General features: G+C 39.9%; 1 protein-coding gene across 9 annotated transcripts; it reads right to left on the bottom strand.

Moving 5' to 3' along the window:
- Positions 1–25474: 25474 nt before the first annotated feature.
- Positions 25475–127789, bottom strand: RBM33 (RNA binding motif protein 33). Of its 9 annotated transcripts, none has more exons than XM_061997386.1 (20): positions 127548–127789; positions 114957–115035; positions 110211–110259; positions 108618–108694; positions 106258–106558; positions 105068–105178; positions 98120–98291; positions 92356–92561; positions 90395–90710; positions 86135–86193; positions 68793–68952; positions 67449–67777; positions 66659–66904; positions 65572–65859; positions 65359–65415; positions 58603–59235; positions 45007–45213; positions 43408–43596; positions 29997–30085; positions 25475–29800 (listed from the first exon to the last, which is right to left on the bottom strand). In XM_061997386.1, the coding sequence occupies exons 1-20, from the start codon at positions 127573–127575 to the stop codon at positions 29752–29754; spliced, it is 3645 nt and encodes a 1214-aa protein (XP_061853370.1). In that variant the 5' UTR covers positions 127576–127789; the 3' UTR covers positions 25475–29751. The 9 variants fall into 9 exon arrangements, 8 of the variants coding, with proteins under 8 accessions (XP_061853370.1, XP_061853372.1, XP_061853375.1 ...); XM_061997388.1 differs by having other exon boundaries at positions 45007–45210; XM_061997391.1 differs by having other exon boundaries at positions 90395–90551.
- Positions 127790–131757: the final 3968 nt, after the last annotated feature.

The raw sequence follows: 131757 nt of genomic DNA, 5'->3' as shown, positions 1-131757 counted from the left end.
GCCCGGATCACCCCTCTGTGGTAGGCAGTAGAAGCACTTCGTTAGATGGACCAATCCAATCTATAGCTGCAGCTCTCGTATGAAGGATGTACAGTCATAACGTTGTGCAAAACGCCTAGCAGATGTCACTGTCCATTTTCAGGGTCCGAGTATGGCAATAGTTTGTATAAAATGTACACATAGTGGTGGCTACAGAATAGTTTATGACTAAATACATATCTATTACTGTTAAAACAATGTATAAGAATGTACTTGAAGCTATTATCCTTGTGCTCTGTTGTCTGAATAATTAAAGAAATTACAGAGGCTTCCTGAAATGTCTGTTATGTGGTGGCATTCCTATCACACACTCTTGAGCTCTGAGATTTTTTTTCCCCACTGACATTGAAATAGTGTGTGGGGAGCGCAGCACTTGATCCTAGGGGATTTAGCATGGGACTCTTCAAACACAGCAGGAATTGTGCCTGTGCCCCTTCATGTGATGGTGACAATCTCCCTCTTCTCCCACCTAAGGCCACATAGACAGTCTGTCATTTACCTGCGAAATACTGTGTGGCTCTGCAAAGCCGACTCACACAGTGGGGTTTTGTGGGGAGACAGAGATGCTCTGGTGGTTAGCCCATCAGTGGCTGCCTGTCCTCCACAGCCTCCCCCATCCAAGCCAACATGAGAAGTGATCCTAATGAGGCTAGGGCTAATTTGTGTTTATCTGACTGGTCTTTCACACAGTGTCCTGGTGCTCAGACATCGGGTAGACCAACCAAAGGGAAGCTTGGAAGCACCAGTAAAAGAGGATCATATCGACAGTGCAGTTAAAATCCAGGCTACGCAATGGAGTAAACCAAGTCTTTCACAGCCAGGTAACCATGCCATGCCATGCCACACCACAGCCAGCAGCTCTTTGTGCCCTCACACGTGGAAGCTTGCTTAGCTATATCTTTTTAATATATATCTATATATGCTTATATATGTATACATATATGATATTATTATCCCTATATTAAGAGCTCAGTATATCCTATCAGACTATAAATATGTTTACATTGGCCCTCCCGAGTATTTCACGTCACACCAAGGTTGACCAGGAGATATAAATCATCCCAGTTGGGTGATAATTGGGCAGCACTTTTGCAACTCCAATACATCTATTTCAATTACAGGGGGAAGGAAATCAGAAAGAGCATTTTATTTTACTCATTACTGCAAGTCGTAAGGGAACACTAGATTAATTGAGCTTCTGAAATTCTCTCTTTAGCTGTTTCTGCCTTAAAACTAGTGTAAAGTTTACTGAAAAAATAAAGGTCAGTTTTCCATGTACAGAACACATCAGACCTTTCAGTGGAGTGGTGTTAATGTGATCCTTGACCTAGGCAGGCTGAAAGGGAAGAAAATCGTCATTAAAAGGTGCTTCTCTGCAAGCAATGGGATTGTCTCAGATATTTTATGGCAGTAGGATGAGGCCCACAGGTGCTGTTTATGCTGAGATTGTTAAGTATCATTTTTAATACTCTGCACGCGGGGTGTTTAGGCTTACATATTTAAATAATTTTGGTTTCCAGGATTGAAAAGACGTGAGCAAATCCAGGAAACATGAGTTTAATAATCTTGTCCTGGTTCCAGTAAAATCAAGAGCCACATTCAGAGCTGATTTGGGTGCACAGGGAATTGTGCTGCTACCTTAAAGCCCGGTGCAAGACCCTATATAACTTCTTTTCCTTTCATTTTTAAGCGAGAGCAAGCCATCCCTTTGGACAACCATTGCTGCAAATCAGGACTGGAACCACAAAGTCAGGAAATCCATTTGGGGTAAAAATATTGGTTTTGATGTCCTGTGACCTAATTGTGAAATAAATATTAGATTTGCTCACTTTGGTGTAAACAAATGTCCGTTCATATTACCGAGGAGGAGAGGTGACAAGGGATGCTCTGTGTGGCGTGACCGCAGAGGGTCCTTTGGCCACCAAACTCACATCTGGCTGCTGCTCAAGGGCAGGAGGGCTTGGACCTGGGCAGAGGAGCAGAGATGCCATGGGAGCAGCGTGTGTACTTTGTCCAACTCTGCCCCATTCCCTCAGCTTTGGGGGTGGCAGAGGGACTCCTTCCTCATCCCATTGCTAAAGCAATGCAGTCTGGACCAGCTCCCTTGTTGGAATGATGTCTGCCTTGAACAGGGGTTGGGCTCACAGGAAAAATATACTTGGGAACTTTGCATTGTTCCAAGTCTTGAGTCTTTTGATGTCACTCACTACAAGGGAATGGATGATAAATCTGCATGCAATTACAGTAACATCCTCTTGGTATCATCCCATTCAGTCACTATGTCACAGACTTGCCATAAGTTTTCGCTGTCTGGAGGGAGTTCACTTTACAAGCAAGGTATAGCTCAGGCTTTGGCTAGTTCCAAGCATTAAAATTTGTTTTCTTAAACAATTGATGCTGGAAGGGGTCTCTAGTGGTCCTGGGTCCAACCCTGGCTCATAGCGGGACGGTTTAGAGCAGGCTGCTGGAGACCATCTCCTGTCTGGTCCTGTGTGTCTCCAAGGATGGAAAGCCACCATGCCTCTGGGTAACTGGTATTGTCAAGTAAGCTGGCATTTTGCCTAAATATTGCAGTATTACCTCCCACCTACCAGGGATCTCTCTTTATATTGTCTTTGCATTTCTTCTGGAGAGAAAAGCAAGAATTCAAACAAGGTTAGCTTTAAGAAATCCCAGGTTCAAAATCTGGGTAGTTCAGATGTCTGCTGAGCTCTGCTTCTGCTCCTCCAGACCTCACCAAGCAGAAACAGCTGAAATATTATTTGTCCAGCTCACCTCTTCTTTGTAAGTCAGTCCTGTCCTGTTTTTCACAGCAATAAGCATTGTTTTTAATTATTAGACTGTGATGAATGCAAATAAATACTAGTCTAGGGATTGGTCATGAACAATTCTCTTGGAATAGCCACTGGTTTGGTGCAACCTTTGTTGGCTTTGCCAGATGATGCTCTTTCTACTCTACAAAGTTTTTCTAGAAACAGGAGCACAATATACATAGAGTATCAAACAAGTCTGTTCTGGTACAGTATTTGTATGAATAACCATTTTGCGCTCACACCAGTGGAAGCTGTGGGGTTCACAGGCATCAGAAAGCACCACTGCCATTCAAATATTTGCAAATAATGAATCATGTGATCCCACAAATAACAACAAACCAAACCTGGTTGCTTTCATTGAGGAAAATGATTATGAATCACTGTGTACTGTGGGCTCAATCCAACAACCACCAGCGTCAAAAGGAGTCTTTCCACGACTTCAAACAGGCAGGGAGCTGAGCCGTGTTTGCTCAGCTTTGCTTGATGTATCCCTCACTTTCATATTGCATGATTAAATAACAGAATTTATCAAGCAAGTAGGAATTTCCTAGAGCAGCCAAGAGTGGGCAAATGTCATCTCCTGACTGCATATGTGCAGCTCCCACTGATGTCAGTAGGGTTATGTATGGGCAAAATGAGGTCAGGCTGTGTTGTCCTACTTTACGTGCCCTGTGGTATTACACTCAATTAAGTTTTGTCTCCCAGGACACAGCCTCCCTCCCTCTTAAGTCACCAGGAACTTTGTCACTACACTGCAGTGCAGAAGGCACAAAATGCTAGTCTTTGATCTAGAGTGCAGTAAGGTTTAACTCATGCATTTAGGGGCAGACAGATGCACTTTGAAAAGAAGAGCTAAATCCAGTAGGGAAAAAAATAATCCATGAAATCCTGATGTGGGGGATCTTGAGGAGAAGGTCATGGCTTTGCAGGATCTTGCATGGTCTCGCAAGAGCACAGTGACCTCAGCAAGACCTTCTTCCCAGGGGAACAGGGCATCCCCCCTGTCCCCATATTTCCTTTCAGAAAAATCCTGAATATCATCGGCAACGCTTTTTAGGCAGCACTGAAAAGTCAGCCATGTCTTCTGTGTGGGTGACCATATGCTGGACTACTTTGAAAGTGCTAACCACTGGTTATGAGGTGAAACTATAAATAGCTGTAGGATTGCCAGCTGAAGGAGAAAGCAGCAAAAAAAAAATATCCCTCATTACAGACAAACAAGTTGCCAGAACAGTTCTGTGTTTTGTGTGGACTGGGTGTTTTCCTTGCCTCTTTGATGGGGTTTCTTCTGATTTTGAGCAAGTAGCTTGTTGCTTCTCTGCCTTCATCAGAGATGTGTAGAAGAACACCTCTGAGGATAATTTTCTGTGGTCTATGTGGTCAACATGGTGATATACACAGTGATTGAGATATCATCTGCTGCCTGTGTGTCACTCTGAGGGATCTCCTCTGTGTGTACATGGTGAAACCCAGGGACTATCCAGAACCTTTACATGGCTGCCAAATTGAAAGCTCTTTTATTTATATGTTGGTTAACAAATTGCCTTTAATTTTTAGATCTCTCAAAACCGCCAGTCTTAGGCATTTTTGTACATAAAATAAATCTATTCTAAACCCCTTTGGAAAAGAAGGCAGATGTTTTTTTACATGATGTTAAACTTTGTCCTGCACACACAAGTCACAAGGAGAATGCACAGAGTGGTAGCCAGCTCAAGGCTAAGACACAAGTTTGGCTTCTGATTGCATCTCCGCGTGTCTGTCTGTGCAGGCAGTGGCACCCAGAAGGCAGATTGGTTCCCCCTCAAGTAGGGACCAGCTGCTTGGCTGAAGGGGTCTGGGTAGACAAGATCTCAATTGACTAATGAGGGAGCTGTGACACCAAGAGCTCACACAGGCACCTGCAATGATGTGTCTGAATGCATGTGTCCTAACTTAGAGCTGTCTCCTGCCCAAAATGCCACTCCAGCCTGTTTTCTGCAGAGGCTCACCATGGAGTGCTAGATTACATTTGAGGCATCCTTGACTTATCCAGTGGTCTTGGTGGGGAGCACATATAGACTTTCAATAGCTCTGCAGAGTGTCAGAGCTGTGACATTGATTTATTTGCCCCTCTTCTGTGTCCACGCTGGAGTAAGCCCAGTGTAGTCGAAAGCCAGAGCTTTCTCTGGGGCTGGTGCTCCACTGTGGGATGAGCTTAGGACTTCAGAACAGCCACAAACCTCAGCACCTCTCTTTCCAAGAGCAAGGCACACTTGTTCAGCCTTGTCTGCATTGGTATAAGCACTGTGCACGTACAGTGTAGTTAATTAAAACTATTCCCACTCAATTTTCCCCAGGGGAAGGAAGGGAGAAGAGATAGATGCTCGTGGGAGAGGTGCTCGTCACATTGCTTAGTGTGATCTGGAGGGAGACACGTGGCGTCATGGGGATAAGAAGCTGTGGAAGGCCGAGGGAGCACCATGGAGCATATCGAGAGTTGTCCCTGGAAAGAAATTTCCTTTAACCTTGTGCACTGTCAAAGGGGAGAAGCAGCGTGTTTCCAGGGAGAGAAAACAGGAGACCAAGGCTCTCCATGGAAGCTTGCCCTGACATCCACCCAATGCTGGTTTCTTGCTTGATGTCCTAACTGGATCTCAGGAGCCTCCCATCCTCCAAGGTTGTTTTTGGGCAGCTCACTGAAAGGACAGAAGTCAGGAGCAACTGGGTGTGGGCATGACGCAGCTGGGTCTGCACGCCGGCGCATGGTCTCGGTGACTCAGCCCTGGTGCCAGGTGCTGTCCTGGCATCAGACACAGCAGAACAGCCTACAGCTCTCCCGTCTGCTGCTCCCCAGTTACTCACAGAGACACCAAGGAGTCACTCATACCTTTATTTTTGTGGTGTTTGGATGTGAAACAGCTCGTTAGCCAAAAGTATGTACCCTGGTCCTTGCGACAAATGCTCTGACATGCAGGGCTGTTTTCCAGCTCTGGGAGAGGCCTGGTTCCCAAGCATGAGGGCAGGCATCTTCTGCCCTGAGCACAGGACATCCTGAAGCATTTTCATTTCAAGTCAGCTCTGCTGTCTTGCTTTTGTGAATGCTGAGCAGCATGGCAGCAAGCTGGTGGTGCCACTGAGCCGGTACCCACCAGTCCATGAGGTTGTGCTGCTTCACTGGGTGCCCAGGTGCCTTCCAGCAGGTATGGAAGAACAACAGTGGGTGCAGAAGAAAAGGCTGGTGGGCCCTTGGCAGTTGTTGCAGTGTTTTGCAGCAAAAGCTGACATGTACACAGCAAGAAGGACCTAAGTACCACCAAGGGATTTCCACCTCCCAGGATAAGATCGCAGAGGTGCAAGGGGACCGTTTTTCTCCAAACAGAAACAAATTAACAGTGGGAAGGATGCTGTCACTCACCAGGGCAGTATTGTCTCTGTGGAGCCCCTGCCCCATTAGGGCCCAAGCAAGCTAGATGGCTGAACAGCAGCAAGGCTGTTTCGGAGGCACCTGTGGGACCTCACAGGGCTCCTCATCTCAGGGGGACTCAGGCACTTGGGACCTCATAAGAAAAGGAGCCAGCAGGGTGGGCCACAAGCAAGCCCAGATATCCAAAATGAAAGAAAAGTCAGATTTCATGGTGTAGGTTCCCAAGGAGGCAAACTGTCACTTTACAAACAAAGAATAAGTCAAGTTTGGGTTCCTCTTGTAGTGTCTTTTTGCAGCAGGGAAGCGTTTCACCTGATCATGAGATGTTCAGTTTTAGGGGTTTTTTCTCTCATCAAGGAAATGTCTGCACTTTATTGACTGAAGCTGAGAATGAAACACACCTAAATATTATTTCATCTTTGTGTATAACAGAATAAGCAGTAAAATTAGAGTATTTTCTTGCAGATTTATACACTGGAGCTATCCTTTTCCTGTTCATAGGGATTCTAACAGGACAGAGCTATTTATTGAGAGTTAAATCATGACATCTGTTATCATGAATATCAAATCCCGTGGAAGCTGTTTCATATTAAAAAAAGAAACTCAGAGCCAAATTTCCTCTTGATGAATCTAGGCACAGCTTTATAAACCTCTTTCAAGTTTCACTCTTTACACCAGAATAAAACTCAGGCCAAGGAGCCTGAAGTACTATAGACATCTGAAAAAAAAAATACAGGAATTTACTTTTAAAGAAATGTCTCACCGGAAAAAAAAAAAAAAAAGGAAAACAAAACAAAAGAAAAAGCGAAGTAGAAACAAACCCCCAGACCTTTTAGGATTTGTTCCTTTAGGTGGAATCAAAGTGACCTCTAGTGATTCCCCATCAGCCGTGCAGCTCGGCAGCCGCCCGCACAAGCACAAGCGGTGCGATGGCGTGCTGCTCCCTCACCTGGATTAAACGCCATCGATACCTGGTTAAAGCTAAATTACAGCAATTAACGACTGTTGCAAAGACCATTCCTACAATTCAGAGATAAAATATTTTCGCAGATTCTAACGTTTCTTTTCATGCAAGTCGTTTGCTGCTAAAAGAAGAGGATTTTTTTTTTTATTAGCCCATTAAAAATGAGCAGCACAATGAATTTATTAGTAACTTATCATCCATGTGTCTTCTGGCACTGCTGATGTGCTGTTCTTTGGGAATAGGCAGGAGAGGAAGTGCACTAGATTTGTGATTTAACTCGTTTGTTCTTCCTTTTTGGAAAAGCCACAGGCTGATCACAAAATTATTACCAGTTGTGTAGCGAGTGTGAAGAGCTCCTGTGAGGCTAAGCCATACCCACCCCTGAGTTCAATCGAGATGGAGAACAGGAGAGAGGTTTTCACTTCTGCTAGGTCATCTTTTTCCTCCCAAATTATCAAGTTTGAAAAAAAGAAAAAAAAAGAAGAGCATAGAGAGAGGATTTTACAAATTGTCAGCAGTAGGGGAAACTAAAAAATACATATCAGCCAAATTATATTGGTTTGCCATGAAAATCAATAGAAAATGGGGTTGGAAATGGGATGTAATCATTCAGAGGCAATGTGGAGGAAGCTGAGTCAGCAGCGAGATTGTTGCATGCTCTGGCTTAATATTCCCCAAGGGTATTTCTGGGTTGGGGAAGGCAGCAAAAATCATTGATTCCTTTGACACATGAGACAGAGATGGGCATGAAGGAGATGTTGAGCTCTGTTGAGACTCAGAATGCAGATAGTTTTAAAAAATATATATTCCATAGGCTAGATGTGTCAATCTCTGAACTAGGACCGACTGAAAAACAGGACAGTGCTCCTGCCAGGAAAAAAAAATCACCCAAGTGCTTTAGCTTCATGCACGTTTCACAGAAATTTATCTCCAACCTCTGATTCTCTCCTGCCCTGTCTCCACCTCCATTAAAGACGGTGAGGTTTAGTGCCTGCCGGAAGAAGGACAAGAACATTGCTTCCCTCTTGCTCTCTCTCACTGTTGCCAGCTCTCAGCGATGGTCACGTCGAGAGCAATTTGCTGTTTGAATCCTTTCCAGGGCTCTCCTTTAGCATTCCCTGTAATTTTCACAGAGGCTCTGCCACAGCTGCTGTAATGAAACGTTCTCCCTTGTTGTGGTCAGTGCTACTTTCATCACTCACTTGCAATAAAGCTCCTTTTTTTTTTGCCTGGATTTGTCAGCACCTTCCACTCTCACCAGCAAATATTATTTAGGACATTCCTTAGAAACATTTCAGAAGGATTTCTCGTGGAAATTAGAAGGTTTGCAAGTGGTGGTGGTTGCCTCGCTGGCTCAGCCTGAACCTCTGCCCACCCCACCAGCCCTGTGAGGAATACTGGGGGATCCTCCTGCCTCTCTGAGGAGCCCATGGTGTAAAACTGGGCTGTGTTCCTAAAAGCTGCTTCTCTCTACCCCCAAAATGCGCTGGTTGGACCTGGATGCTGGGCTGTTATTGTCAACCTATGGTTTCACCTGCTGCTGCTCAGGAACGTCTTGTGAATTTACCCACCTCCATCCTAAGGCATAAAGTCACATGAATTAGCCAGAGAAGACAGGTTTGTCATCAAAAAATGAATCTAGCTACCAGAGAGACTCAGTCTAGGCTCTCTGCTGTGCCTCAGTAAGCTTTCTTCAGAGCCACAGCTGGGGGCACCAAGTATCATGTCCTATCCATGTTTCTGTATTAAGTCAAATATGACTTGACCTGTGTTTCCTTTTGAGGCCTAGAGATTGAAGGAAAACATTTTTGTTTGTCTTGAGAAGCAAAGGCAATAAAAACAGAGAAGAAGTAAGGGTGCTCAGTGCAGGGTGATCTGATGCTGACTCTGAATTATCTTCTATACTTACACATCTTTATTGCTCTTAAACCAAACCAGCACCGTTCTGTGTTTTGGTTCATTTCCTTTGTAAAGAAACTTGCACATTTTGTTAACCTCCTTATCAATTTCATTTTGGACAAAATGATGTAATTGTAAAGAAAGGCAGCAGCTAGAAAAAAAACATTTTGTCTTGAAAGAGTCACTTTCTGTTGAAGAATCATTTCCTTATTTTTAAAGCCAAGGCTGTGATAATTCAAAAGACTTGCACAGCCTTTGACTCCCAAATCTGAAAGCTGTAAAAGTATAATTTATTTTACACATGCATGCTGTGGGTTTATTTTTCCAGCTAAGGAATGAGAATACAGAAGCTGGTTTCACTTTTGTGGTCTAATAGGTCAGCACAGATTTACCATTTTAAACATGTGCAGCCATAAATACACAACAAAACAAATTGTTGCTGCTGCTGTGATCCAAACCCCAAATTAAAAACAAATAGAAATTAGAAATCCCCTTTTGAAACCTCATCTGTATAAAGCTGGTGAAATATCATCCTGATGACAGATAACACCAGTGCATAATAGTTGGAGTTTTTAAAGTATTTTTGCTAAAGCTGTTTTTTGTTTGTTTTGAATTTAGAGGCATTTTCAAATTTCTGAGCCACGAGATTGCAGCAAATTCGGATTATGTTGGGGCTTTTAAAGTTAGTTTCCAGCTCTTGTCATTTGCAGCAAAGATGTCAAGAAGGTGAACAAGAAGGTGAAACTCGAAGGCATGGGGGCAAAAAAAAAAGAAATTAAAGGAAAACTTGAGTTTAAATGATCTTGTATTTATGTCATGGTAAAGTTTGCACAGTTGAAGTTGGCATCGGGAGACAAGTCAAAGGTAGCACAGTGCAACATTTAAATTCTTTGACACTGGAAGCTACAGAAAAGTACAAGCCAGTCAGCTGGATACCAGCCCACCCAGCTCAGCCTGCCTACAAGAGAGAGTCCAGCATAGGGCTACCAAAATGAGGTGACTGGAACATCGGTCTTATGAAGAAAGGCTGTGAGAGCTGGGGCCGTTTAACCTGGAGAAGACTGAGGGCAGACCTTATCAACACTTACAGATATCCAAAGGCTGTCGAAAGGATGAGGTGAGTCTTTTTTCTGTAATGCCCAGTGACAGGACAAGGGGCAACAGGCACAAGCTGCAACTTGGGAAGTTCCACTGGAACTTTTTTCCTGTTCAGATGAGGAAGCTCTGGCACAGGCTGCCCAGGGAGGGTGTGGAGTCTCCTTCTCTGGAGGTTTCCAAATCTTCCTGGATGTGTTCCTGTGCCCTCTGATCAAAGGTAACCTGCTTTAGCAGTGGGTTGGACTGAATGATCTCTAGAGGTACCTTCCAACCCTCTCCATGCTGTGATTCTGTGATTTTGTGAGAGTAGGTCACTCTGGTCCTCCATGGGCACTGGTTTGAAGGAGCTGAAACCTGATGGTGTTGGACATTTTATAAAATGTTTACCACTGTCTGAGTTGGGAAACAGAGACTATTCAACAGCATGGAGAAGTGGTGTATGATATGCTCCTGAGGACCCTTCACAGCTCTCTGTGGAGTTCTGATTTTCCTGCCCTAGCACCCACATGGATTTAGAAACATTGAAGGAGGGAACAAGTAAGAGGAGGGGCTAAGATGGGGGCTGGGGAGGTCCCTTCTGCTTCTACTTCCCCAGCATCTCCTACAAGAGTTTCCACATGGAGCCAACCTCTCCAGTTTCACTCATACCGGTGGGGAGAGAGTCATAAAATGATAATAGTACAAGGCTCCCAGTCTCTGGTGGGGTTGTGTAAGCTGCCAAGCATATTTTGGGACCAAAAGCAAACAAAAAAAGTTTGCCAACAAAACCTTGTGGTAACTGAAATGACAATGTCCTGACATGCTGCCTGATTGCATCCTGAAGCCCTTTGGAGGTACTGAAATTAATGGCTGTGTCTGATTCCTGGGCTGTGTCTGTGTTTCAGACAATTTTGTGATAGTAAAAAAATGCTGAAAATGCATTTTTAGCCCTCTTTAGGCACAAAGCAGAACCAGATAGTAACATAACTGCAGGCAAATTATACTCCTGGAAACAAGCTGGGAAGCCTCTGAACAGCAAAGAAACCAATACTTTTGAAGGTATAGAAGGAAAAACACCCAAACTCACATTTTGTATCTCAGCTTTGCATATGAAAAAGCAAAAGTTTCTTGAAGCATCCAGATAAAAAGGAAGCTGTGCAAAGATAACTTTGTTCACACTGCAGAGGGGAAGGAGTCAGAGATAACTGACATATGGCTTAAAAAGTACCTTGCCATGGTTTGCAAGAGGATGATGATATTGATAATGGGAGGAACAAAAAAAGGGCTCTTGGTATCAAGGGTATCTGTGGAAAATGACTGCAGCTACCATGGAAATGAAACATGTTCTTTTATCCCTTTAAAACAAGAAGCTTTGCTGATCTCCATCCAAGAGCAGGAGGGAATTAGTATGTGAGATGACATGTCCAGGAAGGATGATGTTAAACATCCATCACATTGTCTATATTGGCAGGTGACTGGGCAGCTGCAAAGGTAGAAACCCTCATTTGTGGTAGGGAGAAAGGGGCCTGAATGAGCACAGGGTAAATATCTTGAGCCCAGCATTGCACAAGGGAACCAAATAGGTTTTAGACAAAAGAAGGATCAAAGCTAGAGAGCCAAACAGAAAATGGGGTACATAGTACCAGATTGATTGGGTCAGTTAATGTAGGATGGTTCTTTGATAAAGTCAGCGGCTTTATTTTATTTTTAGACAGAACAATTGATCTAAGAAGAGTTTGCAATGATGCTACATTAGTATCTGCTACCGAAGCCCAGGGAGGTAGAAACAAGTGGGTGAGCTGAAGGTTTGGCAACAAACCGCTGGGAAGGGCTCACTGTGAAAATAGAAGGAGGAGACAAATGGATTTCCTCAAGCATTGATCATTTCACTCATCTGTTTTAATACACCAGCAGAAATTTAGGAGTGTGCTGGGGTGGGTGAGAAGATGAGAGCTGCCATGGTCAAAAAAGTGACTAAAACACTGTTTAGGAAGGACGAGATGCCCTTGACTAGGTAAAAGGAATGCTATGAAAATGAATCATCAAAAGGGCACCTTGTGCAGGTAAGGAGTAGGAACAGTTATTCCTATTAGAAACCGGAGGTCAGAGGGGAGAAATGAGTCCTACAGGCACCAGCCAGCTCCATGTAACCATCATGAATGGGGCACACCCATGCAAAAAAAAAAAAAGCAAATAGGATGCTGGGAGGTGTCAGGTAAAGTATTTCCATCGGAGTTGGGGAAAAGCTTTGGGAAGCAGGACATCTGCGTAGGAAGGAAGAGGTTTTGGAGCCGAAAGTTTTGCTTAAGACTAGAGTGAGTCTGATGGCTGCAGAGATGTAGGAAGAAACCCATGGGGCTGGGAATTCTAAAAGATGAAGGATTAAAGATGAGTCCTCTGCTGAAATGTTGCCCATCCTTCACATGGTTTTAGACTGGTCAGTCACAGCAGTCATGGAAAAATAAGCCCTCAGCTATATATCACATCTCTCCAGGAATTCCATCAGGTTTCAGAGATATATCTATAGCTAATTACTGGCTATTTAAGATAGCGTTTATCTTGCATTTCTATATCAAAAAGTATTTTCAGGGCTGACAAACCTAATCTAGAAGTGTAGGAGCAGCAGTAAGGAGGCAGATAGAGGCACAGGTTACACTGAAAATATCCAGCCAGATTTGAGCACCAGTAAATGAGGCACATCAAACCCAGAGGTTAGGTGTTTGGTGGGGAGAGCTCCAGGCTCAGCTTCAGGGTGAGTGTGCAGAGCTGCAGCCCTGGACAATGTGCCTGGACAGGATGTCCAAAGGAGATGCCCAGGAGGGCTTACTTAGGGCTACTGATACTTTCCATGGCTGCAGTGAAAGGGCTGGTGTGACATGGGTTAGGAAGTGATGACCTCTGCAGTATGGACACAAGCCAGCTCTGCTTCTGTTCTCTGCATCAACCCATCACAAAAGGGGGCACGGTGCAGTGCCTGATGGAGGGTCCGATTTTTGGCTGTTCCTGCATGGACAAACAGAGTGCACAGGTCAGGCAAGAGCCTGGTTTCTCCCCAGTATGATGAAGGGACTTTTGCCTGGCCAAACCTTCAGGTGCAGAAAACCCACCCTAAGTATGTTCCTACAGCCCCAAGCAGGTCCCTGGGCTCAGTAGCATCCGTGCTTGCCCACACCACAGCTCACTTTGGGACCCATGGCAATGCTCTGAAGCAGCTGACGGAGAGAGCTGAGACTACAACCCCCTAATTATGTAAGATGAATTTGCATGTCATGCTGGCTTTACGTTTTCTATCTGATTTGCTGGGTTAGTGCTTTGTTCAGAGAGCAGGTTCCCTTCCAAGGACAGAGGTGCCTGGCAGCAGGTCTGAGCCCCATGTTAATGGGCTCACCAACCCCTGCCTGGAACTGGGAGCTTCCAATCCCACTACACAACATGCATCCATTTAAAGGCAGCCAAAAGCACACAGAGAGGGCAAGGGAGTGTCTGGGATCCTGTCCTTGTCAGGAATTCGGAGGTGCCCGCTCCACTCCCAGCCTGGAGCCTAGCTTCCAATTCACTGTTTCTTGCAGTGAGTTTCCTTTTGTTCATGAACCTGCCCTAATATATCCACAGCTATTATTGATTCCAAACTTTCCCCTTTTCAGCTTCACTCCAGGTAAAGCAAATGACAATTAACCTGATTCGGTTGTAAGTTAATTCATTTAATCTCCAGGTGCCTTTAGTCTTGAAATTAATACCCCTAAACCACTGCTAAATAGCTTCAAATTTCTTCCTTTAATTGTGTGTATAATGAAGCCCGTTTAGAAAGCTGCCAGCAGGATGGAGATCGCATTGCAGCCTTTACATCTCTTTCCTGCTAGCATCCAAATCACTTTTTCCAGCTAAGGATGACACTCAGGACTTGGCTCCCTGCCCTGGATGTGGCCACAGGGCTGCTCTGCCACCGTGCCCAGCCTCCTCACACCCCCTGCAAACACCGGTCCCAGGAACAGCCTCACACAGCAGCAGGGTCTAGGACTTTTAAGCTCTGCCAAATACTGAAAAGAAACTACATCGGTGGACTCAGTTTGGGGCTTTCCCTGCAACCCATGAGCAAGTAAAGAGGCTTTGCTGGCAGCAACCATTTCTCATGCCTCCCACCTCTCTCTGCATCAGCCCTCTGCCCCACATCAGCCAGGCTCTGCATTCCTCAAGCACTGCAGCTGAGCAACAGAATTGAGTAAAACTGTTGTTTTCTACCCGACTTCCTCTATTAAGTCTGGAGAAGAGGCGGCTGAGGGAAGACCTGATTGCTCTCTACAGCTACCTGGTCAGTCTCTCCTAAGTAACAAGTGATAGGACAAGATGAAATGGCCTCAGATTGCACCAGGGGAGGTTTAGCTTGGAGATCAGGGAAAACTTCACTGAAAGGGTTGTTAGGCACTGGCACAGGCTGCCCAGGGAGGTTGTAGAGTCACCATCCCTGAAGTTATTCAAGAGACATTTACATGTGGCACTGGGGAGCATAGTTTAGTGGTGCCTGTGGCAGTGCTGGGTGAACAGTCAGGTACAATGATTTTAAAGGTCCTTTTCAACCAAGCGATTCTACGATTCCATGATACCTTGGTTTCCTGCCTGGAAGAGAACTGTGAGCTGGACACTGCTTCCACTGAATCCTCCAGCCAAGTCCTTGCTTCCATCAGCAAGGATGACACTGGACCTTAGGGAACCTCCTTTCCAGTGAAAGGATAAGGACATACCAATCTAGCCGTGGCCTCCTCTGGCTGCAACAGAGGGCCAAACACTGCAGCAGGCTGCAGCCCTGCAGTGGTGGGCAGCATGGGAGAGGAGACAGTCTGGATGCCTCTGTTCTGGGCGTTTTGAGCTCCTCTGCCATGGCAAGGTGGCATGCATGGGGTACCTGAGCTCACACTCCCCTTGTGCAACACTTGGCTTTTTACTCAGTTTTTTGGCAAGCTGAATGTTTTCTTCCAGGGTTACTTTGGCTGAACATCTCCAGCTGGTCACCTCTCATGCAGAGAGGTTACCAGGCACCAGCCCACTGCCCACTTCACTGCCAGAAGCAATCAGCCTCCCTGGATGTTTTCCTTTGCCACAGGTTGCAGCTTCTTTGCTCCTGGCATGGAGGGGGAGCTTGGGCAGCTTGTTTCCCCACATGGCATGGAGACATGTCCTCCCTGCCATCCCATGCTGCAGCAGGCTGTGTTTCCAGAGCTGATTGCTTCCTTGCCTGTTTGACTTTGCTGAGGATGCCAGTGGTTAAACAAAAAAAGAAGAAAAAAAAATCACCCCAAACCCTTGTAATAAATTCCTGTAAATGTGTTTCAAGTCTGGTTACACCTGGCTTTTTTCATACTCTTTCCAAAATCACGTGCTAAAAAGAGTTCTCTGTCAACATTCTGGGGCATTTGGCATAAACAATGTTGCTCTAAAACTGCAACAAGGGGTTCTCTGGGGCTTTATATGTTTCCCTGGGGTGTTTCTAATAATGGCACAAGGACCATATTCCTGTGGGAAATGTGATCTCGGCTCTCCCTGCCTGTTGCCAAGGCTGGGCAGCACCACACATCTCTCGGCACACCAGCCCTTGCCCAGACACCTCTCCTCGCTCCTCCAGGCTCGGCATGCACAGGCAAAACTTTGGCACAACCAACACTATGTACAGCATCACTCCTCCCCAGCGGCCTAGCATCACTTCTGCCCATCCCATGGCTCCAGGTGGGTCCATGTCCCTCCATCATGAAATCTTAGTGTAGAGTCAGGAGGAGGAGATAATAACTTAAAATGAATTTCTAATCCTCAAAATCCTAAGAAATCCACAAAATGGATTAGAGATTGACTCAGGCTCTTCTCAGGATGGAGAGATTCCTTCCCAGGTGGGCCAAGGCTGTCCATCGTCACCCCCCTGTGCTAGGAGAGGCAGCATGAACAAGAAGAAGGTTTGGGAAGGGAGTGGGAGTTGCTGCCCTGGGGGAAGAAGTTCTCCCCATGCCTGTGGGAATTGCATCATGAATTGCTGGCCTGGGGATGGGCAAAGGTGTGGTTGAAGGACATACACCAGACTTAAATAATTAACTTTATGAGGTTAAGGAAGAATAAAAGCCCTTGTACCGTCATGCCCAGAATGAGTCCTTGCAACCAAGGCCAAAAATCACCTTTCTTAATACCTTCTTAAGAGCTGGCAGCAGTTGTTCACTCTTTCTCTCAGACAGGCACACGATCCCTTAAGGTACATTCACCAACATAAGGCAATCTAAAAAAACACCTGACAACTTCTGAGCAGCTTGGCATTCATGTTTCTCACCATGAGTAATTTCACACCTTCACTTAAGAAGCAAACCCAAATATTTTGTAGCTATCATCTTCACGGAGAAGGTTCCCATCCCTTCTGCTGCCTGCTCTGCACTCCTGAAAACCCAAAGGATTTGAAGAGAGTCAAGTATTTTTTAAATTTACTTTCAGGTTTTTGATGTTTCAAAACACTCACCTTCAAGACCTTGAGCCCATGGATAGGAGGCTGTAGGGAGGTGAGTGCTGATAACATAGTTCTGAGATGGGGATTTAAGGACACTCTGGACTATGGTGAGAATGGGACATGTTTTTCCCCACTGGCTGAGCCTCCCTGGTGCACAGTGACCCAAACTCTCTCTGGGACTGTGTGCTGGGGGCTTCTGTCACCACAACCTCTTCCTCTGCTTGCAAAGATATTTTTAGAAAGGACGGGATCCAGCTGGATACAAAAGAGAAAACCTGAAGGGGAATAAACCCTGAATCACTCATTTTTTCTAGGAGGGTGAAAAACTCTTTTCTTTCTGATTGTCTCTGCACCTGGACCATGCCTTCATATTGAAGGTTTCTATGCCTTGTTTTGGTTTCCCCTCCTTGTTTCTTCAGGACAAGAGGAAATGGCCTCAAGCTGTGCCAGAGGAGGTTTAGATTGGATAGTAGGAAGAACTTTTTCTCTGAGAGGGTTGTTAGACACTGGCACAAGAGTGGAGTCCCCATCCCTGGAGATATCTAAAAGACGTGTAGATGCTGAGGGCCATGGTTTAGCGGTAGGCTTTTGGCAGTGTGAGTTGAGTGGTTGGACTTGATGATCTTAAACATCTTTTCCAACTGAAATAATTCTATGATTCCTCACCTTCCCTCAGGTCTCTTCCTGGTCCTTGGGGTGAGCATCGCCTTCACCTGACTTATCACTCTGCTGCCGAGTGCCCTTGGCTGGGGATCCTGGGTCTGAGAACTGGGAGAACTGCTGGGCAGCCACTGGTGACCAGGAGCACGTGTCTGTAGGCCTTCGTGGTGGATGGGAGGACAGAGTCCTTTTCTGGCTGGGTCTTTTCATTTAGTGGGTTGGCTAGTTCTGTGGGTGGGATTTTTGGGTTCTTTTGGGATATTTTTAGGCTTTTGGGGGTATTTGTTTATATTCTTTTTGATAAAACAAGTATTTCTGTGCTCAGTAAACCACCCATTTTGGCTTCATTTAACTGTTTCCACAGGAGGGCAGAGAAAAGCGAGGATGTGGCAGCTCCAAGATGCGTTCCTTAACCCTTCCCTTTCACAGCAAAGAAAAACAAGTGGTTCTTTTGCTATGAAAATGGAGAGACACTGCAGGGAGAGAGGGCTCAGAGAATGCTGCAGCTGCTCTCCAGAGATGCACTCTCCAATGAAGACCACCATGCACTGTCACTGGGGTGGCCATGAGCCTCAGTGGCCTTCAGCATGTTGCCTTGTCACTGGTGCCCACTCCTTCCAAGACCAACTCAAAGGCGAAGCAGCTGGTCACATCAGGAGGAGGCCAAACTCCAAACCAGTGACACACTGTGTGTGCACTTAATGGCCGTTACAACCCATAGGTGAAATTCTCAATCTCAAAATGCAGAATTTCATCAGAAACAGCCACTTAAAAGAGGAGTAATGAAGCAGAGACCAATGCAGAGCCTCACTCCACTGTTCCTTCACTCACAGCACCATCTGGTGACCACAGTCATCCTCCTCTAAAGAAACTAGATAAGTGATGGTGTCAGAGCGTTGTCAAGGAGATGTGGCCAGAGCATCTCCCACCCTCCTGAGGTGACCTCATATGGTCAGCTTGGGTTTTGCTTGGGCAGTACACAGTGCAACCCTGCACAGGCTCCTATGCAATAACAATTACTTTAGCCATCTGTTTCCATGTATCCAAAGTGTTTGTATCCTCATCACTGCAGTAAAATAACTAAGAAGGCCAGAGGACCACAGTGACATTCAAGCCATTGCTACCATGCCTATTTTTGTGTTTCATTTCATGTTTCTTGCATGTTCAAAATATTTAGGGTCTGTGTTTAAAAACAACCCCAAAGGATTTGGCTTCAGTATGACTGGCAAGTCTGCAGGTTTCACAAGTCCTTTCCTTCCCGAGTCTAAGTCAAGGTATTCGCCCTCTCCAGCCCGCAAACAGATTCACTCATCAAATTTCTTCCCTGCCATTGATTAGAAAAGAAGAAAAAACCCTGGTGCTTTTAGATAGTGATGCACATAAGAAACACAGGGGCTCCTGCTGTGAAATAGAAAGGGCTGAGAGACAGTCACCAGTTTTAATCAATAAGGCAGGGAGTGTTTTGGCTCTGGGCTCACCCCTGCAAGCAAATGTTTTCAGGAGTTTTCAGCCTCCCCAGGACCAGAAATAGAGATGTGCTGAGTCACCAGAGGACATCGCCCCATGCAAGAAAAACTTTAGTGCAAGACGGTCATGAGGCGTTTAAACAACCAAGATGCAGGCACAGAAACTGTCAGCAAGGATCCTGCTTTCTCCTGGGACAGCCCCTTCATCAGCAGCATTCACAGTGTGAGGACCCATTTCACCTCTCTGAGAGGGGGTAATTATTTCTTGTCAGTTAGACTCAATCACTGAACTCTAAACAGCTGGTGGCAGAGAAGCATTTAGCCTCATTTACCACCATGATAGCCTTTTAGCTCTTCCACATTTCACACGGTCTCTGCCACTTCGCCTGTAAATTCTCCCTTAAAAAAAATCATAAAAATTTATGAGGGAAAAAAACCCCCACCATAAAATGGAGACAGCTAAGAGAAAAGGTACTAAAATGTTTAAATGAAGATGAGGTTATGTACCCCCAGCTGCTTGAAGTGCAGTGATTGAGGGTCTTGCTGATGAGGGATGATTACATTCCTCCTGCTCCTCACCCCCATTAAAGGCAACTGCATCCTCCCTCTGGATACAGCTGATTAACAGGAACGCAGGGAAGACCTGGGAACAACTGCATCTTCCCTGTTATGATGCAATCCATGAATTTTCCTGACCTTAGTGAACAAAACCAAGCTCTTTCCAGTAAGCCACCACCTTTAAACAATCTGAAAGGTTTATAGCAGTAGGGACTGAAGGTACCGCTTTGCAGAGACACAAGTTTGGAGCAGTCTTTAAGATGGAGAATATATAAAGAAACAATCTCCTCAGCCAGCTAAATGGGGTTTGGCTTCCAGGACTCTGTCACACACAAATCTAGGTTAGAAACAGAAAAGGACCTATTTGCAATGCAGGGACTCTCAAGCAGCACCCTGGGCTCCACCGACCAAATCCCTGTTATGGCCCTGGGACACAGGTTTTGCATCCAGCTACTGTTTGCAGAAGCCCCAGTTTCAATAATAAGGTTGGTAACAGTAACAATTTTTTAAGCTCCCCAAACTAAATGCTAGGAAGTGACATAGCCAGGTATCAGGGCCACAGAGTGTCTGCAGAGAAACCTTATACCCATCCTGGGGCAAATTCACAGCAGCTCCTCTATTTCATTACAGACTTCATCTAAGCACAAAGCTGTAAGGATTCAGATGATGAGTGTTCAAAGAGTTGTGATTTCATTTGCTATCCACTTTCCTTAAAGTGTTAGATTTCAGAAAGATATTGTTATTTTTTTTGGTAGCAATTAGACCACATCAGTGAACTAGATTTTTCCTGCATGGAAAATACCCCATGCCAGCCACCACTACTAACACTACCCAGAGTGCTCCCAAGTATCCACTCAGGAGCATTTCACTCTGTGCAGTGCTAAACTGACATTTCATACTTGAGGAAGTGTCCAAACTCTCTGATGTGTCTTGGAAAGAACAGCCTGAAGACCTCAGCTTCCTCTGCCACAAGGACTGTAGGAGTAGCCAGGACTACCAACCCCCTGTATACCTTTTGACTGCTGTTCAAACAAATAGGACAGCTTCTTTTTACCTTTTCCTTTGAAGCTTTTGCCACTTCCCCAGCTCTCAAGCCCTGAAGAGTTGGATCCACGTTAACTACAGCTGTTTAAGGCACAGAGCACTGTGCTGTGCTCCTGATTCACTGCCTAGCTCCACAAAGGAAAAAGCCTCCAAACCCCTCTCTCTCTCTCTCTCTCTCTCTGTTCTTATTAGCTTTTCTACATGGAAAGTTTGACGCTGAATGGGGATCTCCAAGTTTCAGAAGACATATCCTAATCTGTTAATGACTCGAGAAAATAGGATTGAAAAAGGCTGCTGGGAGGGGGCTATTTAGTCCATCCTCTTTCTGTTGACTTAAAATCCTTTTTTATGGAAGTAGAACCCTCTCATCAGTAATTTGATGAAGTGGTTGTTAACTAGCTAACAATTAGTGGAATATAGGACTAGAGTCAGAAAAAATGGAGGAAATGCTCAGCTCCCAAGCCCTCTCCAATGCATCCCCAACTGCAGCTCCACCAAAGGATTTTCCCAGGTCAGCATCTTTAATTTTTTGCCAGTTGAAGGCACACCTTCCCCGGGATCTTCTCAAAACAGCATGGATGGGTGAAAATATTTAATGAGTATTCAGCAGCTACCAGAATTGACATTTGAAACCAAGGAGCAGTGGCACCGTGTGACCAGTCAATTCTCATTGAACCCTCCTAAGGATGTTTTCTGTAGCTTAAGCCCTGGTCTTTGAAAGGCTGAATGTGCAGAGTAAAAGCAGAGAAAAATCTTTGATAGCCGAACCATTCAGAAAAAAAAGCTCCCTAAAATAAATACTCACAGGGGGAATTCTACTTAGGGCTGTAGGGAGGTGGTTGATTGTGTTGCTATTTTGAAGTCCAGCACTAAACCTTTGTGCTGCACATACACATGCTGACAGTTCGATGCTGGAAGTGCCTGACCCATCCATTCAGAAATGGCAGTCATCTTCCTCCCCCCCACCCCGCATCGTTCACCACATCTGCAGATCAGCTATCTGCAATTAATTCACTGCTCTTTCTTTTCCCAGTGACTCTTACAGCAAAAAAACCCTTATTTATTAACAGCAGCAAGCACGCTCTTGCACTTTGCGAGATTAAATTTACATTTCATCTCTATTATTCTAATTCTCTCTCATTCAATTCCACTAAGATGCTCCAATCCTCCTCTGCATCTGAGCCCTCCCTCATGCACCTCCCAACACGCTTGGTGAGCGCATTCCAACTCTTCCTGCCCAAGTCATTATAAATTAATTAAGGCCAATCAAGACCAATTTTTGAAGCACTTCAGTGGGCATCTCAAATTGTAAAGGTTTACTTGTAGCTCCCTTGGCCACTCCCTTCCTGTCCTCTCAATAACCACTTTTTAGCCCCTTTCATTCCCTTAATCACTTGGCAGTTATCAGCCTTCCAATTCTCAAAGCACAGCACTGCACAAATCCTGAAAGCTTACAAAGTTACAAGTTCAAGCAGCAGGACATTTTGCCTCCTAAAAACCACACGGACTTGTACACCCAATCCTCACCCACGTTCTCAAAAAGAGATCTTGCGTTTCCCCTGTGCTATGCAATGTTTAACTGGTTCAGGTTATTGCAAGAGTGGGCTGATGAGATGATTGATGCTCCCTGGTGCATCTACTTCACTAAAACACAAATTTGCCTGTGGACAGAAGCAGGGGAAGAAGGTATAAAGAAGCAAGGAGATAGAACTCATTGAGTTTGGGTTTTGAAGGTTTTGGTGAGGTTTACTTCTGCTTGGAGCTTTCTGTAGAAGAGACGTGGAAGAAGTGGTGCTGCAGTCAGAGGGATATTTACAGGGTGCTCCTGTTGCTAATTCAAAACAAAATCACAAATTGAAAATTAAGTTGGAACTTTGTAAGCAAAGATTCCGTTCTTCCATTGCCAACTACAAAAATCACTGCATCAGAGGCATTTCTTTTTACCCCGATGAGCTTTCTACGGTGACTGTGTTTCTGGTCACTGACATATCTTCTATCAGGGTACAAGCAGAAAGACACAACTTGAAGTATCTTTAGTCTGCCCTCAGGTAACAATGTGCTCTTGAGATTTGACCCCAGTAATAATGTGACACGCTAGTAAAGCTTCACTGAAAGTGGACCTGCTGGATCACAAGTCTCCACTTCCAGTGATACCAGGGCAACAGTGAGATTTTTTTACATTTAACTTTGTGAATAACTCCAGTGAAATTAGCCTCCATTTATGCTGATATAATTGTGCTCAGAATGTAATTGATAGTGACTGTACTGAGCTTGACAAGAGCTCCTCTTTACATCATAAATTAAGATAAGCAATATTTGAAAGCAGAGATCTTTTATTAAACATGTCAGAATGGCTGAGAAGCAGAACAGTTTTTACACTCACAAACTTTCCTCCTATATCTATGTTGCAAAATCTTTGTTAGTCTCCAGATCCTTTGGAGCCAAGCCCAAGCCCCTTTTACCATCACCTGTCCTCAGTCACTTGTTTTTTTCACCTGGGGTACCTTTGCACAGCTCTGGAAGGACCCCATGCTATGATGCAGATGTAAAAGCAGGGGGCTCAGAGATGCTACCCGAGAAAAACAGTAACATAATAATGATATATGAAGCTTTTTCTGACAAGTTTGAAGTCCAAGTTGTAAATCATGCCACAACAAAGGAAGTAAGATAAAGATCAAGTTTATTGACAATACTTTAGGTACAATAAATATATTTACACGCTGACATTTTAAACATGGAATTACACGTAAAAAAAAACTTGTACAAGAGATCATCTTTGCGTTTCCATTTTTACATTCACTTAAATAGGGACGACAGAAAGACCTCTTATGCAAGCAGAGGCTTTGGTATGGTTCAGTATTACATTCAAGAAATGAGCAGTAAACACCTTGTGCAGATGATGCTGTAGAAAACATGAGGCAGACGAACCCCCAGTGCAGTCAGTATGATATACTCGGCTGTTGGATTTACATCCTGAACTGCTAATAAACAAACTTTGCAATCCAGATTAGTGCAATACATTTGAAGTGATTCTCAAACACCCAAATATATACAGTGTTTAAGACTTTACAGGTTAGGAAGGATCACATTCAGTAATAGTAATAGGAGGTAGAATTGTGTCGACAGTGTTCGTATTTCTACGTGGTAAGAAATAACAAGTGCTATTACTATCACTGAATTCAAGAACAGAACTCCTGAAAAAGTGAAAAGGATAAAAAGAGGTGTTAATCCTGTTTCTCCTGGCTTGCCACAAATGCTTGAACATGTACACAAAAGGTTTTAGTTCTCCAATGTGAGTAAAACTGCAAAGCAAAACTGTTAAGTGATGCCTCTCTGGTGCTTTGGAATGGGCAGCATCTCCTATGCTTTGACACCTGCAAAAGCAACCTCAACTTACACATCCCAGTCTGCAAAGAGAAGTGCTTTATGATGTGCTTTCAGAACAGGAGACATGAGCTTCGGGAATCCTCAAAAGAGCTACAAGAACAGAAAATGGAGCAAAAGATGAGTGCATTGCATTCAAAGATAGGAAAAGGCATGGAGAAGTGAAGAGTGAAATGAGAAGGAAGGTAACAAGGACACACGTATCCTTGTGGGAATGGAAAACTGGGGGCCAATGAGACGGAAATGAGGCAAAGCATAGGGTAGAGGCAAAGGGTATCATGGGAGAAAAAAAGAAGGTTGACTTAATCGATGTGCACTTAGTATCGGTAAGAATTGTATGCAATGGTGCAGAAGATCAGCTGGGAATGAGTGTTACCATCTTGTCTTTGCCGTACCTGTAAGTGAAAATGTGTATTAATCGGAAGTTAAACTGCTGAAAGAGGTTTCACCCCCTGCAAAAAAAACCCTGAAAAAAACCAAAAGGGTTTGTTAATATAAGAGTTGAAACAAAACTGTAAGGGTTCCAAAGTCAGTCTGACAGACACTGGGGAAGAAAAACCATAACGCACATTAAAAACCATCAGGTGCATACAGAGAAAAGCCTGAACCACTGAACAAAGGTAATATCAATACAGCAGTGCTTTCAACTGGCATCTTCCAAGTGACTACACACAACATTGCAATACAGCTGCATTTCATTGGACACAGGTTCTTTTACAGAAAATACTCTTAATCTGTAACACTGTTTAAAGTTACTTAAATGGCAAAACTTGCTCAACCTCAGTGCTGTTGCACTTTAATAAAAGCGGTGTCACCTGTTGGAAACCAGTGTGTGTATATATATATAAAGACCATTTCCAGTTAGTTAGAAAACTCAGTGTATCCAACCAAGAAGTGAGAAAGCAACACAGACACCTAGAAGCCCCAGTGAGGTTAACTTTCCCCTTGAGGTTTTCTTTAGTGCAGTAGGGACCATACTTTCCACCAAAACAAGCACAGAAGTAGAAAATGGAGGTGTTTTTGTAATTAAAAAACCCCAACTCTGCAAAAAGCAGTGTTACAAGGAACAAAATGATCCTTCCCAACCATGTTATACCAGAAGTTGGTATACGTAAGGATCCAATATGAATCAGTGTTTTTGCACACAAGACCCTGTGCTCATGTGGATAATAAGCCATCTCTATGATTAAAAATCAGATTACAAAAAAACCTTACAGAAAATCCTTAGGATTTCATACTAACCAAAGATAAAATACTTTCAAGTATTATGTTTATGAATTAACTAGAGGTTAAGGCACGATTTAAGGTAACATGGAAACAAAAGCTGTTACCCTAAATGACCTTTGCAATATAGCTCACTTTCTGAAATCTGTTCAGAATTTGTTTCCTTCACATTTAATTTTTCATCCAACATGCTGCTAAAAAAAACCATAAAAGCATAAAAAAGTAATTAAAAAAAACCTCTTTGTGTCTCTCTGGACAAAAAATGCTTTTTTGACAGCAGACAAGTGAACCTGGATGTCTACCTTAAAGTATCACGACCCACAGAAACACAGCACTACGTGAAGGACAAGAACAACACAACGCTATAGCAGAGAACAAATCCAAGATACTTCCTGAGTTAGACTAAAAAAAAACCAGGCAAAAGAGACCCCCCAATAAATGAAACCCCACACCCTCCCACCCACCCTTTCACCCCAGCTGCAAGGGCAATGCAGCCACACACACAGGCAGACAGACAGCTCCTGTGTGGGACCGTAGGAAGTGCCTACAGCAGCTTCTGGGACAATGGCACCACTTTGAGCTGAACAGATCAAAGAGATTATGTTTAAAAAAAGATAAAAAACCCAGCACTAAGTAGAAGGGGTTTTTCCCTTATCCTGAGTAGCTAAATAAGAAAATCCGATGAAGGTCCTTGAAGGTTCTTCTGAAATAACTTAGTTTCTTTAAAAAAAAAAAACAATGCCCATCCTTGCAGTGGTAACCCAACATCAAGGACTAAAATGGTCAGTCTCTTTGGCATTTTAATGGCTAGAAAGACTTCTTTTACAGAACCTTGGAAATCTGAAGTGAATCTTCAGACTTAAACTGGGGAATAAGCTAGGTATTTGAAGACACTTTACAGAGGGGGTGCCAGTCCTAGTGGGCCAAACCCAATATCCCTGTCTAAATTTATTCTCTAGCACTACTGAAGAGATAAAGCATGGCAGCTCCTTCAGCTATGAAGATGCTACAGACCTGTCCTCCTCCTGCCTAGCACCGAAGACACTGAGCTTTTCCAACCCTGCACACAGTTCCATCATACACCACACGTGCCACATCAGTTGCTAACATTGGGATGAATCAATGTGTTACACCAGTTCAAATCACGGGTAAAACCAGAATGTCCCACACTTTTGAGAACAATATTACACAAACAGACCTAATTTGCACTTGTACAGGACAACGGAACAAGCCTAGAAACCCCACGCCGTGGCCTGACAGTGCACTGTATTTCCCCCTCATAAGTTAAAGGACAGAGATTTTGAATTTTTTTTTTAATTAAAAGAAGTAGAACATTGTACTAAAATATCACAGATCATACGGCCAACCCAACCTTTAGTCAAGGCAAAATCTTAGTTATAAAGTGAATTCTCCAGTGCTACAAGATGAAAACAGAATACTTTGGGGCAGGGAGGGGAGGGAAAGTTGGCTCCATATACTGGAGTTGCCTAGTAAAATCATTATCAAAGTATGCTAATAAAAACTGTGAACAAATAATACACAGATCAGGATATATGTATTGACTTACTAGTATCTTTATAAAAATTTGAAGATATACACAAAAAACACATTAACATTTATGGAACTGCATCCATTAAACTTAGATTAAGACAACACAAAAAAACTAACAAATAGCTAAGATGTGGTTGACTGTAAGCACTTTGAGTAACATTTTAATTTTCAAAGGTCAATATTTACATACTACATTAAACACCTCTTTTTTCCCTCCATTTTGCATCATATTTTGAATGCATGATAAAGAAAGAACAAGATAATGGTTGCAACAGATCTTCCAAGAAAGTTAACTTAAGATGCTCAGATTTAACTGTGCGCTGAAAGAGAACATGGCAAGAACAGGTCCATCTAGCTTTACCTCTACTTCCTTTGGGGGTTTTTTGGGAGGAGACAACAAATGGATCTGAAAGAGCTGTATCACGCAAACTGATCATCGCCAAGAGATCCATTTTTAGGTTAGGACTGAAGAACTAGCAAAACACAAACATTTTAACAAATGACTCACCTAACTGCTACTTTTGCTACTGAGTTTAAGATCTTAGAGAGATATGGTGGACAGAGGGTGTGAGTATGTATGTATGTGTATAGTAAAATGCATATAGACATACATACATATAGCGTGTTTACACACAGGAAGGTACCCAGGTACTGCAGTAAGCAGCTGAAGTCACCGCCACCACCACCCATCCTCTGCCTGTGCACAAGCAATCATCTACTGCAACTGCCTTTAAAGAGGATGCATCTAGTCATTAAACAGGCATTGCTTACATTGTCTCCTACATTTAAATTGATCTGAGGCGATTCCATTCCAAAGCCACACATTTGTCTCAAAAAAAGTATTTTTAAAAACCCAGCTGAATAAAAATTCTTTAAATGTAGCTGGCTGAACCTCAGCCTCTTTGGGATGGATTCAAAACCCAAAGTAGGAGCACTTCTACAAACTTCTTTGACTTTTGAATCAAACCCATATTCTTAGGCTCCAAGACACCCTTTAACCCCAATAACGTTTGCTTCTGACAGGACAGCTGATCAACTGCAGATGTTTCTACTGCTGAACTCAGCTGCTGGCCTGTCTAGCTTTTGCATCTAACCCAGATTTCCAGACACGAACTATTACTGCTGCACTCAGATGTCTTCCCATCCTTCTCATTACAGAGAAGCTGCTCTCTTAACAGCAGAACGAATAACTGTTTAATGACTTGTTTTAACAATAAGAAATAAACAAAGAGAAAAAACACACAACCTGAGGAGGCAGTGCAGGGGTCACAGCACTCATGGGGGACATCACCTCACATCAGTCTTCAGGGTCGGCTCCCACCGGGCACTTCCTACCTGTGGCTCATTCTCTGCCCCAAAGCACTAAACAGCACTGTACATGTAGTAATTGTGCTGATGTCATTAAATGTACCGTGCATAAATGGGGAACTATACCCACAGGCGTAGAGCTCACTTCCACATCAAAATCTCATGACGTGATCATGTCTCGTTACTAAGTTGTAAGTGGACTCAAGAGCATTCTTTCCATTTTTGTCCCCAGTGTAATACTTCTAAAGTACTACATTATTGTGTATTATTTCAATAAACAAAGAGTAGTTTTACCTAGGAGACTTCTGACAGTATTTGCCATTCAATCATTATTTTTAGTAACTTCTACTTAATTGACAATCTGGATCAAAACTGTAAGAAAGCCAACTAGGGCTTTGTGACTTGGCTACCATTAAATTTAAAAAAAAAAAAAAACAAACCCAAATCAATCTGTGGTACTATAAACTTGCTTAGTTCATCCTTCCAAGCTTGGCATGCCTTTTACACCCCATTTGCAGTTGTCTCATTACATACCAACAATGTTCTTCTGCAGTCACTCAGGTCACAAACCTATTAAGGTTTCTCTAACTCCTCCCTCTTCACATAGTAGGTGGAGTGCTTAAGACTATTCCTAAAATAAAGGATGAAGCAAAAGCTCACAGTCTAAAACTATGGAAATGCTCATAAAAACTGGAATCCAATATAAAGATGACATTTTAATAAGTTTATTCGGAAGTAACTAAAAAAAACCTGTTCCTTTGGCAACACCATCTAGATGGTTCTAACCAAAAGGAAATACTACGGATTTAACTTGGAATAAAATGTAAGTTCCTTCATGTTTGCACTTAACTTTTGGAAACTGCTACGTTCACCAACAGATTCCCAATGTTCTTACAGTCCTGTATTTATCGGGAACAAAACACCAAACCAAGTCCTTCCAGTTATGGGTTTCTTCTTACGGTTCAGTGTTAGTCGCAAAATAAATCTCAAAGGAAAAGAAAAAGCTAATCAAAATAAAACAAAAGGCAACCGTGAAAAGCCAACCCAAAAGAACTACTGGGAATATGCCACTCTTCCTGTGTCACAGTTGAGAAGTGAGCCACCAAATATTTGTTTTTCCTTGTACCTGGCAATGTCATTTAAAACAACCTAGTCACAACTTGGGAGTTCACTACCCCACGGTGCTACTGAAGGGCAAAGGTGCTTTTTTTAAAAACCAAGGGAAAATACAGCAATGTTGTTCCTACAGAGGGTTTTATGGAATAAGTGGAGTTGGGAGGAGAAAATGGAAGTCTGTGTTGGAATAGAAAAATGCAAAGACAGACTTGGACTTATTTACATAGAATGAAACTATAATTTTCCAGTGTCACCTCCAAAGCTTCTCAGCATTCGGTGGAGCAGGCCACATTTAAATCTATGCAAGAATACCTTCTGTGCTCTCACATACACCACATAACTAATGTGTTTTGCTTAGAAAAGTGAGTTTTCATTCAAACACCTCACGCTGAAGATAAGAGCAACCATTATCAAATATTCTTTGCCATGAAGAAAGTTTTTAAATCTTTCGATGTAAACGTTCTCTCTCAAGTCACTGTGGTCACACAGCAGGATCCTGAAGAACAGTGTCTACATGCATTGAAAGCATTTTGAAAAAAGAAAAATCTGTAGTTCCACGCGGTCACAACAGCACGTGAACAAACCGAACAGAAATTCGACCTCTGCAGATCCTCTCAAGTTCTTCTGAAGGACATCTTGCTGCTTTCTGTAGTTCACCACAGCAGTTAAAGATTAAGCTGAAGGGTTTCGCAACCTGACGGTTTTGCCACTGTGCCTCACGTAGTTCCACTGTACGTTTCTGTTAGTGTCAGGGTTTCTCTCAGCAGACATCACTCAACTATCAGTGCCACGTTTATGTGAGACAGATCTATCATGTGCCTGTTAAAAGTTAAAAGAAATTAAACCTGGTACTCACACTGATTCTAAGGGTGGAGAACAGACAAGGTGGTTCTGTGAAGGTCACTAATAAACAGATGCTTGATTGGATTAAGAGAAACATTCAGCGGAGTAGACTGATATAATCTTTTGAAGGGAAGGAAGAAACCCGAGGCAGCAGCAGGACTTAATTATTTACCTGTGGAATTTCTGTTGAAATGCTAATGCGTGCGCTGGCTCCTTAAATTTTGCTATGGCTTTCCGTTGCTGAGGAAGCATCTGTAAACTCTGCAGAGACAAAAAGTCAAAACATATTTTTAATATTCAAGTCTCACTTCAAAACCCCTCATTTTGCACTGAACTGATCAAAATTTTGCCAGATTTCTTTTCTCTAAGGTATCCAGGGAATGGAAGGCAACATCTGAGGCTGCAGTCAGGGACCCAGCTGAAGGCATTGGAGCTGCTGCATTAACTATACTGACTGGAAAACCCAGACCAACACTTGTTAAGCAAAGGGGACAGCTCTTCAATCCATATAGAAGAACCACACCCTGCAGCCCAACTCTCAGCAACTGAACAAGAAACAATCATCTGGGTGGAGCTCAACTCTACACACAAGCACCTCGAGCCATTTACCTCAGGTATGTTAAATGATTGGGGGTTTCCATGGGTTAAGCAGGACAGAGACAGGAAAACATTGGCAGATTTTCATGCCCAGGCTGCACTATTTTAATAAAAACAAGTGGCTAGCTTTGGACAGACTCTAACCATCACATGATCCTGATGCAACAGGATTATGTCACTGCTTCCAGGTCCTCCTATTAATAGGAGGCCATACAATATATATTCACTCAAACAAGCCCATCTGATGCGTGCTTTCCAAACCATGAAAGCAGCATCTCACAAGGCTGGAACTATCAAAAAATCCCTTGTGTAGTACCGAGGTCTCCAAAACTATAGCACCCCTTGACTAGAGTTTTGGAGAATGCATGTCCTTGCTTCCTGCTGCTGCAGCAGGAAGTCGAGGCAATGCCAAGATGATCTCAGAGAGCAGTCACATGGCCTTGGCAATGAGAACTAAGTAATGACTAAGACCAAAGTTGATGCTTTGAATCAGCATTTTAGTTACAACAGTTTATTTTTCAAAAAGATGCTTGAGAAATTTGAGAAGATGAAGTTTTACACATTGAGTAGGCACACACTCAACAACCAATGAGAACACAGATACGTAATTCAGCATCACAGTGTACTCAGGATGGAAACATGATCCTGTCACCTCACTGCCTCTGAGAACAGGCCACAGAGATTTCACAGTAACTAAGTTAAAATACATCTTCTGAAGACTTCAGTCCTGACTCTGAAGCTCCATGCCACACTGATTACAGTATCTCACAGCAAGCCTTGCATGTTAGGCTTATGCTGCAGCACATTCAAAACAGAATTGTACTGATTCAGCTTCCAGTTCGCAATTGTTCTTAGGCTTCTGGACGCAGAATTAAAGAATTACTAACATTCTTCTTTTTTGCTAAGTCTTGACATGAAGTCAACCCAGTTTGGTACTGAGCTTTATATAGATACATACACACATACGTATAAATATACACACACATCTTTGTACAGATATGGGCACCTTAAAACTTCTCTAGATTTCATTATAACCTCTTGATGGATAAGTACAAACATAAATCTCTGCTCCAGCATCTCGCCTGGAACTCAGCAGCAGCCCCCAGGTCGAGATGATTCCAATCCTCCTATGGTCAACCTCCAGGATTTAAAACATCATCTGCAAAAACTCTGTAGTCACCTAGGCTATTAAAAAAGGACCTTATAACTTTCCTTGGGAAGCCACATAGAGTCCCACTCACTGATAGAAATGAGATCTGCCAGTGAAAGAATTTTTCATCCAACTAACGTGTTCCCTGTTCATTCAACCTAAAGTAGCATTTAAAGCAAGATGTCAAATGCTTTAACAAGAGTCATGGCACCTCATAGTCACATTTCTTCATATCTAAGCCTGACAATTCAGCTCTAGGCTCATTCAGGTAACTTACCTAATTGTAATTTTGAAGTAATTAATTCTGGCAGTAGCTACCTCGCACCTTATTGTAATTGACAGGAAACTTCCCTCTCATCAGGAAAACCAGAGAAGTTTAATACTTCTGTTGCTCACATGATTTCAAAGTGAAAGATGAGGAAAAGTGAAAGGATTCAGCAAACCTGATAAGCAGCAGTGAGTTAATTTGCATGGCACAGTGTTTGGAAAACTGCTGCAATGGAAAGGTATAGCTAAGTCATTGCAACTTTTTAGTTTCTGAGCTGGTAGGAACGGGAGTTAGCTTTAAAAAACCCACTCGGCAGATGATTACTTTCATTTTTTAAAATCAGAAAGCTCTTGACAAGGTTAAGCACATTTCACCAATGAGAATAGTGCCACATTGCAGAAAGTGCCAATGGAAGACCTTGGGAAAGCTCCTTTCTCCTGGAGGTTATCTGCTGGAGTCAGGGAGGTGCTAAGGTTTGTGTTCTCTCTTAGTGATGTCACTTTATTATGATTTATAGAACTGTATCTAACACACATTCTCTTGACATCACTTTTCCAGCTAGAAAAGAACCAAAGTAAGTCCTATGGACTAAGCTTTGAAGACTAAGAATTAATCATGGCCATTAAATAAGACTGAGAAACAAGAGACTTGTAAGGGCTGGGAAAAGAAAAATCTCTGAATTGCAATTTAAAAAGAAAAAAAGAGAGAACTAAGTCTGTTCCTTTCAAAGAACTTGACATTTTTAAAATAGGAAAAATCTGTTTGAATCACTACAAGGATGACTATTTCAGAGAACAGTCAGACAAGAGGAGCGGGAAAAGAACTGGGGGACTTATTCCTTCGGCTGTATCCAGGACATCCTGCTAGCATCTGCTTCTCTCCCCTCTCCTGGACAATCTTCAGCTCTCCTACTGACAACTGATCCACATAAGGACATCAAACCTCATTCAGCTGCCACAGGAGGCTCTCCCAGTTCTTTATGCTCCAGACCCCAGCTGCAATCAACAGCATTTGCTGTTTCTCAGGAACGGAGCTCTTACTGCATAAGTATTCTTGAGATGTACAAAATGAAAGTTTGATTTTGCAGTTCATATCTCCATAATGATAAATTATTAAGAAGCTCTTCAGTAATTATCATATAAAAACCGACTACTTGAATACACGTTCTGGTATAGTTCAGACCTACTAGCTAAATTAGGCAAAGGAGCTAAATATTATTGCAGACAACTTATACATATTTTCACATATTTTCATTAGCTCAAGTTCACGGCATTATCTTAAAAACCACAGAATCTTAAGGGTCGGAAGGGACCTTGAAAGATCATCCAGTCCAACTCCCCTGCCAGAGAAGGACCACCTAGAGTAGGTCACATAGGAACTCATCCAAGTGGGTTTTGAATGTCTCCAGATAAGGAGACTCCACAGCCCATCTGGGCAGCCTGTTCCAGTGCTCCCTCACCCTCACACTGAAGAAATTCTTCTGTTTCTTTGGAATCTCTCATGTTCCAGCTTGAACCAACTGCCTCTTGTCCTATAATTGGACATCACTGAGAACAGCCTGGCTCCATCCTCCTGACAATCATTCTTTACATATTTGTAAACATTAATGAGGCCACCCCTCAGTCTCCTCTTCTCCAAGCTAAAGAGCCTCAGTTCCCTCAGCCTTTCATCACAAGTGAGATGCTCCACTCCTTTCATCATCTTTGTGGCTCTGTGCTGAACTCTCTCCAGCAGTTCCCTGTCCTTCTTGAACTGAGGGGCCCAGAACTGGACACAATATTCCAGATGTGGTCTCATGAGGGGAGAGTAGAGAGGGAGGAGAAGCTCTCAACCTACTGCCCACAGCCCTTCTAATACACCCCAGGATGCCATTGGCCTTCTTGGCCATGAGGGCACATTGCTGGCTCATGTTCATCCTGCTGTCCGTCAAGACCCTCACTCAGGTCCCTTTCCCCTACACTAATTAACTCTCTAAGAGTTAATTCCCCAATCTGTACTGGGACATGGGGTTATTCTTTCCTAGATGCAAGACTCTACACTTGCCCTTGTTGAATTTCGCCCAACTCTCCAGCCTGTCCAGGTCTCACTGAATGACAGCACAGCCTCCTGGTCTGTCAGCCATTCCCCCCAGTTTAGGATCATCAGCAAAATTGCTGACAGTGCCTCTGCTCCCTCAGCGAGGTCATTAATAAATATATTGGATAGTACTGGTCCCAGCACTAACCCCTCAAGGACTCCACTAGATACAGGCCTCCAATTAGACCCTGCCCCACTGATCACAACTCTGCCTTCCTTCCTTAAACCAGTTAAAAATCCACCTCACTAGCTGATCATCCAATCCACACTTTCTCAGTTTTGCTGAAAACTTCTTACTTCACCAGCTTCTGCTTTTGTTGATTCCAAATAGAAATGCTAGGAAAATACACATGAAATTAATTTATTTTGCATATCTTGCTACCTTTCTGGTGTAACACACTTAACTTTTTTCTTTTTGAATAATTTGGCAGCCATTTTTTCAACAACATCCAGTATTCCTAGCATCCATGGCATTCTCAGACAGCTTGACTGCTTGCATGTTCATTACAAGGTGATCTTGAAATAACCACCTAGAAAGCTGTTAGTTTTATTTATGCTCTTTCACCAATCAGACTGTCCCCTGTATCAGGCAGCTTACTTGCAAAGAATGGTCTAAGCAGTTTCCAAAATTACTGGTACCACTTTCTAATGTATTCCATGAATATAAACCCATGCATATGTGCAAGCATGCCTCTGCCCTTTTTTATGTAAAATCTGCAGTACTGCATTAGCTACTGTGGAGCTTGCACAAACACAAATGCTCACCTACAATGTTTTCAGTGTTCTTTTTGTTTTCCCATAATGTATCTAACTTATTTCCTATACAATATTGTACATCAGGAGAAATTTAAACATTTCAATTTCTTTTCATACTGCCTAAGGACTTCTGGAGACAATGCTATAACACGTTAAACAAAAGTTTCACTGAAAAAAAGCTCTTCTTGCAAAATTTTCTGTATAATTAAATCAACCAATCTAGCATTTGCATATTTTTATATGTTGACCTTGTTTACTTTTTAAGTTGATGGCATTTACTTCAAATTGCTACATGTTCAAAGACATAGTAGGCTTTTTTCTAGTTAATATCTAATATAATGAACAACTACATGATTTAAAAGGAAGTTAGTCTTATTTTTAGACTATTGACCTTAATGGCCAAAACTTCCATGTGAAGCATGAAATTTTGGATGTCTTCCTACAAATTACCACACAAGAAACCTTGAAGCAGGAGCTAACTGTAACAGCAGGAGGCTGGGAAGATCACTGCAAAGTGGAGAAAAAACACAGGTCTGGAAGGAGGGGGAAAAAAAGGGAAATCCTTTGTGTGGCAATTAGTAGGAAAGACAACAATTTTTATCCTGAAGAATACATTTCTGCTTAATGTTTAATATGAGCACGACTTACAAAATTCTAGTTTGCCCAGAAAAGACTTTGTCCATCATTTGAATCAACAAAGAAGCCACATGGGCCTACAGTAGGTCTCCACAAAAATACCAGTCCTTCATGAGAAGTGCTGTCCCTCCTGCAACAACACATTTCCAAAAACACCACAAGGATTGCTATAGAGGACTATGTCAGTGACCGGTTCCAAGTTCATGTCCTTAACAATTAGAGCTATGGCTGATACTCGAGTGCCACAACACAAATATCTTGCACACTACTGGTGGTAAATTGGGTTTTTTTATTACAAAATCTAGATGATTTCTGGTTTGTACTCTAAGGCTTGAATAATGTCTTACTAAATGCATAGCTGTATGTTACTTAGATACGTTCAATTTTGTTTGAAATGCTTCTTTCAAGAACATTCAAATACAGTGAGCATCACAGTGAATGGTATTTTGTGATGGGCTGACCATGGCTGGTCCCCAGGTGTCCACACCAAAGCTGCCTTACCACACTCCACCTCAGCTGAAGAGCAGAGAAAATACTACAAAAGGTTCATGGGTCAAGATAGGGGCAGGAAGATCACTGACAACTATGTCATAGGCAAAACAGACTTGACTCAGAGAAATTAAATTATTGCCAAACAAATCAAAGTAGGCTAATGAGAGATAAATCCAAATCTTAAAAACCACATTCCATTCATCCCTCCCTTCCTCCTAGGCTGTAATTATCTCCCAAATTATCTACCTTTTCCCCCTGAACAGCACAGGAGGATGGGGAATGGGGATTGTGGTCAGTTGCGTTCATCACAGACTGTCTCAGCTGCTCTTCCCTCCTCAGAGGGGGAACTCCTCAAACTCTTTTCTTGCTCCAGTGTAGGGTCCCTCCCACAAGAGACAGTCCTTCCCAAACTTCTCCAACCTGCATCCTTCCCATGGGGTTCAGCTCTTCACAAACTGCTGCAGCATGGGAAGTCATGACAGCAAACCTGCTCCATGCATGCTCCTCTCTCCATGGGTCCAAAGATCCTGCCAGGAGCTGCTCCAGCACAAATTTCTTCTAGGGTCACAGCCTCCCTCAGGCATCCTTCCATTCTGGCATGGGGTCCTCTGCAGGTGGATCTCTGCTCCCACACGGCCTCCATGACTGCAGGGGAAACTCTGCCCCAGTGCCTGCACCACCTCTGCCCGTTTTCCTTCACTGACTTGGGTGTCTGCAGAGCGGTGCTCTCACATTCTCACTCCTCTCTGCAATAGCTGCTGCACAGTAACATACTCCTCCTCCTGCTTCGCTTCTCAAATCTCCTCTCCCAGAGCTGCTGCTACCATCTCTGACGGGCTTGGCCTTGGCCAGTTGCAGGTCCGTCTTGGAGCTGCCTGGCATTAGTGCAGTCAGACATGGGGGAAGCTTCTGGCAGCTTCTCACAGAAGTCACTCCTGTAGCCCCTAAACCTTATCATGCAAAACACTACACATTTCTGAAAAAGTAGTTCAGTGTGTTGCTTTTAGATCTGAGGTAGTATCACAGAGAAGCTAAGAGCATCAGACAGGTCTTCACATAGTACTAATGACAGCTGTTCTCTCATTTTCAAAGAACACAAAGAGTACTACAGTACTCTTTATCCTTATGGTATCTATTATAATGACAAAACCATGAGTTTACTGTCCCAAAAATATCAGCCTCGTTAGGAGTTTGATGTGTACTTAGCACTACTCCGTAACCCACTCATTTTGAAAGGCCAGCTGGAGGAGGCAGGGAATGACCAGCCACGAAGCACTGCCTGTGGGGATGGGCTGATTCTACTGAGCATCACATGACTTCTCATTTAATGGGAGGACACTCACATTTCCTCTACCAGAGGCTTCCCTGTTGCCACGCTGCACTCTGCCAGAATCTCCTTCTATTGTGAATTCCTAAACTGAAATATCACAATCCTCCCAAACGTCACAGCTCTGAGAAAACAACTTCATTCGCATCTTCTCTTTAAGTTGACCTAGTCAGATGTTCACCAGAGGATGAAAACCCCTTCCCGGATCCACTCAGGTGTAAAGGATTGACAACACATACAATAACTTCGAGGGATTTCAAATGACTGGTTACAGTACGGATTTGGGTGTACAGATCTACTGCACAGCACTTCCCAAGACCAATCTGAGACCAGAGTTATTCTGGGCATGTTCCCAATTTGACTCTGGAAAACAGAGATTACATTCTGACATATTCTCAGCATCAGAAATAAAAAGTCAGGTTAGGCTGAGGAAGAGTATTTTATATGGAAAGGATTTAGGCAGTGTAGAGCTCATACTGATCTTGATTATCACCTCTTTCTGCTTCCTTAGGCACTGCCATGGGAAGACGAAGACCCTATACGGAATGGAAAATGCAACAAACCCAATATTTCATGACCACTCGTGCTTTTGATTGAGAGTTTGCCTACCAACTGTTTTTAAATATACTACTTAATTCAACAACTTCAAAAAAAAATAAGTGGCTCTGGCTTTTTCTGCAACACAACTATTACCAGTGACTGTAGTATGAATATCATAAAAGGACCATTCTCTTTACAGACATTTCTTTAAGCCTGCAGATCTACGCTCCCCTCAAATGTCTCCTTTACATGTGATCTGTAATCAAATTTACACTTTTACAGTAACAGCAAAAATGACATTGAAACAGCCTGTACGATAATAGCAGCACAATAATCTCTAGTTAAGCTTCACTGCAAAATAAAGAGCCTTGAAACAAGAAGCAGGACATCCATGAGTAGAAAGTAAGAGATCACTGGCAGACAGCAAACATCTTTGACACCAAAACTCTCAGAGGTTGCACAGAGAGGAAGAAACTAAAAGGAAGGTAACAGAGCACTAGGAGATGGAAACCAAGATGTATGAGTGAGACTGGAGCAAATATTCATTTCAATTATAGAAGACACGGGGAAATAAAAGTTTCTTCTGTTACTTAATTTCTTTCAGTGAAGTAAATGGACTACCTAACAGGCTGCAAACTCAGTTCATCGGTGAGTTTGTGATTCGCAATGGCAGGCTGTATGAAGCTGCTGAAAAAGAGCCTGTGCAAACAAAAGTGTAAACCTTCCTGACCAACGTCATCTCCAGTGTGTGATCCAACTTGCTCTGCAACAAGTCAAATGGCAGTGTGGCAGGCAGCTTCTAAAAAGAAAGATCAGATTCTATTTTTTCTTCTCTCCCATCAATAAATGCAGACACATTTTTCTCATCCTCACAGCCTCCTGACACCTGAAACATCCTGCCTGGGAGCAACACTTCCTAGCCATTACCAACACAGCCAGAGAGGCTGGGGCAGAATGAATTTATCTTATCCTCAGCTGTTGCAACTGATCTCTTTCCCTTTCTGTTCTTCCTTCCTGCTTTTCTGCCACATTCAACTTCCTACCACACGCCTTTGAAAATGTTCAGCTTTCCATCTCCATACACAAGACATGAGAAGAAAGAACCTTCTCCTGTCATTGATATGGGCATCTGCAGCTGACATACTGCTCTACAATAGGGCTGAACTGGACAGGCTCAGGATGGAGCTGCTCTTCTTGCAGCCCTGAGAACTGCTCCTGTCTTCCTTCACAGCTGAACACGTTTTTACAGGTAGGAAGACCACTCAGGTCACAAGATGAGCACTGCTGATCTGCAAAAGCAATCTCATTCTTGGTCTGCTCATCGACCTGTGCAACATCATTTCTACCCACACATCTTCAAACTGAAAATAAATTCAGCAGTGTCAGTGCAGATAGCTGCCTTTCCCCTAACTGGGCACTAGGTAGCACTGTCACTCAAAGAAAGAAAAGAGAAGTACATCCAACGCAGCAATTGTTTTTCTTTCTGAGACCAGAAATGACTGTTATCAGAACAAAACTCCTATTTGTCAAAATACTCAAAATACACCTACAACTGCAACATTCTCAATGCCTCTGATATACATTAGGGGAGCTTTCTGAGTATTTCCCCCCCTCCCTTTTTTTTTTTTTTTTAAACAGCAGGATTTGTGATCTAAAATCTTCACAAAGTGATACTGAGATTTTGCACTGATGTTTTATGCTTGCAACCATTTGGTGTATGAAAGCAGGGTTAAAGTTGATGATAGGACACCTCCTCAGAACAATCCTTCAGTACCCAATTATCTGGAGATCTAGCAAATGATCCTCTCTACCTGCCACCACGCTATAAAAACAATTTGAAGGTGGCAATAACTATCTGAACACAAGTGTCTTTGAACAGTATAAACATTAAACCTGCCTTCAAGAGCACCAACAAAAATGGATTAGGCTTTTCAGACCTTTGCAACTTACTAGTAACTTATTTCAGCAAGTGGTTCTGAATGGTTGTGTACTGAGTACGACTGCTCCAGCACTGTCTCCAGGATGCTGTTTTGGTGCTGTGCTCAGAAACCTTCTGTACAACACTATTGAATGCATGATTTTATTTCTAGTACTTAATCATTCATCACTCAGATTTCACTGTATTTGAAAGCTTATCTTCTCCAGAAACAGTCTGACAGCAAGTCATATGTTCAAAGGAAGTACTTTTCCTGCTAATTTAATGATGTTTGAACTGTAAAATGTAGCTCTGACTAAGGGGCTGTTCCTTGAACCTCAAAGATTTTTTTCTATTCAGTATCCTGAGAATCTCAATGGTATTTTTTTCCTCCTATGTTAATCACAGAACAACTTTAATGAAGCAAGGGTAAGAATTAAAGAGGCTTCAGTACTCAGGCAACAGAGAGTATTTCAAAGCTTTTTGGGAAGAGATAATTTTCTCCATTTCTAGGATATGGAAGGGAGGAAAAAAAGATTAATTTCCAACTTCAACTATAAAAGTCTCCGTTTTCTCTTCTCTGCATACCCAGCTATTCCTAAACCCTGACTCACAGAATCGCCAGCTCAGTGCAAGCAGTGGCAAAGCCAGAAGTGTTAAACATCATAAAATGAGGGAAGCTTTCACCTTCCCTTCCCAAGGTTTCTGCAAGGTACCTAAACAATGATACTGAAATGAAAGAGCTAAAAAAAAAAAAAATCGAAACATTTTTATGAAGAAAAGCAAAGTAATCCCTTCCTCTCCATTCATTCCATTGATAAATTACAGACTTCTTCCATAACAACATTAAAACTTTGTTACAGTAGCTCTTCCTGAAAAAACACATGCAGGATAAGCACACTGTAATGAAATCAGGAGCCAAACTATATATTCAAAAATAGGAGCTGGTATGGGATCAATTGGTCTGCAAATGCACCAGTATGGAAAGTGCAGATTAAGCAGAGGTCTTGTACCAGGTGGGGCAACCTAAGAGAGATCCTTAGGAAGTATTTCTTCCCCTTCTCTTGGAGCTATGCCTCGGTGTAGCTATTCCCATGGTTGTGTCTTGACTGCAGCAGAAATTGTTCAGATTTATGAGCTGTGTTTGTATGTTGCTTTGAAGCAAGATGCTTGCTTAGTATTAGAGGTAAATATCCTACACCTTGGAAATCTTGACCTCTAACCAGGGATTTGGGTGTTGGATAATAGGTATGTGTCATTTCAAGGCAGAACTTAAGGAGTTATCTTCCTAACTCAGATTTGAAATTTTTTACAGTAAAAAAAAAAAAAAGAGATGAGTTCGATACACAAATTTTGCCCCCAAGACAAATAACATTCCAGAAACCAGTATCTCAGAGTTCAGTTTGTTAAAGCTTTGTTGAATATAGTCAATAGCTAAAGACAGGCTATTTGGCATCTTAAAGATGGAGTCAGCTACAACTGACTCACTCACCTCTCTCCTCTTACTATCTGTTGAACTCCAGCTCAACCAGCTAAAAACCTGGGCACCTGGCTTATTTTTTTGAAAAACAGATAGAATTTCTTACCTTGCTGTTTTCTCAAAACAGCCATCTCCCCAAATCCCTCCTATTTTAGTCCATCAAGCTGCAATACTTCATCTGTGAAGGGCTCTGCAACACCTGAGATCTCTGACTTGGTCAGAGCTGTGACCTGTCCTTGCACATGAGATCGCCCCAGTCAGTCTGCATGGTAAGGAGACCTTCCCTTCCCTGCTTGTCTCTCTTCAGTGGCTCACTTCTGCACTCCTCATTGCAAGTCACTTGCATGAAATGCATTTTAAAAGAAAAATTGAGGAAAAAACCAAGCAGGGTATCCCTTCACTATCAGAGCCTCTTGACCATCTCCAGTTGCAGGGGATCTTGTAGCAGCACAGAGCACAAACACAAATAAGAATATTGTTTCAGCCACAAGAAAATCCACTCACGCACTTCACAATATTGACACCTGAAAATCTAGCACCATCTATCTGTACAGAAGTGATTGCTGTAAACTGGGACAACGAAGATTTTCAAACGTTCCATTTTCAGTTCCTGTCCTAAAAGGCATTTAAAATTGCTGCTACCTCTTCCTCATTTGGTGTGTTCAACATTTCTGTGGTACTACAAAAAGACAGTGCTAAATATTGCATACAGCAGTAGTGGTCTCATTCTTCCCACAAAAGCATCAATTGTTCCCTGCATATTTCATCACTATCCACACTTGGGGAACACTAGTCTCAAGTAAGCCAGGAAAATTCCAGCCTCCTACAAGTCCATTCAAGTGCAGAATTAGCACAAAAACCTCCTGCATCATTAGCTACATTCAGATATCTCTTTCAAGTACTAATCCTAGATCTCTGATTAGGTGAAAATAGAAGATGATTTAGGAACCTTAATTTCTAAAGGAACAGCTGATGCTGTTGTAAGAATACAAGTCCTATAGGGCACAGGGATGTATCAAACCCCACTAGAAAATCAGTTATCATTTTTTCCCTATAAGTACATCTTTTTAAATTGGTCTGTGACATTGAATTGAGAGACCGGTTTGGCGTCTGCTATGAAATAGCCAGTACTGAATAAATTTTTTAGCACATTCTCAATAACTTCTCTCAATTGTATTTCCTAGCAGGGTTTCTATTAATCTTCTAATATTCTCATGCAAGATTTAGCAAGTAAACACTGAATAAATGTGCTTTGGAACTGTATGAATAATTTCCTAGAATACTACAGAACACGAAGGGACAAAGTATTTTGTGAAAGTATTTTTGCTTTCACAAACAAATTAAACCTCTCTGAATGCATGATATAAATAATTCAGCATTATTCCATTTCCTAAACTGGGAAGAAGTGAGGCAGAGTGTACATCTTTAGGAGAGCAGCATGTCTTGCAATAGAGAGATGATCCCACTAATAGAGAAGTCTCACAAAATAGCTCCAACTCATGCATTGCATTTGTCTGAAAATGTTGATCCTGTCAAAAGCACTCAAAACTGGAAAAAACACACCCAAAACCCAAGCAAAAAAATTCTCATGTTTCATTATTCATTGACTGTTATTTTCAGATGTACTAACAGTAAGTCAGACAGGGCCTCCTAAGCCCTTCAGTGCTTTGAAAACTCCTTGTTTTCCCAAAGTCAGTTTAACTGATAGATCAGTTCCGGGAGGCAGTTTACAATGAGAAATTTCACAGTAGATATATCAGTGTGTGTGTCATAACCTTGTTCACAAGCCCTTCCTAAAGAAAATCTTACAAAAAAAAAAAGGATAAATAAAATCCTTCTAAAGGAGACTGTGTTATTATCTGAAAAAGCAGATGGTGCTACATGGTGCAAAAGCTCCACTGCATAGTGGTCATTACTCTTACCCCAGGACTGCAGTGACAGGAAAGGTAACACTCAAACAAGAGGGTAGGTGCCTATCAACAACAAAAACAAGGACAGTTATCAAAAATACACTTGCTTTGATAGGATCATTTGGTTTTAACAGCCTCATGGAACGGACAGGCTTGTATTGCCTAAGGAAAGAAGGGAGACAGAGCTGAAACTCCAAAATGAAGCAGCCTCTCTTTTGCAGCAGGAATGTGATGGTTAGCAAAATCCTACCCTACCTCCTGTGCTGCAGTATCATCACGTGCTTGCCTTTGCTACCAGGTGTAGCGTGAGTGGGTGGAGGTGCCTTCAAACATAAATTACCAATAAACACACATTGTATTTAGTGTCAGGGAATTAATTGAGCTTTCCAGAATGAAAGCCTTTTGGCACAAAAATGATAAAGTGAGGCTGACCTACCTGAATGGGTCCCACTGACATCAGCAGGTTTTTCAGTTGGACATCAGTAGTTGATGAAGAAAGCCCTTCAACTGACACGATACAGGGCTGAGGTTTGCACTCCACCACTCGCAGGTTCTGTTTATTTGGCATCAAGCGTCCTCGGCCCATCTGGCCTGCTACTCCTCTGCCTCTGCCATGCATAATGACCTGCCAACAACAAAAGTAACAGTATTTTGATTTACTTACCTGGTGCTTCTGTTCACTGCATTTGACAGATGATATAAAAGTTGGCAAGTTACTTAAAAGACTTGATTAAAGCATGCGTTGATTTAAACCAGCTTGTTGCCGTTTGCTGATCTGAAAGGCCACTTATTAACATATTCATCCCCTGCTTATACAAACCTCTTTTAGAAGGATAGCAAGTCATATATTGAGTTATATATAGTGCATTGAGGCTAAAAGCCTTAGCTTTAGCACAGATGGACCAAGCAGTGGAGGGTCTCAGACCAAAATATATAACCTAGTTTTCAACACTGATCAAACTAGCAGCATGTGTTCAGCTTCCATATTTTGAACCTGGCCAAAAAAAACAACCCCAGTGATCCCTCTCCTTTTTCTCTTCTCAGCCCACAGGTAATTTAATGTACCCAGCAAACTGCTTCAAGCATCTCCAGTGTCTATTGCTACCCACTCTTGGTCTGTTATCAGGATGGAGTACTGGCATGTGCTAAATAGCTTTAAAATGTCTTTTTTTTCAAAGCTCCATTCCCTTAAATCCTGCAATATCTGGCACCCCAGTATGTTCTGGAGCAGAAACTGTATGCATTTAATTATTGCAAAATAAAGGTTGAACAGTCAGAGAGAGGAAAAAAATAACAACAAAACAGTAACAAACACACAACAGAGTTAACACTTAACACTCAACACTGTTTCTAGATTGATTCTTGGAGAGCCTATAGAGGGTAATGATTTTTCACACCTCTCCACAAGGAAACTTTGTCCTTATATGAAGCAGGAAGGTTACGGTCAACAGTTCAAAACCAAGAAATAAAAAGACAAAATACCCACGATTTGCAGGGAATGTGACAGTTTGCAAATGCAGAGAAGGTCCACACCACTCCTACCTGAACCCTCTCCCTGCCTCTTCCCAGTGCTTCATAAGGGCAAAAATACAATTAGGAGATCTTCAGCTCTTTTGAGCAATATCAAATTTGAGAATTGACCAAAGAGCATCCTAAATAGTCACCGCATGATCCTACATATGCAGGAAATAGCCAGAATAAAAGCTTAAGCACAACTTCAGAAAAAACTTAGTTTTAAAGCCAGAAAGCTTGTTGGCTACCATTTCCTGCAGTAGCTATCTCAGGACAGAGGCACTTCCCCCAGAGAGTTAAGTACTGTGCTAGCCAGAAAGTCAGCAGATGAAACAACCTGCAGGCATCGCGAGTCTGCTGGGTACAAACATGTCTCTCTAGATCAAAAGCTACCTAATGCAACTCTGCATGTTCTGGGTCATGATGCCCTGTGCTAGCAATTGACAAACAGAATGCTAGTTACTATTAGAGAAATACAGCTACATAGTACAACTTCTGGCAGCAATATGCATCTAAAAATCACCTTTTTAGGCTGATGAATTCCCTGGATGTTTTTGACTCCTTGAGGAGCTGGTGAATGGATCTGTGCCTGCTGCTGTTGGTGCTGCTGCTGTTGCATTCCCTTTGTCAATGTGACCTTCCGCACTGGCTGCTGTTTCGGCTCCGGGGGTTGTTGAGGCCGCTGGGGCTGGCCCTCTGGGTGAAAAAAGCCAGCATCCTCTCCCCCCTGCTGAAATCAACAACATAACAGGCGGCTCAATGTCCAGGCGCTGCAAACCCTCGCCCTGAGCAGCCTCCTGGCACAGCCAGCTCAGCCTGCAGAGAATGCCCAATGCTGGCCTTTCTGAAGGCCCAGCCTGGAAATTGTGATTCAGCCTAAAAGAAATACCTGAAGAACAATGTATTTTGTTCAGACTTTATTATAATTACAATGTTCAATAATGTCTTTTCACATACAAAGCAGCAAGGTGCTTTCACTTCTCTTTCGAAATCGACCTCCCTTCCAGGGCTACATGTGAACTCTGATGTGTGCCATTATTTTTAACTACTATTATTTTTAATTATGTATTTTTTTAAGAGACACATATACATTGCAGAAGAAGGAGCAAAAGGCAAATATTTTGCTAATCTTCAAAACTCCAACCCCTCTTTAGTTAAAGATTGATATTTATTTTGAAGCACGTACTTATTCTGCTTGCCTTCCTCCAACACTATCTATATTTGGAACAGTTCCTCCCCAGGGGTTTATTTGTCTGGGTTTTTTTGTTTTGTTTTTGGGTTTTTTTTTTACATAAAGCTCTTATGACAGATATTTATTATCACAAGCACAACGAAACACCACCTCAGTGCCCCTCATCTGATGTAGCTCCTTCCACTACATCTCTCTGTGCAATTAAGCACAGTACAAGCATAAGTTGAAAGCACCAAGAGCAAAATGCTTCCCTTCCACTGACTCTCTACTCAGTTGATTTTTTTTTTTCTATGGACAGACAGATGTTTCTTGAAGTTGTGCCCTGTTGTCCAGAGCAGATCAATCATGGTAAAACATCCCATGGAGCAAGAAACAACAGAGCTCAAGAAAAGATCAGGCATTTTTTGCATCTATAAAGCACATCATATTATTGCATGGTTTCAGCAGCAGCATCTGTACCATCCTTATGATAGCACCTTTAATTACATGCAGTTTTTCCCCCTTTCCTCAAATTTTCACAAGTCAAAACTCCCTTTGCACCTGTAACATGTCACAAAACAGAGTACTTCGTAAGTTTCTTGTGGATAAGGAAACAAAACACAAAGCTGCAGAAGAAACAGGTTTCATGGTCTAAGAGCAAGATTGTCTTTTTTGGGAATATAAATCGCTACCTCTCAACTGCAATTAAATAAAAGCAAAAAAACACCTCCTGAGGACTGGTTACTAAGTCTCCTCACTATCATTTGAAGAGAAATAGTTTGGTACAGACAACATGTAGGATAGTCTCATGTTTGCAAGTTTAGTAGTTGACAATTCACACCCTTAAATCAAATTCTCTGTATTATCAAGTATATGCAGGCAACAGCTTCAAGAACTCAACTGCTTAAACCCCAGACAAATCAGCTTCATCACCTCCTCACACTGCCTACACTTCAAAAGCACAATCTGTCAGAGAAAATCTTGAAGCTCTTTCCACTTAAGGGCTTCTCTTTACAATGTCCAAAGCAAAAAAAGCAACAGAAAACTGCATCTAGTTTTTCGACCTCTAATCACATACAGTTCTTTATCTGCTAAACCAAATGGCTGTGTGGCTTCACAGAAAATTTTGTGTATAAACATTTAAGAGCTTAACTAGTGAGAAATTATAAAGCTTTCCCTTCAGAATCAATCAATTATTGCTCACAAATATAAAAGCAAAAGCTTTCCTCCCTTCTTGAAAAACCCAAATGTATGCACGCATAAAAAGTCTTACCAGGAAATCAGCATTAAATCCTCCTCATTTTAATATTAGTTCCAATATCAGCATCACCATAAGCCCTACGCCCTGATCAGATAATCTTTTATTCAACCCTACAGCACCTGGAAAATGATGAAAATAAAAGAAATAAAAAAGAAATAATCTAGGAGGAATTTTAACGCAATAATTGAGAGTTAAAATCTAATCTCTGCTAATTGCCTGCTGTGAAAAATAACCATAAATATTTGCAACCATTTCTTTCCAAACAAAAAAAAAACCCCTGATCCCAGCACGCAGGAAGAGCATCCAAGAGCGAAGTCCTCAGATACAAAACACATCAAACGTGCTCATTACTGAAACTTCAGAAGCTAACAACCATTTCCCATGAAAGGCTGGAATGGCCAACAATGACCCAATATTTAACTACCAGGCACAAATTATCATTAAATAAAACTGTATAAACTAAACACGAGACTGTAACAGAGTCAAAGGCATAAACACACAACATTGGTTCATACTGATGAAAAATGTGAGGGAGTTTGTTCCCTGCTGAGGTCTCAAATGGCACCTTTGGGCTTCACTGCTAGCATGATACTCCCGCAAATGTCTGAAAAGATAGGAACATCTCCAGACTTTTTAATGAGCTGATACCTTTCAGAAATAAGAAAACCTATATAAAACAATAGAGAAAGTCCATAGAGTAAAAACAGGAGATGGAGTAAAGTCTTGTGCCTGAAACATGATGGAAGACAGGATCAAACTCTTTCTTTATACTGCTCTGAACATCTGCTGTTTGAGATGACTTGAAGAGGAGAAGCAGAGATAAATCTGAAGAACTGCTTCTCAAGATAGGTCTGTAAGTGACATGGTGCTCAAGGACTAACAGTGCTCCCTACAGGTCAACAATACATTGTTGCTTGTTACAAGTAACCCTGGCTTCAACTGAAGACAAAATCTGGTGGTTTTCTTAAGGAAATGAAAACCAAACATGACTCCTAGACCACTATGTGCCTAACAAGCAAAATTACACAGCCCCAGAAAACAAATTTTAGCAACAATTCATTTTCACTGGTTCACTGATAGTGCAGGGACAAGCACCGTCTGAGCCAAAATGAACAACCTGTGTAGTAGCATTTGGTGGCAAATGAGACTCGTCACCACCATCATCCTTTATACTTCTATACAAGACAATCAGTCACTTGTTCAGGCAGCCAGTGAAGAACTAAGTCAAACAGGACACCCACAAAGAGGTTTTAGCATCTGGACTTTAAGCTGTAAAACCTCAGAATGTTACTTACTGGTCACACAATTGTATGACTAGCTATTGGAGGAAAATATCTATGACTGTAAAGATGACTGCATGCATGTAGACTCCTGATTTTCATTCATGAGGTTATGCAGTAAGCTGGCACCCTGAAGGCAAATCAAAATAGAGAAAAGCAGATCAGTGAACTGAAGCTGTATTGCAGGAGCTACCCAAAATGACGTCTAAATCGTAGAAGCTAAATTGCTAGCATCTCTTCTACTTAAAATGTCTCAGTTCCAGCTCATTTGAGACCTACTTTTGCTTTTCCTAAAGACAATTTCTGTACGGCTAATTTTACATTAGCTTACATCACTGCCCTCCCCAAATTTAAACATGTTGCAACAGACAGAAGTATTAAAATTTTAAGTCTTCTCTTGTCAAAATACATTTTCATCTGCTTATTTCTATAGCATTTGGGGATGTAGAAGGCAACACAATTTTCCAGACATGCAGCTATTCATTGTCATGGCCAGCCACACACAATTTGATGCACAAAGTGCTGAAACCAGGTAGAATACTTCTCAGTCCACCACAGTGACCTAAGATTGATTGATAGAAGCTCTAATTTTATACTGCAAATTTCCTCTAAATTCTCTACAGAAAAGTAATTTTCCGTTCTTTGTCTGCAAACTCATGAAGGAACAATGTTTTCCTGTTATTGTCTCCTGCTTAATTTCTATATTACAAATCATTCTGACCGTCACACTCTGAATTCTCAAGTTTTAGTGAAGATCTACCTATAGCCAGGAAAGAGTTCTCTTGTATGAAACTTCAACATTAATCCACTAATTCTGAAATAACGAAAATGCCTTTTTTTTTTTTTTTTTTTTTAAGTGGCAGGAGTTCTGTTCAGGAGAAAGTATAAAAGCCACCTTTCAGATTTCAAGTACTGCAAGACTGTTGGTAGTACCACAACAAGTTAATTTCACATACTGTGTGCAATTAAACAAAACTCAAAAGATGGAGGCCAGAAGGATTGGATCTAGACTTGAATGGTTTTCAAACTTCTACTGTGGAAGAGTCTGCACAGTTTCATCTGAAACTGGACCAACAAAAAAGATAAATGATGGCATTCAATGAGCATGTATTTTAGATGTGATTCTCTGATACTTAGCGAGGAGGTTTTCAATAGTGAGACTCTTTCCCTATACATATATAGAGTCAGTGTCCTCTGTGAAGACTGTTCTGTCAAATATGAGACTACAAATTCTGAAAGCCAAATTTTATGAGGGACTGCTTGAATTTAGCAAACTGAAGCTCTCTACTCTATCATAATCATTATGACAGTTTTACAATGAAGATGAAGTTTCTTTGCCACCAACATTAGCAGGACAAATTTATTTATAACAAATGCTTTAAAATGTACTGATAAAAATGCCTATTGATACTGTCAGAGCTGCTTGCAGTTTGACAGATCAAATCTTATTTTCATTCTTAAACCCCATGAAGGAATGGTATCACCAACTTGCATTCTGTAGTGAGCAAATTGATTAATCCCCCTCTATAGAAATCTCAACTCTTGATTACACCTATCAGACGTTAAGCAGCATTATTCTAGAGTGACAACACTTGACAAATTCCCAAACCATTTTTCCCAGCCTTTGTGGCCCTGCTAGCTTGTATTAACCCTGATGAAAAATTAATTTTCCTTATCTTCTGCTAAACCCCAAAATCCAAATCCGCCAAACTGACAACTCTTTCTGTAAAGGTATTATGAAAACCTCTAAAAGATTAATTGCATGTCTTCAGGTGACATTAAATTAATTTCTGTACTCGTGACAGACATTTGATACTCCGTACTGAGAGGACAGATAACATTGTCAGGATACACAGAAGGACAGTGGTGCAGTGTCCCAGGGCAGCCTCTTATGAATTCTCCTTTCGATAAGGCCATACTTCACTGTCATTGGCACTGTTAGTGATCTCGCAGCCCATAGACCTCACTGCACAGGTTTCTATTAACTACCACAATGCTGTGTCTATCCATGGAATCTTTATGAAGCTAATTCAAAATCATCCAATAGTAAAGAGATGCACATGCCGGATAAAGCACTTGGAGGAAATAAACTCTGGTTGATTTGTGTAAAAATAAAACAGAGAAGCAAAATGTTTTCAACTTTTCTTAGCTGTATCATAAGTCAAATTCTCTGCAGCATGATGAAGGTTTAAATCTTGCAGAGAAATCTCAATCCAAAACCATAACTGATTTCCTTTAAGAAAGGAGAAACCCTGTTACTCATTTCTAGAAATACAGACTTAAACTGGTATCTCTATAGTATCACAGTAGTTAAGAGGGGAAAACCTCTATCTCTTAGGTTACTAAATTAATCTTCATTTCAAGGACAAGAGACATTACTATTTGTCTGCTATATATACTTCTATATGTAAACTTATATTTTATTGACATTACAGCTGACTATAGTAAAAAGAGACATCTATGCAGACAACTGTGGTCCCTATGTAGCAAAAACAGTAAAGCAAAAATCATGTAGAGCAAGAAAGACTATCATCTAATACATCCAAATATTTTCTCATTACAATTATCAGAAACATGTATTAAAGGCAATAAGAATGAGCTACTTCTGTTTGCTCCAAATGCTTCATCAGTTTGCTATGGCCAGATGATAGACTGAGGGCTTGGGAACAGGAAGCCTAATCACTTGCCAAATATCCCACAACAAAGTGACATGACTAAACAATGTTTCTGAACAGCTGAAGATCTGTTTTTAATCTGTCAAATGCCAACAAGAAACACCTGGAGTTTTTTTAAAGGCCTCTAAGACCTTTAAAAGTGGTGGGGGTTTTTGTTTGTTTGGTTTTGTTTTTAAATTCAAGAATGCCAGTACTTAAAACTCCTGCTCTCCAGCCAGGCTACAATACCATAGTCTCATCAACAGATAATCATCATTTACAACTCTTTTAAGACACATTAATGGTATGGGTTTTGACTTCCAGTACACAGAGAAATAAGCTACATCAGACTACAGAAGTGGCAGAACAATCAAAGCACTCCCTGTTTACACCAGGAAAATTACATTTCTCATTCTGATTAGTAGATTAAAAGTTTTTTTTTCCCAGCCCAGAACTTTTTCAGGGGCAAACTTACCTCTAACAAGAGCACCCTGTGAGTAAGCAATGAATAAAATGCAGAAATAGTTCCCTTCCTCTGATAAAAGACTGTGCTTGCTTTAGCAAGCCATAATGCGATGACTATCTCCTCCTCTGTGCCTAATGGTGTATGAAAAGTTCAAACAAATAAACAATAAAATGTCTTGTAAAAAAAAAAAAGAAAAAAAAAAGGAGCTAATTGCTTTTAATCCCATGTGCCAACAGAATTCAGATCTTAAGTATCTCATCTGCCCGAGAGGTGAACTAAGGCACGGAGAAGGACCAAAGATGTTAAAAGAATCCTAGCCATACTGGTGCTTCACAGGAGCTTCACCATCAGTGACAGAAACATAGCTGATCAGATGTCAAAATATGACTGCATGTTTTTCTAGTACAACCACCCACCTGTTCAACATGAAAAAAAATACAAATTCTGTGTCAAAGCTCCAGAAAAGGCAAGGTTCTGGACTGGAATTCATCTTGTCGTGTTTAGATGTTCTAGTTTGTGCTCCTTGAAGCTTAAAACTAACAGTAAGTTGAATCCCTCTGGTGTGTTGCCTTAAGCTCCTTGACACAGCCATCACCACTCGTACAGTGTCAGGATTCTCCTGCCTCAGAGCCTCACCTCTGTATTAAAGGTCTCTTCCAAGTGGTCAAACCTGAAATATCATTTAACAAGCACTCAAAACACTACATTTAAACAGGAAGAAACCTGCATGTTTCTCTCCCAAAGTAAAAGATTGCATTCAATCAGTTTTCATTTGAAAACTAGCTCTTTTTCATCATAACGTACTTCAACAGTGTTACAGTTGCCTTTAGTCATCTCCTTCCAGGAAACTGTACTGCTAGAGACACTCTAATACCAACGTCGTATCAATACAAATTTTGCACTGCAACATGATGGAGGAAAAACTCTCCTTTGAGACTTAACAAGAGTGACAGGCAATACCATATGCTTTGCTTTCAGGATGTGCAGGGGGAAGCAGCATTCTTCTTCAACACACAATTTAAAAGTCTCCTGAGGAAAAGGAGAAACCTGTTCTGCAGTCTACAATAGAAAGTACTTTATTGCACTTTAGTTCCACGTTATCCACAGCAAAGTTGGATTCAATTTAGGTAGATATCTCCTCTTGCTTTCAAGGATTTTATTACAAACCCATAAAAAGTACTATCTGTGTCTGGTTTGGTTGTCCCCTTAAGTCTCTGTAGTTGCTGTATGTGTCCACATCTCCTATTGTATTTCATTTTCCCAGTAATCAAATATGTCCCAAACTGTACAGCACCGCCTGCCTCACTATCCCCCCACCATGAAATAATCTGTCTTTGCAGACACTATCCTCACCAGAGGTCTGGGAGGGCAGCATTTCTTGCTCACTTTCAAATGTTTCATGAAAATATTGTGCCTTTTTCGTAACTGGAACACCACATAGGTCCCTGATTTCCTTTGTCTGTTTCTTTGGGGGGATTTTTTGAGGTACAATTAAGAAGGTAATCCATTTATGAAGTATTTCCAGAGTGAAATCTTGCAGGTTGTGTCAGACAGACTCCCGTTTCAACAGCATTTATATCAGTTCTGCTTCAAAAGTCCTGTTCATTTTGACACTCTGTAAACAACAGAGTATCTGAGTGTTCAGATATCATGGAATCTGCAGCTCCTTGAGTCCACTGCTAATAGTATACAGACTTTAGTCATGCCTCCTTCAGATACTGGGATACCAATAAACTGTAATGCTGTTCTGCTGCTGCTTAAGAACTAACAGGACTGCACACAGCAAGAGTTGCTGTGTTGTTTCTCACAGCTGGAAGCACTGCAGAGATGAGTTAAGGGTGCTCTCAAGAACTTGTCATGCAAATACCAAAAATCATAGTGTTTCTAATTCCTGGCATATTTAGATGAAAGGCACTATAGAGCTTTCAAGTCAAATATTTTTAATTAAACTTGAACATTCACATGCAAGTAGAAACAAGTACAAACATTAACCAAAGGCAAGAGTTACATTATCAAACAAGAATCAATCAACATCTTTTTCCACAGCTAGAATTCCACTCTTACACTTCTCAGTTTCTTTCAATATGAATAAAGTTGTCTATCTCATTTTTCTTTTTTCTCTTTACCATTCAAGGGTAATTTATTTTGGTGACAGACTTTTCAAACAAAGGCACTTGCCAACTCTTTCTCCAAGCTTCTGAGTTTAAGCATTTCAGGTTTGCAAGAATTATGATCACTAATAAGATACTTTGTCTAACACAACAGGGAACACTGAGATTTTAATGTATTTTTTATATTTGTAGAGTCCTGCACCTGGGAAGGAACAACCCCATGCACAAGCACAGGCTGGGGACTGACCTGCTGGAGAGCAGCTCTGCAGAGAGACCTGGGAGTCCTGATTGATAATAAACTGAACATGAGCCAGCAATGTGCCCTCGTGGCCCAGAAGGCCAATGGCATCCTGGGATGCATCAAGAGGAGTGTGGTCAGCAGGTCAAGAGAGGTTTTGCCTCCCTCTGTTCCGCCCTGGTGAGGCCTCATCTGGAGTCCTGTGTCTAGTTTTGGGCTTCTCAGCTGAAGAGGGACAGTGAACTTCTTGACAGATTCCAGCACAGGGCCACCAAGATCATCAGGAGACCTTCTGATCTTTCTGATGAGGAAAGGCTGTGGGATGTGGGACTGTTCAGCCTGGAGGAGACTGAGGGGGGACCTCATTAATACTTACAAGTATCTGAAAGATGTATGTCAAGATGATAGGACAACATCTTTTTCTATAGTGTCCAGCAACAGGACAAGGGGTCATGGACAAAAGTTGGAACACAAGAAGTTCCACTTGAAAAAAAACTTCTTTACTGTAAAGGTGAGGGAGCCCTGGCACAGGCTGCCCAGGGAAGGTGTGGGGTCTCCTTCTCTGGAGGGTTTCAAAACCTGCCTGGACAGATTCCTGTGTGACTTGATCTAGGTCAAACTGCTTGAGCAGTGGGTTGGACTAGATAATCTTTAGAGGTCCCTTCCAACCCCTGCCATTCTATGATTTAGCAAAAATCTCATTTTGCAGTTTTCAAGAGAAATAAAGATAGGTGTGTTCTTGGTGTAGTGTAAGAACCGTTGTTTCCAGGCCTTTGGGAGAAGCACACATCTCTGAGCACACAAGGCCATTTTCTGGCTACAAAGAAACCACCCAACACGTAAGGTGACTGAATGATAGTGATTTTCCCCACAGAACCTCCAACTAAATGAAAAACATGTTCAGCACACATCTCTTACGATCTTAACATATTTAATGTTATAGCTGGTACAAACCTATTCTTCTAGGACTGAAGATACTTGTAATACCTTGGCTTAAGGGATTCAATTGCATTTGGTACTAGAATTATTTACAGATGGACTGAACACAGAGAGTCCAAAGGAGACCACCACAAACAGCCAAGGTGTTGGAAAATATGCCCCATCAAGAGGGAGTGAAGGATATTAGAGCTCAGAAACAGTTAAGAGATACTTAAAGAGAGATACAGTCATAAAGATGGATATAAACTCTTCCCCATGCCTCCTGAACCATAATACAATTAGTAACAGATTCAAAACTGCAGAAGAAAATGTGGTTTGGTCATTAAGAATATTCCCCTAAATGTACAGATTAGACACTGGAATAGATACACAAAGAAATCTCAAATAATGAGATCTCAGAAAATCTGTCAAGCATGACACTGAGTTCATTCCCCCTTCAAGACAGATTAAGTTATTTCTACTTCTTCACCCCCATTTCGTAAAATGTTATGATCACATTTTGAAGTGATTTATCAGGATATTTTTTCCCAACAACCAACATTCTATGAACTTACTGAGTTTACTCTTATGAATATCTTTAGAACTGACTTCAAGCACTTAATCAAGCCAGGCATATCTTAGATGTTTTATCTAGTAAAATAAACTAGTATGAATACTCAGCAAATATGCTGAACTCCTGTACATGGAAAAGATGGCTCTGCAAACACATCACAAACCACAAAGCAGACCAGATCCATCAAGAGACATTTGAGTGTCCATGAAAAAAAACATCCAAACATCAAAACATACCTGCTAAACAATAGGCACCACCTAGTCTTCCACTAACATAACATTTAAAAGAGCAATTAAAATGGAAAACTATTCACTACCATTCCTGCACAAATTACAGGAGTATTAGAATGGGATGGGCAGATCAGTACTGGAGGGGAAGAAATTGGTTTAGAAAGTAGCAGACAAAATCATTAATGATGGTACCTAACATATATCACCTTGATCCGGTTTGTAATACAGGAAATGCTCAATCATTTTCTACTTCCCTTTAGGAAGCCATAAATTAACGCATTTTATGCATCAGATGAAGTAGGCAAATGAAAATATCTCCTGGAATTTAGTAATTTTTACAAATTCCATAAAAAAATTAAAAGATGAAAATCCTCTCCAGACAGAATATTGTGGGAATAGATGAAAGGTCATTTTACCTTCTAAAGTAAAATGGGGTATTTCTACCTGGAGCTCAGAGATCCTCAGTACTGCATTACAAACATATTTAGAAACTTGAACTGTGAGAGATATGCCCTCAAGAGAAGAAACCATTCTCTTCTGACACTATTTGTACACCATAAATATTACCAATATACCAAGTATATCTCCCTAACTGCTAAACAAAAACCATCGTCAGCAATGTAGCACCATTTAATTCTGTTCTATGGATGGTTCTACTAAATTTACAACAGTCCTAGTCCTTCCTATCAGCTCCTGTTTCAGGTCAGTTTGCTCTAGATAGAGTTACCACAGGTGTGGCCTCAATCAGCTTCTTCCAATGACAGCTCTGCTATGGTGCTGGACCATGGCTAGCAAGCTGAAAAAGAAGGGACTTTCCAAGTCTTTGCCAAGATGAACCAAAGAGAGCTTTGAAAAGGAACCTGCAGTGTGTCTAACCTCAAGCCACCACATTAGTACATGAGTATTCAAACACTTCTGCACAAAAGAGCTCTAGGAAAGGAAAAAGGGTACAAGTGATTAGACTGACAGAAAGGGCAGGGCTGCATAACTGCAGGATCAAGTCAGTGCATATAGATAAGAGATATCAGTCATCCATTTGGCCAAGGCAGGGAATTAGAGAAAGCACTATTACATACAAAGGAGAATGGCTAGGAAAAAATGAGATTTGCCTTTTGCTTTATATTTAGGGTCGAGGTAAAAGCTGTGAAAATAAATGAAGCATGTGGCAGGATTAAACACTAGAAGTGATCTTGTCACAAGATTTGTGATCTTTATAGTATTCAGACTCCAAGTAGCTTTTAATTCTTCTTTAAAATCCTGTCAAAACAGACAAGATTGACCTCCCTGCTGCTCAACTTTTTCTTTTTTTTTTTTCTTGTGTGGTCAAAGAAACAAAGTCATAGATTTAGCTTGTCACTAACTGATTAAAAATTAATCGACTATCTTGATCAATGTTAAAACAGCTAATTGCAATGCTTGCTTTTATTCTTTCACAGTTGGAAGGAAAATTTAAAATGTTCACTGCAATATGAAAAAAGTAACAAAGGCTACATGCAAAGAACTCGCTTTACCTTGCTAAAACCTCGTGTCTGAAAGTTAGGAAGGACAGAGCAAATCTGCTTCTGTACACAATGAAAGGGGTTAAACATGCACCTAATGAAGCTAATTGCTCCTGCTTACCATGAGATTTATCTGAAACAAATCACTTATGGTTTTCTGAATACAGCATTAAAAGAAAAACCTGTTTCATTGTGAATGCTACTGCGGACACTGATAACCATTTGTTATGAAGAGCGGTACAGAGTGGTGACTGGCATTGTTTTGTTTTACCACGTAATGAAAGAAGTTGTGCATGATTGCTTTATTCAATTATTCATGAACAACAAACCTGTCCTACCTCTTGCAGGCCACTGGGATTCCTGCAGGCATATTTATATGAAAATATTTTTAGCCCAACAGAATCAATTCCTTTCAACTTCTGGTACTTTATTCTTCTGCATTTAAGTTACCATGTCTGAGGAACTAGACATCTTCCAAGCCAGCTTGTTGTCAGCTCTATGTAGTCAATAAGGCCCTTTACGTTAATATTTTGAAAGACCACTTGGTCATCATGCACTTCACAACTTTAAGTGTGTTTAAGTTTTATGAGCTGTGGAAAAAAAAAATTATAAAATGTAGTTAAGACTTCAGCATTTTGACTTCCTCTCCATTTCTAGAGAGTAAAGCCTAGCCTCCAGGGCCTTGTTCAGTCCCTGTTAACACACTGTTCATTTCATTACAGACTTACAGAGGTTTTGCAAGTTTCCCTAATTAATGCTTTGAATAATTTAAGCAGCATTATTCCAAAAAAAAAAAAAAAAAAAATTAAAAAAAATCACCTACAATGTACCACAGCATTGAACCAAATCACACCTTTCTTTTCTCCTCAGCATAAACCTGAGGACAGATTTCATACTGAAAACACAATCGCATACATCCCCTCATCTCAGTTTCTTCAGAGTCTTAACAAATTAACTTGTCTTTTCATTATGACAGAAGAAATTTAGTCCAGATACTTTGTAACCAGAAGCCCTAAATCTTAAAATATGCACACTGACATCAAGACCAGCATTGTGAGCCCTCTGCAATACCAGTGCTCAAGGGACACTCTGCAGATAATAGACCTCTCATCAAAAGATAAGGAAATCTCATTTAGATGCAGAAGTGAAAGGGTATATATAATGTTTTAAACTCAGCTTCTACCAGAAAACATCCCCCTCCAATACACTGCTTTAGTTTCACAATGCACCTTCCCAGAGAAAAAAAAACAAATCTTCCCTTGAGTACAGAAACCATACCTAACACCAGCACCTGCACACAACTTTATCAGCTGGCTTTAACTATCAAGTAAGTAGAACCTGGCCTTTTAACCAAACCTTAAAACCAGCCATCCAAATCCTTTATTTCTGACCAACTATCAGAACTACCAACTGTAAGCAAAAGGAGCTCAGCTGAGGAGTCATTCAGACTCAAGTTGCAACCAACTTTAAAGAAAGGAGCATTACTTTGCTGTGATTCCAGTGATAACTGCCTGGCAGTGAAGTAGCACAGCAAACATTGATTTCTGAATTGCTGCTAATAATTTACAGTTCTGCAAACAGGGACTGTTAGATCTGCTCAACCTGCCACTTCCCTCATTAGCTTCAGCCCAATTTTGATTTTGAGATTACACAGAATGAAACACACAAAAACAAACCATGACAACACACACGTGTGGGATGAGCCTTGGAAACTTACCCCTCCTGACAACTTAATCACCCTGACTTTGCTGCCGACATGGGGCCCATCTCCACTGTTTGTCCGTTGCATTACAGTCCTTTTCACAGCAGGTTTCGGGTCCTGCGGCCTGGCTTGTACCGAAGCCACTCGAGCAGTCTGTGTGGAGGGCAGCGATGCTGCGGCTGGTTTTGTCTGCAATGCTTTCTGCAGCACCTGAGGCTGACTTGGAGGTACTGTTCTAGTCTGCCTCAGCTGCTTCACTGGCTTCATCTGCTGTCCTTGATATGGCATATTCGCCTCGACCTGGGGGAAATCTGTGGGTTTGGGGGGAATATTTGGAACTGCTGTATCTTGCTTTTTAACAAGGAGTCTGTTTTTCACATTTTGCCTGGTCTGTAAGCCAGAGTGGGGTATGTAAGGGCTGCCATTGGTGGGGAAGTTGGAGGAGTCATCCTCTTGCTGCATGTAGGACTGTTGCGTAGGAGGTTGCTGTTGCTGCTGCTGCGCAAGTCTTTCCAGCAATTCTCTCTTTCTAGCACCAGCCTGCTGCTGCCGCCTCAGCTCCTTTTGTTTCAGAATTTCTTCTCTTAGACGCTTCTGCTCTTCTATCTTCAAACGATACAATCTGGTTTCCTCATCTTCATCTGGATACTACGATGGAAAATACAAAGAAATTTAGAAAATTCACAAACAGCCCAGCTTGGTCGAAGCAACATTAAATCGTTGGTTTGGGTGTTGTAAAGCTATAAGTCTCTGAAGAGCTCTTTAATTTACCCCTGGTATCAAGCTAAGGCTATTAGTGGAGTATATCTGCTGGTTAAGATTTATTCGCTATTCATTACAAACAGGTCAAATATAGTTTAGGACTTAGATATACTACTTCCTAGACAGAAAAGCTTTAGCACCAGTACCAAAAAAAACCAAAAAAACAAAAAATTAAAAAAAAGAAGTTTTACAAATTGGAACTCATTTAGAAGTTTCTAAAACCAATTAAACTATTAATATAATTCGAGATATCAAAATATGTTTCAAATGAAAACTAACAATACAGAGGCAACCCACTGTCACACAGGTTTTATCTTGCTCTTTTCTGACAAAGTAACAAAAGGTAGGGTGGCAAATGACCTGAAAGGCCCTGATTAGAACTATTGATTTTTCTCACAGAATTTTCAGTCTGATCTCAAACTCATTTGTCACACAATAATTGGTTATAATGAACAGCACAAGTCAATCTCTCTGACCTTGAACTCATGCACTCTCTTCAGAATCAAAATGTTGCCAAATGCAGTGTTGGAATATTAATAGTATATAGAGAATGCCTTTAATATTCCAGCCCTGGGCCTTTCTGAGAAGTATTACACACCAGCAAATAACCTTTCTAAAGATTTTTCAACTTTGGCAGAATGGGTTCTTATGAGAAGCTGTATAAAAATGGACAGAAGTCAAGGAAATGCAGATCTTCATCCTCCTGGAAAAGAAATCAAATTGCTCTTGCAATACCATCTCATGCACTTTTTGAAATTACAAAGCATACTTTTTCACTATCTTATTTTCTGCTTTTCAACCATTTGAAATATTTAAAGTGGAAACTTGTAAAGACTGCTTACAAATGGTAACAACACAACATTCTATTCAAGATAATATTAACCGCCCCTAACAAAAACAGTCTCACAAAGTAACAATACTTTGCATGTTGGTAAATTATAGCACAAAGAACACAAAAATATTTCTAAAAACCTGGCAATCTGTGATGAACAGCTAACCTTGCAGCAACTGGTGCAAACTCTTGTCAACACAATACCATGGTTTTTTGCACATATAGAGCCCAAATGCGCAACTTGAATTAAAAAAAAAAAAAATTTAAGTGCTTTTATTCCTGCTGTGTCCCAGAATGCTCCCTAACCTTCAGAGAAAAAAAGCAGAACAGATTAAACCCCAAAGTCAGTTCAAAGATATAAAAGCTCAGTAGGGTTGTATTTGTACCCAGGCTCCTGGGTTTCCTCTACACTTTTTGGTCTACAATAGTGGTGATTAATGATTGATCACTAACAACTAAATTCCAGGTCTTTTTGTTGATGGGTGGTAACAGGAATGTACCGCTACAGGACAAAACTGAAATTTTTCATCTTAGATTGAAACCTACAGATGCTGGACTGTAGTAGAAAAAGAATATGATCTTTATGAAATACAGTAAAAAAGACCTTTAAATACTGTTTGTATAGGATGAGAAAGTACAGATAAGATCCAGACAGGAGGAGGATGTGCTGTTAAGCAGATCCTGGTGCAATTAATACAATTTTCAGTGACAGAAAGTATCTCAGTTGATCAGCTCTATCCACTATCTCTTATTATCATGGACTCGTTTGCTCATTTCATCATCTAACAATTTCTGAAGTCTTGAAAGATGTAGATCACCATGTAAGAAGTTCAAAGGACTAACTCAAGGGTTACATACAGTAGCACAGAGATGGGTACTTTGCAGCACACTTAAATGATCTTTGACGGCAGACAAGGAATGAACATCCCGAGAGACTCCCAACTGATATGTCCACGCAACACTCCTTGGACAGACATACTGATTTCAACTAGATGAGCATTAAACACTGAAAACAATTGACAAACTGTAGTACCAAAACATGAAATTAAGTAAATGCTTAGTACAATATTCAGGCAATCTGGTCTCAGAAGGTCTGAAATTTTCCTTTCAGAATCTCAACTAAATACCTAAAGAATAACGAATCTATAAAGTTAACCCCTTTTTAAAGGGTAATCTTAGAAATTCAGGGTCAAGAGTTCTGAGGTCATATGACAACTGCAGATCAGCCTGTCAGTGAGCTATAGGTAGATGCAAATCCTTCATCTTCATAAGCAACTTGTTATTTCTGTTAAGTTCTTGGTAAAGCACCCTTGCAGATAGAGAAAATCCAAACACTACAAAGGCTCTGTGATCATTAACAAAATAACAAAGTAACAGGAGTCAGGTTTGATTTGAGATCAGTTGTATAACGACCCAACAGTATAGATTCACAACGGCAGCAAACCCTTCACTAGGACGAAAACAGAGGCAATGAAATCCAGAAGAAAACATTCTAGGTGGCTTTTCTGAGTCTAACTGAAGAGCAGCAGTAAGAGAAGCAGCAGTTACACATCATTTCCCAGGAGAACTTAAAATGGCCCTCTTGACTGAAGGAAAGACAGCAAAGATGTGCTCTAAAATAGGGGATTAAACTTTCTACTGTAATTTAAGTCCTCTTATCAGTAGCTTGTGTCTCATGGCGAATTAAAAGAAAAGGTCTGCAGGCTTTGTTACTAGTTAAAACTAAACGTAGAGTCCTAAGAACCAGATACCATAAGTGGTTTGGTTTGCTATCAAGGAACAAAAAAGGAATAATACAACCATGCTCACTTGTGCCCCTCAGTAGAATGGGTGCAAGGACCAAACAATCAAGATGGTTTGTTCTGTGGCACATGCACAAATCTATTCAGCAGCTTTATCTTTACTTTTTTTTCCAGTTTTAATAACTAGAAGATACTAGAAAAATTTGTCAAAAAACTCAGGACAAGTCTTCACAAAGGGTAAGATCAGACCTGGACTACATCATTTAGCTATTTGTGTTCAATATTACAAACTATTTTAAATGGAGTCACCTCCAGACACATCACACATTTCCCATTACCGATGACATCAGCTCCTGAACCCTCGGAAGGTACAAGTTACCCTATAAAACACAGGTACTGTACACCTTGGGCAAAGAAGAGCAGAATTAACAACAAGGTTTGAAGTTACTCTTGGAAGTAAATGGCCCATTTGCATTCTTCCAACTAGAAGAAAGACTATGACATGAAGAATCTTCTAAGCACAAAATGGGAAGTATCATTAAAAAAAAGTAAAACCTATTTATACCAGAAAAAACTCAAATTTAGACATGTACAATTTTTCAGGTAGTTAATCTCCAGAAATATGAAAAGGATTTTGCTACATTTGCTCCAATAGCAACACAGCAATTATCTTCCATATGGCAAGTCATCTTTTAAAAAATATGGCAATATAAAATCCAAGAGTCCCACTTTAAAATTTACTGGACACAGGAGAATGGAACATGAAGATTTTCCTCCAGTGCATCAGGGCATTAATTGTAATGTAAGTGGTAATATCAGCACACCCATGATCATACAGCACTGTACTGATTTCTCTCCTATTATGAGCTCGAATATCTATCTCTTCTGAAGAGTTTCACTCCACCCTTTACAGCCTTACCCTCATTTCTTCAAACTAAAATTGCTTAGCAATGCTTTGATTGATCTTATCCTAAACTGACCTCAACATGGAATTAGGCCCACGGTTATCACTTATATTTTTCAATTTCATTGTCAAAGTGAGTTTTCAGGCACAGGATATGCAAGTTTAAATCTTGGAGAGCAACAGCTACTCTGAACAGACAAAAGTATGGAGTCTCCTTCCTTGAAGGTCTTCAAGACCTGCCTGGACATGTTCCTATGTGATCTGATCTAGGTTGACCTGCTTCTGCAAGGGGGTTGGACTAGATGATCTCTAAAGGTACCTTCCAACCCTACCATTCTATGATTTAAAGACAGTATTTTGCAGTCTCTTGGGAATGAGAACACAACTATATATTTACTAAAGTAGAAATACAGTTTTTAATCTTCTAGTCACTGAGCTTGCAAACCTTCCAAATATGTATTTTGAAGGTGAGCAAAACCTTTAATAGCCAGTATTGCTATTTTTTGGTTGCTTCCTGAATCATAGTGCATTCATAAATATGACCACTAACTCTTCAAGTAAAATAATGCAAAGAAAAGTCTTCATAATTTTCCAGTTGAAGACACTTGCAAAATAACCTGCCCAATTCAGTTAAGAGCAATACAGCTAGAAAAAAGTGACAGAATTTAACTCTTTCTCATCTTCATAGAAAGCCAAAGAACAGGATGAAGTTAGCTAATTACAAGAAAAAACACACAAAAGAGAGTGGAAAACATTCCAATCCGCCTAAGGAGAGAAATGAAATAACCCGTGTTACCACAACAGTGAAGAATAGCATTAAAAGCTTGGAAATGAACATTACTAGTGCAGCAATCCTGTTTGCAGAGGTGACAAGTGGTATCAGTGAACAAAGCTCCTGCAGCAGCACAACCACAAAGAGACAACTGCTACTGCACCCTTTGCAGCACGGGACTCCATTTCAAAGTCTGTTTTGAAAGAAGGGTTCTGTGCACACACATTCCTCTAGAATTTGCCAAGTCTACCTATAAAGGCTTTACTTTTATGGTTAATAATAGGAAACACTAGGAGACGTCATTTTTTTTTCCAAGGTAACTTGTCTTTTTATCATGTTTTGCAAAAACTTACATAAAACAGGTATCAAACTGTTTTCAAAGATAGAATAGATACAGAAATAAATAGAAAGCTTTAATTGTAAAATATTAAGAATTCACACAAGAAATATTAGTTTTTTAGCTACACGTTTGTCAGGATATGTTTAAAACAAAATTGAGATAATGACTGCTTGAGAAGATTGTTGGGTTTTTTTTTTTGTTGTGGTTTTTTTGTTGGTGAGGTTGGATTTTTTTTTGTTGGTTGGAGGTCTTTTAAAATTCATTGGCTTAAGAGGATTGAGAAAAAATACTCATCCATTTTTCTAAATACTGCCAGAGATATTTTGGAACTAATGCCTTAATTTTCAAGTGACTACACTATGGAAGAATTTTAAGATGTTTTAGATAGGGTGGCTTCAACATTTTCTAATGACCTGAATGACAGAGGCTTGTCTAAGAGGCACTGCATCTTCTGTGACTTAGATTATTCCAGCTGACTAAATTGAGGGGAAGGGGATCAAAACTGAAAGCTGAAATAAGGATTTTTTTTAATATTTCCATTGAAAAGCAAGTGCACAGGAGGTCAAACACTGCCAGCTATGTGTTTCTTTTGTGCCTCATTTGTGAAGATTAGTTATGACCATCCCTAATTCAAGAAGATGATGAAAAGCTAATCATGAGCAGCTTAAAGGAATGACAGCATTATCACAAATAAAGCTTTCAACAGTTATTGAAAAAAAAAAAAACCAACCCTGGTCCTTGAGACAAGATTCATTGTCTTGTGTCAGAATAACCTGACACTCAGAAATTATACAGGGTGCATTTAGCCATCATGTTCCTCTGGTACCAGGATTAACAGCACCATCAGTGCAATCCTACCCACTCTCCAAGTGCTCACGGAGGGTTTTCTCTAGCTTCTAGGAAAATTCATGCAGGGAAATGTTCATCTCCTCACACTGCATAATCCAGTGGAGTCCAAAACACTAGCATCTCCATTTCTTGATTGTGCAGAGTGGCAGCAGAGCAAAGAGCATAATTTTGTCCAAAATGGAAAAGCTTAAGAGCATCTCCTATATTCCCTCATGCCTAAAGGTTTCATCAAAGAGAGATTTTCTACTCTACATGGACAATGTACTACATGGACAATGGAGCTGCAACCTCCTGCGTGAGTGCTCAAGACCCCAGAGGAGACTGAACAGCTTAAAAGCAAACAGCACCAGGAAAGCATCTCTCCAAATAACTTTTTTTTTCCCCACTTTCTTTTTTTTTGAGTCATCATAGGAAATGGAAGGAAAAGGGCTGACTTAGAAGAATGTGATTACCTGAAGAAAAAATATAAAAGGATCATAATTCTATAAGATTTATAGGCACAAAGGCTATTGTATCATTTGATGACCTTCACTCAACCTCTGCCTTCCCAAGAAAAAAATGACAACTCACCATAGCCTTGCCAATCTTCCACTTTTTTTTCCATCTCCTAATGGGAGACTGGTTCTGCTATCACATTAGAGAAAAGTGCAGTTCAGAAGTGAGGCCTCTAGTGGCATTAAAAAATATCGGGTGAATAAGACATTAAATGTGCTTCCAGTTCACAAGTCAGGCTGGAAAAGTTTTTGGGAAATGTCAGTTGTTTATATTAAAAAAGCACCTTACCTCTGGTTCAGATTTTACTTCTGATTTTGCTTGGCCCACTGGTGTGATTGGTTTAGCTCTCATCTCGGGCCTTCCCTGTGAGTTTCCAACGCCAGCTCCAGACTTGGTGGCAGACATGGTGCTGGTAATGGGTTTGACCTGAGCAGCCGGGGTAGAGGATCGCCTGTTGGTACTCATTTCCATAGCGTGTGACGGTGCAATCGGCAGCTCACGCAAGTTACTGTTTCTTGGAGCAGTTGACTGTAGCTGCTGATTTGGACGCTTGACAATATTTTGTGATGCTGTATTCTGAAAAGCAGAAAGGAAAAAAAAATTTGAAGACTTCCACCACTAACCAGACTGAAGTGTTTCCTGTTTAACATTTTGATGATTAAGTTTGAGAGTAAGAACTTTTTGAAGAGGCACAATATTTTCAACATCAGAAGAGAATGACAGAAATGAAACTATTTAACAATGTTTTGTTGTTGGGGTTTTTTTAATTAAAAGCAAAACAGCATTTCACTTAACATCTTTTTCAGCAACTGGCTTCACTGTCAGATTTACTTTCCTAATCAAAGCAAATCACATTTTTTTAAGCACTGCTATAGGCTATCATGCTACCCCACCCTACTGAGAAACACGATATGCTGAACAGAAGCAAACAATACGTGTGTCGCTATCTGAACCAGAAAGCTTACTAGCAGTGGTACAGAGGCCTTCAAATTAACAGTGTCAGAGAACTAGGGTCCCACACAATCACAGGCTACCAGCAGTTTTCAAATCTTATTAAGCAAACCTATCCTCCCAGACTCCTTTATTGCCAGGTCTTGGGCAACTGAATCACCTCTTATCGCACCTAGATCGATAAAAACACTGAAGACGGGAGGAGAAAAGAAAAAGGGTAAGATATACATGTTATTTTTGGATGTAGGTTGTAAAATCATCAAGGCAGAAAAGCAGCAAGAAATGGTGAAAGAAAGAGACAGAGTAGGAAGGGCATAAATGGGACTGAAAAAAAATTAAACTGGTGAGTTTTGAAATCTATGCTTATATGCCTGTTACCCATTCAGAACTATGCAAGGGGAACACTGATGTATGTGGTACTTACATGCCTCGGCTTCATTGGACCCTGTCGTGGTTGACACTGCATCCTGTTGTTATTTGGCTGCTGCTGTGTGGCCTGCATATGAGGCCTAAATTGTGGCTGGTTCATGGGCATCAAGGGCTGTGGTGGCCCTTGGAGATGATGATGGTGTTGCTGCTGCTGCTGGTGATGGTGTTGCGGTTGCTGCTGGTGATGGTGCTGCTGAGGCTGAGGTTGTGGCTGAGGCTGTAGTGGAGGATGCAAAGGACCCTTCAGATGAAGAAAAAACTATTTTAGTATCAAGGTAATAAACTCCTGAAAAGTAACTCCAGTTTCTGAAGTCCTCAAAACATTCTATGAGCAGCTACAGACTAGGTTAAACCAAAAATATACAGAGTCAAAAACAGACTCGTAGAAGCTATGCAAGGTAGTTCAACACTGAAACCTTGTAAGTCAACAGCTGAAGTGGAAAAAGACAAATGCAAGGGTTCCTGCCCTCCATTCTCTTTTCTAATGGCTTTTATATTGAGGGTTTTTTGTTTGTTTGGAGTTGTGGGTTTTTTAACCCAACATCATGCCATGTGAAGATCTCCCCACGTTTATAACAGACAACGCGAAGAGGAGTCGCAGACTGTTCACTGAGCACGCAGGGCCCCACTCGCAGGAGCGGAGGGACAGAGATCGGTCCCCACTCCCCGCCGCGCTCCGCAGCCGCGCGCCAGGGGGCGCTCTCGCCCCACCGCTGACCCCGCGGGCCAGGCCCAGGGCCCGCTCGCAGCCGCCCCGCAGAGCCCGCGCGGCCGCGGCGCCGTACCTGCATGCTGGGCTGCGTGTGGCCCAGGAACGGCTGCCCCGGCGCCTGCAGGAACTGCTGCCTGGGAGGGATGAATGGCCGCGGATTTGCCGAGCCCGGCTGGTTGAAGTGGAGAATCCCCACAGGACCTTGAGGCTGCATGTTGGGCCGTACAGGCCGCTCTCTGGGAAACACGGGCTGCTGTCCCTGCTGATTGAACGCTGGCCCGGGCTGGCTGAACGGCATCGGGGTTTGTGCAGGGACCGGGTGAGTGCTGTTAAGAAGCGGGGGAGGTGGTGGTGGTGGGGGGCTTCGCTGCTCGAACAAGTGATGACTTGGAAACCTTGGATCTGTGGAGTCAGAGAAGTTGGTTAAATAATAACCTACCTGGGACACAAACACTGTCGAAACATAAAGCTCCATTTTCATTTGGAAAAGTAACCTGAAATCTGTACAGTGCAAAATGGCATGGGATGTTTTAATTTTAAGAGCTACTCACAAGGTTATGTGACTTTTCTATAAAGGGAACGATGCTTGATACCAGCACAACCAGTACTTCCCTGAAATCAGCAATACCTTTCAGAAATTCTATTACAATATAAATGAAGGATTCCAGAGATTACAGTTTTACCCACACCAGAACTCATAAAACTCTAATACCATTTGCTGATCAGCTATTTACTACTCTTTTGCATATTTTGTGTAAAATGTCTATAACATATGTGTCTAATATACATTATACACAAGTTCCATCTAATTATAAGAAAAATCTATTTTACTGTTGAGGTGAGGGAGCCCTGGCACAGGCTGCCCAGGGAGGGTGTGGAGTCTCCTTCTTTGGAGATCTTCAAGACCCACCTGGAGATGTTCCTATGCAACCTGATCTAGGTTGACTTGCTTCTGCATCGGGTTGGACTAGATGATCTCTAAAGGTCCCTTCCAATTCTACCATTCCATAATTATATACATGTATCTACAAATTTACATACACATGCACTTACTATCTATTTTGTTTGCTGTGCTGCATCACTTTAGCTAAACTCAACAGACTCTTTACAGTACACACAAGCATTTAAAAAGGTTACTAGTGGAAACTCAACCCTATGGAGAATATTAGTTATCTAAAATGTAACAAGGGACAATTTCATTGCAACAGTCTCTTACGTATTAATTATTTTGTATCTGTATACATATTACATTGATGGCAGATACAGATGGAGACATACAATTAGGTTAGAAAAGATACTACCAGACCATCAAACAGGATCTTGCAGCCTTCATGTTCTTCTTAACATGTGATGTTACAGGATACACACACTTCACAAAGAGGGGATTCTTTACATTAAAGGCAATGAAAACACCTACCTGCTAGGAAGAATGGATCTCTTTCCTGAGGAGGTGGAGGAGGGAGTGGTGGTGGTGGTGGTGGTGGCCCTCTCCACTGGTCCTGGATTGGCAGCCTTGGGGCTTGGGAGAAGTTGGTAGGAACTGGTCCAGGCGTGTGCTGCTGAAAATCTGGAGGGCCCTATTTAATAAAGCAGAGCTAAGATTAAGATTATCAACCAGAAATTTATCTATTGTCCCACTATAGCTTTCTGCCTTCCCCTTAAAAAATACAACTGCTTTATGAGTTATCTCCTAACATCTATACAAATTGGCAGCCTTCACTGAGTCATTCTTGCACAATGGAAGATATATTAACCCCAAGTACAGTATCTTGAAATGAATTCACAATGATTTAATAATCACTAGCACCACAGGAATGCCCTTTCTTCTCAAGCTTATTGAAATCCATGCAATTATTGACCTTTCCTATTAATAATTAAAAAAAAAAAAACCTTAATGTCTACTTTAGAAGACATTCTTGACATTTATCTTCTTAACCCATGCTATTGGCCACCATCAATTTAGTCAACATAAGCTACAGAAGTAAGAAGATTTACTTAAAAAAAAATCTTTTCTTTTTTTTATGGCATTCAGAAAATTAAAGAAATCATCTTTCAAAAAGAAGTAACATGAAAGTAACACCTCTGTCTAGTCACATCTGAAGCATTGTAAGAAAGAGTGCAAAATTATCTTTCCTCCAGTAAGGTTGTTCTGTTTTGTGGGGTTTTTTAATGTAAAGTGAGCCTTTGCATGTTGCAGAAAGCACAAGTTAATCCAAAAGCAGTGCTTTGCAGGAGACAGTTGAGTAATTCATACTATCATTCTTTTTTATGCCAAAATTTGACAAACTGTGTCAGCAACCTCTGATAAACAGAGTTTTGTTCACATAAATGACTAAATTCACAAGCACTTCCTTATTATGTGTGAGTAGATTAAGTAATGAAAGTAATCTATGAACACTTTGTCTTCCTTTTTATACAGATTCTGAAAATCGGTGGTAACATCTGTTCTGTCTAGCTCTGACGCTTAAAAGTTTAATATTTTCTATTGCTGAAGACAAGCTTTTCAAAACAGATTTCAGATCAAACTACCAGACTGAATGAAATAGGTCCCTTCACCTGAACAGCCCCTTCACCAGCCAATGACCAAAGGACTAAATTGCATTCAGCTGCCCTTACCAACAGTATGAACAGCCTCACTCTATTTTATTTATACTGCAAAAATACTAGCATTTTAGGAAAAGGAATTTCCTAAACAGCAAAAATGGTCATTTCCCCTGGAAATGGAAGGCTACTGGCTACATAAGTAGCACAAGACAAAGCTGCTTCACATCCTTTAACCAGCACAATAAACTGGGATTGTCAAGGACCAAAGAAGTAGATGAGAGGCACTGAGGATCACAGTCATCATTAAATCTGCGGCCTTCTTGAAAACACCTGAACGGGGTTATGAGAGACACTAAGGCCTTTTATTTGGAAGGGAGACTGTGACTGCTTATTTTATGTCATTATACAGCCATCAACTGTAAATGTGTTATCATTCCTAGAGATTAAAGGGTCTATATCCCATCACCAGTGCTTCTAGTCAGCCAGTCTCCTGTGGGTATTTCATTTAGTGGAAAGACATTATATTACACTCAAGCATGACAGTCTTCATAACATACATACTGTTTGTAGGAGGAGCTGCTTCTGCAAGTGAACAGTTACCAACACAAAATATCCTTGCCACCTCGGAAGAGACTAATGTCTTTGAATTTCACAGGCTGTCTGCAAACAGCAGCAGTTGGAGGAAAAGGGAGTTATTTGGAATGGAGAAAGTGACATTTATTTGTCCCATCAAAGTCTGTTCAGGTTTAGCTGAACAAGGCTGTTCAACTGCATTGCCCTTCCCTCATACTGAGCAGGACAGTGCTGGCTGCCTGCCAAAAGACTAACTGAACACAAACCTTGAGGATCTTGACCCTTCACTCCCAAAACACACCTCTACCATCATTACATGTAGGAGCTGCCAGAAGTGTTTGCAAACTAAAGTCAAATGCATTCCCTCACCTTGGAAGCTGTGGTGATAAAAGCCTATTTCTCAAAGCATCACTCTTAAAGCCATTCTGGGAAACAGACGGCACTTCTGCAAGGTGCAGAGTCTCAAGGGAGGCACCCAGCAAACCAAATGAAATTTAGCTGTTTAGTTATTAGCTTATTACTGGATAATGCATAAGGTTATTGGAACACAGACAGTAGCAAAACAAGTTCATCAGGGCACTTTCACACAAGACGGCTTTTATCTTGCATCTTATTTATAGCACATAGTCACATGAGCATATTGCACCCGAGGAGAGAGCACAGTCTCAACAGACAACCTATTCTCGGAGAGCTCGACTTGGAAGCTCTGAGACTCTCTCTGTGTTTTCCTCTCTACACAATGTATGCCTACATATATCTTATTTCCAAAATAGCAAGTAAAAACTAAATTATGTGTTAACTTACTGAAGCCTGGGCTAATAAAGCATTAAGTATCTCATATTTGCCAGCCAAGTTGAAGAACTGGCTGCAGTAATCATCTGGCTGGTCTTGTTGCCAAGCACCAAATGGCACTACAGTGGCCATAGTCTCCTCTACCTGCTCCTTCTAAACTCAACATATTCTGTCCTGGTCAAGGCAAGATATTTATCAGTCTCTCCTCTCACTCCTAAACTTCGGTTTTAGTGCTAGAACACAAAAGACAAGCTTTAGGTTACAAAATAAACAAGTATCTCTGCTTCTATGACCAAATTTGTAATTCAGCCTCAAGTACCTTTCCAAATATTCTTTGCCTAATTAGCTTTACTGTTTCCATTCTGCTTGCTTTTCAGATACATATTCTCATCCCCATCATGTCTTTCCTTCTACTCCCTGGTTCCTAATGCCAGCATGAATCCAGCTTCCTAGTTCTAAGACTCCAAGAGGTCTGCTCTTGTGGCAGCTAGTCAGGAGCTCCCATTTACTCCACCCAAATCTGGCCTTTCTTACTGTAAACTTAAATCCAGGCAATTTACCCTCTTTCTTTTACCAGGGAATAAGTAGTAAATGAGACTATGGGTTGAAAAAGATCCTCTACTTCCATGCTCTATGCCCAGATCTCCCTCATCCCAAAGCAGCCCTGAATTGCATGGGAAGTCCTGTTGAGTTTCACACTCTTAGTGTAGCCAAACACTATTTTCTTCCTTGAAAAATTAAGCAACAAGAAACCATTCCTAAATGGCTCAGTTAGACTTCATATTTTTCACTGCTTCAATCTTGGAGTGAAAAGTATGTGGAAAACTTTCCACCAAAATGATTCAAACTGAGGCAGGCATTCAGCACAGCAACGCATGTTGGTTGAAACCACAGAAGCCTGGTACTACTACATATGCTGAGAGTAGCTTTGTATTTCCCATAAGGGAACTGTAGACACCTACGAAGCAAGTTTCAGCTAAGTCTTTGAACTGAGCTATACAAAGTTATCTTAGATCTAAGAAACACTTTTTAGAAAAAATAAGATTATAGTTTATTTATCAAAAAATCCCAGAAACCAATGACCAGTAAAAGCTATTTTAGTGTTAAAAATATAAACAATGCTAATATCAAGCTCCTTTCAGTAACAAAGATGTCCATATGGCTTAATATAAGGAGCAAATATCTACAGTCCTCTAAATACTTTCACTGATTTTACTAAGAGTTATCCAACTGTTACCCAAAAATCTCAACAAATGCCCCCCAAAATACACTGAGAAAAAAGGTATTTTTCTCTAGTTTTATTTAATGGTATATTTCATGCTATTTTATCCCACACAATTATATCCCACAAGTTCACATCAAAGTAACGCCAAAACAGTCCAACAAAATCAGAGCAAGAAAATATCTGAAGTTTGGATCTCTTCCTATTGGCCTCTCTTTTTTTTTCCATCTCTCATAGTTAAGAACTCCACTTGATAAATAAGATTCCAGTTAAAACTTTGAAGCTGAGAAATTTTTAATGATTTGCCAAACCTCTTTCCATTTTGCACCTAAAGATCCTCTTTACATCCTGCTATAAAGATGGAGGTTGTCCCTCCATGTCAGAGTTTTAGTGCTGAAACAACTGTCAGAGGTTCTCTGTCAGAGCACTTAACTCCACACAAAATGGAAGAAGGAGGTTGGGCTTTCTGAAACCTAAAACTTTCAAAAATGGCAAAACTACAAAAGTACAGCTGATATAAATCTAATCACAGCAAAGATGCATGCTGTACAATTGAGCATTGCTAACAAATACCTACTTATTTGATCACTGAGGAGATTTTAACTTTCTGTATATGACATTTTCAAGAACTGCTAAAATATGACTGATCACATTTCCTGGCTGATAACCAAAGGCCAATCATGCAAAATTAATTGCAAAGGCCTTTGTTATTTGCAGGAAAATGAATTACCAATATTTGCCTCTAAAAAAAAAAAAAAGTTTTATTCTTTTCCTTCTAATATCCATGAAAAAGACCATCCTTGAAGAGTGAAATTAAATTCAGCCCTAAATCACAGTAACACAGGGGAACCTTGTATTTTCAGATTTTACATTGCTGGTATGTTTCTTCTGAAAAAGCCTGAGACAACTCCAACAGGAATTTGATTGTGAGATGTGGATTAATTTCACATACTACACATGAAACTGAAATTTTAAGGCTGAGTCAAGAGCTACTACTTTCAGACAAAAGTGAACCTTTAAGAAAAAACAACATAACCCCAACATAAACTGTAGTAGGTCTTTTTCTAATTGTGCTTGTTTACTACTCTGAAATGCCATAACATCTTTTCTCCTATTTAATAGGAATACACTAATACTACAAATTCAACTTTTATTTATGTCAAATCCTAATTGTTTTTAAAATAGTACCAAGTTACAGAGCAGTTCTCCATTAGCTAAAGTTTTTGATGTAGTGGGTTTTTTTCTTAGCAGTAGCTAAACTATAATTCTAAGAGTGGATCATTTTGCCATTAGTGTTAAACTCTACATTCAGCATGTATTTCCTCCTAATAACCCCCAAGCACCCTCTGGTATTTTGTAGAAAAAACCACGCAGAGCTATTTAACTTCAAAAATTAATGAAGAGCAGGTGCAAAAGCCAAGTTTCATAATGGTCTATTTTTGATAAAATAAGCATACTGTAACATAGATGCATAATAAATCTTTATATGCACAGTAGTTATTTCCATTTTTCATGGTTTTGCTATCCGGACAGTTTCAAATTACAACCAACTACTCACTACACATGTCAACTAAGGCTCCCTGTAAAAACCAGTTTTAACTATTACTTCATCATTATACCTTTTGCAAAACTTCCCTACTTAATAATTCTGAAAAAATCTGATGGCCTTCAAAATACCTATTTTCATGTTAATAAGTTTCAACCTAACAAAAGAGAGAATTACAAATTCATATGATCAGCCAAGGCTGCAAGATTCTACCTTTCAGTCCAACACTGGGGACATCTCTGGCAGTGGGGTAAAGGACAAAATATTTACATGCCTTTCCAGTGAGACCCCCACAAGGCTAGATCACATTCATATAGACGATGATTCCCAAGACTGAGTTACTAAACAGCTGTATGAGAAAGACCCATCAGAGTGTATATGGTAACTTTTTGGAGGAGTCTTCTCCCCTTTTCATCATTACTGGATTATTTCGTATCATTATTACATTAATTTTTATTATTTAGTGTCATTACTAGATTGATTACTTAGTAGAAGAGTATTAAATTGTAAAGAAAGGCTCCTAAAATGCAGTTTTAGCTAGCTTTAAAGCCAGTTGCACAAACAGCACTGAATCAGGAAACAGCACGAGGCCTGGGGCAGAGGTACCTGCCACACCATAGGCTGGCCTAGGAGCCGTTAAGCCTGACAACACATATCCCTTCCCAAAACTGCAACCACTTCAGCACTGTGATTGTTTCTAAACCACTACGTGCAGCCCTGAGGTTAACAGGTACTTCAAAGATTAGAGAGGAAAACTGTCATTTTGGAAAGTTGGAGAGCTTCCGAACGATCTTCTCAGTAAGGCTTTGGGAGCTGCAAGGGGATACAGTTATGGCTACTCTGTCTTTTCCTCTGTGAAAACCTAAACATCTCACTGCCTGTACACTGAAAGTAACGTACTGAAGATTAAGATATTTCTTTAACTAACAAACAAAGTAATTTTTGGTCTGGACTTTTTCTTGGTTTTAAGGAGTATGTGTAACCCTATAATTTAATTTATCCTCATCTGATTTTACTCTAAAAATTCTTGTGTATGTATTCTCTTTTTTTAAATACAAGAACTGATGTCTAGAAGGAAATTTCATTAGAAATGGGCTTCTATGTAGATTTCCAAAAGAAATAACAACCAGAAATTTTAGAAGTTCTCAAAAGGAAAAGATAACTGCTCACAGGTGCTACTGACATGTTTTATCGTCAGACATTTTATTGTCTTAAGACAATAAATTTTGTGAAGTTTACTCTGACAAAAAACCCATACCCACTGTTCCTCAACACACACCGTAATTTACAGCACCTCAGACTGACATTTTTATACAATTCTGCATGCCTGCAGGTTGCACAATTTCCCCGTTAACTAACTTCCATTATTCAATATAGCTAAGGCATACTGTATCAATCACTTTTGGAAAAAAAAATGCAATCCAAACTTGTGTCTACAATTCATTAGAGTTGTGAATAGTTCATTGAACATGACTTTCGCACACCCAGGCAATCCCACCTTCTGAAAGAACAGGAGATAAGGTTACTCTAATCCTTTCAAAGAACTGCACTATTCTGCCTTCCTTTTATCCCTTTAAATATCCTTCCTAGTTAAGAAATTAACACTCTTTCTCATACAATTCTTACACAAATTGTACTTTTACTTTTCTGCATCTCTTGTTAATTACATGATGTTATCTCCAATAATCTATTCATGAAGCATAGATAACTCTGGTTACCAATAAAAGGGAAAACTTAGCATAAATTGCTTAGCACAAAGTTAATCTTATAAAGCAAGGAATAAAGAGGATCTAACAGCTATTATATGACTTATCAGCTTCTCTAAAAGGGTCACTCTACTTTTTTTCATGAGACTAATTAAATACCTTAACAATGTCATTGAAACTTCATGAATCTTTCAATAAATTACACCCCGAGTCTACAACATGTTTTCATTTATTAATCTCACTTAAAATGCAAAGAGCTAGGAGAACTCCATTGACAGTTAAGCAGGGCCACTCAGCTAATTCTTCTTATATGGTTTAAATGCAAAGAATAATGACCACTATAACCTATGACAATTAAAACTATAGCCATCTGTCACAAGATGTTAATCCTCTTATTTCAGTAGCTACTAGACTTTTTGAAAAGCTTTCCTAAAATGCCTACCTTCCAGTACAAGGAACTGACTTTCCACTCTTTTGTGTAAGAAGCCCTGCTTCTTATACCTTGGATATGGCTCAGCAATTTTCAAGTTAAAATGTACACATCCCACAAACTACAGTTCTTCACATTCAGGTTTCATAGAATTCTGATTTATTGTGCACAGCATACAGAAAAGGAACAAGTCACTGAAATTTAAGTGTATTTTGATATTTCCTTAAATATAGTTTAAATCACTCAATAGTGTCCCTGTGATGTCTGACAACCACATAATTCCAAAAAGGTGAACTAAAACCCAGCAAGTATGAAGATTTTCCCAATGGATTTAGTATTATAAGAATCCCTTGTATAAAAACTCATGACTAATTTTTGTCCTTCTAGATTGTAATGCATTTAAGTTCAGAATGATCATAAAGCTCAAGACAATGAATGTATGCTATCTATTCATGAATCCTTTCAATGCTTCTGGAATATGCTTTCTGAGGAGAAAATGCAAGGAGATAGCAAGTATGTTGACTGGACAATATTACAGGCAAACTGAATCTGAGAGAGAATGGGTTGATACTTCCCTCAACTGAGCTGAACATAATAACATTAAAGTGTGCCACATAAATTCAACAGGATTCTGCTCAGTACTACAAAACTTCTAAGGGATGAGGATGTGTGTTAGGACATTTAAGTACATGTCCAGGTCATTTGGAAGAGAAACCATCAATGCCTGATTTCACTGTTTATGGTCTCAAAATGAATTTCAGACAGCACTGAAAACCAGTACAAGCAAGGAGAGAAAGGCATGGAATCCCTTGTTATTACACCAACTCATGTAGCTAAAGGAAGGACAGGCAATACATAAAAAAGAATGATATTGCCAGCATACTAAGACAATTCCAAACAGTTCAGGAGATCAAAGCTAAAATTTAGATACACTGCACATGAAGATATGCTTTTCCAGCAAATCTCAGAGCATCTGTCCTAATATATCAATCAGTGACGTATCTGTGCTGTAAATGGAGACAAAATACTCACAACTCCAGTGTGTTTCAGTAAGAGAAGCAACAAAGCACACTGGCTCACAAGCAACCCATGCCTCACAGATAGGTTTCTTGGACCTTCATCTGCTCTATTATCAAGGTATATACTTTAGAAATGAAAAATCTGCAGGACAAGTGGTTCCATTCAAGAACAATTCTTAGAAAACACTCCTAAATGGAATGCAGGTATAACATAAACATTGTTAACTAAATGCTGGCTCTAGGTTTAAATTTGTAACAGTGCTGACGTGAAGAAAAAACATGCTCCAAACTATCTGTTTTGTATGACTGAAGGATGAGCATCTCGAGCAATAAGAGACAGGCTGTAACAAGAAATAGTGTGACAGACAAGTTGTAGCAGCCCACATTGCCTGAAGGAACAGAAAACCCAAACCTCTCAGATTAGAGTGCGAACTGATTTCTTTAACAGATGTTTTAAATTAATCCATCTGGAAGATTCAGTTTCACTTGAGTTTGTAATCCTCTTCAGGGGTGTGCTGCCAAAGAATGTGTGATCAATTTGTTTGGTGCCCTCTAATTTTAAAAATAAGTACAATACAGAAATATCACAAATAGAAATTGAAGAGTAAAAGAGACATTAAGTGCTGTTTAGAATCATAGAATGGTAGAGGTTGGAAAGGACCTTTAGATATCATCTAGTCTAACCCCTCTGTCAAAGCAGGTCCACTTAGATCAGGTCATACAAGACCGTGTTCAGGCAGGTTTTGAAAACCTCCAGAGAAGGAGACTCTATAACCCCTCTGGGCAGCCTGTGCCAGGGCCCCCTCACCTGAACAATCAAATAGTTTTTCCTTATATTTAAATGGAACTTCTTGTGTTCCAGCTTCATCCCATTACCCCTTGTCCTGTCACCAGTTACAACAGAAAAAAGGGATGCCCCAACCTCCTGACATCCACCATTTAGATATTTGTAAATATTAAATGAGATCCTTCCACAGTCTCCTCTTATCTAGACTATACAGCCCCAGGTGCTGCAGCCTTTCCTCATAAGGAAGATGCTCCAGATCCATGATCATCTTGGTGACCCTGAACTGGACTCTCTCCAGAAGTTCTGTCCCTCTTGAGCTGGGGAGCCCAGAACTGGACACAGGACTCCAGATGAGACCTCATCAGGGCTGTCTCTTGAAGGACAAGAATGTCATAACCATTTTATTTAAAAATTACAAAATCTTTCTGTATATTTTTGTGCTGAAAGCTAACAGATTTAGAGATATGTAAAAATCAGGGACCCAAAAAGTTTTGGACCTCTTCTGCTTTCAGAACTATTGAGATATGACATCTAAAAAACTAACAAAGTTCATACCTTCTCCTTGGACTTACCAGAGACTTCTCTATGGTACTATTATTACAGTATTTAGTCATCTCGCGTATCTTAGCGACCCGCAAGTCACTGATGATTAGAAACAACTCCAAGGTCAGGACTGAACTGGATCATGAATATCAAATTCAGGATTTCTACACTGCACTCCAAGCCTGATGGTGCAGTTACAGTTAATTTTAAAACAATGTGAATACCTCAAAGATAAATACATGTGACTAGGGGATGGATGCTTCTCCCTTCAAAATAACTGCTCAGATTGCTACAAAAAAGTCAAGAAGCAGCCAGCTTTATAGAAAACAAATACTAGAATTGCTGCTAATCTGGACTTTGATCTGTATGAGAAAATGACATTTCAGACCTGACTATTTAGTAGTTAAATTACCTGATTCCTGATTTCTTATTCAGTAAGGAAATCTCTTTTTGGAGGTTTGCAACACCTCTGACATTTGCATACACTTTGATGCAAGAACTTTACATAACCAGAGCTCCCAATGTACTTGCAAGTACATGCTGCAGGTGTTGAGCATGAAGGCCTGAATGTTTTCTCCCTCTTGGATATCCTACAGTCAACCCATAATATTTCTCTAAATTAACTCATATTACTATAAATAGCAATATGACTTACTGTTTTACCCTTAATGAAGCACTTTCTCCCTTCATATTGTAAAGAAACAGCAAGAACTGAAGGTGCAAAAGGAGAATAAATACCAGTTTATAGATTTTTCTGTATTGTGATGAGAAAGATACTGAATTATCTTTTGAAAGGACATTTTATCAGCTCAGTGACAACAGCTTAAGAGAAGTACATGACCATCTATGACTCTATAATGTTATAATAAATATCTTCCAGTTCGCCATTCAGTGTTTAAATACTAGATTCTTTTTACTGCATTGTAGTAGGAAGTCAATTGTGTATTTTAATTGGATTTCTTTGTAAGTCTTGACTTCTGTAAAGTATTTCTTTAACAGTGCCCAATTGATGCCTGAATAGCTACAGACATAATCCTTTTTCCTTTTTTCTTAATAAATCTTGTGTTTTGCTCACAAGGCTTAAAAAAACTTCAAATTTCATACCTACAAATATAGCAAAAACAATGTACATACCTATGTATGTAAAAAATACATCCAAATCAGAACCTTTTTACTGTGAGAGTGACTGAGCACCAGAATAGGTTGCCCAGAGAGGTTGTAGAGTGATCATTCTTTGAGATATTTAAAAGCCACCTGGGCACCACCCTGGACAACCAACTCTAGGTGGCCCTGCTTGAGCATAGGGTTGGGCAAGATGATGTGCAGAGGTCCCTGCCAATCTCAGCCATGCTAGGATTCTGTATTATAGCTGGTACTCAAGCTGAGATTGAAAAAAATCTAGCATCATTAACATATGAGAGAAAAAAAAAAAACAAACAAATCATAAAGAAGTCACAACTGGCTTCCTTGGCAGTGCTGACTAGCAAGCACTTAAATAGAAAATAGCTACAAGATAAAAATGCACAAGATCTGTTTGATTTTAATATCTACTGAGCATGTGTGCACTAGAGCTAGCATGACAAGTTAAAGGGTTACTGCATTTAGAAACCATCTATTTCTCTCTTATTTAATAGCTGTTACCATCATGTTTAGCTGCTGCTGCTCCTCCTGCAGATGGGAATTCATTGATATGATTAAATTTGATGGTATGATAATGTATGGTAATCGTGATTAATCAGAAGCCCACTAGCAAATGAAGGATGTTGGGTATTATGTCACCTGCATTTTAAACTGCATTCCCTCTATGCCAGTCTGACAATATTTGACAGCTGGAGGGATCTCATGCTGCATCTGCTTGCTACTACTTATAGATCTGATAAGAGAAAGTGCCCATCGTTCCTTCACTATCTTAAGTGCTGTAATTACAAGGCTTTGCAGTCAAGTTGTGAAAACACTGTTAAAAATGAAAGCTTTTTGCTAGCTGCTGAACAAGCTCTGTTTCACATCTGCAAGGGCCATAATCTGAAAGAAATGTAATTTGATGCAGCAGTCTCATTCAAACATGATTTGCATGAAATGCTGTATAAAGCACTATCCAAGAAATGTCAATCAACCACCTGATACCGTGTATCCTGTTAAATGAAAACAAAATGCTTTCTACACTACCTGTGATCTGCCACTGCTACACAGTAATAGAGTGAAAATTTCATTTACTGTTACTCATTATAGTAAAGCCATAGCTAAAGCAGAATAATTGTGAGGAAGTAGAAGAATCCTTTTCACAAATGGCTTTTTATTTCCAAGAACAGTTTGTCTCCTATATACATATTGCTGCAAACATGTATTAATTACTAAATATCGTTACTTACTAAATATTGGCTTAAAAAGACTGACTACACTCACACATTGGACTGTTATAAGCCATGACCTTAGCAACAGTTTCTAGAGCCCTTATTCATTTGAAGCAATTCACAATTGAATTTAAAACAACAAGGAAAAAATTCACTCCCTAATTACGTTTGCCACAAGAAGCATCAAACACTATTGCTAAGAGTTTTGTTTCCAAAAAGCACAGCAAACTTCTGCTTTTAGATATTGCAAAAGGTGTTTACACAAAAGCATGTCCACAGACCCAGGCACACTGTAATATCTATTGAGCTGCCTCAAGTTTGCTAAAATGGTGTGGGAGGCGGATCCAAGGGCCACCTTGAGTAAAAAAGTTAATCATATCATAGTGTACCTTTTATAATTATTCTGGGTAACAGTAATTCCTTGTTTGACAAAATGAAATGTTTCAAGCAAGTGGCAAATGAGGGACAGCAAGCTGTTCTGGGCAAAAACTGTTTCAAAATCTCTCTGATTAAAAGATAAAGAAGCCTTTAAAACCAGTGTCTGAATTTCAAACAACACTCAAAATTTCAGAATTTGTCAAAACTAGAGCTTTTAGAAATGGTGGACGAACTGAATCAAAATTTATCAACTGCCTTTCATAGTACCCATTTAAGCCAACACCTGACATACTAGAGATCAAGTAGAAGCATGTTGAATGGGAACACATAGAAATTTACTAAGGTTTTTGCAGTTTAAGGAAAAAAAAAAAATCAAGTACTTGTCTGGGATAAAGCTGATTTTGAAAGGAAATTTTAAGGAAAGTTTCAAAATCAAATAATGTTAAACCCCCCTGGGACATGAAAAGACAAGCAATATGAACTATTCACAAGTGCCTGAGGACAAGTTGCTCTATTAAAGTCTTCTTTTTACACTGAATAAAACACAATTTATGTCTTACAATTCTTTCAGACTTGAATTCAACAGCTACCCGAATGGTAGTCTGTGCACTATAGTGTCCTATCAGAGCAGAAAAGCTTTGTGCATGACGAAGTATCAAAGCCTTCCTCACCCAGATTAATCAGGCAGACACTAGTGGCGCTTCATCTTGTGCTTTGTGCCACTTCAGACTATTCCTAACTGCAGCTCTGAAACTTGAGTTGACCAAAGTTAATAAAACATGTCTGTGGGATGAACACCTGCCCATCTTGCACCACACTTGGCGTGTCAGGTTAAGGACAGCAGTTGTATTGGAATTTATCTCCATTTCCTGAAATTTCTCCTGGTAAAAGGCAAGCAACTGCATTAACAGGCTCTGATCTTTGCAATGGTTTCAGAGTAGGATCTAGGACTGAGACAGAGGAATGGCCTCACATCTCTATCCTACCTTTAACAGTGACAGACAGGTATCCCTCACAATTTCTGATTTAAGAATTTTGACAGTGAAAAACACCTTCCCTCTATGTTCTACCCTAAAACAGGCATGACAACACTCACCCCGTTTTTATAAGTCCTTAAAAATTGCTGTATATGAATTTATCTTAATAAGCATGGAAGTAGTTTTATGTTTGAAGTAAAAACTCTGTAATTTCTTTTCCATTGGGCAAGCATCAAACTATTTCAGATACAACATGCTTGTGGACTCACATACAAAACAAAAAGATTTAGACCATCAACTTAGCTCATGAAAATCACAATTTTAAAGCAAATGATTTTGCTAGTTATAAATGAAGGAATGATCTGGCCTCTACAACAGTCAGTTAGCAACAACATACACACAAAGTGCTTAGAAACACCTTTTCTATTTACTATTTAATTTCTTTACAGAACACATCAGTACCTGCATGACAGCATCCACAAAAACTAATAATTTGGTCAGAAAACACATGAAAAATTCAGAAGACTCATACAACTAGTCTATGAATAAAGCCTTCTGTCACCTCCCTTCCATGCCCAAAATAGACTGTGAAATATCAACCATGACACTGAGACAGCAATTCAGAGAAAGGCACTTTAACCACTTTAAAAACAAGACCTCCAAAAGACTTGGCCAAATAGTTCACTTAATCTGCTCTTTAAACAGGTTAAAAAAACCCATGCAGTTGGCACTTGCACAGTTCTAGGTTAATTCAAATACCTGGCAAAATATTAGCATCAACTATGCTTGAAGAATGGATTACTGTCAGCCACAGCTACCTGAAGAGTGTTTTGCATTTTAGACAAGCATAGAAGCCATTGCAGAACTCAGGGCTTGAAGTTCCAGTTAGGACAAGTTCACCATACTTCTCAGCTGCTAACATGCCTCAGATCCACCATTTATTCAGTCCTAATCAGTTGAACATAGCTCTCAAACATCTTTCATGCTAAGTGATCTTGAATGCTTACAGAGTAAGAGATACGCAGTTCTTGCTTTACGCAAATTCTTGTAAACGTTAAAATAACTTCAAGTAGGGAACACAGATTAATCCCATTATGTTCTAATGCTTCCTCTGTAAATATTTAAGGGGTTAAACTTTAAGAAGTAACTGAACTACGAGTCTTAATTTTGAATCTAAATTTTAATATTTCAAGGTAAGTGAATTTAATCAGTCTCAACTCTAAACAGGTTCAATCCTGATCACCATCACTCATTGAATACTTCATTTCTTACCATTTAGAACTTACACCAATGTACTAACGTGCTCATTAAAACTTTGTTCAACTCTGCAATTACATTCCTCTGCCGAAGGTTGTAACAATTAACCATCACATGGTTACAAGTCACTTCATTAGCCATTAATTAGTAACACCTGGTTTCCAATGGGTTTATGACTTTTAAGTGATTAGCTCCGATTGAAGCTCTTCCTCTGTTTGGAACACACACAGAGTGTGCTGACAGATTTCTCTCCTAGGTAAGATAGGAGCTCAGCAGCAATTTTTCCTTCAGTTAGGGTACTAGCCTCTTTTAGGTCTCTCACCTGCAAGAATTTCCTTAACTTTCATGTTTCTACCTCTGCTAGATTCAGTCAGAACAAACCATCCAGTTTGAAGTTAAAGGGGAAAGCAGAGTGCAAATACATTTCAGAAACACCACAACCACAAAAATCAGTTAACTATTTCCCTTTGACTACACAATCTTAAAAAGAAGGGCAGATTCAAGTTATTGGATATCCATATATGGAGATTCTTTCTACAAGGAGGAAAAAGATGAATGAACTATAGTCTGGAATACTACTTTGATCTTTTTCAAAAGCTTGTCAGCAGAGTTGTCTAAACTTCACTATACTGCTACAAGTCAACATTTACACATAAACAACTAAATTATAATGGTACTAGGCATTTGACATGTAACAAAACAAAAAAGGTAGCTCTGCAAGGTAAAACATTCAAGTCAAAGTAAATTTGACTTCAGTTCAAGAGCTAACATGCTACATTTAATAAAACAAACATGAGATATGTACACAGTGACACTTAATTCCTAATCCTGACTGATAACCTATGCAAAATTTATGAAGTACTTTATAAGGGAAGTCCATGTTATACTCATTTTATAACTCAGTGAGGAAAGATTAAGTAACTTTCTCAGGGTCATAGAGCATATTATCAGCTGAAGTAGAAAAGAAATCCCACTCAGGGCAAGCAAATCACAATACTGGATCCTTTTAGTTACACTAGCCCTCATACTCTTCGTGAAGAAAGGACAATACCGACTCTTTGCTAGTGCACTGCTTACATAAAAAGGCAGCAAGCTATCAGGCAAAAGAAGCTACCAAAAATGTTGAGTCTATTTTATTGTATTTTTTAAATTGTTGAATACAATATTAACCAGGTCTACAGCACCTCTCGACTTGCAAAACCCAACTTGAACAAAATTAAAATCTCATTTCACAGTCAATTTAAAAAAATTAATTTCCAACTTTTCTACACTGACGTAAACACATCTCAAGATGTCAATTAAAAAGCCTTTACAGATACTCCTTGTCCTCCAATTTCTTTCCCATCCCAAATTGTATTTATTGGCAAAGCAACTTAGTGTCAAAGGAAAACAAAAGCAAGATATTTGTTTTCATCAAAAACTTTTAAAATGGTGCTAAGATCGTCACATAATACTAAAGGCTGCTAAAGAAAACTATTTCCTCTCAAAACCACAATATTTTTAAATAGAAAAATATTTCTAGTCCAAAGTATTGATGGTGAGATAATAGAAGACCAGTTTCTTTAAATTAAACCAGTTTTACTGATTAAACCTTTTTCTAGTTCCCAGAAGAAACATGGCAATTTCTAAAATTCAAGTTAGTATCCAAAATATAGACATAACAATTTCTCACCTAGACGTCAAGAATGAAAAATACTCTGCGTCAAAACCAACCAGGTACACACATGGCTATCAAAACGTCACAGCAGGTTTCTGGAATCAGCTTATTTCCAATTCAACTGATCTCTATGCAAGTAACTTACTGCCTGATACTACATAGATGTTCACAAACATCTATTTCCCTCCTTCAGCACTGCTCACATTGACAGATAGGTAAGTTTTGTGTGTTCTGTGTATTAGGGAAATAATATATGGGTCTTTATTTGGAAATATTTGAAGCAAGTAACACTGAAAGAAATATTTTTTTTTCTTTTGCTTATTTTGATATGCTACAAACCACCTGAACTACAAATATCGAACAAGACTGTGAAATGATGACAAAAGGTCTGGGAAGCATGCACTCTCTCCATTCACAAAGTTTTTTAAAATTATCAACTGAAATTAGCCTAGTGAAGCAGCTGACTTATTTGTTTTAGAAGTTAGAAACATAACATAAAGTAAGGTCACGAGATGCCATTCCCACCTTTTACACAAGAAAACATGAGGGCATGTAAATGCCTGAAATAATGATAAAAGTGATTGCTGATTTTTACAGTAAATATATTTAACTGCTTTTTAAGCTTAGGGATTATTTCAAATAGCCTTTTATTATATCAAATAAAATAAGGATTCTATTTATACAGAAAGAGTCAAGTAATAAAATGAAGCCCATATTCCTTAAGACAAGATGCATTCATGCCTCTCCCACTGGAGAGACTGGTTCAACAATTTTACAGTTAAACAGAATTAATTCTATTCTCAAAAATCCATTGACCTTAAGCTTTTAACAAACATTTTCAACTGCAGAGTGTATTGTCAATATTTACAAATCCTTAAAATTATATTTCACTAGAACAGCTCTTATTTGCTATATTAATATCTCCTTGCAAATGTATGCTTATCCATATCAGAGAAGAAGAAACAGCTGCTACTCACAGGAAATCTCTGGGGTCCTACAGCAGGTCTTGGCTGAGCTGGAACTGGCAGCAAGGGCACTGAAACGAGAAGCACCTTTTAACACCATTTGTTTTACCTAACAGTTGTTATTTCCAAAAGCAGTTGCAGTAAGAAGCCATGAAAAAAAAAAATCTGTATTTATCCTCACATGTCACAGTTCCCACAATTAACTTTAAGCAACCATTCCCTCCCGTGCAACATGCAACAGGGTAATTAGGATTCTCCTTGTTAATTTACATAATTTAATTCTGTATCTTCCAGAATTAAATTGCTCCTTGTTGCAGGAAGCAAAACTAGAATACTTATTCAGCCAAAGACATCTCTTAGACAAAGCTGACAGAGGCTCTAACGGTAATTTCATGTTTCAAATAGAAGGATACATGATTATTTTGCCTTCTTAACTTCATGCCCCTCAAGATTTCCTAGGTATCTCTCAGTCTCATCACCAACCTCCCACAACAAGCATGGGCATGAGACTCGTATCTGGTATAAATCACTGTTGATAGGAGGGTAAAAATGTGACAGGCAGCAGCAATTAACAGAAAGCAAAAAGTAATCTGGCCTTTCCACCTGAGTGGTATATGCAACTACATTCCCACTTTAGGTATCATGGAACTGAAAGACTGCTATTTCATAAAGAGAGACCAGGAAGAATTAGGAAATCCTCTGCCTGATAAATAACCTCCAAAATTGGTATTTCAGGAGGATTAACATGGATGACTTGTCTATACAACTGCCTTTCCAAAGACTAGTAAAAAAAATTCTCATAACGTTAATTTAGTATTATATCATAAAGTACAAAACATCTAAGACCTGGATCACATTGGTGACTGAATCTGTAAGTGAATTGCCAATACAAAGTGTCATGACAGATTTCCCATTTTCCACTGCACTTCCTAGTTCCTGAGTTGTCTAAGAAGTTAAAAATACAAATGTTTACATGTTAAACAAAATGCCTAGAGAAGACCTTAGTAACTGAGGCACAAGTACTAATACATTAGTGGTTCATGACCATAAATGGCTTGTGTCCACTTGGGTTAAATACTTGTGGCTCAAGGACTGACAGGTAAACTTTCAGGGCCAAAGGACTAGGTGCAAGCTCCGTATCAGGTTACATGAGAAAATTAGTTGCATAGTTTCATTTTGGCTTCTAATGAACATCTGTCAATATCAAGCAGCCATGGCCACCTGGAAAAAATTGATAGCATGATCCTGACAGACCTAGGACTGAAATAGCTCAGGTATTATAGGTCAGAAAGGCACCGAGAAAAATGGCATAAGGTAGAAAAATGTCAACTGAGCAGGGCACTCATGTCTATTTCAGTATCCTGCCTCTGGCAGTAGCCTATAGAGATATTTATGTCTCTTAAGTAAATTAATTAAATATTCATAGAATCATGAAAGATAGTAGTTCAAACTCTGTGCCCTTTCAATCCTTCGACACTTGCTGAAGCAGCAGTCTCAAACAACTATTCGTTTTCCTGATGTCAAAATCTTCGATAAGTTTGAAAAGTATGTCTCAAAAATAACACACAGTGTATTGTTAAATACTATTTTAAGAAGATTAAATTGCTTTTGGCTGTAAATTCCAATGCCATATCTGAAAAGATGGAAGAAGTAATTCCCACAGAGATTATTTAGGAGAATTACAATGTAATTTTTCCCAAGACAACAAACAGTTTTTAAAAGATAAATGGCACACTCATCTACCGAGCTGCCATAAGTGCTCATTAGTTCATGTCAATTCTGGCAGCACCACAGTCTCCTTGAAATAGTTATTTTCAGTATAAACATTAATAGCAGGGGAAGGGGGTGGGGAAAATCAATACCTATCATCACAGGTTGAACAAGTATTTCACAGTACATTTTTGTACAGTCCTCAGGCATTTGTAAATTTATAATACTCAAATTTGCACATGCATTCAGCCAAAAATGAATACTTACAATTCAAAACTAATTTAGAAAATAGGATACAAAGGAAAGAGAAAGTTGTATGACAAGTAAGCAACTAAGACATGGTATTCAAATGCCACAAAAAGGCACAATTGAATGCCAGCTGACTAGTATCTGCAGCAGATAACACAGAGGCTCACATAATTGTTTTGAGGGTTTTGATAGAGTCTTTCTAAATGATTTACGAAGCTTCAAAGACAAAAAACAGTAGAAATCTGTTTTAAACAAAACTGACTTGAAAATAATCATTTTTTTGGAACCGAGATTCAAAGGCGGGCAGGGAGATGGTGGCCACTGTCTAAGACTTGCCTTTAAGACATCAAAAGGAATATGCCAATGTTCCTTCAAGAATGCTTCAACTTACTTTCAGGTTGAATTAGCTGCCTATTAGAGCTCTCACACGAGCTACTTTATTCACAGGAAAATTTCTTAGCTTACAGGAGGTTTGAGTCTATTTTCAAAAATACCAACACACTCACATTTTACGATTAACTCAAACCAAAACGACGTAGAGAAGGTATATTTCTATGACTTGCAGCTAGAGAAAGTGTCCTTGGTGCTGACAATTAGAAGTATATGAGCTTAATCCTGCCATAAAATTAGAGGGGAAAAAATGTCAGAACATTGAAAAAAAAATACCAGGACATAAGTATACATTATGCACTTGCAGGCATAGATTTCTTGGCTTCCAGGCATCAAATTTTTAACAACAGATTCCCAATAAACTTTGCACCTATCTGACTGTACTCTCCCATGTGTAAAAGCCCCCATGTATCTAGAAATATATTCAGTAAAGAAGGGGCAGGACATCATCAAGAACATGAAGTCAATCTGATCTTTCATACTTTCTGTTATCCTTGAATAAATGATGGTGTATGTGAAATACATCCTAATGTTGTCAACTATCAGTCTCTGCCTATCAGGCCCTCAAGCAGAGGGATTAAATTGAAGAGAACTGTTTAAGAGGAAGTTTGTAATTGTTCTCTCTATACTAGAACTTCTGTCTACTGTTTTTTTCTGTCAATGGCTATTAAAAACTCATCTTAATATGTAAATGTCACTGAAGATTTTAGAATTATGCCCATCTTCCCTGAAGTTTACTTATGTCCTACACATTTTCCTTCGGTGTGCAAATGGTCCTTCAAACCAGCTGCCATCAGTAGCAAAGATCTTCCTCACTGAAATACAGGTCTAAATACACCTAGACACACATCTGTTGACTGTTTCATTGGGAGAGAGGAGAGGAAATTTTTGCTTTTCATAAAACAGTAATTGTTGCTTTAGAAATGTTAGGAAAATGCATGGAAGACAAATTTGAGACTAAAGGAACTTCTGGACTCCTTCCAGATAATCTGTCCTGATGCATAATTTGGTGGGAAGCACTGATTATATTAGACAGGAAGAAGCAAAATAATCTCTACAATGCAGCTACCATGAAGAAATCTGTGAGACATCTAACAGATCTCTATCAACTGGCAATATCCTACCCTGCCAAATTCATGCTTTTCAATGGTCAAATAAACAAAGTAAAGATAGCACTGTCTTGGAGTTCTGCTCATTTGAAGAGGGAAAAAAAGACAAAAAACCTAACAGTAAGTATGTCTAAATATGTATGTATGTATTTACTTTGTCTGGTTCCAATAGAATCACAAATGCTTTGCAGGTGTCTTTTTCTCTTACAGATTAAACACTTCCTAAATAAGCAGTAATGTTAACAGCTCTGTTTAGAGCTGCCCTAAAAAGCGAAACCCAAAGAGTGCTTGTGTTAAGTTACAGAAAAATGTACTTGCAGGCTGCAAATCAAATGACGACAAACATGGCACTGAAAGGAAAAGTGAGAGCATATATCTTGTTAAGTAAGGACAGCAGATGATACCTTTCACAGCACAATTACAGTGCAAGGAGTGAAATAAGTGGGCAGTCATTCTCTGAATGCTTGGCTGAAGCTGATGCAGGAAATTATGAACTGCAGTACTTACCTAGTTTTAAAACCTGACATTTGCTACTTTTAAAAGGCATATTATGTTTTAAGTTTCCATTTTTACTGCTCTTTGCAGTAGAGTAACAAAGATAATTCAAAAGTTGAAAAGGCTTTAGCTGTTTCAGCTGGCCACAGTCCAACACTTATCTCTTACTTCAGGCAAAACATTTGTTTCAAGCTTAAGAAAAAAAATATCAGCCTGAAGCATATTTCCATAAACTGATAAACAAACAAATTGTTGCATGTCTAGCAAACAAAAAGATGAGTCATGCTTGCATGACTTGGAAGTTGTTCAGAAAGCTCACCTTGTACAGGTGTCACTACCGTCCCCTTGAAATGTGGATTTATGTGTATGTTCTTCGGTTGCTGAGGTGTCACTGGAGGTGGAGTCATCATTATTCTAGGTGTTTCTATCTGAGGGGGCATATGTAGCCCTGGAGGAGGAGAAGAATGATGCTGATGCTGTAAAGGAAGCAAAGATTGTAACTGTTGCTGCTGCTGCTGTTGTTGCTGCTGCTGTTGTTGCTGCTGCTGCTGGTGCTGCTGTTGCTGCTGTTGGTGCTGCTGGAACAGACTCCTAACAGGTTGCTGGTGTGTTGGAATTAACCTCTGTGAATGAGTCTAAAGTCAGACAAAAGAATAAAGTCAATAGGCTTTAAAATTAAAATATCCTGACATAAGCCAGCACAAAATCAAGACACCTTTGGAGAACAATTAAGGTCAAATATGAACAGAAAAACTTCTTTCCCATATCATCAACTGGAACCATTGAGAACCATCAACACAGAAAAGCAAAGGAACAATTGAAGACCTCTGTGTGAAGGAGAGGATAAGGCAAAGAGCAAGGAAGCACACACAGAATACAGACATTTGTTCATTTTTTAACAGTGAAACTGACTAGTTTCATATCTCACTGGAAACTGTCATCAACTGCAATAACGTATATGTGATGGTCACTCAGAGTCCTAGTATCAAAACAGAAGTCAAAAACCAAATTAAGCTAGATTAAGGGATCAGTGCAGCCTTATCCATACTGCCTGAAGAAAAATCTACTTTAAAAACATCTTTCAAAGGTACCTTTTGTAACTGGGAAGAAAACCTCTTGCTGCTTAACACTCAAACACAAATGGACAAAATCACTTCTAATAATAACTTTTGTTTCTCTTCATATGCACTCTTCTGCTTCTGAACTCACTGATACTAATTATCAGTCCTAGTGCAGTAACTCTCAAATGGTAAAGCAAGAGTCCCAAACAAGCAATCCTTCAGTAACAAAGATATGACACACCATTTTTTTCAGCAACCATATATATAAAGCAAAGCAACTAAAAAGCATGCACAAGAAGATCCTGTGGTGAGGACCAAAATGTTTACAACATTCAAGATCAAAATAATAAGCAAAGATCACAGCAATACAGAAAAGAAAATTAGTCCATCTTCACTGTCTTAAAAACATGAAAAATTCTACTGTGAGACTCTCAACAGCTGAGATCTCCAACAACTCCTGCTATTGATCAGCACCTAGAGCTACTGCTGTTGGAAAAGTCCCCTTTAATTCAGATGATCTTGTCCTGCAAAGACATACTTAGGCTCTGTTGTACAATCTCAACTTCCAGTACATTTTGCAACAGTAAACAAAAATAAGTATGGACTACCTCTTGATGACATTGGCGAGGGTTTTTTTGGATGGAAAAAGCAATATCCTCTAGCTGGTGATAAAAAGCACATGGAAGGGGGAAATAGTGACAAAGCTAAATCTCACCTTGAACCCCAAGATTTACTTTATTTGCCTCCACAGTAGCATGGTAGGTACAAAATAAGATTTTTTTTTTTTAGCAGTATCAGCAAAAATATTAGACAACCCCAAGAAATATTTTAGGCAATCGTATTTTTTTAAAACTAAATTACTTCTAATATAATGTGAGACTGAACATGTTTCTGTGTTTCATGTAAAGGACTTCTCAGAGGAATTAACTTTTCCCTCTATCCTTATGCTAATCAGTAAGTAAGCCTGATTGTGTTGTTGAAATCTATTTTTCATTTGGAGGGCTTGAGATTCCTCAAGTTGAGGCTGGCAGCAGGACTAAGCACATACTTTCACAATCATCATATCATACAAAGCCCACCTTGCCTAACAGTGCCCTGAAAGAGCAAAAAGCATACGTTAGAATATATATTCCACCTTAGTAAAGAGTCACAATTTCAAATGCATTGCTCCGTAATTTTCTGAAAGCACGTTCAAAGAATACTAAGGATTAAAAGGTACCATTGGTGATGGCTGGTTTGGCAGCAGTGCAGGCCTGTGATCCTTCATTCTTCCCCTATCATTATCTCTTCTTTGTTCTCCCATTCCATGACACATCACTGAGCCTCCTCTTCGCCCTCCTCTCCTTGAGCCATACCGCCCCTGTTTAAGCTGCCTTTCCCTCTCTTCAAACTCAAGTAAGGCTGCTTTGGCTTCTGCAGAAAGTTCTGTTGAGAGAGAAAGAGATGGGGGAAAAATATTTTAGTTTCATGGTGAGGAGATCGAAAATATAATGAAAAAACACACTGTTAGAACTACAGAAGCATCCTTGCAACTAACATACAATTTGCAGGCACTTTGATCTCCTTTAGGTGGCATGTTAACATTTCATTAAAAGACATCTTTAAAAGGCAAAGGCACAGAGATATTTGTGTCTGTTTCATAGGCAAAAAGAAGCAGATAAATGAAACAATTATGAAGAAAAACATTTGGCTGTGCTTTTTTTAAATGCTGTTGAAATTTGGCTTATGCTGTAAGAGGAGGCTTGGCTCCTCTCAAATTTGGTATCTTAACATCTCACTTACCTGGAAGTACAATGAAACCCCCAGTAAACTTTTTAGTACAGAATATATTGAGTCTCCTATACAAACAGATTTTATCTGCCAGACTGTCTTGCACATTGGCCTGTTCCAATGAAGAACTTACTGGAAAAACATTTCAGTGACCTGAATTTAACTACTAATATTTATTCTACTATAACGTGGTTTAAGAAGCAGCTGTATTTTATGCGTGACAGTTATACGTAAGAAAGCACACTTCAAAAATCTGTGCTCAGCTCAGCCAAATACACGGCTGCTGATAACCCCCACCCAACTAACATCACAGGTAAACAACAGAGAACAGATGGTATGTGATAAAGACACAGATTTGGTTGAAACCTAGGACAATGCTGATAACATTAAGAGAAAACCATGCAGTAACAGGCTCAGGTAATCAAATTACTTGGAAATAAAGAAAAAGTCTACAACAAACTCGGGAAACACACAGTAACAGTACAAGCAGTGTTATTCACCAGGTTTCAGTTAAATGTGATAGACTTTAGCCCAAACACAGAGTTGAGGATTTTACCATTTGCCAGTCAGATTCCTTGTTACCTTTAAAAATGATTTCTGCATCTGACAGGGCAAAATCAGACAAGAAACACACTCCTGACAAATAAAAACATTTTTTCATTTCATATAAATGGAAATTTGTATAAGAATTCCAGTTTTCACTTTAAAAGTCTGCTCTTAATATTAAAGAAGACTGGGTACAGAGATTACTTTTCAGGATAAAGTAAAATTATGCAAGGTACATAAAAGTATGTATCCAGCAACTGAGACACTATTATTACGCCTCTATATCACTAGGTATTCTTCATCAAGAATACACAACTAAAGCAACATGAAAACTATTAATATTTCCTGTGAGTCTAACAGCCAAAGCTACTTAAACCACCATCTTAAACATCTCCATAAGTAATCTCAATTAGTCTTTGAAGCTGAGGATTGACAGAAGGGCAGAAAAAGGTGAGTGCTGCGCATTCCGACTGCAGAAGCTCTTCGTATTTGGTTAAAAAAACTACCTGCACAACTGAGCTGCTAAGCCGTAAATCTGCACATCCCCGTTTTCAAAGGTATTTAGCACTTCCAGAAAACAGGGACTTTGCAAAGTTTAGAACTTGATGACTGTCTAAGAACACAGCAAACATGACAGATTCCTAAAAGCCCAAGAACAGATTCCTGTTTTATTTCTACAGGCTGACAATGAGACAAGTTTCTATACCTCCTTTTCTCTCTCCTCTGACACCACAATTAAGTGGTATGAAGCCTTAATTTTCAAATAATCTTATGAAATGCCCTAGCATCCACCTCAAAACATCAGCAGAGCACAAGACAATCAGGCTTTATCAGGAAAATCTCATAGCACGTTTAGAAAGGGGCAGAGTCTCATACTCCTTCAAGTCTTAGTATGGTATTAGAAGTGCATGCTATGAATTTCTGAGGAAAATTAAGATCTTGTCCAAAGACCTTGTCCAAAATTAAGATCTTGTCCAAAACATAGATACAACATAACCATTTGATTTTAAAAATAAATGTAAGATTAAATTAGTATCAAGCAGACTTCCCTCACAACTTGCCATTGGAGGCAGTGTCCTACCTGTGAAGAATTTTGCTTACCCACAAAACTGCAGCTTCAGAGCCTGACTGCAAAAGCAAAGACTCATGTAGTGAACTAAACTCAGGAATACCTTCCTGAGTGCTTTACATTGCTATTAATCACCACACAGCGAAATACACTGTCAGTTGAATTATTAGGTGGGCTGTTGATTGAATTTGAAAGCATTGTGCCACATACACAGAGATCAAGGACAGGAGAGAGTGTGGAAGATGGTTTTGTATTGAGGGGAACAAGAAAAAGTAGTCCCTGTCTTCCTTGAAAGTCATATCAAACTACTAACTAGAAAAGATGTGGCGAGTAGGAAAAGGGATCCTCTTTCCCTTCCTCGACTCTTCAAAGCACAACCAAAGTATTCACATTAAAATGCTCACTGCTTCTCATGGGCTAAGAGCTTGGCTGTGTTGTGATCAAGCTGGATGCTGCCATGCCCAACTGGGCAGTGTGCTGGCTGCTTCAGCCCACGGCCACTGGCTCCTGCCTACACCAGCCCTGAGTACAGGTCTCTGCAACATGCTCCCTCAGAACAACAGCATTTCAAATCCCCAAGACTGAAAATCCTAGAATCCCTACTATCCTGGATAATACAGAGATTCACAAAATAAATCACATTCCAGGACAGCTACTAAAAAAATATATATTTACATATATTTGCAATCTACACTGAGAGACTGGAAGCATTCTCCTTTAACTTTTTCTTCCCCATCATCCAGACTTGCAACCTGATTACACCATGTGCTTCTGCACACAGGGCAACGGTGTATGAATACACTCTTTGTCACTTCCTAGCCTTGCCCAAACCACATCCACTAGCTGTCAACTAAGTAGGATACAACAAAAGTATTACCACATTCAAGAACCTCTGTTATCCCTTTGCAAATAGCTCTGCATAAGTGTAGGGTTTTGTCTTTTAAATTAAGTAAAGACAGAATACTTCAGTTTGGTGGTACTAACCACAGTCATTTTTCTTCACTTCCTTAATAGTTACCTATAAATACCCTATAGTTTTACTTATTTAATACCAACACACACTTATTCTCATCTTGACTGTAGAGCTCTCACACATAGCTAGTGCAGTGAATCAGCAATTATTTTTCTAGTGTCTCTAAGTGTCAAGATTAATTTCACTATCGCTGGTAATAAAATGGTTTCAAATGACATCTTTAATCAGCAAGTAAGAATGCACTCCTCCAATAGAGACAAGCTGTCACAAAAGGTCACCAAAATGTGACAGGATGGAAATTACGTTTGCAACTTCAGCTGAAACGTTAATTCCTCTTTAAGTGTTTTCTCAACTGTGTTCCGATTTTAAAGTAAGGAGATGTAGCTCTGCAATAAAGTTTCCTTTTAAAATCAATAGTCTCTGTAAAAATTAGCTCTATAATCTCAAAAGCAAGCATGTATTTATATGCAAACAAATATATTTTTTTTGTAGTTTAACTTTCCACGATGGTCAATCATTTGGTCTCTATCAACAAACTAACAGGAAAAAATATTAAGGATAGAAACCAGTTCACAACAGCAAGAATGTATCTTCGCCAAAGATCAGTCTCAAAAAAAGTGTAATTTGGAGCAACGTTCCTTTAGTAGTCAAGCTCCACTACGGGTTTTCTCCTCATTGTCTGGTCTTGCGTTTACATTAAAAGTCCACAGATATACAAAAATGCACACATTCGTTACTTACCTTGCAATTCTGTGCAGAGATTTAGCTATTCCACAAAATTCTAGTTTTTAAATTGTTCTGTTCTGTAATGTCACCAGTATCTTTTGTATAAATAAGATATGGTTTGTATGTGGTGTGTACAAATACGGCCTTATTACTGAAAACACATTTGGAATGCACCTCAGTTAAAATACCTCTTGCCTACATAAACTACTGTGCCACCACAGGGTTCCCTTCATTCTTATTCTAATCAGAATCAATTTCTGATTACTAAAAGAATGTTGAATACAGGCCCTTAATTTCAATTTCAGGCAAAGTGTGTAAGAAGAGCTATTTGCTAAACAAGAACAGTTGAAAAAGATCTTGATTCAAAATCCTGCACTGACATCTCTCCCACAGAACAACATGGCCTACATGGACACCACTGTGAATTAAAGTCTGGTTCAGCCTTTGCAGCTGACTCCTTGTCACTCATAAACAAGTCTCTCAGCCACTAGAATTTGTTTTAGAATTAAGGCTTCCCAATTTTTGCAGGCACAGTAAAAGCCCAAATTCCTTGCAACTGAAAGAATTAGTAGGCTATGCAACTGAAAAGAAAAATCTCCAGGACAAGTTCTAGCAATCCAGTTCATGTGCTCTGGGAACGTAATTCCAAAGTGCCCTATTGACTCAAAGACACTGACTCATCTAGAAAGAAAGCAGGAATACCCCGTTTCCAAGTTCACGCTGCATTAAGCAATTCTGGTAAAGAATCCAAGCCTACAGCCTGGCAAAACTTGATGTATCACTGAATTATACAAATTCTCCCAGTGGTATCTGACAATTTGCCTTCATTACCAGTTTACCTCTCATCTTGATTCTCTTCAAAAGATACAGGGGATTATTTTGATATTTTGCTTCACTAACAAAAACACGAGAATAGTAAACCTTTCTGAAAGTAAAACCTAATTTCTGCCCTTCTCTCTAATATCACTTTTTAATTTGAGGGTTCACATTTATTTATTTTTATTACCACCACTGTAAGGCCAACATGAACAGGCAATAAAACAGTTATCCCCAGTGGGGTTGGTACAACAGATACTTCAGTACCCTGGACACATGAACGGTCTTGAAGTTATCTCAAAATCACAAATTAATGTGATTTTCTTCATACACTGAAACAGAGCAGCTGCAAAAAAGTTGCAAATCTACTGCTTCTTCTAGCAGTGGCAAATTCAGTAGCTACACAGAGTGGCATTCCTAGAAACCAATACACTCATGCTACTCAAATACAAAGGAAACATATTCCCTTTTAGACACTGCCTAAAGAACTAGGTTAGTTTAAGAGATCTAGATTATTCCCTGTTAGAAAAGTAGAACCCAGAAAACAGAGGGTTTCCTATTTTTCTAACATACTTCAGAGCAAGTTATAATTTCTCTAGGCCAATCCAACAGCAGGAATACAACAGACTTAGAGCACACATGTTGCTGGGGGAAAACAGTAAACACACAAGTATTTCACAGCGGAACACAAGAAACAAGATGCATTATCAACTGATAATCTTCCAAGGATAGAAGTCTAAAGGAATTCCTTAAAATGTATTCCACCACAACACGTAGTGAAGTACAAATCAGATATAGTTGCTGCTTGGAAACAGGAAAGCTTTTAAAGACATCACAAAAATCTCAAAGAGCAAATATTGCATTGGTTTTTAAAACATAATATACTGAAACATTATTGCCAAGCAGGCAGATGCTACACATACAACAGACTACATACGACTTTAGACAACTTAGATATAGGCCAGTCTAAGTTAGAAGGTGACTATCTTTTGCCATGAAACTCTTCTCCAAGTTTTGGCAAGTCTGTCTTTTACTTTCTTTTATAATAGCTCTTCAAAATAGTCCATTGCCACAATATCTCACCCAAAGTTTCTGGAATGTTTCTCCTTTCTCTTGTCACATCTGAGAGCCTGATTATCGTTCCTTCTTTCCGTTCAGTTTTGAAACGCAACCGTCCAGACTCTTCATCATCATCTTCTTCCTCATCAGATTCCTCTTTTGTTTCTTCTTGAAGTTCCAGAGATTCAATAGCCGCCTACACCACAAAATACAGAGGACATGCAAAGTTAAAAAAATCACTTTATTGTGATCAGTGTCAAAAGTCAAAGCTGTCTTTCTAAGTCCCTTTGTATAAATTTTGCTGGCATTATACGTTAGTCTCATACATAACCCAGCAAACATTTAAGAGTTTGGTGAATTTTTAAAAAATGTGAAGACATGAATGATTTAATAAATTAAATAGTAAAATCTACTGACAAAACCCATTTTGCTGCATTATTTAAGGGAATGTGGAAACTCCACTTAGAACCACCATCCAATTACTAGTTACCTTTGCACACAGAGCAACATTTTATCACTGAACTGATTGAGATGCACCCCCTGGGATAATAACAGATTCAAGTAATATAAACATTAAATCATTATTTTTCTTTTTTCACTTATTAACAACTGACAGCATATTGTTAAAAAAACAACAACAAAACCTACAAACTTTAGTATTTTTTTCCCCTCTAGGCAGGAAAAATTAAGACAAGTTTTATATAATCCCTGAATACTTCCCTGTTTTAACTCAGCAACTGACTGGAGAGAAGAGACAACAGGATGGGAATAAATTTGAATATACTAAGTTTGTATATTGGAATACTACATTCTTGTCCTCATTTATTTCCAGTTCTCTCTGTAACAGAGAATACTTCTATATACGAAACAATGTCCAAAATGAAAATGGATCCCCCTCCTTCAAATTAAAAACAAAAGGGAAAAATATCAATTTCATTTTCCTGTGCTGACATTATAAAATTCATATTCAGAATGTCACAGAAGTTATATTTGATTCCTACAGCTGAAAATTAGAAGTCTTCTAATATACCATAATTTTCCACAAAATATTTGGTTACTGTGTATTTGGTTATTACATGTACAAGCCTACTTGTTCATTTCTTAGAGGCTGCACGTGCATTTTAATGCTCTGCAAGGCTGCGATATACAACTCATGTTGCTTGAGGACAGTTAAAGACAAATGAAATACAACATGCAAAAAGTGATTTTATCTTCCAATTAACCAGACTGGTGCAGCAATTTATATGAAAAAGGCAGAGGAAGCGTGTCAGGTTGACAGATACTAAGTCACAACTCAAGAATTCATGGCAAAATGATGCAAAATATTGCAAATTTCATATCCAGGATACTATCTTCATCAAAAAAACAAAAAGAAATGTGGGAAGCATGATTGGAGATAGGATCTGTCAAGACAGTTTCTACTTTAAAAGGCAGCCCACCAAGCAGAACTCAAGCTTAAAGCCACTCCACCTTTGGTCAGGTAAGTAAATGATCCGCATACTTAGTCACAAGAATGATTTCCAATATAACTAAGACAGTAGCTGAAGTTAATGAAGTTTTAAGGCTTTTATTTTGAAAACATATTTACTTTTACATAGCTTCATCATATGCAAAAATTCTGCTAAGGAAAAACAGACAGGATACTAGGTAAAAAAACCAAAACAATTTAAGGCTGAAAGAAATTCAAACCTCAAATGCAAACCCAAAATGAGCACAACTGTTCTGATTAACATATCCATGTATAATCAAAGCACCTCTGAGGACAGACAGTTGAGACTTATGGAACTGTGGAGGGATGTTAGCAAGGAAAGAGATGCTAAGGTGATTTAATAAAAACAAAAATGCCCAAGGAAGAAAGACAGGGTTAGCATTTTACTTTCAAAAGAGGGCCTCCCAAAAGAGAAAGGAGAAGCAATATCTCTATTAAACCTATGTTTTTAAATATCATAAACTCTATAATTTTACTGTCTCCATGCTTGTCTTCAAAAACTTTGCCTATCCAAAAAAATCTGGGTATCAGAACTGGATTGGCTGTGATGCAAGTCATGCTCTCTCACTACACTGAGAGACAGACACTTTCAGAGACAGACCTTTTAGAGACAGACACTTCCACTTTCTATGCCCATACGCTTAAAAGCAACACTGGAATTCCGGCTTTTATTTGTCAAAGATCAGTCTCAGTCATATAATCTCATCTGTGAGTGCAAAACTTACTTGTGCAAGCCTCTACGGGTAGCTCAGACTGCAAAATCAGGACTAGAATGGTTAATTCAGTCTGCACTGTCCTAAAAAATTCTGCCATGCTTTAAATGGTTGGACTCGATCTTAAAGGTCTTTGCCAACCTAAATGACTCTATGATTCACAAAATACCTATAGAAACTCTGTTACCTTTAGATAGCTGGTCATTTTGGAAGAAAAATACATCCATTCCAAAACAATCCAAAACAAAGCAAGTTAGACAACTACTTTCCTATGCAACAATAAAAAAACATTTCCAAACTTTTCTAGAGCAGCACTATTCTATTCCTAGCCATGTATACCAATTCCATCCTCTTCTGGGTCTAACCCTATTCATCAGTATAATGCTCACACCATCTATTCACAAACAATAGTCACACAAGCATTAAATACTGTAGAAAAGAAATATCAAAGAAGATAATGGCAAAGCATTCTTGAGCACCGCATTCTCTTGGTGCTGCTAACTGACTCATGTCCAAGTCTGATTACATGTATTATTTAGGGATTTATATTATTTGCAGTAGACACACAAACAAGTCTGACAGTCAACGGTATGTTCTCTGCAAATAGCTCCAGGAAAGGTTATCTGAGCTGTGTAAGAGCATACACCCTTTCCCTGCAATTTGTTCAACGCTTGTAGCATGCATGACTCCTTTAGAACATCTTTTCCAGCTTGCAGCTTAACAGGATGAGTTGTTTTGCTAAGATTACAGTATATTAATAGATTCCATGCTTCAAAAGAAATTTAGACAGGACACAGAATTAACACATACCATGACTTCCACGATTCTTTCTAGTAGTTGTTAATCATGAATATCTCTAGGTATACATAAATGGTCCTTCAATGGCCACCTGAGGTGACATGACTGGACTAACTAGTCAAGGCTTCTTAGCAGCTCTTCTCAAATGGGTTTTAACATTTCCTACAATGACACTTTGCACAAAAGGTACTAAAGAGTTTTGCTGACTCTTTCTAATGAAGAAAAATAATGACCTTTCTCCTATCACAAGGTCAGAGTTTCTTCATTAAATAACTATGCCATAAATCCCAGTCACTGACCAGAACTCCTCATGCTGGGTTATGATCCTCTGTGGTGAAAGACTAAGTGTTCTTGCTCTTAACAGCTTACCAGGCCATTGCAAGACTGATAACAGATATTGCACAGTGAAAGCAAGAGAAAACACTAGTCAGCATGATAAATGCTGACCTTAGTACAGGATCCTCCTAAAGACACAATTGCCAAGTGTTGTGGAGAGCTTTGTATCAGAGATGGCTAGGATGTACAAAACAGGTGAGCACTGTAAAGGCTAAACCAGATTCCTTCCACATGAAACATTACAAAGGTGAAACAAAGATGCTAACTAGCCAGAAACTAAGCAGTAGAGGCTTCTATCAGAGGCTAACATTGAAACAGTAACAATTACTCAATCCTAGGGGATCAAGAAATAACAGAGAGCAGAAATGATGTTACACCTATTCCAAGGACATCTCCACAGATGAAAAAAAAAAAAGAATAAAAAACAAACATAAGAGCTTTTAAATATGTTTAAATCTTATCGGTTTTTATACAGCCAGCAATTAAGCCTCAAACAGCCACTCATTCACTTCCCCCGTGGTGAGATGGGAGAGAAACAGAAGAGTGAAAGTGAGAAAACTGATGGGGTGGGATAAAGACAGTTTAATAGGCAAAGCAAAAGATACACATACAACCACAGCAAACCAAGGAACCTAATCCCTACTTCCCATGGGCAGGCAGGTGCTCAGCCATCCCCAGGACAGCAGGGCTTCATCATGCTCAACAGTTACTTGGGAAGACAAATGCCATCAGTCTGAATGTTCCCTTCTTCTTTCCTCCCCAGCTTTACATGGTGAGCATAATGTCATATGGTCTGGGATATCCCTGGGGTGAGTTGGAGTCAGTTGTCCCCCCTGTGTCCCCTCTCAATTCCATGTGTATCCCCAGCCTACTAGGGAGTGGGCCAAGAAGCAGAAAAGCCTTGATGCTGTATAAGCACTGCTCAGCAGCAACTAAAATATGCCTATGTTACCAACACTGCTTTCAGTATAAATCCAAACCTTAGCACTATACCACCTACTTTGAAGAAAATTAACCCTATCCCAGGCAAAACCAGCACACATTCTTTTTATCATTTTCTTCCAGGTTGATAGGTAGTATCTCCAAACTTTAACAAAAGAACTGAAACACAAAAGTTTTGGCTAAATACAGATGTAACAATTAAGACAGACACACTGGCCCTTTTTCTCCCAACTCTAAATGCTATCAAAAGAAAAGCACTTCGTTGTGAATTGTTTTCTTGATTGAAGTTCTCATAATTTCTTATCAGCATAGCCCAATACACGGTTTAAATTTGCGCAATCAAAGGACATTAGTTCCAATATAAACCAAAGAAATTATGAAGTCTAATTTCAGGAGGTTACATTTTTATGAACATTTTGCAGAAATAACTAGTGATATTATTCCTCTAAAAAAATATTTAGGACATGGTAAGTCACGTAACTGACAGTTTTACCACATCTATCTGCTGTTGAAACTTCTGGGTCTTGGGTTTTGCTTTGTATCTTAAGACAGCAAAAATACTTTCTGAAGCATTGCTACAGATTTCAAGGAAACTTCACAAAGAGTGTTATTTATTCTAAGTTCTAAGCACCGTTTCAAATAAAATATCAAGTGAAAAAAAGCATGCCTTGATCTGACCAAGGGCACATATTTTTCCTGCCTCTTCATTGCAATTCCCACCTGAGTGCCACTCTTCCCAGGTTTCCTTTCCTGCATTCACCAGTTTCCCTTCATCACATTCTACTTCCCCAGCCAGTCAGCTTTTTGCCCTGGTTTACAACATTTCTTCATACAGTACAATAAGAGGTTTTACTTAGTTTTAAGGTGGAAACTACTTAAAAGTACAACATTACCCAACATTTTCCACTATCAGCTTGCTTTCAGTTGTTCAGATGCCAAATTTAAATCAAGAAATGATAATGCTATTGATCTGTACCACTTCTATTACAGCTCCATTCTTGTGTTGCAGTTTCTACAAGAGAATGCCAACAGCTACTCTTGTTTACAAGCAGTGAATGTTATAAGATTTAAGGAGAAGCATTGTTGTATAACACTTGAATAAAGAACAAAAGTACTCAAGAGCTAGAGGCGTGCATCTAACCTCGTACGAACAGAAGTGCAAACTCTATGAACTTTTTCTCAGTGGTATTCTCACTTCAAGAGTACAATTGTGAGCCTGTTGACAAATAAAATAAGCTTACCTATGATATAATAAAGAAATAAAAAGATGGTGCTATTTTTGAAACGTGAAACCTGTGGCAGTCTGCAAGCCATTAGGATGCAGCCAGGATGTACATTAATTCAATGAATATGAGGCCAAAACATTCACATAACATGACAGACAAATTCTCTACAAGCCTTAAAAAAAAAAAAAATCCATTTAAAACTTGAATTGTTACCTTTTGAAAGGAATTTCATTCTGAAAGCTGTGGGTATTTTTAAAAGCAGTGAGTTTGACAACGAATCCCAGCTATGTACTAAATTTTACACGATGTGCAGCACTTTCAATGTCTTATATAGACTGTGGCTGCAGACAGCACAAATGCTTGTAAAACAACAGAAGGAAACCAGTGAATTAATAAAAAGTGGTTAAACATTTCACAGTTCTTTGATAAGACTGATTAATATTTAGGAAGTAGGAAATTAACTACATTAAGTTATATTTGGTGTAAGATGGCCTGCTTGCAAGATTAAAGACTAAACAATAGAGGCAGTCCCTTTCAAAGCATCTCCACCTACTAAAGAATGGTGTTTTTATCACAGTGAGTTTGATACACCTAGAGTATCACAGCACACCCATTTGTTAGCACTTCATAGAATAACGATGCTATGTCTTTGAGGAATTAATTTCCTGATGAGTTAAAGCTCCAAAGAGAGAACATACTCTGACTACACTTCTCAGCAGGTAATCTATTCAATCCTATTTAATTAAGAACTGTACTAGAAGTATAGTAAAAGAACTAAAAGTAATATTAAAGCAGACTCCTGGTGGGGAAAAGGAAAAAATCCCACATCAAAAACTTGCTGCAAATTAATAACAGGTATGATACCATTGTTCCAGGCTATAACCAGTGAACATACATTTTACAATTTTTGGCATAAGGTTTCTTCTTGCAAATGAAGGAACTCAGCCTTTTTCCTGATCAAAGAATTAAGATAAAACTTCACAGAAATTTCAGTCCCAACACAACTTCTTTCAAAATAAACAATTCAACCTTCTTTTTTGTAACACACAGAACCTTCCATGCTTACATGCCTCCTCCCGGGAATACCCAAGAACTGGATCTACTCTCCCAGCAGCAAATTACCTACCTGGAAAGTGAGGCACCATAGCTATGAGAGACTTAACAGACAGCACACAGCATTTCTATCATTCTCCTACCTGAAGTGGCCCCTGAAGTTTCTAATGCTGAAGGTAAGATTATCTACAGACGTTCTGAGCAATCCTGATGATTTTCATCTCACGGGAAGAGAGATCTGATGAATGTGACTATATAGATCCTATCACAATTCATCTTACACAAAGAGTAACACCACAAGTAATTCAACATTGGCAAAGTTGCATCAGTTCTTACCCATCAATATGGACAAGTCTGGAAATTCAAATTCTGAAATCAGTAGTTATTTTAAGTTTCCATTAAATTCAAAACATACCTCTTCCGATTCATTAGCGATTGTCTGAGATTCTTCCAGCTCCTCATCAGCTGTATATTCCTCTTGTTCTTCCATTGTTTGCTCATTGTATGATTGCATATAATCTTCATCCTAAGGCAATAAATAACATATGACGGTGAAAAGACATAGGCCAACTTTACAGAATCTCAAGAGATGGGGTCTGTGTGCACTGTTACTGTTTCCAGAACTAGAACAGAAGTACTGTATCTATCAGAACTGTCAACATTAAGTGACATATCACATAAGGTATAATTAAGAAGGCTTTTAACTAGAAAATTTCCACATTATAAAAACATAACCAAAAGAGTCTTCATTCAGATCTCAGCAATGTCATCATAAGATCCCATCTACTATTGTTTGCCTCATCTAGTTTTGCACTTATCCTAAAGCAAACACTGCAGTACTTTGTTACCAAAGGACATATGCATCTATAGCTCATATATATGAACATCAGACTTTACCCCATCAAAAATGTGCTTACATATGAATGAGTTTAATTCTGAACAGTTATGAATATAAAACAAGAGTAAAACCTTTCTTAAGGAAGTTTGCTTGTATTTTAAAACACCTCACTGATCACATACAGTCTAACTAATATTAAATCATTTCACTCACAATTAAAGCCTGAGCATGTTCTCTAACACACTGCTTAAATTATACTGAATTATGCAGGTGACATTTTCTCAACTAACCCCCAATCTCTTTATTCAGGTTTAGACAGTTCTCAGTTACAAAAAGGGTGAACAAGCAGGACATCAATCACTATGGGATATTAGCACCTTAAAGATGTCTTTAGCAGGTCAATAATCTTTTCACCTTCGAAGGACTTTATCAGATCTTGTCTAAAGCCTGGATAAAAGCTTTTGCATTAAGTACTTCTAACAATTGGCAATATATCTCCACCACACAAAGCTGTTTTCTTCCTTAAGGATACAATCCTCAAGGTCATGATTCTCAACTGCTTTCCAGCATGACAAAGGAGCATTACCTACCGCCAAACAAGCTGTCAACACAAACTTTGTCACAGCCTAGATAAAGAAATTGGCAGACAGTGATAATAGGTCTAATTTCCCCTCCTCCCTAGGGAGGTAAACAGATTTCACATCAGTCTAAAAGCCTATGCACATGAAGCAATGTTATCTTTGAAGATACAATAGAAAGAAACTCACTGTAAATTCATCTAAGGGTTCATTGATTTCAAGGTCTAGCACTTCATCTTCTTCTGCAGGCTCTTCCCCATATTCTATTTGGTCTTCTGCCAGTTCAGGATCGTTGCTTTCATAATGTCCTTCCTCTCCATACTCCGAAGCATATACTTCAGGTGCTTCAGATTTATCATAAACAATTTCATCTTCCCCTTGGTCATACTCAGACTCATGTTCTATTGATGGATCGTTGATGGACTCAGAGAGTTCATATGATGTAAGTATGCCTGATGTAGCATTGAGGCTAACTGTGACACCTTGAGAACTATAGTAAAGGGGGTAAAAATTCAAAGGTTGAAGCATAACAGTCAACTACTGAGAAACATTTTGCAAAGCAAAGCCAACAAATACAAATTCTCTAAGTTGTTGGACAAAATGGTACCTTGCATGCTATTTGACTCCATGCCACATTCTCAAACTGCGTACTGTATTGCAGCTTATCACCAGCTGCAGGCTGTTTGACATGGGGTATCAAACCAACCAGACTGCTTAGCAGGTCAAACTGGCAAAAGTCCTGCTTTGTAATCAAAGCAGATTGGATTCAATTTTAATTCCAAGATTAACAAAGAATACACTAAATTACTACAACTGCATTTGTTTTCCCAATCTTTCAGAATATGTTAGTAAATTATTTTCTATTAAATGTATTAATATTGTTCCTTCTTGATTATCTCAAATTCAAACTTACATTTTCATGACAAACATTTTACTTAAAGTAAAATAGTCAAGAACTGTTATTTATTTAAATGTCTATACTTACTCTAACTTAGTAACAGCACTAGCACAAACAATTAGAAAACCAATCAATAAAAAAAAAAAAGCAGGCAAGTTTGTAACCTGGAGGGAAAATACAGCTCAAAATTTACTGTTCACAATAGCTAGTGCCATCAACACACAAAAGAGCAACCAAATAAATGTAGATTAGTTAGAAAAGCAGGGAGGGAAAGCTCCTCTTAATTTGAGAGCTCTGGGTACAAAAATAAGAGTAATTTTCATATTTTTTTAAATTATATTCCCGTTATTCACTATTTTTTATAAGTTTGGGGAAACAAGATCCAGGAAGCTTTAAGCTACTTCCATTTATAAGACAGACAAGATTTAGCACACAAATGAAGACATTATGCAGGATCATCTTTATTCTCTCAACTGTAGAGGCATAAGTTTCAATGGCTAGAGAGGGAGAAGTGAAAGGAATGGAGCAAGGCTCTCACTATCTGGCTATAAAACTGCAAGACTTGTCTACAGAAACCTGCTTCCATTGAGCAATATTATCAGACTTCAGATACTTTTTCATCACTCGTGCAGCAACATAGCCATTCTTGCAGCCCAGGGCTCACACAGAAGAAATCCAGAGAATAAACAGCAACGACTGTAACTGAGATTCCCCCTTTTTGAAGGTAATAGTCTAACACTCCCTCCTGCAGGGAGGAAAACAGCAGCCAATAGAGAGATTGATGATCTGAGATTACTTCACCACAGTCTCATCAATCCAATAAAGGGACAGGACTCTATCCCCATTCCAGTCAAAGATGCAAAACAGAACCCAGAGCAACATACATATATAAATGTATGTAACATATGTAGTTCACACACACACATACATATATACATTCAGATGATGTGACTGCATAGCATGCAACAAGGAAAGTAAAAGTGGGCAAAACAACGCAGGCCATTAAAAACAAGAGTGATACTGCATCACTTCTGCATCACAAGCACCTTCCTTCTCCCTGCAGTCCATCTTGAAAAGTCAAAATGTCAAGGTGCTCATTTTGACTAGTAACGCTCATAATTCAGCTGTGGAGCTGTATCACCACAGAGTATTTGCAGGGCAGGACCCTCAGTAGACTCCCATGGAAGTAATCTGCTCAAACCTCAATTTTTCTGCTGTGTATACAAATATTTTTCACAAGAAGCTTCCCTCCTTGGGGTCTTAGGAGGTAAGATACATCTTTAATGTAAAGGTGGCAGAAAGGGATTTCACGTAAGGAAGGCTACAGTGATACCAAGAAGGCTCAGAACAAGAGCTCTTAACTATTCATAAACAGTTTTAAATGCACAGGAGATGATGCAGCCCCTTTTTTACAAGCTTTACAGATTTGAGTTAAATATATTAGATTCAAATAAACAAAAAATCATTTTACTGAAATGTTAACAATGCCACTGAACACATTATATATGCATCATTAAGTAGCTGACTAGGTAAAAAGCAAAACTGTTTTAAGTATATAACCAGTAACTAGTAATTGAACTTCTTGGTATCAGTAGTAGTAGTCATTAATAGCTCTGAGTAATCCAAAACACATGATTAAGAAGAGAGATACCGAAACTCTTGCTCCTCTTCGTTGTCACTTTGCAGAAGATCATCATTCAGCTCTTCATCTGACAAGTCTGACTGATTCTAGGTTTCAGAAAAAGTCAATCATGAACATTAAAAAAAGATACCACCTTTTAACTAGCTAAGTACTCTATTAAAACTTTAGAACGGTTAAGTATTTTTTCATGAAGAACACAGCCCAGATTAAGATCACAGTTTCAAGGAAATTGCTTAATTCAATAAGGAAAAAATATGCTACATAAGACAAATCTCAAAAATAAATGTTTCCCAAATAAAGTCAAAGATGACAATTCAAATATCAGGAAGAAAGAAAGGCTAGCTTTAATACGTTGCCTTGTGACCTTGATGCATCAGGCAAGTGAATAAAATCCATTAAATTACTGCAATTTCTAGAGAACAGAGATACTTAGCAGACCGGAGCAAAGGATATGATATGAAAAAAACCAAGGCATATTTATCTAAAGGTACTGGTATGAGGTAGTAGATGCAAGTTTAGCCTAAATATCTCACTGAAAACTTCCTGAGAAATCTATTATTGTTCCATCATATGAATCCATTCCCACAGATCCTGCTTAGAGCTCTGTAACATGGCAAACTGAAAACAGGAATAGAAAAAGCACAAGAACACATAATGCAGAGCAATCTAGTACTGGTTAATATTCAGATAGGGTTTTTTTTAAGTAGATTTATCAATTCGTGTTACAACTACAAAGAGCTATGCAATGTTAACTGCTTATGTTTTTGATAACTGTAACATACATCTGTAATCTCTATCCCCCTGAAACTCTATTTTTCAAAACCAGTCCATGAGACAAAGGAACTTCCTATCATCTCCAACTGAAACTTTAGAAATTATCTTCTGAATTAATTTTTTCAACAAATGAAGTGGTGAAAAGAGTAACTAGCCAGTTTTGACTTCCCAGGCAAAATCTCCGTCTTCTCCTGTAGCTGTGGCAAATCCAACCATATATTTATTTCTTCTCACAGAGTTAATTTTGGAAATCGGTACCAGAGTAAGCAGTCTATGGCAGACACAAAGGGACTCATTTTTATTCTCCAATGCTAGCTGCTCCCACATTCTTCCCTCACTGTGGAAGGAGAAATCCTCAGCCTACCTATTAAAGTAGTGCTTGTTTATTAACTGCTGCCATTTTGATGAGTGACTATTAATAGCCAGGAAACTGATAGTTAAAGCAAATTCTCCAGGATGCTAATCAGCACTCGGGAGTTAAAACTGGGTTTTGTTTTAGTTGGATTTTTAGTTGGTTAGTCTATATAAGCTACAGAGAAACTTATTTTGAGAATCATCTACTTTTTGAGCCATGTATTACGAGAAGAAATACTATCTCAGAAGAAAAGTAGTTGTGTTTTAAAAAGCCACATTTGCAGGTACTTTACAAAAAGAAACAGAGCTCTGGATGTGCTCTGACAACAGGACGGACCACAGGAACCTATGGCTGTCAGGCTTTGGGGAGGTTGACTAGAAAATACATAAACGCCACACCAAATAACGGAAGTGAGTTGAATAATATTCACATTTTAAGATTTGTGACCATTCATTTTAATGCACATCTCTTACCTTTTTGCCAGTTAACAAATCCTCTCCAAGCAAGTCATCATCAAGTTCACTGGAAAACATTGACAAATTTAAGAAGTTTAACCTTAGAAAGCAGAAACTAACACCATAAAGGGTAGATGCCTTAAAAAATAGGAGTACTGTCCCCAAGTGTGCCAAAAGCTTTCCTTTTCACAAAGCATTTAGCAAGTTGAAAAAGGAGATACACATTTTAAATCAAACTGACTATTGGGCATATTAAGACTATGTTGTTCAATTTTGCATGTTCTCCTTTCCATATCACTCCAAGTATAACACAACACATAAACCTAGACAAAATGCAGGCATCTAAAACACAGGTTCCCACTCTAGATCCTTCACCTCAAGATTGTTTGGGTATGTTGTCCAAACTGCTGTTTCCCACCTCCCTGGGTAAGAAGTGAGATAGTAATGTCATATGGGCAAGACTCAGACTACAGGCCACTATGGGGTCCAAGCTGCACTCCAGCAAGGAGGCACTGGGAGGCTAGCTGGCTTGGGAGACACTGAAGCATAGATCTTTCCTAAATACTTTACTTCCTCCTCCTCCTCCTCCTCAAGGTGAAGGTAAGGTCAAACAGATTCATCAAATGCATGTTTCATCATCTTGATAATTGTGGCTAAGAATTCAGGAAGCACAGGAATACCTGGCTTACAAAATTTCTGCCATCACATAGCCTCCATACCACACAAAGAACTACAGTCCAGATTAGTTACCTTTAGGACAACTGCTTAAATCTCATTCTTCCATCACTGAAAGAATTGTCTAGTGACAGGAATAAACAGATTCCCCCTTCTACAATAAATACTTACCGCTGACAAATGCCTGTATTAGAATGAGCACATCTTAACAGTGAAATGAGACACCACTGATTTGAATTATGAGGCAAGAATGAAACTATTTCTACTTGCACACCTAAACCCATCCCCTCAGTAAACTACTCCAAACCAAAAAAGACAGGCCTTAGATACCACATAAAAATTAAACACCCCAAAGTGAGAATAAGCTACATGAACAGAATAGGAATACGTAGAAGAGTTCCTTAGCAATACATAGGAAATACTTGAAAATCAGGAACCAATCCCAAGACATAAATCATAAATCTTGTGAGCTAGAAGAGAACAGATGATATTCCAAATCAGCTCTAAACAGGATGTTATCATCACCACACAGTATTTCTCCATAGTTACTGGTCTCAAACAGTTCCAGGAATGACTGAACATTAACAAATAGCAATTGTTTTGTGCTCTCTGCAATATTAAACAAAAACTGACATAAGACATATCTTACAATCCAAAGAGTAAACTGACTAGAATTTAAGCCCTTAATTTCAGAGACAGAAAACGCTACATAACAGAAGTGGTTGCAGAAGAATTTAGAGCCAAAACTGAAGTAGGAAAAAGTCACTTATCTCTTCAGATGCCAGTAATCTGACAAATGTACCAAAAGGTTTAAAAGTATTTCCCAGCACTATGGTCCACCACTGACAGCTTTTAATAAAACTGCACTAGAGAAATTCCAAAGGACAGCAAGAGTATGTTACAGCAGCATTCAAAATAAAAAGCAAGTTCAGGTAGTAAGAAATTCAGATCACAAAGGAATGGAAACGAAAATGAAAGAATAATTACTTAAATATAGTTAGAGCTATTCAACACATTACTAAATTTCTTTGATGTTACACAAAAAACATAGTCAACAGAAGTAATTGGATACATATTCTAGATTTTTAATAGTTTTGGCTTATTACTTGACAGTAAAAAAATTAGCACTAGCACATAAATTAAGCTCATAATGAAAGTGCTTCACAGAATGCCCCTCAAAACTTACTGAAATATTCAATGTCATTCAGTATTTTCATTGAAAAATTAAAAGAAAAAAATTCCACTGGTAACTTTTTTAATAATCAAAGTAACAGTGAAAAGCCTGCATGTTAAGCAGACCTATATCTCTAGCTTCTTTTAAAACAGACAAATCTGAAGTTATCAGAAAGAAGAGGGATCAGAATTACTTGGCCTGACTTTAAAAAAAAAGAATTTTAAAAAGTCCAGATACTAAAAAAAAAAATCTCAGGCTTGCCAAGGAAACAGATAAAAATGAACAGTTGCAATCCAATACCATAAAAAGTCACATAAAATAAATTGGAATAAAAGAACACATCTAGTTGCAAAGGCAATTCACCCTCATGATCAAGACAAAGGTCTTTCCAAACCCACAATTCTAGGAAATTAGAGTTAAGATAATCTAAGGGTTCACAGCTCTCACAAGAGATGGACCCATTTCCTCCTCTTCCTCAACTCCCAATACCCAACCTTCCCTTCACCAAATAAATTCAGTTCATGAAATAAGGAAGATAATAATAAAAAAGAGAAGATAACAAAAAGTGGAAAGTTTACTGCTAGTGTAGAGAAATTAATAATCTCAGAGAAGAGTCAGAACAAGTAATTTCAGAAAAAGTCAACTACTGAAACAGCCCTGTCAACTCATGGGACAGCACCAGACCTGCTTATTTTTCTTCATCCCAAGCTTTGGGCTACTTCTTTCAAGATAAATGAATAAGTTAACAACCTGTGATAAAGATCTCACACTGGTCCTTTCTGGCCTTCAATTTCATGAGTGTGCCTCATTAAACATGAGTCACAGCAAGGACACGTGTTTTAGAAAAAGAATTTGTAAAAAAAATAATGGGAAAAATTTTTCAAGAACAATGATACATTTGTACTCTCAAATAACAGAGGCCTTCCAACTCTCAGTTATCAGGGAAAGGAAAGAGAACTGGAAATCAAAAGTTATTTAAATGACTAGGGAATGGAACTCAGTTAAGTAGCAACACAGGGAGAGCTGATAGTTCATCATGACATACGAATCGCACAATAGTCAGGCTTCGAAAGGACCTCTAGAGACCATCCAGTCCAACCCCCCTGCTAAAGCACAACTAACAGCATAACCTCTTCACCCTCCCTCACAAAAAAAGTTATTTAGGTTGCAAAAAAATCCATGAGGGATTAAAAAAAATCCCAAGTCTACTGTTTTTATTCAGTCTTTTTTTTTCATCTTCAAGAAACTGTGTCCTATATCGAGTTTTAAAAATTCAAGCAACTACATTAGGCAATAATATATCTATATAGAGCATTTTGAACTGCCCAGACAACCATGTAATTTAACAGTGCCAAAGATATCTTGGTGATCTAAAAAGAATAATAATTTTAAAAATAACTAAAATTCCAACACACGCAGACAAAATATTATACTATTAGTGGTAAAAAACCCATTTTCTGAAATGATCAGCAAGACAAAACTCTGGAATCTCCAGCACTGCACCTCACTCACACCATTTCCCTTACAATTTCACTAAAGAACAGACAAGATTTTTTGATCATCAATCTTCAACAATATCCAGCTAAGAACCACATAAATGAAAACTTTTTTCCTAAGACTCAGTTCTTGTACATTTCAAAGTCAGCTTAGTGAAAATGCTCTACAATCTCTCAGGTCTTATAAAAGTAACTTTGCCCCTGAGAGTTTACCACTAGCAATAAGTTTACATCCTGCAATACAACAGCTGTTAGACTCTTCAAACTTTTCTGAAAGGATACAGGTAGGATAGCTAAAAACAAATGTGACCAGCCAGCATCAAAGTGTCCATCTATTTATTTTGCCTGGAATATTGTCCTCAATATTTTTGAACACCCAGAGCTGGTGTTGATGAGCAACTGAGCATAGTGACCCAGTCTGAGCAATTCACTTTAATTACACTCTCAAACCTGACCCATTTCTTGATACAGTTCACCAGCCAACTCACAATCAGCTGCGCTGGGTTGACAGCAGATCTCAATCATCACTGAACATCAGTACACACGGCACACTGAAGCCATTGTTCAAATTCAATGAAAACTGTTCATTTAACCTAGCAGAAAAGCACCAGAATAAACATAGAGTTGCTGATACACTCTAAGGGCTCAGATCAGTGGAAAACTACTTAGGGTAAAATTTGTTCATTACAATCACTTGAATGACTACTAATAGAAAAAAAATTGTTTAGAATGGCTTTTTCCCCTTTTTACAGTGGAAATCACAAAGTCTGCACAAGTTTCTCTGTTACTATAAAAGAAGAGTAAAAAAGCTACCACACCAAAAAATTTAGAAGTTTTCTCCCAGGAAGAAGAGCTACATCTAGCCAGCAGCTTGATCCACATCTTTCACAGATGGAATGCCTTTGTGTAAAAGAATATACTCTTGTTCTCTCCCAAAATAATCTAAATATTCACAAGTGACTTTTTTTTCAGTACAGGCCTATGCCTAAGCTCCATTAATCTCTTCCATTGTAATACTGAAGTAGGACTTTGAGGGTAAAAATTTAAACATCTAGTTTAAAAAAAGACATACTTAAGTTGGGCAAATTCAAGTACTAGTAAAAATCTATTTAAATCACTGAGATCTACTAAAGTTGAAAAGGAAAAGCAGGACATTAAAGGCAAAGTTAATTACACACCACAAATACTGTGTATTTATCCAATTTTAAATGGTATCTCTTCATAGTGCTTTCTATACTCCTCAAGGCAAGTATATGTCTGGCACCCTCTAGCATTACCTGACATATGAACAACAACCAACATCTTCATTAGTATCTAAATATGCACTGCCCTAAATGTTAGAATACAAAATGTCAGAACAGGAAGATAAAGCAATGTAATTCAACATACAGAAACCGAACTTCAAAATATTCCTCCTACCTGTCCCAGTCGTCATCTCCCGCTCTTCTTCTCCAAGATCTTTCTGCACCAGGCTTATCAAACTGATCAAAATCATCATCTGTAAAAAATATTAAATAATTCTTACGGAAATGAAAGGTTTCTGAAGAATCCTCTTTGGTGACATTGAAAATGGGGGTGCTAGATGCAAAATAGCTTTTTCTAGTTTCCATTTTCACATGAGGAAAACAGATGAATACCAACACACGTAGATAATTTTTTTAAAATCACAATGTACTACATAGCTTTCCCTTTTCTCACTACTGAAGTGAGTATGACTCAAGAAAAATAGAGCACGAGATAAATCACTGGAAAGGCTATCAACAAAGTGATCCCAGAGGCAGGAGCTCCCAGAACTCCACGAAACCAAGGTGCAATGGAGGTGAAGGGAACTACATTGGTCAGATTTCTGCTTGCCTTAGGTGTCACAAGCCATATACCCCCACTGAGCCTGCAAACACACTTTGAAACTAGGAATACTCCTCAGGTCAACACAAGGCAGGATGGTACCAGTAACCCAAAACAGAAGAGGGAAGTCAGGTGTGATACATCATCAGTTACCTCAGTGGGGCCATTAAAAACACCAGAAGTTGCTGAAGCAGGTTACACTGTACCTAAGCATTCCATAATACCTAGGCTTTCCATAATAAAACTGGTTCTCCATGTATTTCTTCCAATAAGTACGCTCACTTTAGTCTGTTAAATCACAGATTATTCTTGCATAGCTTAGTTTGCAAATTACCATTTTGCTACTTAAAAATGTTAAAACTACTATTTATCTGCAAAAGAAATATGAAGTTTATCTGCTCTGTGGAGATATCCAGATGTTTTATCATCTCTAAAGTGGAAGCACATACTTCAGAAACACTCAACTCTTACTCTCCCATCCTGTGGCTAAAGACCAACACAGAATGTACACTTGAAATTCATGCCTTTTCACACATTTTCCAAAAGCCAAACAAGCTGACAAATAAAACTTGAGGAAACTGCAGTTTAATGGTCTGTAAAACACAGGAGGTTGGACAATCCAGTCCTTCCAGTCTGAACTGGTGAACACTAAGATGCCATATATCCACTCACTCTACTGACTCTATTTGTACTCAACTCTTTGACTAAGTTCAGTCAGTGCCAAGGATCAATTGTATTTTTTGCATGAGTCAGCAGCACAGGGGATGGAGGATGGCGTTTACAGTCAGTTCATTACAGATGGACTTTTCTGTTGCTTCTTCTCAGGAAGAGGCCTCCTCATACTGCCCACTGCTACACTGTCAGGTCCCTTCCACGGGAGATAGTCCCTCACGAATTTCTCCAGTGTGGATCCTTCCCATGTGCTGCAGCTCCTCACAAACTGCTGCAGCATGAGTCATCCACAGGGAGAACAGTCCTTCAGGTACCAACTGCTCCAGCCTGAGTACTTCACAGCATCACAAGTCCTGACAGCAAACCTGCTCTGGCGTGGGCTCCTCTCTCCCCACAAGCTCACAGATCCTGCCAGGAACTTGATCCAATGTAGGCTTCCCACAGAGTCATAGCCTCCTGGAGGCATCCACCTGTTCCAGAGTGGGGTCCTCCACAGACTGAGGGTGGATCTCTGCTTCCTGGTGGCCTCCATGGACTGCAGGGCACAGCTGCCTCATCATGGGCTGCACCACAGGTCACAGGAGACTCTTCCAGGGCCTAAACATCTCCTCCTTCTCCACTAACCTTGGTGTCTCTGGAGATGTTTTCACATTCTCACTCCCTCTTGCTGCTGCAGTTTAGCAACTGCATAGCCACTTCTTCCTCCTTCTCCAACACATTAATCACAGAGGTGTTATGTCAGTCACTAATTGGCCAGGCCGTGGGCAGCTGTGGGTCCATCTTAGAATTGACTAGCACTGGCTCTGTCAGCTACAGGGGAAGCTTGTCAGCAGTTTGTTTAAAGAAGCCAATCCTGTAGCCCTCCCCCGCCACCAAACCTGGCCCAGGCAAAACCACTACAACTACCTTCCTCTTCAATATTAAATTAGCAAATTTTATGGTCTCTGAAGAAAAAAGAAAATATTGCAGTGATTATTTTAGTGCACTGCCATTTCAAAGGCACAAATACCTTACACTATTTTAACAGCTGGATTGCAGTAATCTATTGACTTGACATAACCACCTCCAAAGACTACTTTTTTAAGGCAATGTGACTAATATTGCAGCAATCCAAAGTGTCCACATGTGATTAACACAGATCAAAACAATGACCACAACCAGGAAGGCAGTAACTTCTTTGTAAGATATCTCTGCTTGTTTGCAAGATACCATTATTTTTTCATGTCAGACACCACTTTTAGAACTACAGGGAACTGTATTGTAAGCCAACAACACTTGAAGGCAAGACCTTAGCTCGTCAGCACACAATTCTCACACAGATGGGCCTTCATGTCAGCCAGGTTTAAATCTAGGCAATGCAAAGCTATATGTCATATCCTTTTTCTCTGTTAAGATCTCTACACAGAAAAAAAAAATAAGCAAAGAAAACCAACAACTCACTCTTCAATATCACTCATAGTACTTGTTTCAGGTCAGCTAGTTAAGGTTCACAGCCACAGAAGTGCTATATCACTGTTAGTGAAGAAACAATATCAAAAGATGGTCCAACTTCCAGGTTTCTGGTTCCACAACTCAGTCAACATCATGAACTTCCAGCTCTTCCAACCACTTCAAATTTTTCACATCCTATTCCTTATTTATGAGCAACTCCTAATAAATCCAAAGCTGAATTACATCTATAATATATCCATAAAACCTACCAAAAAGCCCTTTTCACACATTCCCTCACGCCGCAAGCATACAAAAGCCTCAAAAATGACCGTCAATCTGTGTGTGGTGACTGCAGGTTCTAAAAACTGTCCCACCCAGGTCTCCATCACCTCTATTCTCATGCCTTCTCTCACACACTTAGGATATCAAGATCTTTGATCTTATCAATGCTTACAGATACCTGAAGAGCCTGTGTCAAGACAGGGTGTCAAGACAATGGGAAGAGTCTTTTTTCTGTATGATGGGAAGAGTCTTTTTTCTGTATCAATGGGTGATAGGAAAAGGGATAATGGGCACAAGCTGGAACATAAAAAGTTCCACTTAACACAAGGGAAAAAATCTCTTTACTGTGAGGGTGGGGAGCCCTGGCACAGGCTGTCCAGAAAGGCTGTGAAGTCTCTTTCTAAGGAGGTTTTCAAAAACTGCCTGGATTCGTTTCTATGCAACCTGATCATTCTGTGATCTTTGTGACAGAGACAGCTTTTCTTTTCTATGCTTATTTCTTCTGTGAGAGCTGACACTGACAATAAGCATCACATATTATGTAATCTTAACATTAAGTGTAGTCAGGGCCCAAAGCAGGTTCTCCTCTATGATACGCAGCCCTCCTCTATGATAAGAAGGTCACAACAGTCACACATCTACCACAAGTGTTCACTGCCAGCTTCAACACTTGTGAGACAACGAGCACTGCAATAGACACAGGCCTTACACCTGCAATGCTATACCTAGCAAATCTCAGTGAGGCATCATTTTTCCATTTTCACATTTCTCCTATGTGTCTAGGAAATAACACTGGAAAATACCAGTAAACAACAACAAGCCTAACACTTATGCATGTTTCTCCTTGAGAAACTCCATAGTCAATGTTTGTGTCAAGTGTGGTTAAGTGCCCGTAAAACATTAACTTGCACACAAAGGAACACTCAGTATCAGCAGAGCACAAAACCACTGACAGCAAGACCCAAAGATTTCTTCCCCCCCCCCCCCCCCTTCCATGTGGCGGATGAGAGAATTAAAAACTGAGTGGGAGGTGTATTGTGTTTGCATGGCAAGGCTTTGATAGCAGGAGAAGCTACAGAGGTGGTCTCTGGGAAAAGCTGCAAGAAGCTTCCCCTATGACCAAGAGAGTCAAGGCCAGCTGGACCCACTCGTGGACAAGGCTGAGCCCACCAGTGACAGGGGTAGCACTTCCAGTATAACATATTTAGGGGGCGGGGGAAGTTACTGTGTCACAGTAATTTCAGCCAAACAGAGGAGTAAGAATATATATATCTGTTCTCCCCTGTCCAGCTGATGAAGGAAGAAACAGAGTAGGTTTGTTGGGCATCTGACACCTAGCCAGGGTCAATCCCTCACAGGGGGAGTCCATGAACATAAGTTTTTAAAGCAGGAAAATGGTCACTGTATGAACTGGAACACATTTTTTATTTCTTCCAGCAGTATCAGCACAGCCTAGAAAGGTAATCATGCATAGGAACTATTGTGAAGACATGAGATACAACTACAGCTCCTCATTTCAATTCAAGGCTGTTATTGGCAATCGAGATGAGTGTTCACGAGCTGAAAGATCCTCACAGGGGAGTACAAACTCCTTTCCAGGCAGCACCGAGGAAAAAAAAAAAAACACCAAGACCTATCAAATACCAAAAAAATCACTAACCATAAGGAAGCAGGACAAGTCAGTTACAGAGGAAAACAATAAAATAATCCACCACTTGGCTCTTCCTACTGCAACTGAAAGAAAATCGCCGTTATTAAAGCGACAGACAAGTTGAAGGATGCTGTGGAGACTGATTAACACTGGCTGTTTTGTTAGAGCAGTCTGACCCACAAGGGTCTGGCCAGCTGTGAACCAGAATAAGCACAGACAAACACACTTGGTTCCCCATACTAAAAAGTTCTTATTTGCTTTATACTTACCCAGGTGTAGCACCAGCAGTGCCATAAGCTGCTCTCTCTACACAGTTTATTTTTTAGTTTTATAATATACGGCTAGAACTGTTTTCTTTTTTCCTGCGTAACAAACAGTACAAATCCACAAAATTCAAGCCTCATTTCCTCTTTGGCTCTGCTGATGGTAGTTTCTAACTCTGTAGACATCCTTTCAATACAACCTTCACTAATCATTTTTCTATGTAAAATGGAAGTCCTAAGCTACACAGTCAAGTCTCACAAGTGTAGGAGGTGAATCAGCAGGAACATTGCAGAGCTTTTAAGATCTTAAAATGGTACCAACGTAGCCTAAAAATGCAGTCCTACATAGCAACTGTTGCTAAGATGAAGCATTTTACTGCACTGAAATGGCCAAGACTTCTAGACTAGTAAAAACACTTGATGACAGCATCATTCGCCTTCCTAGAAATACACCTGCACTCTTTCTGGAACACTAACCACATGCTGTCTCATAAACCTTAACAGCACAAAATGTTGTAGTTTACTTTGCTTCAATATTATACTATCAAGAACATAAAACATACTATTAGTTTTAGGCACAAAAAAAGCAACAAGATTTCTCCATATCCAAACCTAGACGGAGATGTCACACTGATCCAACAGGTCAGTGGTTTAAAAAAAAGTATTACGTACTGTTTATCCAACAGGTCTTTTAATAAAGTTAAGCTAAATAAAGTTAAGCTGCACCACTCTTAGGAAGAATAGGGAAGGGAGCTACTGGAGAATCAATTAAAAAAAAAAAGATGAAATTAATGGAAAAATGTCATTTACCAGACAAAAATACATCACTTCTCTGTGTGTAGATTTAATGTTGAACTTAAGTCCATCTTGATCTATCCTATTCCCTGGTATCATATTTAAAACATTAAACATCTTCACAGCATTTCAAGCACAAGTTTCCAGACTAAAAACAGCTTAGCAGCTTATCTTTAGGTACTAGTTTACTTCTACTAAATATCTTTCTTCATATTTCATTGCAAAAGTTTACACATGTATTGTGAAGCTTAAGTGCACCACTTAAAAACAGACCTATCTTTCTGCCCAACAGTGAACTGAATTTCAGTATCTTTTGCTATACGATACAGAAAAGTAGTAATTTTCATATGGAAAATCTGTGCCTAAAACACAGGCTGGCAATGTAACTGCACCATTAACAACAGCTCAACAAACATCCCTAGTAAAGAATCGCAACAGCACCTAGCACTAAGAACACAAAGTCTCCTTGGATTCAGAAATACACTTGCTTTGGAAAAATATTTTAAGTCTTACAGTGCTTGCCTCACAAACGCTGAGCAGTGAATAAAGGTCAAGAGTTTAAATGAAATCTTCATAAACTCAGTTCCCAAATGGCTTCAGGTACTGATGAAAAACTGGTTCCAGAAACTCTCCAGTATCCTTCATAATCATGAGAAGTTATAGTTAAAACTGAGGCAGTATTTCAGCAGAACATAAAATGAGACCAATCACATTACTTACCTGGAGTTTTTTTAGTCAAGTCAGTGACAACCATAATCTGAAATTATTTTGGACAAGAAGTTCTGACTTAAAATCTGAGGGTTTGTATTTGGTGCAATAAAACATGGTTTCTCTTTTGTAAAAACAGCTGATAGTAAGGCTGTGCTTAATTTAGATGGCCTGAAATGAGAGTAAATTCAGAAGAACATGACTTTCAGTGCGAGCCTATTAAAGAAGTAGGAAGAGATTAAAGCAAAACTGCCTGCCACAAGCTCATTCAAGTAGTGTTTCTTGGCATTAGTCCTTCAATGGTACAATAGCCCATGATGGCATATTTGTATTTCATGAACCATAAACTCTGTAGCCCTTTGACATTTGAAGAAGTTAGTGTGCATAGTCCAATACAATTCTAAGTTGTAGTGCATTGGACTTGCATGGCAAAATTTTGGTAAAGGAAAGGCTACAGGGTTGGCTTTTGTCAGAAGCTGACAGAAGCTTCTCTCACGTCCAGTAGAGCCAACGACAACTGGCTCCACGATGGGCCTGCTGTTGGCCATGGCTGAGTCTATCATCAACTGGCAGCGTCTCTGGCATAACAGACTAAAGGTGGCAAAAAGCTATGGCACAGCAGCAAATGCAGCTAGAGAGAGGAGTGAATATATGTGAAAGACAACTCAGCAGACACCAAGGTCAGTGAGAGGAAGAAGTGCATCAGGCGCTAGAGCAGTTTCCCTTGCAGTCTGTGGTGCAGCCCACAATGAGGCCCTGCCCCTCATGGAAGCCACAGGGGAGCAGAGATCCACCTGCAGTCCAGGGAGCACTCCATGCCGGAGCAAGGGGTTGCCCAAAGGAGACTGTGACCCAGGGGGAAGCCCACACAGCAGCAGCTCCTAGCAGGACATGTGGAGAGAGGAGCTCACACTGAACCAAGTTTGCTGTCAGGACTTTTGATCCCATTGAAGATCCACACTGGAGTACAGTCTGTTCCTGAAGGACTGTACCCTGTGGAAGGGACCCACACTAGAGCAGTTTGTGAAGAATTGTAGCCCATGGAAAGGACATGGGTTGAAGAAGTTTTTAGAAGACTCTCCTGTGTGGAGCAGAAGAGTGTGAGGAGCATCCCCTGTGCCCCCCCCCAAGTAGGAAGGAGCAGCAGAGACAATTTGTGCTAAACTGAGCACAGCCCCCATTCCCCCTGCACTGCTGCAGGACTGAGGAAGTAGTAAAGATAAAGAGTAAAGATAAACCTGGGAAGAAGAGAGGGGCAGTGGCAGATTACTTTTAAGATTTAGGTTTTACTTCTTACCTCTCTTCTCTGATTTGTTGATAAACGAAACTAATTTCCCCAAGTCAAGTCTGTTTTGCCCACGATGCAATTGGTGAGTGATTTCCCTGTCCTTATCTCAACCCATGAACCTTTCACTATATTTTCTCTCTGCTGGCCAGTTGAAGAGGGGAGTGACAGAGCAGCTTTGGTAGGCACCTGGTGACCAATCAGGGTCAATCCACCACATATAGCACCCAGTTGCATCAGTTCATCTAATAAAATGGGATATAATACTCAGAGACCAAAATACAGCCTGCCCTCCACCCACTTTTATCTAGGCACAGATGCAGAATCTATTTCCACTCCCTGTATGCTGTTGCCATGTAGCCTGAAGCACAAGTTCAACTGAATTTGTCACAGCAGAGAATTTTTACTGCATCTTTGAATTGGATAGTGACCCACAACACAGAGAAAAGTACTTACTGTGCTAGCAGTATAAGCCTTTTACCATTTTTTATCAACAGCTTCACAAGAGGTTTTATAGCCAGTACATTGCTGAGAGCAGAAGAGTAGCCCTCAGATTTTTTAAAATGAAATTAAATTGATGACAGCTTAAGCTCAAACTGGAGGAATAACGTAACAAGTTGTCACGTTAAGAGTGGTTTTGCAGAAAACAAACCCCCCTGCATTCTAACTCTCCTCCCCAAGGTGGAAGACTAGGTGTTGCCTAAGTTTAAATTCTGAGTGATACCTAGTTTGCCACTATCAGTCCAGTCGTGTTTAATATATTAAACTATCACAATTCTGTATACACTAATAGTGGGAGGCACTTTTAGTCTAGCCACACCCATGAACTGGCACAGCCACACTCTAGGACTTGGTCTCATTCAATGAGAAACCATGACCACTAGCTACTTAGTAGAGCTTTATTCATGCAATAGATATACAGGTTCTTTTACCAATTACCAGTGATAAATACACTGTCTGCAAAACACGTGTAAATAGAAGTACTGTTAAGTATAAAACACCCAACAAAGTCACAGACAATACAGCCTGGCTATAAATGTTAGAGACCCTCAAGAGAGATTTCCAGGTTTTCTAAAGAAGAGCCTAGTCTAAGTCTCACCCAAGGCATCCCTGGAGGGGAGCAGGCTCAGCCCACCAACTGATACCAGGAGTCAGAGGCAGTTTGCAATGAAGTTTCCCTTGACTTGTTAATGATGTTGTCTTCCTCCATATCCTCCCTTTCTTTAGCCATTTTTACACCTTTTTTTTTTACCTTCAAGGTGAACTTCGAGTGACTCTAGTCAGAAATACTTTTATTATGATTGGTGTAAAATTCTCTCACCTCACACTTAAAGGTACAGTTTACAAAAAACTCAGGGTGCAGACTCAAGGAGGAGTGGTCACACCTTGGAGGCAGGTAGCCTTCAGGATGGAGGTGTGTTTTAGTATTATAATGACATTATAATGAGCAATGTTCAAAAGAAGGACAGCATTTTGTCAACATTTGACAGACTGTTAGCTCAGGGTACCACATGTGCTGCTTATCAGTTCTAGAGGACTCATTCCTGTATATCATCACAGAGCCTGACTGCAGAGTCTCCACTCTGGTGTTTTGCAGGGAATTGCTGTGTAGTGGATTCCTCACATATAAGCTGCAGCTGCCACCCACCCTGTAAGCTTTTTCAGTTTTATACCTTTCCCTAATTTCTGAACATTGCCATATTTACAGTGTAAGTTTTAATTTCAAAGCCATTTCAGTAATTATTCCACACAGGTTCAGAGGCACATAAACACCCATTTGGCTACTCTTGGTACAAAATTTCCAGCAGGAATATGTGGCAGATATATGTAGATGGGGCTCTCTTTAGTTCCTCCCTCGCCCCATGCCTTGTCACAATTCACATCCCAAGAAGATCTATACTCAAAGCTGTCTAGATCACTGAAGTCCATCAGAAATCAGTCAATCTGCAAGAAAGTTTTCCCTTATTTCAGTATGGCAGACAATCAGAATTGCTCCTTGCTTTGTTTCAGTGATGGTGTGTTGTTTACCCTGAAAACAAATGTCCTTAAATGAGATTACTGCAGTCAACTTAGAGATAGAATTTTTCTCTTGGTACTTAAAAATCAGCACCTATACAATACAGTTGTTACATTACACTATAAGCAGATGATCACTGAACAACCCAAGTTGGAAGGGACCTCAAAACACTATCTGATCCACCCTTTCACAGGAAAGGAAGCCTAGATAATTGTCCAGCACCCTCTGCAATCACATCTTGAAAACCTCCATTACAGAGACTTGATCCCATCCCTGAGGTGGCTGTTCCCGTGATTGATTTTTCTTACTGTAACAAAAAAAACCCAGCATTTTTTATATTGAATGAAACCACTCCTGGTGCAGCTTGTAGCTGTTGCCCCTTGTCTCCTACATGAGTCTCCTTGTGAAGTCAGGGTCTCTATCCTCTTTGTAGCTGCCCTTTAAGTAATATGATTTTACAAAATATTCCACATGTCTGCACTTGTTCTGGCTTTACATGAAAGTTTGAATGAAAGTTTGGGAACTGTTACCTTCACTGTATCAATGGACTACGGAGCAACCAAAAGCCCTCAAAGTCCCTCATCATCACTTAGCACAGCCACCTTGGCTGTTTCAGTACAGCTAATTTGAATGAAGTTGCACAGCAAAGGAATTTGTGAAGTAATAGGAAGCTGTGAATCACTTCCAGGGAACTCACAGATCACCATTTGAAAATTTCCCAGTTTATGCTTATGAAACTTAGCACTGAAAGAGCCTTTATCTTCATTCTTAGAAAGCTTAGCTGCACCAATATTTGGTCACAAAAGTACATGACTACTTTAACCATACAAATTAAACCAGCATTTTGCAAGAGCCTGAGTTATAATGAGTCCACAAATAAGACCAATGAATTCACACACGTCATCCACCAGGCAAATCACTTTCCTTCTATCCCACCAAATATATTTAAATGCTCAGACAACATAGCCATTTTACACTTCATTTTTCAGCCTTGCATCACATCTTTATAGAATATGTAAACTTTAAACTTCATCTTCAAAACTAGAACTACCTCTTTGTCAACTGTGCTACCCTGCAATGACAGCAAACTAACACCCCATTTATTTTTTCAAGACGTATTTTTGTCCTACTTTATCCATCATTAGAGCCTTTTTGACTTTTTCCTAAGGAAAAAATGGGGTACTGTTACCTCCATGTTTTAAAGTCTTTCCCTTCCCCTAAAAAGTAAAAAAACCCTAAATTCAAACATTATTTACGACTGTCAAAACTTTAACAGATTTAAAACATTTAAGCCAAATAACCACTTAGTCCTGGACTTTCACCTCGTATGCCTTCTTTCCCATTTCTTACCGCTATTGACTTCAGACAGCAGCACTTTACCCTTTCCAAAAAGAGCCACCTGTTTCATTCCTGTTCAGATCTAGTGGTGTTTACTGAGTTTTAAAAGTCCTATTTAACAATCTGGACCAGGATTTTCCTTGATACAGGAGTAAGCATGTGACAACACCTCTGGGCTGCACAGTGATCTTCTAAACAAACACTCCTTACATAGGGCAAGGATCATATTTAATTGGCCACCAATTATTGATGAGCCCAGTGTCAATGCTGAACAAACAACTGTAGTACAAAGGGATCCTAACTCATGGTTAGACAAAAACGATTTGCCACAACAACAAAAAAAGCAAAATTTCACACTTAGTTGAAGTTTTTCTGTTGTATGCACCTTTGTAGATGAAAGCATGTTCACTCAACTGGCAGAGCAGCTTTAAACACAAGAAATAAAATGCTTTAAAAGTGACACTTAAAATTACTCTGTCCTTCTAGTGCTAGAAAAAATAACACTTCCAGAGATGGAACATGCATGCAAAGTTTACTTCCACATCATAAATAACTGATCAGAACCACAGAAAGTAGCATATATATTTCTGTAAAATAACTGCCGAAGCAATGACAAATATATTCAAATATTTACTGTTTTGCTAATCAGTGCTGTCCTCCTTAACCTTCTTTCCAAATTACTCAGCTCCTAAATTTGGGGATTTCTTTGTAAAATCTACCTTTAGTGGGGAATTTGTGGTTTTGTACTTTGTTACCAATTTGGCAGTCAGACTACTTAGGTGAGTGATCACCCATGGACAAGCCACACACTCTGTGACATCTACTTACAGAAAAGACAATGACTAAAATCAGTACAGACTTTTGTAGAAACACTGACAAGGGTGTTAACTGACAACTCTGGTCAGTCTTTATAAAACTGTTATTCTCTGGGAAAACAAGGTCCACAGTTCTAGAAACAGACACGTTCTCTGAATGTCTGTCAAAGGCTTCTGTGTGACACGTGCAAATCTTTCTTTAAATCACTCAATCAAATGCTTTCACTTTAAAATTTGCTTAGTAAACCGATCAGAACCACAAAGGATTTTGAGATGTCATTTAAAATGCTGTGCGAGTAAATGTCCTTAGTCAAGAAGAGCAGTGGCATGCCTGAGGTCAAGCATTGGTTTCTTTTTACACCTTCCAAGGGAGACCTCCTGTTTCTGGGCAGTCTGTAAAATAAGTTGCAACTACTCCCTATATGAGAGACAAGTTATTCGGACAACTATGAAAATGAGTGTCTTTAAATAAACACATCCATCCTACCCTGAAGTCCCGTAACTGCGATGAGTGATGAAGCTGTTGCCCTTTCCCGGCCCTGCCCCGACCAAGGGGCGACAACGTAACAGTTTCCACCACCGCACGACGGCAACCCCCATTAGCAAGAGAAGAGTCTCTGGGGCCTTACGGTGCCAAAGGAAGCTCCTGCTCCACGCCCCGGGAGCGCGGGGCCCACCCGATCCGCGCCCTACCAGCACACCAACCTCGCCGCCCCCGCGCAGGCGGGAGACGGACGGGCGGCGGGGGTCGGCGGCGCCAGCGGCCCGGGAAGGCCCCGCCAGCCGCCTCACCCTCAGGCAGGCCCCGCACCGCGCCTCAGCCGGCCTCCCTCACCCGCCAAGGCCTCAAAGCCGTGAGTGTCCCGCGCCCGCTCCCCTGCGAAGCCTTTCGGGGCCGCGACACTCACCAGCACCTCCTCCCAGGGCGGCAGCCATAGTTCTTCGCCTCGCCCAGATGGCGGCGGCTCCCTGCAGCGGCCCCGTGCCGCCCCCAGGAGCGGTGGAGCGCTGGCAGACGGGGAAGGGCTGGGATTCAGCGCCAGGTGGCTTGCCCTCCCGCCACCCCTCCGCACGCACCCGCCACGGCAGAACAACAAACTACCACAACATGGCGGCCGCCACTGCCGTCGCTGTCGTCGCCACCGCCCCCGCGCTGCATCATGGGATGGCGGAGGACCGGTCCCTCCCTCCCGGGGAGGGTGGGCAGCGGGCGCCGCTGGTTGGTCAGCCCGGGCCGGGGCGCTCGGAACGCAGCTCCGCGCATGGGCTGGGCGGCCTCCTGCCGGCGGCGCCGGGCGGCCGGGCTGAGCGGGGTGGCCCGTATGGCGGCCTCCGGGCCTCGGGGATGGGCTGTGGAGATGTGCCCGAGTATTTCCACCTATGCGGGCAGTCTGTAGGTCCCAGCCGCCTCACAGGCCCTGAGGAGGCTTCTGGCTGCGTACGGAGGTGGCCAAGATGCCTGCGGTGTCTCCACCTAACCGGGACTGGTAGTGCGGAGGGGGTAGGGGAGAAAGAGATGGTGCTTTTCAGCGCTCCCCCAGTCTCCCTGACCAGCATTTGTAGGTGTTTTTTTGTCGAAGTGGGAGGCAGCTTCGGAATGCACAGCCCACAGCAGGCTACATAGAGGCTTCAGTAGATCATAGGTCTTGATTGAACCCCCATATTCAGCTGCCTGCTGTGTGGGGAAAGAAAACATTATTAAAGTAACACCATGAAAAGGGCAGTTTGGGCTATACTAGATCTGTGATCTTCCATCTTTTGGGGCAAGCATGGGGGAGTGTTAACACATAAACTAAACGGAAACTGTTCAGGCTTCTCCACTCAGACTTCATCTGTGTGAACTTGAGAGGTTCAGTAACTAAATACAGTTTTGCTGCCAATGGAAAAGTCTCTTTTCTGATAGCCCTTTCTCTAAGCACTCCGGCCTGCTAACCTAGGTGCTCCTTCTCTCCTTTTCAAAGGACCTAGTGATTGTGTGTCCACAGAGTAGATCAGTTTGGATCACTGATCCAACAAGTTATTCACCAAAAAGAGTTTTCTGTTTGAGTTTCCTTCCTGCCTTTTCTTAGTTTTGATGAAGGGAATTGGGACTTGGTGGTATTCTGCACAGACTGAATTAAATGTGGTATAAAATTGTGCCTTGGTATAAAACTTTCAGGTTATGCTACATGTAAAGAAGTAAAATCTGATTTAAAACAGTTTAGTGAAGCCTGCTGTAACAAGACTAGTTCAAGTAAACTGCAAGACTTTCCCAGGTGGACAAGTCCTCATGGAAATAATTAACAGTGTTAGTATTTAAATTATTGGCATTATCTGATTAAACCCTTGCTATGAGAATAGGGAAGTTCTCATGTCACTTTGTTCCAGGCTCCCTGCAGACCTACCTCTGCACTGCACTTGATCTCATTTTTGAGGTTTTCTTCACAACTATATAACTGGAGATTTATTCTTTACATATCCCTACAAACTCACAGCCAAATTCTGAATTTAATTTAGGGAAAGAAGCCATCCGTAGGCGATGCTTGCTCATAATTGAATACATAGACCCCCAGTCCAGTTTTGATTGCCTGACACAGAGGCAGGAAGTGAATGCTACTATTGTATCAATGGTAAAAAACCATGATTTCAATGGAGTGACGATTTCAGCCATCACTCCTTGGTATAGATCTTTCTTTTGGGTAGCTGGTGTGCAACACAAAAGTATTTCTTGGCAAGAGAGGCAGTCTATTACAATTCACAGCTCTCGTCATAGTTCTCTGAGTCCCTTCTGCGTGAGACTGGAAAATTAAGTGTTAAACGTAAGCAGTACTCATAAGGAGCATCTTTGTGGCATTCAGATAGGTAAAGAGTGCATTTTATGGCTATTTTGTGCTCCATACTTTTGCTTATTTTAGTAGCTGATTTGATTTCCGTAACTGAGGGTCCAAACACAAGTCAAGCTATCATTTGCTTAACACACTGTCGGAAACCCTGGTTTAGGATCCTGACAACTGCACTAATTTGTTGTGGATGAGTGTTTTGATCACTTAAAGAATCACTGTCAAAGGCAGGGGAAAAAAGTAATTTTAATGTAAGTTCCAAAAAGTGCAACTTACGAGAGTTTGTAGCAAAAGGTTCACTCTGTTACTATGTGGAAGAAACATGCAAAGGAAAACCAAGTCAGAATCTTTTTAGAATGATTTACATAAGGACCTGAGGTGCAAAAAAAAAGGTAAGGAAGACCCTCTCATTGACTCACAAGGTTCAGAATACATGCCTTGCTATCTAAACTCCTCCTCAGAGAAGAGTCTGAATTGCTGGATCCAGACTTAGCCCCAAACTTGATCAATGGTTTATGGCTAATGGAACATGGATTTCAGTAGACATTAATTTGGCATGCTATCAGTTATTTACCAAGTTAGGTATGATGACTCACACAGGTATAGTGACTCAGACAGGTATGGTGACAGAGATGACAGAGATGGGTATGGTGGCTGTGCTCCACTCAGGATTCTCCATGAATTTTCAAATTCCAGGACCTGTAATTGCTCTCAGTTCTGTATAAAACACTCCATCTTTTTCTCAATACTACCTTACCAGTGTTATAGAATGTAAGTGTGCTACTGTCTTTTCTGTGACTGTAATCCAGGAGTTAAAATTACTTTAGGTGAACTAATCATCAATGTATTAAATACTTCTGGAAGTTCTACAGAAATAATGTATCTGCCTATGCATCTTCCAAAGCAAATCCAGCTGCAGTTGAGAATGCAACGGATTGTCTTGCAAGGGAATTGGGTAAATAGCTGATCCAGAACTCAAGAAACCTGTAACCCTATTCTGCACTTGCTTGCTGCATTACTGGGGCAGGTTGTCGTGTATCTGCTGCCTCAGATTTCCCTCTCTAAGCTGGCAGAATAGCACTAAACTTTTTCTTTTCTTTTCTTTCCTGATCATTTGAAACCTTTTGGTAAAACTAGTGTGCTAACTGCTCTACATTGAGCTGTTTCTACTGCAATAGTCATGACTTTTATTTATACTGCTTTTGGATGTTAACTTTCATTTTCAAAATCCTTAGTAGCTTATTTTTTTGAGCAGACACATTCATTTTGTATCTGTTTTTTATTTAAATCATTGTTTATTTTTGCACACACACTCAAATAATGAAAAATTGTTAGTCAGAAATCCAGGAAAGCAGACTTCCAAGTGTAATTTGATTAACACTTAAAATTAATGCAGGGGTATTAAGAAGAGTGTTGTCAACAGTAAATGGCTCCTAATTCCCTAGAAAAAAAAATGCTTCTGGCTTATGTTTTAATGACAGTTACTTCTTCATGAGTTTTCATCCCAGTCTGGCAAAAACAGACTGAGTTTTCATAGTTTGGCAGACTGGCCAAGGTAGGTGTTCCAGTCATGAGTTTAGCTCATAGCTTTCTTATGATGACCCTCTCAAAGCAATATCTAACTCCAAGGTTCCTTCTTCTATTTGAATTTAAACCTATCTTTAAGTGAGTTCCTCCAAATGAGACATCAAATGGGTCTTGGTTTATTCCATTACCATCCTGTGCTGCAGAAAGTGTTCTGTCACAGCTGACAGGAAATTCTGGGTTCAAAGTGTACAAATTTGAAAAAGCAAATTCACTGTCATGTATGTGCCACTGGTTTTGATTTATGACCTATCAGCAATTTTAAAAGGCAGCAGTATCTCTTAAAAAGTATACACAGGTGAAAGATGCTTTCTCTTTGAGTATATTCCCCAGAAGGGCAAAGGCAGAGAAGGAAATGGGAAGGACTTTAAAAACTAATAAATATATTACTTAAGGGAAGAAAACTGTATGAGGATTAAAACAACTAAAATATACGAAAAATACTGGTGTGATAAACTTTGAACAGAAAACATTCTGAGTGCGTTACAGCCTCTGGACTAACATTAGTTTCAGAGTTGCAGGCAGTATCCATGTGTATCAGATTCATTATTGCTACAATTTTTCTTTCTGTTTCCTCCCCCTTCTTGTTACTTATTTGTCCATTTGTTGCAGCTTCTCTTCCTTGACTGCAATCAACCTGATGCATCTCATTTCAACTGTAATTTCTTCAGAGTAATGTGACCTAAGGATCCCCGAAACAGCTGCTCTGGTGGAG

The sequence above is a fragment of the Colius striatus genome, chromosome 5, assembly GCF_028858725.1.
Source record: "Colius striatus isolate bColStr4 chromosome 5, bColStr4.1.hap1, whole genome shotgun sequence".
Lineage (NCBI taxonomy): Eukaryota > Metazoa > Chordata > Aves > Coliiformes > Coliidae > Colius > Colius striatus.
Note: the sequence above shows the minus strand (reverse complement) of the source record. Positions and strands in the feature narration are given on the sequence as shown.

What these genes read in the sequence shown, in the direction of transcription:
- RBM33 (XM_061997386.1), bottom strand. Translation starts at nt 127,575, where the DNA reads ATGGCTGCCGCCCTGGGAGGAGGTGCTG. An exon ending in ATTTGTTAACTGGCAAAAAG is followed by an intron (nt 108,695 to 110,210) that starts GTAAGAGATGTG and finishes TCTGAAACCTAG; the next exon opens with AATCAGTCAGACTTGTCAGA. An exon ending in GAATTCATCAGCCTAAAAAG is followed by an intron (nt 43,597 to 45,006) that starts GTGATTTTTAGA and finishes TGTTGTTGGCAG; the next exon opens with GTCATTATGCATGGCAGAGG.